Raw genomic sequence first — 144179 nt, 5'->3', positions numbered from 1 at the left:
ACCAAAAATGACGAGAAAATTGAAAAGTCTCCGGAGAATGAATCTATTGATGATAAAAAGTCCGAAGACCATTCTAAAAGTGCAGATACCGATGTCGCGAAGACATCCCAAGAGCAAGAAAGTACTTCTAACACGGTCACCTCCAAAGATAACTCTTCCAGCGAATCCAGTTCTAGTTCCAGCTCCGAAGACTCTTCTTCAGACAGTACCACTTCTTCGTCCGCAGACAGTGACAAAACTCCCGTCGAGATGACCCAAGATCAGATCGGAGAAATAATATCCATTTGTTTAGAGAATTTAGAAGACTGCGTCAGTAGATTCCCGCAGCATTATAAGGCCCTGTATAGGTTGGCCCACTTCCACTTCTACTATAAGAGGGAGAAAAACGTCAGCAGATGTCGGGACTTGATGTTGGAGAGCTTTACAGCTAAAAATGGAAACCAATTGCAAGGACTGTTCTGCGAAAGGAAAAATAGCAACTTTTTCAATGGAATATGGCGCATTCCGGCTAGCGAGGTAGACAGGCCGGGAAGCTTCGCTTCGCACATGAGCCGCTGCGTTCTCATCACAATGGAGGTTCTGAAGGAAATAGATGATAACAAAACATTACTAGACTTGTCTCTGCAATTACAGAGGACGCCCGACGCTGAAAAGAAGTACTTGAGAGATTCGGAAAGAATTGAATTGTCTCAGCAAGCTCTGTCTCTCTGTATTCGTTCCGTCAAAGGACAGTTGGGCAAATTCAGCAAGGTCACCGAGATTTCCAAGAATGTTCTGGGGAGAAAAGAACTCTCCAATCTGATGCTGGAAGTGTACAGGTCATACCAGAAAGTGCAGAAGCATATTCCTACCAAAGCGCCAGCATTCTCCGCACTGCTCATCGAGGCTTATAAATTGTATTCTGGCAAGACAGAGGTTGACAACTTATTAGAAAAGAGCGTAAAGAAGTGTCAGTACATTATTGCGAGCATGAAGCAGCAAGCTCAGGCGGCTAGCGTCTCTAGCGGCGCTCCGCATGTCGAACCGATTCCGCCACCCGCTCCCGCTCCCCCGGCCGTGGTCGTCGCCCCGCCTCAAAGGAAGACCAAACCGGTAGTCCCCATTATTCCGGCCACTAGTTTCCTACCCCACATGGATCCACCATCATTCTCCGGCATTCAGAATCCTTATTTACCGTATCTACCCGTGATGGACAACTCTCTGCTGTCCGCCTTCGGGAAGCTAGACCCGGCTACTGCCGCTCTGTACATGAGAGGACTGACCGGCGTGCCCAACACCGCCTATCAAACGGATTTCTTCCGCCAAATGATGCACACCATGGATGCGGCGTACATGCAACAGAGTAAAACCTATAACCAGTCCGCTGCGAAACCAAAATCGAGCCCGGCCTCCAAAGTTACCGCTGCGAAAACTACCCCGATGCCTAACAAAATGACTTCTAGTTCTACTGCGAAACAGCAGTCTCCATCCACTCATAAGAGCTTCGCGAGTTATACGGCTTCGCAGCAGCAATCTATGCAGAAGAAGACCGCTCACATTCCTAGTAAAAGTTCCGGGACTCCGACGCCGTCTGTTACTCCTCCAGTCTCAGTCCAGCCGACTCTGTTCGGTTCGAACCAGAGCCAAAGCAGAGTTCAACCGGCGCACACTACTTCTCCTTCCCCCGTGCCCGTATCTGTGGCGGGCGGAGCGGTCCAACCCGCCCACCAAATCTCCGCATCTACGGTGAATGCGGCCATTCATACCAAGCCACCGGCCCCGCACCAACAAGTGAGCCCGGGAAAAACATTGCAGGAAAAGTTAGCCGAGAGGCAAAAGCAAAATCCATCTGTGACTGACAATGCTGCGAGGGTCGCATCCAGCGCATTTTCGGGGAAGATTCCCTCGGCTCTGACAATCACTAAATCTGGAGTGAACGTGAAAAGCGGCGATGACCAAAAACAACACAAGGACTCTGTCACAAAGTTAAACAGAGATCCAAAAAAATCTATACAATTCGGAGGTCCGATGGAGAAATTGGCTCAACCCACCAAAGTTATAGACTCTTCAGAGGTCATAGTTCTCGATGACGACTAATTTACACCATATAACTATGTTAAGATTAAAAATGTATTAAGACTGCCTTTTATTTTCTTTATTTATACACAAAAATGCCGATTGCTAATTATCAAACCATTCGCATTTATTCAAAAGCATGATAGCCAGTCTTATTTTTCAAATTTTAGTCCGGGTATTTCAAATTATGTAATTTTAATGTTGACCAGCGATTGATCAAACCCAGGAACTTTTGCACTTATAGAAGCGCATAACTTACTCTGTACTTTTTTGGGTGTTTTAGTATTTTATCCCATAAGTAATGTGGTATTTTACATATTAAATTAAATATGTTGTGTTGTATACTTTTACCATAATCAATAAATGTATCATAATACTTTTACCATTGATAAGTGCATATGTTCCTTTCTTAGTATCGGTGTAAGACTGGATCAATGTAAGCAAAATATCTAAACTGAGTCAGTAAGTTCCTCACTAGTTCAATGTTTAACAACATATGAACATTTTACCATCCGCATTTCACATCTCGGAAGATTTAGAAAGGAACCATATGTGAATCAATTTTGTTACTGGGGATGATAGATAAATTCTACATAACAATACATGTCTTAGATAATGGGTCAACACAAAAACACGCAACTTCACTGCCCAAAAGGAGCTTCTTTTTAATGCTAAGATAATATACGGAAGTCTGGGAATTCACAGGGCTGACAGCCTGGCATTGGCTGATTAAAGTGATCATTTTATACACTGTGACGTTCACCATTCCGCCCATTATGGAGCATCCACTGTATATTGGCTTAAAAAAATACTGGTATATTATAAAAAATGTTTTATTTCTCATTATAAACAATTTCTTCACTAAAAATATAAATACACTGGTTATAATTGATCTCATCTCTGCGAGACAATAATAAACTAATGCAAATTTTTGTATATATAAAATTATTTAATATCATACTATATAAATTATTAAGATAATGTATTAATTTTAAAGTATATTCAATTTAAATATTGGTATTTACCCATCTAAACGGACATATTGCTCAAGTTTTTTGATTAAAGATTTTTACAATAATATTGTATTTTATTTTTAATACCATGCCTGAAAAAACGTAATGTTTATAAGTATGGAATAGGAGAGTGACAAAACAGGCATCTCTTGTTATCCGAGACTGGATAAGACTGTAGACAATATACAATTATGGCTTCGGTACAATTTTTACAATCTGTGATACGTTTTTGGGTGATCCCATGTTGACTTTTTTCTGTATCATTTTAAACTAATTGAAAGTGTCATATTTAGATTGAAGTTGACTACAGCTGATAAAAGAACGTTCTCATTGTAGTGCCATCATATAGAGAAGTGCGGCATCAAATACTGGGCAATTTTTAGTTAATATATGCATTGCAAGTAACTGATGTTGAAGTTAAGAAATACATCATCAACTATGTATGTCTAAATTTATAAATACATATGTGTACGCAATTTTAAAAAATATAATAAATATTTTATATTCTCATTGTGGCGTACCACGCTGGAGGTTAACAATCATAATGACAATTTATAGTTTGCATGCAGCCGCTCTAAACAGTAACTTAGGTTAAAAGTGGAGCCTCTCTCTCAAGTTGTTAAGCTAGGATATACGTCTTCTTCTTATACTGCATTTACCTTCAACTTTGCCTTGTAATAAAATACATATTATAGCACATATTTTATCTATAAAAAATTAAGGTTAATTGTATACATTAATTTTTGAAGATGCAGCATTCTTACAAATAATGTTTAAATATCAGAGTGCAGATACTGCTTTGTTATCTTTTATAAATGACAAAAAATTAGTTACTGAATACAATAATATAGCAAAAAACACAAATAGTTTTTATTCATTTATAGATACTGCACTTCGTGTGAGGGCATTAGTAACAATGTGTTTAGTGACAATGAAATGGTAGAAAATCATATATAGTGCAACCTTTCATCCAAGTTTAATATCAAAAGAAGTATACAATGCTTAGTGGTGTTAAAATGTCTGGAAAAAACTAAAATAATTTAGTATTTGCTTTCTTTTTTCCCGGATAGCAAGAGATGTCTTCACAAATCAGTCAAAATAATATGGACACCGATGCTTTCACAGTACTCTGTACTTGTAGAAGTCTGTTAGTCCCATACTTATATTCCAGCCAATCCCGAGGGTGATGAAATAAGTTATGAACAGTATTGGTAGAGGAATTAGCAACCATCGTGTATTTTGGAGATTTGACAAACCTGCAATATAATCAATTCAATAATCATAATGATCAGGGGAATTTCTTAAAGTAGTGTTACGTTAGTCATTAATTACACAAAGGCAAGTTCCCGAGCTTCAGGTACTAGTCCAAGGTGATATTATATCAAAACCATACATATTTATTTTGAATCAAACCCAGCACTTCCAGCACGGCAGTCAAATGCTCCAACAGAGGCGGATCGAACACACGGTGAGAATGGTATATATTTTTTATTGATAATAAGTATTAATAAGTACTTACTGCTATATCCCAAGAATGTAATGTATACATAATAGCTCACAGATACAAGCCAAAAGAAATTTCCTAGCGTTGTGGAGATGTAACCACCATTAATCAGAAAACCTGAAATAAAACAGGTCCTCATGTAAATATTATTTTGTCATTATCTGTTGATAACGTAATCTATGGTTACATATGACAGCTGATGTCGCGAAGCCATTGCCTCATAAAATCAGAAAGTGTTCCAAGTCATTGAATTGTTCCAGAAAGCCAATTTACATAACACCATTATTGGCTCGTTTAACTGGAATATATATATATATATCAATCGCGTCTTGTAAATGGCACATTATTTGCAGACATTTTTGTATTAATTAAAAAAAATCATTAAAAAAGTTAAAAAATCATTAAAGATAAAATATTATTTTATCTAATATTCATTTCATTCAAACCCTTATCCGCACCCCAATGGTGCATAGGGCACTGTATCATATAAATGCGGTGTTATCTTGTTCGTTAACACATGAAGGAAAGGTGATCAGCCCTACGCTTCCGGTACCAGTCCAATGTAATAATGAATAAATGTAAGAGTGAAAAAATCACTTTTAAATATTTGACGCCCCCTGGGAATCGAACCCGGGACCTCCAGTACGGTAGCCGAGAGTGCTGACGATTACACTACGGAGGCGGACAAGATCTTTATCTAATATCAGGCATGAAATTCAAGCATGATAGAAGTTATGGATGCCAGTGTACAATATGTAATCATCAATGACTGATATTTCTTGAATTTAATACTTAGGTATATATTATATTTCAAATAAAATATTATTGGCGATACTTACTGTGAAAGAAAAACAATTGAAAACAATGTAATATTGTCAGTGGTGGGAAAAAAGCATTTAAATGGACGTCAAATGCATAACCCCACTCCACATCCGAGTTCAGCACATCTCTACGAAGATATTTATTGCAAATAAACCTGAAAATAATGTTTCAAATATATACCATCTGGATTTTTTTTGTTGCCATAGTTGATTGTTATTATGCATTAATCGAATTCATTAGTTATACGACTCAAAAAAATATTAAGAGCAGTTGCGTATTACAGTTGTATAAAAAGATAGTACCCTCGTTCCTTCCAAATTTGTGTATTTTTTATAAGAATTTGTGTATTAAAATTGTATTCATAAATGTATGCGAGAAGAACAAAGTAACGCAATTCATCTACTCAACTTTATTTGTTTATAATATTGTCCCCGCCACATGTAACTCCTTTAAAATCGTATTTAAAGGGTGGAGAGCAAATTTTTGTGTGCTCAGATAAGATTAAAATTCAAACGTATATATGTCGCGCTCGCTCTTTTTCTATTGGCGTCGCTTTGTTCTTCTCGTCCTTATAAGTGTTTTATAATTTTTGATAAATAAATAATTGTCTTCATTTGCGCGTTTCCGTCTTCCTCATCATATGTGTTCCAGTACCATTAGTCGATACAACCCTCAAGGTGATTTTTCACAAAAATGATGCTGTATAAATTGGCATTATTATTATTATGCGAGTGAAACTTGATTTCACAGTTATGAAAAGTTAGTCTTTAAAATGCATTTTTTATAACATAAATTTTTTTATTGTAAGCATTATCATCCTTCAATTGTGTATGTCATACAATAAGCATACGTTCTTTTGCAAAATAATTAGGTAAGATCGAAGTATCGCTGATGCTCAAATATAGAAAATAGTTTACTATATTCTATAGAATAAAGCTGAACAGCTATAGCTGAACCTTACCAATAAATACATGTTTCGTGTACCTATCCTATAGGCAGAGGCGTGCATTCTATATAGGCAGAAAAGCAGCGCTTACCCTGGATTACTCGCGTGCCTTATAGAAACACGACCAGTGCCTACTATGCTTTATCCTTACCCAATCCTACTGTCCACCCCAATTAAAAACTCTGCCTATAGAATGTAACATGAAAAAAAATAGAATCTAGCAGAATCCGTCTAGGAATATATCTTCAATGAATGTTGCTATCAATTGCAATGCAATAAGGGAAAAAAGTATTTTGTTAATACGGGAAATTAGAGTTATTAATGCGACAGATGAAAAATAATAATGATGAGTGTTTTGTATCTTACCAAAAGAAGGTGGCAACTAACATTCCAACACCGATGAAATCCACAAAGATAACGTAAAGTAAAAACAAAATAAATTGGCCAAAACCTAGGCCTAAAACAATTGCAAATCCAATGGAAGACACTGAAACAAGAAAATCACTTATTATTTTTTGCAGTTAATGAAGAACTGAGATCAGTTTTATGCACTAACTCCGCTATGTTGGATTCTTAATAATATGGCTCAGATTTATATGCGATAAAATTTAAAAGTACTCACAAAATAACCAAATGCTAAGCAGAACCAGGAAAGCTGGATCATCTCTGGCAAATTGTAGTTTTGTTTCTGAAATAAAATAAATAAATATACATTATATTAGGGGTCTCTCGTTCACTCAGTCAGATCTTTTGTACCCAATGGTGCATAGGCTAACTTGAGGAGATCTGAAATCCTGGTATTATGAAAAGTTTCATATTTTCATTAAAAAAAATTGTGACCTATTTTTCATTAAAATCCCCTAACGATGATCCAATGGTAATTGGAAATTTACTTTGAAATCATCGATTATATAAATTTTCAAACTGTTTACTAATCCGCTACTAATTTAAGGCATCAAGTGAGTGAATCATTTAAACTTTTAAATTGATTTATTTGAATAACGATGCCACGATCGCGTTAACGCACTCTCCAATTCCGTGCTCGCCAGGCCCGCATACAAAATGAGCGCGTAAACGCGCTTTCGTTTAAGCTTATCGCAAACCAATATCAAATCCAATTGAAATATTATTTTATTAGAATATATAGAGACATCTGTAAGGAAGATCAAGAAATACTAAAATATTACAGTTTCCCGATATTATCAAAATTACAGTCATCTTTCTAAAAGCTTTCACATTTTTGTTGAGAAAACAACGGCCTGCTGTGTACGGCCATATTAATACCTTCCGGCACCGAAAGGGTTAAAAATCCAATATGAATGAAACAAAAATAGTTAGTTTAAAGTACTTGCAGACATTAGAGAACTTACGTTTTCTATACTGAAAATTTCTGTACACTTTCTGTGGTGCTATAAACAGGTAGAACATTTGCCAGAGGCCATACTCAAAATCCATTTGTTGGAATTTGAAGATTCTTCTAAGGTACTTATAACGTTTTGAGGCGGCCGTGGGACAACTCGGCTGATAGTTCGCCGGAGCCGGCAGAGGAGACGTGCTCCTCGGGATATTAGAAGACGTACTCGGCGTGGGAGACGTCGGGTACTTCATATTTGACGATTGAAATCAACCAAAGTTAAAACAAAATTCTAAGCTGTGTGTGAAGATTAAGTTGAAATATTATTTGATCATCACGATAACTCAACTGTATCAATAACAAAGGAATTCGAAAGTGGAATAATAGTGCCTAAATTTAAGAAATTCCGAACTTAACCAAAAACTGAGGTACTTCAAAATATCACAAAAATGACAACTGGATTTTTGACGTTTGACACTTTTAGTGCTGCCTGATAATAAAATAAAAAAGATTGCCATAATATATATTTTTTTAAATACAAATTTAAAGTAACTACTTTGTGTTAAGCTTATTGCATGCCCCCAGGCGCTTATGAAAATACTTTCAAAAATATATTTTTCCAATCAATCTAAATTATATCATTGCAATGATATAATTTAGAGGAATACATATACCCTGGGCTTTTGTTTCCATGTAATGCGATGGAACGGGATTCCGGCACCATTTTTCAGTTTTTTATTAATTTATTTTATTATTTAAATTTTAAATCAATTAGACGAAACAATATTTATGCTTACCTACGCAATTACAATCTATAGGTATTTATATCATCCGACAAAATGATAAAATATGGTATTGTAATGAATATTGAAATGATATTTTAATATAATTCGTTTTAGGAAAAAGCTTGACAAGAAGTGAGTTCTAGGACCTTTTTTCTTTGAAAACCAGCCCTGCATATACCGACACATTTATTTAAATCGCTACACGTTAGGATGGCAAACACTTCCACAAACTTGTTTTTAGAATGATTTTCGTCAGAACAGAAAGAATGTCATACAGTTTTAACAATATTATGATGATCCAAATTAATTTTGTAGAGTAAATATGTCAGTAAAATTAATAATGAATCAACAATAAATAAACTCTCAATAATTGAATTTCATATTGATTTAGTTTGTTAAATTTTGCTTTAGTTATTTATATTTCCATCGTTAGCCATTGTTAAATTTCCCTAACCATCCCTTCGTGGTAGCCGGGTGTTACTTTCATATTGATTTAATATTTTAAAGACCTTTGAAATAAGACTAATTAAAAAAGACAGTAAAGAGTTTCAGCGCAACAATATTTAGTAGATCGTGAGCACTGGTTAAAAATTGCTATTTTTTATAACTTTTAAATAAGATACTGATTTGCAGTATTTAAACAAATGAATAAGTTTTGTCTAAGCTATCGACCTATTGTCCAAAAGTGATTTCGATTTGATCCAAATCTTTTCGTTGAATCTATCTAAAATTTTGTACACTCACGCACATATTTGTGCTTGAATATTTTTTTAACAAACTTTTGAGATTGCATCTGCACTCAGGTGGTGCATAGAGCACCGTATCGGATAAACATAGTATTAACTTGATTATTATGTTATAGTGATTGGTCTCGTACTCCAAATTCTGAGATTTAGGAGTGGAATATATTTGACAGGAAATATATGAAAAATGTAAAGGAGTTAGGGTGAAGGACATTTCTTTTGCATGGAAAAATAAATGGAGAAGAAGTAGTAGATGGTAAATAGAGAAAAACTAATTCCGAGGGTACTCGGGGTTGCATATCCGAGACTCGATACTGGCTTGTGTAACTTAACACTACTAATGTGTACGACTCCCCTGAGGTTATTGTACGAGAGTTTCTAGTTCATTGATTTGCGAGACATTTTTTTAAATATGTATGTTTTTATTACTACTTCATTCCTATACCGTTTAATTTCCCGTGAGAAGTTTTATTATTTCATGCATGAATTATGTGTGGGAAGGTACTAGTATTATAAGATTTTTATTTCATAGCGATAATTGCCAAGAAAGTGTATTATCTGTGTAAATAATGTTACGGACCTTATCAATTATGTGTAAATACTCGACCTGTTTGTTGCAAACAATAATGGTACTAATCAATTTTGACAAATAAATGGGTTGATTATTAAAATAAAATATGTATTTAATATTTTTTTCAGTATTTGGGGAAGCTAAATATTACCCAATATCATTGTTGTATAGATCCTTGAAGTAATTTTCCCAATCTACCATTGTTTTTTCCCTTTACATTTATTGTTTTCTTCTCATCTCCATACGTATATGTCATGTCTGTATCCAGTATTTTATTGGTAATTTTAACTTCCTGACAATATGGATCCACTAGCGCCAAATGATCAAAATGCCAAAGTCGTTAGAAATAAAACGTTGAAGTAAAGTTAAAATTATCTTCATCGGTAACTTTTGCAAGGAATCTCAACCCTGGTATTATTGAATTCAATCCAGGGGCGTGCATTCCATATAGGTAGAAAAACAGTGCCTATCCTACCTTACTAACCACAATAATACAACTGTAATATCTACCTTACTTTATTACCCCTTTTGCCTATCCTGATTATAAACTTTGTGCTTGTCATTGTTGGATTACTTACTTATGTTAAATGGCTCTTTTTTCCTGTTTGCTAGTTTTTTTTTAGTTCCTCTGTACCTACCATGGTTTAGTTGGATTTCTGCCGTTCAAATTAACTTTTCATTTTCCTATGCGGCATTAATTTTTATTTTGTAAATTAATGTTGCCAGACTATTAAAAGACAAAAAAGTCAGGCATTTTGAAATTCAATTTGAAATTTCTCTACAAATCTTTGTTCTAAATCGAGGTTTGTATAATAAACCTGCCGTAATTTTATCAAATGATTTCTTCAGTTGGTAGATAGGTGCCGGAACTTTTGACTCATCGGTTTTTTGTCCTGACACGGCTGTTAGTTACGAAATCACGGGCCTAATTGAAAGTGAAGTATTTACATAACCCAGAAAGTTACGAACGGTAACATACTTGAACGCATTGATTCATCGGACGTTTAGGTAAATCCTGATTACATCAAATTATAGCCTTATTTATATATACTCACTCCTTTCAGATATCGTCATAAATCAAAAACCTCGATTTTCAGGAGATCGTTTTTAAAGTTTAAGAATAAAATAAAATTTATTAAAAATAAATATGAAGCCACTTGTTGAACTTTTTACTGTGCACAGGTAAAACTTTAAAAAAAGGTAGGTCTTTTTAGGTAAAACCTGAAGGTTTTTTCTCCATTCAAAAAATATTTAGTATGTTTAAAAAAAACAATACCTTTTCTTAAAAATGAAAAAACAACACTTTCTGCTCTGTAGCGGGTAAATATTAACTTGAAAATATGCCTCTTTTGCTGGGATATAGTACATTTTCTGGGCATTTCGAAAACACGCACAACTGAAAATTGACGATTTTTGATATATGACGTTGTTGAAAGGAGTGAGCTATATATATACTTACAAAAAAGAAAAAAATGGTATTTCCTTTCTTAGTTTTTCATTAATAACATAATGATAAAATAAGAAGGAAAATACCATTTTTCATTTCATAACAAAAGTAAAACTCGTATAAGGAGTTTTACTTTTGTTATTATATCTTCTTTCAGACTTGAACATATTAAGAGCGAAAAGGAAGACAAAAATCACTTTTTGATGAGTAGTATATTGGATATTGATTGGTTGTGTTTTTTTAATGAAATATTGTATCGAACATACCAGGTTAGGAATAATTGTTACGTATGGTGCAGTTTGTATTTACGTGGGCTATGTGGCTATTTAAATGTCTTCCTAAATACCATAGAAACCTATTGGTGTTCAAATTACAGGTATTATTCATCTGGACAATGATTATTCAGTCATTATTTACAAATACATAATATTACGTATATAACAAATATGGTGGTATTTCGTACTATTAAAAGTTAAAAGAGTCCTTACAATAAAAAAAAACAGGTCCTCACTTCCTGTATACTAAATAACTCCAATTTTCTAGTAATTATTGTCGCTCTGTATCCCTAGGGCTTAAAAATTGATATAAACACAATCTGAATCGTTATGTTTAACGAAATTTCCGATGACAATTAGTGGAAATTTGGGTAATTAAAAAAAAAATCTGTACTTCCTCTATGCTTTCGAACATTATAGAATGGTCATGTAGACACTTGCTTTTGTTACATTGCTATTATATACGTTTACCTTTTTCGATTCCCGATGGAAAAAATAGCGTTTTACTCTCTGAACATGTCATATATTGACATATTGCGCATGATCATACTCAAAATTTCGAATATTGACGGAACAAGACGATTGAAGACGCGTGATACGGCAAGAACGATTTTTAAAATTGTTTTTCGTTATGTTAAAAAATATTCGTGAAGAACATGCCAAAATAAACAGCTGCAAAACAACTGTTTTTGATGATTTTTGACCATTTCGATGATTTCGAGAAAGCTTTGCATTTTCATATGGCGAGACATTATTAGCCCTAGTAAAATTGGGTATTCCCTAGGCCTGCTTCTAGCGATTGCCGAAGGCATGTGCAAAGGCACAAACTACAGAGGACGTCCCCGCTGAGCCTACATGGACCAAATATCTCCGACATGCGTCGAGTTGAAAAGACGAGAGGAGCATAGATACGAGTGGAGACAGACTACGATAGAAGCAAACTAATCATGACCAAGATTGTATTATTTTTTGACATCTCATCAAAGATGAGATAATCCAGATTTTGTGAACAAGTATTCGGACACACTCAAAATGTCGTAAACAAAGATTGTTACCCACGAAGAAGAGTTCCTACGTAATCTACCATTGCTACTGTCGTTATCAGTTACAGGCAGGTAGGTACCAAGGTACCTACCCATCCGCGTAGTGCATGTCGGAGATTTTAAATACGGATTTTTTTGAAGCAGTGTAAGTTTTCTCGGTGCACCTGGTCTCCGCCAAGTTGCCGAATAAACAACACAATAACTTTCGTTTGGCGCGTTGTCGTGTGCTTTGTGATCTGCGCTCCGCTCGTATCCGCATCTAGATTAGAAGGAGAGCGCGGGGGAGGCGGTCGGAAGAAAGCTGATTTCCCTTCTCCTCTCACCTCCTTCCCTCCTTGCGCTCCTGCCGGTGGCTCTGCTCGATAAGTTGTCGAGTTGCACTAGAGGATTTTAGATTCAGATGCAATGTGATAGTGGGAACTGTGTGGAGCTATCCATAATATCCATAAGTAAGATAAATAACTAAAAAAAATACATATACATAAGTATATTTAAAAAAGGAATAACCCGAAAAGCCTCTACTTTTAAAGGCTTGTCTGCAGGTAGTATAGTAAGGATATGATAGATAAATGTGAAAAATACATCACAAACACCCAGACAGAAATATATCGCTCACTCCTTTCAAGAACGTCATAAATCAAAAATCGACAATTTTCAGTTGTGCATGTTTTCAGAACGCCCAGAAAATGTACTATATCCCAGCAAAAGAGGCATATTTTTAACCCGCTACAGGCAGAAAGTGTTGTTTTTGCATTTTGAAGAAAAGGTATTGTTTAATTATTTTTTTAAATATACTAAATATTTTTCAGATGGAGAAAAAACCTTTAGGTTTTACCTAAAAAGATCTGTTGCACACTAAAAAGTTCAATAAGTGGTTTGATATTTATTTTTAATACATTTTATAATATTTTTAAAATTTAAAAACGTTTTCCTGAAAAATCAAGTTTTTTGATTTATGACGTTCTTGAAAGGAGTGAGCGATAAAGTTAAAAAAGGAATAACCCGCAAAGCCTCTACTTTTAAAGGCTTGTCTGCAGGTAGGATAGTAAGAATATGGCGGATAAATATGAAAAATACATCACAAACACCCAGACAGAAAGATATATGAAAGTAAATATTTCTTGAATTTATTTTACAATTGGCGGGAATCGAACCCACGACGCCAGTTTCGCAGTCGAGCGTCTAACCATTAATGTCACGGTGCCTGCAAAACCTGATCATCATTAAAATTTGGTAACAACATTTTGTGTGTGACCAAATTTTTGTTCACAAATCTGGATTATCACCAATTATAGGAGTTATTTTTCATATTATTTTTTGACATCTCAACGTAGATGAAGAACAAATTTTGGGCATTTACGGTGCTTATGACCGTCATAGGCGTTATAGGCAGCCTATGACGGTCTAAACCCGTGTAAATGCCCAGACTTCCATATTCTTCTTCATCTTTGTTGAGATGTCAAAAAATAAAAATAAAAATAACTCGGCTGTCCAAACTCAAAACACAGTAAGGGACATTTTTTTGTAGTACGTTTTTTTTGCATTTTTTGACTAAGTAGATTCTACTTAGACCAAAAAAGCAAAAAAAAAACGTACTACAAAAAAAGTCCCTTACTGTGTTTTAAGTTTGGACAGCCGAACTCCTAGTTGGAGATAATCCAGATTTGTGAACAAGTATTTGGGCACACTCGACATGTTGTAAACGGTTTTTTGTTTGTTTGCAAGAGCGGTTCTGAGAAACAACAAAGGCCTTTAACGGATCCTGGTGTGGGAGGTAGGGAGCTTTCAATGGCGACTGGCGACACATCTCCACTTTTCTCGTTGCACATATCACATATCGCGTTGCACACATCTCAATGTGATGCACACATCGAACGACAGATTAGATGTCAAATTAAGACAGTGAGCTCTGCATACTCTATACTAGTGACGACTTACCAGTGATTCTCAAATTTGAGCCAGGAAGGGGGCACTGATGAGCAAGTGGTCAGTAAGGCATTAAAATTAGTAATATATGAGATATCAATTTGATAAGAATCTTGAAAGATCTCAAATCAAATTAAGAAAAGTGTATTGTAATGGTTTGGACATGTGGAACGTATGAGTGAGGAAAGAACGGTTAAACAAATTTATGAGGCAAATGTAGTTGGAAAAAGAAGCAGAGGAAGACCGAGGAAAACTGGCACAATCAGGTAGGTATATCAAATACTTGAAAACGGCCGGATCAATAGTCGAAATCGGGTATGTATGGGGAGATGCATGAACGTGGAAAAGGCGAAGAATGTTTGCAAAGACACGGTATGTAAGGCGTTCTGTTTTCTCTGCCTACCCCTGCGAGGAAGCGGCGTGATGGTTAGTAGTTAGTTAGAGATCTCACTTCATATATTTGAATTTTTGGTCGTACATTGCGTATATACAAGTTCCAAGAAATCATCAATGCGACATGGAGATCAAATCAGCTGGAAGGCGAATACTACGCAGTATTTACAGTGATTAATTAAACTACCCAATGACAGTTTTTAAATCCTTTTAATCTCAAGCTTAAAAAAACTTCTTCGTTTACATATATTCTTCCCTTTCCTATTTACTATTCCTCCTCCATTTTATTTTTCACATAGCAGTAATGGCCTTCACCCTTAGTTACTTCAAACAAAAATGTGGAGCGCAGATTTGATCACCATGCCGATGTGTAATTAATGATCAAGTTGACGCCGCGTCTATCTGATTCGGTTCCCAATGCACCATTTGAGTACGGATAGGACGAAAAGAAAAGATGAACGTCGATCTCAAGCTTTCCTATTTGAACAACTTGTAAAATTTTCCTCCTTATTTTTTTTACTTTCATGGCTTATTGGCTATATTTGCAAGACTATTAACTTTTAAGACTTTGGTTATGCGATTATCACGTACCTTTTCAAGTCATCAGACTTGATGTTATAACATGTGTCGTGTCGTCTAACTCTGGAACCAAATGCGCCATCCGACTGTATCGATGACGTCAGGAAGAAGACGTAAATGATAAGTTGCTGCACTGACAGTTTGGTAAAACAGAATATGGTCGTTGAGCGAGAACTGGGCAGAATTACAATGTAAAAAGATAATGTAAGAATTTAGTGTGGATAGCTTTAATTTAACTTTAAGACTTATTTTTAACGACCATCGCATTTCGAAACCGGTTGTCGATTAATAAAGTCAGGAAGATAATGTAACAAGAAAATAGTCGATGACTGTTTTTTTACTTAATGAGTGTTATGTACGCAGTTAACGCGGCATCTTTTTTCTGTAATTTTTTGTCATGGATATGTTACTCTTTGTTCCCTTACAGAAACATAAAAAAAGGTACAACTGGTGCTTGGATTTTAAATGGCGACCATCGCACGGTGCGTTATATTGGCAATCTAGCGGAACTTTATTATTTTTTTCGATGGCTTATATTTTGAAAAAAATATTTTATTCCAATAGAAAACAAACCATTTTACAAAACTGTTTAATTATTTTTAAATTAAGTCATTCCGAAAAATACATAATCGTATCGGAAACCCGAGCTTCAGCGCGCCGTTGGGGGTGAGCGGTTTTAAACGAATGCGCATCAGTCGCTTGAGTCATCATATTATAAATTTGTGTTATGTATGTGTAATATTTGTTTATATTTTTATAGTATTAATTTATTAAGGTATACTGTACGTGTTTTTATTTGAGTAAATATTATTTCATTAGCCTGCAAAGTCTTGTTGAACTTATAGCTCGTAAATATAAATTATAATTGGTTTATTCCAATTATAACTAGGCTTTTAGTATGCCATACCCTAAAATACCGTACTATGACAGTATTTTTATAAAAGCTTAACTTATATTCTTATTAGCATATATGATAACTTTTTGCTTAATTTGCCATACCCATACATTTTTTTCTCAATTTCAGAATGACTACGTAAATTTCTCGTCAGGCTATTTTTGACATATGGGTCGTAGATTCGAAACGCGTGAGAGTTGAAGCCATAATTGCATATATTTTGGAGCAATTTAATATGCTTTCAGTGTTATTTAAGATTTTGACTAGTTTTAAAACAAAAATCAGAAGTGTTTGTCAAAAAATTGGGCAAAAGTGGAATAAATCGGGTGGATCTCGAAAACAATTCTTGAGTTCAAATTCTTTATAGATTATTCAAGGAAATCTTATGTTTTCTAATATTTTTACTCAAGTTCTATCAAGTACTTTGAAAAGTAGCTCAATTTGTAAGCCTTGTAGGCCTTGAAAGGTTTTTGAATCGTGTGCATCGAAGGTCAAAAAACGAAAAATACAAAATCATGTTAAATTAACAACCCAACAAGAGTTGTCCTTGGCCACAGTAATCAAACTGAGAAAAACTGGAAAAAGAGATTCTGCCGCCTTCATCAGAGAGTTATCTTCTGCCTTCCTAACAATAAAAAAATATTTCAATAAAAAATAAGCCGAATTATCTGCGGATTAAGCACTACCTATAAAATAATCTAAAAACCCATCAGTGTGATATCATAAGGCAACAAATGATAGATATAAATAGGAAACAATATCCACCTTACTAAGCGAAAGAATCTGTGAAATTCTCCAGCAATCACCATCAACGAAATTTCAGCTGAAATTCCGCTTTAGTCACATAACAATCATACTGGGGCGCGATTATCCAAGGTTCAAGAAGAAGTGCTTGAAACTCTTTGTTACTCGAAAAACATTAGTTAAAATAAAATTCTAAAGTGGGTCTGTCATGGTGCCGACAAAATAGGTACCGACAAAATTTTCAGAAGACCATCATACAGACAAAAAATTGTTTAGTATTACTATGATGTCAATACAAATATGTATACTTATAGTGGAACTGTTAAACACAACAAAAAATATATTTGGCAAAATCGTGCACCATTGTCGACTAGATATTGGCACCCCATTTAATTGGTTTTTATTAAAGAAACGGTGAACACAATGACTACAGAAGTTGATGAAAGAAAAAAATTTGGATGAAATTACGACACTTTCTCCAGCAAAAATACTTGTGAATGAAATAAAAATGCACGTGAAGCTTACGATGAATTTTGTATGATACTTTACCGTCAAAGTATCCGATGCCATGTGATCATGTTTATCTATTCAAACAGAACTTAAAATATGAGTTTAATGAATCAGAAGAATATTTAAATAATAGTGATTCTGAATAAAACATAACTTGAATATTCTCCTTTTTCAAATAATTCCTGGCCTCATATACGAATATATACCTTTCTTTTACAAACATTGGTGATGACGTTTTATGCATATATGCATCTACAACAAATATTTAAATAATATTAATATCTGCCAAAACATTTAAGTGTAAATACAAACACATTTAACTGTGACCTCTTTTCATAAAGCATGAAAGTTGTTTTAATACCCATTTTATCATATCTTTCTAGAAATACTATAAGATAAATACAAAATGTTCACTCAATCATGTATTTTATAAGTGATGGTATCCAAAAACCTACTAAAACCGGTATATTTTAAGCGTAATAATAAAGTACCCCTAGATTGCCAAAATAACGCACTGTGCATCGTTGCGAAAGGCATAAATGTTTTTTTACATCAATTTGTCTAACCATCGCGCATCGTTTGCTTCAGGGGGGCATTGCCCTGAAAAAGTTTGAAAATCACTGATCTGGAAAAACTGTTTTTGTTTACTGTTGTTCTGTGGTTGAAATCCAAATTATAATACTGGTCAAGCTTTAAGGTCTACTGGGGACTCACAAATGGATCTGAAAACAGAAATACAAACCTTATTTGTTTTTATTTCTGTTTTCTCTGGTGAACACGTGATAAGAACATGCAGCTGGTGGAGACCACGTGCATTATGGTATTGTGATTTCCCTGACGAAGGGACAAGTACATCTGGAAACCGGTAGACCAAAATCTAGCAGTCTGAGTATAATGTAAATGCTTTAAATATTATGATCATATGCTAAATGTTTGTTAACCCCTTTACATGTCATTTACATTAATTCGTATTTTTTTTAAATCTGTAGATTGATTATAAATGACTGCAAAAATCAAACAAAAAGGAATTTGAATTTCTCAATGACTATATAATACATACATGTATAACAAGGATATTATCCATACATGATTATTTGTTAATATTACGTAGATATTTTCAACGCTATTATTTTCATAGGGAAAACCAACTCCATGCAAAAATAAGTTGCACAATAAACAAATCGTGCAAGCTGAAATTACGCAACGAGTGTCCAATGTGTCAACATTTATCTCCGCAGAAAGCAAAGAAATTATCAACAGATTACGAGACTCGAGTATAAGTCATAAGAAATTTCCCATAGCTCTGCGGTTAGACTCTCGGAGAGTGGGTAATTATTGTTTTTTTGGAGTGAGGCGCCACTCTGACCCGGGAACTGTTGAGTGTATCATGAGTAGGTACTTGCTCAGATCACGGCCGACCGCGCGACTGGCAACACTGCTCTCACTTTCGTTGGCGGGAAAATTATTCAAAATAATATTGCGATCTGTCATCTGTCATAATGACATTGTAACATTTTTTTAAATTTTAATTTACCGTACACTATTATCGTCCGATGAAGATGACTTTCAGTGAAAATTTGTAAATAATTTTGTTTGTATAGTGTAAAAAAATAATGTGTGAGTGAGGTATAAATATTAAAGAATTAAAAAAAGAAAAACAAATAAGTTTGTGAATATTTTGTGGGTGAGATTATGACGTGCCATCTAAGGATGATTGCTTTAAAATTTTTCATTATTATAGGTAAGTTAAATATGAATTTTAATCATTATTGCCCTTAAAAGACTCGTAAACCTTCGCAATAGCGATGTATAACAGATTTATTATATTGCTTGTAGTACCTTTATTACGACGAATTATGATGAAATATTTGACAACTTGGCATTTTCATAAAAATCAGGGATGCCATTTAAAAAACATTGTAATTAATCTAATTAAAAAAACCAATTTATGATTTTATTTCTACTATAAATACATATAAATCATGTTCTTATTTCTATTAAAAAAAGGGAAATACGAAACGTCTAGTCGTTGTATAATTTAAAAAAAGACGACATAGTCGTTGCCCCTCACCTACCTTGAGTTCCGGGTTTCGACCCTCGATCTGTGTTGAGACTAATAGCTAAAAAAGACGATTTGTTCATTCCCCAAAAGAGGCTGTGTATGTACTGGTATGTATGACTGTGTGAAGTATTGTGGATAAAGCACAACGATTCCTACGTCACGGATTTTGTAGCGCGCAAAAAGGTCATTTTGTTCACTACTAATTCTTCTAATCCGCCTCCGAAGTGTAATGGTCAGCACGCTGGGCTACCGCACTGGAGGTCCCGGGTTCGATTCCCAGGGGGGGTCAGATAAATAAAAGTGTTTTTTTTCACTCTAATATTTATTCAATATTATCCTGGATTGGTACCTGAAGCGGAGGGCTGATCATCTTTCCTTCATGTGTTAACGATCAAGACAATATTGCATTTATATGATGCAGTGCCCTATGCACCATCGGGTGCGGATAAGGGTTTTAATTTTTTTTTAAATCTACTGCTACCATCACGCCGTTTCGCTGCAGGGGTAGGCGTAAATGATGGAACGCCACACTCTTCTGTCCTGACATACTCTCCTAGCTTCCTTCACATCCATACATCTTGCCATACATGCCCTCCGATTACGTAGACTTTTGACACCACCAGAATTTAAGTTCTGATTGATCTAGTCGTGACAAGTCTTTTTCGGCTGTCCTCATTCTGTTCTGCCGTTCACATTCGCACAAATATATTTTTTTACTTCTCTCGTTATCCATTCGCTCCACGTGTCCATAACTTACCTTAAAGATCTTTAAAAAAATCAATTATCTCTACTTTAGCCTTACATTCCTTTCTAACATTTATCTTCATTTTTAATTCTGTCATACAACGATTTTCCACACATTCGTTTGAGAAAACGCATTTCAACGGCGTTCACTTGTCCAACTGTAATTTTTTGCTTTATAGAAGATAAATAAAAATAGCTCACCTGACAATCAGTTCTCCTTCATTGTTCCACGAAATCACCAGACATTTAAAACAAATTGTATCCGAGGAATGATACTGGTAGTGAAAGGGCTTTAAGTACAAGAACAAAGGCAAGAAAACATAAAAGAAATTGTACCTATTGTACTTTTCACATTGTATTACAATTGAAGAATTTGGACAAGTTAGGTGAATTAAGATTTCAATTTGAAGTCAGCCGTGACGAGCTGATATAATTATACGTCGGAGCCATAGAGGCACTTTTCCTTACAACAACTTTACAAGTTTCACTTTCACAGAGTAAGAAGACAATGCTGGCACATAATGCTCGAAGAAAATCAGAAAAAGGCCCCAATTCGAGAGTCCCAATCCAAGATGAGACATTTTTGTTCATTGTTTCTACAGACTGTCAATTTGACAGTTGACAGTTGATTTGTAGTCAGTACGTTTTGCCATTTTACCATGAATAGCTGGAATGACCATTATGCACGTCGTAGGTTCGGTGAATGGGCCGAAAATAATATTCAGCTTGATCCTCTTATTCAATGCAAAATTTTATTCACCGATGAGGCACATTTTTGGTTAAATGGCTATGTCAATACGCAGAATTGGAGTGGAGAAAACCCAAAATCCTTTTTCAAGACGTCCGGACTTACATCCATTAAATGTCACTGTTTGGCGTGCTTGCTAAAAAATATGGGTAGATGGAACCATAGGCCCATATTTTTTAACGACGATGCCGGCCAAAATGTTACGGTCAATGGAAAACGCTACAGAACCATGATACTGACTTCTTCGTATCTCAATTGAATGGCATTGATGTGACAGAGCTGTGGTTTCAACAAGATGGCGCAACATGTCACACGGCAGGTGCCACCATCAATTTATTGCGGGAAATTTGAATTTTTATACCTCTAAAAACCCTCTACTTACCGTTCGAGAATATAAATGATGCCATCCTCCCAATACAGTTAAATGGAGAAACAATACCGAATTCCGAGTCCTTTCAATATCTAGGGTTACTAATGCAAAAGGATGGAGGGTGTGCAGCAGATCTATTGCATAGAATTAGTGTGGAGTGGATGAAGTTCCGATCCGTGACGAGAGTCCTTTGTGACCCAAAATTGCCAGCCAAGCTTAAGGGAAAAGTCTACTAAACAATTGTCAGACCCGCGCTGCTCTATGGGTCCGAATGCTGGACGATGTATAACACCTACTCTAGGCAACTAGAAACTGCTGAAATGCGAATGCTTAGGTGGTCAGCTGGAGTGTCTCTTAGAGACAAAATAAAGAGTTCACGCATTCGTGGAAGCCTGGCTGTAACTGACATCAATAGTGAGGTACAGGAAAGGCAATTGAGATGGTATGGGCACATAAGACGCAGAGAACCTGAACATATTGTAAACCAGGCGATCGCCATGGATCTTCCTCGAAATACATCTAGAGGAAGACAAAAAAATGAATGATGCTACAGAAAGAAGACCCTTCTGCAAGGGTCACAACCCTCAGCAACGAGGAATAAGACGGAGAAGAAGAACAGAAAGATAACATGATTCGAAGGCATGACCTAGGTAACTATAATCGAAGGACCTACAACCTGAGGACGAGGAGAACTGGCCCTAACAGTGTACAAAGACGATAAGCTGAATTTAACAGAAATCCATAATGCTGAATTTCACAGAATTATCCCGGGTAGTGCTGAATTTAACAGAAACCCATAGTGCTGATTTTCACATTATTATCCCGGGTAGTGCTGAATTTAACAGAAACCCATGGTGCTGATTTTCACATAATTATCCCGGTTATTGCTGAATTTAACAGAAACCCATAGTGCAGAGTTTAACAGAATTATCCTGGGTTCAAGTGAACCCGGGATAGTTCTGTTAAATTCATTACTATTCTCCAATTGTGTAAAAATAATTTATTGTTAAAACGTCATAAAGAGGACAAACTCCCGTTTTAATTATTTATGCTAAAAACGTTTTTGGCTATCAAAATAATACCGCAATAGCAATGATTGAAACCGCAGTAATCTGGAATTCCTGTAATAATATTTCTAAAAAATAAATCTAAATATCTAAATAATTAACAGATTTATTGCGATTCCGGATCGTGACTTGACAACAGGAAGATGTTCGGACACCATTATAATCCAAATTATAATAAAAATAACGGTTAAGGTCGTTAAAGTATACCTCTGTGCTATAAAAGTGGTTAGAAATTATTTTTAAAATGACAATAAATAGTAAAAAACAAACCCCAACACTGTTATGGTACTCTTAGATCTATCATGGATCAAATTTTAGCATAATTATCGCGTGTCTTTGACGATTTCCGACGGTAAAATAATACATTTATGCAATATTTTTTTTTTAAATAAAATATTTGCACTCATTTTAAAGCGCGGTGGCGTAATTAGGCTCGACTGCAAAACTGGACTGCAAAAGTGCAAAATAAATTCAAGAAAGATTTTTTTTCAATTGGTCTGGATATTTGTGGTGTATTTTTCACATTTACCTTCCCTATCCTTAATATCCTACCTGCAGACAAGCATCTAATAGAGGCTTTGCGGGTTTTTAAATTTATAAATTGAAAAAAATATTTTGACAATATAAAAAAACTTTTAATAACTAAATATTTATTTTCAAAACCATGTATTTATTTGGAAAAAAAACTTTTTTAACACAAAAACGGTGTTTTAGGAAAAAAAAATAATTAGGTACCTACGTCAAATTTTACCTGGGTTCAAGGATAAGTTGCGATTTTACGAATACTGGGCCTAAAGAAGTAGATAGAGGTTTGACATTAATCAAACCTATTAAGGTTACTTTTTAGATTATTCGATTGGGATGATATTCGTCATTTTTTCTCAATTTACGTTATCTCAGCTTATGTTTTCGATACAACATTTTGAGTGTGTCCAAATACTTGTTCACAAAATCTGGATTATCTCCAATTACAGGAGTTATTTTCATATTATTTTTTTGACATCTCATCAAAGATGAAGAAGAATATGGAAGTCTGGGCATTTAAAATGAAAATGAAAATGGTATTTTCTGGCGTTTCTCATGTGTGTGATTCAGGATTCGGATCTCATTGTGTGTGTGATCCAGGATTCGGATCTCACATACTAATATAAGAGTTTCTGCTTAAAAAATGGCTTGTTTACATCTCACCAATAGATGTCTCTAGTGAAGTTCTAGTGATTCATGAACAAGGTTTCTAAATTGGTTCATATATATAGAACTTCCAAGAATTTGAGTAGTGTGGTTGTCAATAATGGGTAGAATTGGTGAATGTTACACATGTGTAAAGTGATCACTTAAACCAGCCTATGACGGTCGTCAGCCCCGTAAATGCCCAGACTTCCATATTCTTCTTCATCTTTGATGAGATGTCAAAAAAAAAAATAATAATAAAAGTTTTCGATGTCAAATTGTCAAATGGAGCTAGAAATGCGCGACACCCAAACGATTTGTTTTGTCCACCGATTAGCGTGATTAGCTTTAAATAATCGTATTCAGAAGCCGAATGAAGTAACGAATGAAAGAATCTAATTTTCTTTAATTCGATCGCCCGTGCCTATTGAGAAGTGCCGGTTAAAAATACGAACACGTAAGGTTGCCGTAATCGTTTCTTTTAGCAGTCAAGGCGATCTGGTAATTTCACTTTTCTCTCCCCTCCCATTTCTTCTCTCCTCCGAGCTACTGAAGCGAAGGTTCTCAAACTATGGAGCATTGTAACAATATATTAATAAATTAATTCCCTTGCTATCTGCCTTCTACTGCTATCATGTGAAAGCTTTACTTAAGGCCGATGTATCAGAGTTTGTTAAAAGCGTACAGGGAAAAATAAGAGGATGCCAGATTTTTAAACGTCATCGCGATAAGTATTCATTAACTTCATATTATTTATGGATTTATCGGTTAATTTGTAGAACTCCATTTTAATTTACAGATAACATTTTTAATCAAACACTGATTTTTTAGTCTACTTAGTTGTATTGTATTGTTAAAAAAATACTAAAAAGTGACAATTGGTTCGCCTGGTTATGGCATTTTCAAACGAAAGATTTAAATATTCAAGACGAACATTCGTTTGAAAATGCCATAACTAGGCGAAACAATTGTCACAACATTTTTATGTGTTTTTTTAACAATAAAATACAACTAAGTAGACTCAAAAAATCAGTGTTTGATTTAAAATTTAATACATAAACTATTTTCGAGTGGCAGTTTGAGAACCTCCGGTGAAATGAAGTGAAAAGTATTACCGATCGTTAACTGCAAGTATCGTAATATTACACTGTGTATATCAATGTTTTTTTTATGTTCTCATTTATAAAGCTGTAGTAGTACGTCAGTCACTCTGTATGTGTGTGCGTGTATTCGAAATTGAATCAAATAAATATGCCAATATTTCTTTTGTAATCGTTGGAGGGGGCTTAATGCAGATTTTAGGTCTCTTACCCTGTTGCGTCTTAAATTATATCCATTTTCTTATTAAGACTACAAAAAATATAGAAAATTTAATCCTCAACAACTTTCATTATTTTTTCCCTGTAGAATCGATGTTTCTCGATATACTTAAAAAAGAAATCATTGATTGAATCTCGATAATTCGAATAATATCGGTCTTGAAGAAAAATAACGATTACTTATTTATTTATGAATTTAGGTTGACGTTTTCACTTTGTACTTTCATTCATTTATACGCATTTAAAACAAAAAGAGGCATAGCCTGTGCGTGAATATACAAAATAATGCAAAATAAACTACCTATAGTATGAAGCTAATCGTAAAAATTAAAAAAAAATATGAGAAAAAAAAATATTCGAGGAAGTAAGTAAAATATAAAAAATAAAAATAACTGTTAAAGCATAAGTAAGAAAATTAAATCAAAGTAGGAAATTGTCAAGCAATAAAATTTGGACTTTCAAGAAATTCATTCAAACACCGGACTTCTCATCGGGAAAATGTTAACCCTTTTCCACAAATCGTGAAACAGTTAGTTGATAATTTAATAAAAAAAAAAACAAATATAAAGTTTTTTCCACATTCATTTTATTTGACCGGGTATCGTCGTAATCGACATCATCGACCAGTCAGATGATGTCGGTTACGACGAAACCCGGTCACTGGTCAAATAAAATTTACGTGGAAAAAACTATATACTTATGCAGTTGTTATTGTATTGTATAAAATGCAGTTCCACCCAGAATGTCAGTATAAAACTTAAATCTAAGTAAGTCGATAACTTGTTGAAATTTCTAACTTTAAATTGTGGAAATTTCTAACATTAAGTTGTAGAAATTTCCTACAAATTTTGTTGCTTTAACATGAAAATGGGCATAATTCAAGTCGGTGGGTAGGGCATCAGTGTTGGGGTTCTAAAAATCTATCTAAATGAAACATGATTTAATTCCGTAGACTTTGATGATAGGTAAGAACATAGAGAGTGGACTAAAGCAAGTCATTCGAACGTGTAATGCATACATTAACAATTCTCGTATCATTACACATTACACTTTACATATTCTATTACTACTGAATTCTAAGCAAATAAACTAATTGAACAAGAAAAGTAGCCGACAGATGGACTGGAGGAGAAAGACGCATTTTATTACAAAATATTTCAAATATTCAAATGTTACTTGGTAAATACCACTACGAGTATTTAACAAAAATCTATTGTGACACGTATTTTGATCCATTTAGAAGCATTATCGTCATTATCGGTTCGAGCCCACTTTACCACAATTAAAAAAAAATGAATAACCAGCAAAGCCTCTATTTTAGAGGCTTGTCTGCAGGTAGGATAGTGAGGATAGCTAAGGCAAATGTAAAAAATACATTTCAAACACCCAGACCAATTGAAAATAAGTATAATAATGTTGAATTCATTTTGCAACAGTCGGGAATCGAACCCACGATGCCAGTTTCGCAGTTGAGCGTCTACGCAACTACACCACTGCAGCCGTCTGATTTTGATACCTATTTCTAATGATGAACCGCTTAGGCTCAAAGAAATTGTATGAAATTTAAGTATTTTTGAGAAATTTTGAGAATATAGTCGCATCCTGGAAATGGCTTTACTTTATTCATATTTGAGAGTAAAACTTTAATGTAATAAATCTACATTTCCTAGAATGTATGGAAGCTCCATATGGAATTTCAGTCTTGGGCTGAATTTATTATTGTCATTCTTAAAAAAGAGCATTTTTACGTTTCGTTGAGGATATTAAGATGGCCATTTTATTTAAAGTATTATTTTTTTCGTTATTTCATCGTTATATCACCCCATGACTTCACGGTCGCGATATTATAATTATTTTGCTATTATTATGCGAAATTCTCATTACGTTATAAAGTAAGAGGCTGCTATAAATGTGCACACAATAAAATATTTCATTTTCCATTTTTACAGTACTTCACTTTCTCATTCTGCTGTAAAAATTATTATTGTAACGTTATTTGCATATGAAAGCATAATTTAGAAAATATTGCGCAACGCCCGAAGTTTAATCGTTTCAGACGAATAATATTAGGATGATGAAGACAAGACGTTATTGCATTTTTTGAATAACCAAAGTTTCACTGGCTAGCTGCACAATGACGGCCATCTAAGTTTCAATAATTAATAATATTTATGGAATCTGAGCCCACCATCCACCCGCAGCAGTTATAGAGTCCTGAGAGACTCTCTGTCAGCTGCACATAGAGGAAAATCTTCAAAATATTTCTGAAGAAATAAATATTGCTCTATTCAATTAATGAGGGGGGAGGAGGATGTACGGACAGAGGCCGTCACTTCGCCCCACCCCTCGGGATCCCCTCATTACCTCTTTTAATTTTAATAAAATAAAAACAATAAGAACACAACAAACAAAAAAATAACAATGTTTCCAAAAATAAAAAAAATAAAAACAGAATACAATTTAAGACGAACACAAACAATGACTTAATTAATAATATTATGTACATTACAGATATTATTTATTGCTGTTAAAATTTGACCTTGTAATTATATTTTATAGATAACATTAAGTAAAAAAGGATCCGCCTTCCGTTATATTTGACGATATTTCCGGTGACAATTCTTTTCATCTTACCTGCGCAATATTCGATGAGTTGCTTGTGATGTATTTGTTTTTCTTTTGGTCAATTCTAGATGCAAATAAGTCCTTTACGTATGGCCAGACCTTTATTTTATTTGAGTTTTTTTGTTATACTGTCAAAATGTAAAATTATGAAGTTATGAGATTCTTATTGGTTTTATTGACTTTGGATTTGTTTCCCTTATTCGATTCCTGACTAGAGATGTAAAGACGGTTTTAAATGGTTTTAAAACCAAAAAAGGGGTTTAAACATTTTTAAACCAGTTTTGGTGCTTTAACCTTAGACTGCGGGACTTGTTTCAATGTAATAATTGTTTTAATACGGGACTATCGTAAAATGTAAAAAATAAGAAAAAATCACATTTTACCAGAAACGTTATGAAATAAGTGCAACATATTTTTTAGAACTTTATATAAAATATGAACATAAAATATCGGTAAAAAACTAATAAACATGCTAGTTCTCACAACATTCTTTACATGTGTTACCTCGGTGCTCCACACAGATTGGATGTGCGTCGTGAATTTTACGAATGTCCCACAATCATTCAATTCAATCACTTGAATTCGAGATATATTGGTCTGAAGAGACCAATATATTGATCTTCGCCTAGCATATAGCAGTCGGCGATAACCGACTTTTTCTGTTATTATTTATTTAATGTGGAACTTTGGGCAGTCAACTGCAGCGTGGGATATACTGTATCACCTTATTCTTCTTCTGTATTTATCATTTCAGGTTCTCCGACTATCACTTGAGAGTACCATAATTATTGTCCCTGTGCAGTTCTTAACAGCGCCTTAACGGTCTGATCCCCATCCAATTTCATATATCTGCCTTCTGTCCACACCTCGTCGTCCCGTATTTTGCCTTTTAGGTGCATTAGCTCGTATTCCTCTAAGCGCATGCCGCAGATAGGACACATTCCGGGCTTTGATATCAGTCAGTAACTGTCTTGTATCACCTTGTTTTCGTGTATTTAATTACTTATTAAGATCACACCTCATCAATCGTGTGCAGTGCCTTATAAACCGTTTGGTGCGAAGAAATATTACTAGTTTTTGGTTGCGTAACATAGTTAGGTTTTTAACCATTTAAAATGTTTTAAACTGTTTGATTTTGTTTTAAATGGTTTAAATCAATGGTATATCCCTAACCAATATTTGATGAAAAACTATCAATACATCGAAATAAATCACTAAGCTAGCAATGAAAAATGGCAGTTACGAGATGGTGTTATCAACTGACTTCTAGGTCTAGGTTGCGCTTGGATGAAATGCCAAAAATCAGTCGTCAAACGTCATTCAAGATATTATAATGAATTGCCTCTCACACGTTTTCAATTATCGTGTAATAATTGACGATGTTGTAGCAGCGTGTAATTTTACTTTCATTTCGAACTGACAGAATATCGCCTAGTGACGACAGCTTCCATCGTCTCTTATACTCTTCAACAACTCTGTACTCTGCACGAACCCAGTACATTGCTCGTGGGCGACTGTGGCGTATAGCCTCCACCGCACAATAGTGCAATTCCCACCATCTGGGTCATTCTGCCCATTGTTTTGGTGATGTTGGTGAAATTTTATCTCATCGTTTCTTTTCGCAGATGACTTCATGGGAACATTTCTCTTGTAACGTACTGATCACTCTTGCTGACATCAAGTTTCAAGGACAAGTAGATTCGTGTCACGTTCAGGTCGAACGGTCTTCTGATGTTCTCAACATGTCAGCAACATCTTATGATGGAGATTGATATTCTAAGTGTGATAAATATATCCCACTTCGCGCACACAATGCGGTTTATATTTCGTCTTTTGTGTAGCTGGCAACATTCTCACAATAATTGTTAAAACTAAATAAATAATCGGGATCACAAGAAAATTTTACCTTACAATTTTACATTTTTTATACTATTTTTGCTAACCTCTCTTAATATATGTCTTCAATAAACCCTTATCCCGCACCCAATAGTGCACATATCACTGCATCATATAAAAGCAGTGTTATGTGGATCGTTATCACATGAGGAAAAGGTGATTAGCCCTGCGCTTTAGGTAACAGTCCGGGGAAATATTGAATAAATATAACAGTGAAAAATCACTAATATTTATTTGCCCCCTCCCTGGGAATCGAACCCGGGACCTCCAGTACAGTAGCTGAGCGTGCCGACAATTACACTATGGAGGCGGACGAAAATACATCCCCTTAATACATTTAGTACTTATTAAAACTTGGTTCATTTCAGTTTTTTTTTGTTGTTGCATAAATTTAAATAGCAAATACCAAATAAATAAATAAATAAAACTATCCAATATAATTCATATTTGAAGCACTAACTTTGTTTTAAAACATCCGTATATCTTATTATGATTAAATTATAACGTCAACCGGTTTCGAAGCCACCAGCTACTTCTTCAAGACTAATAAATACAATAATGATTAGTCTCGAGGAAGAAGCCGTTTGCTTCGAAACCGGTCGACCATATTTAAGTAATAATATAATAAACAGTGATTTTATGATAAATGTGAAACTTTGTTATTGAAGATGTTTTATAATTTTTTGACATCTCAACATAGATAAAGAAGAACATGGAAGTCTGGGCATTTACGGGGCTTACGACCGTCATAGGCTGATTTAAGCGATCACTTTACATACACACATGTAACATTCATTAATTCTACCCATGATTGAAAACCGCACTACTCAAATTCTTGGAACTGAGATGTTGTTTATGTTTCAATGACCATATTTTCTAATGAATGTATTCCAGTGTGCGATATTATGTACGTGGTTTTACATAACGTTTCAGTATATTGTATACAATAGTAAGACTGTATGGAGATTAAGGACGCTTTCCTTTAGAACGGAGCATTCCGTTATTCAGTCGTCATGCTTATGTTACAATACTCGGATGTACAATACATACTTTCAAAGGACACACACACACACACACACACACACACACACACACACACACACACACATATATATAATAAAACCATTATCCGCACCCCAATGGTGCATAGGGCACTGCTTCATATAAACACAGTGTTATCTTGATCGTTTTCACATGAAGGAAAGGTAATCAGCCCTCCGCTTCAGGTACCAGTCCAAGGTAATATTAAATAAATATTACAGTGAAAAAATCACTACTATTTATTTATATATATATATATATATATATATATATATATATATATATATATATATATATATATATATATATATATATATATATATATATATATATATATATATATATATATATATATATATATATATATATATATATATATATATATATATATATATAAACAGTTTTTCCCACTTGTATTTTTATATTGAAATCATCATGTTATTCCAAAAAGTGAGTACCCAATCAATATATAAGATTATCCTGGACTGGTCCCTGGAACGCAGGAGTGATCACCTCGCCTTCCTGTAAGTAACGATCAAGATAACACTGCGTCAATACACAAGATAACAATGCGTGCAGTACACTATCACCACTGGGTGCGGATAAGACTTAGAAAAGGAAAAAACACGTAAAAAAAAAATTTTTTTTTTTTTTTTAAAGAGTAGATAGATAGCGATATTCTTAATATAACAATAATAACAAAAAATCAACCCAAAAATACATAATTACTTGACAGTCAGTAGTTGTCAGCAGGTCGATAATTGAATATGACCATTTTTGATGCAAGTATTAATTTATTTACAACATTTTGAGTGTGTCCAAATACTTGTTCACAAAATCTGGATTATCTCCAATTACAGGAGTTATTTTCATATTATTTTTCGACATCTCATCAAAGATGAAGAAGAATATGGAAGTCTGGGCATTTACGGGGCTTACGACCGTCATAGGCTGGTTTAAGTGATCCCTTTACACACGTGTAACATTCACCAATTCTACCCATTATTGACAACCACACTACTCAAATTCTTGGAAGTTCTATATATATGAACCAATTTAGAAACCTTGTTCATGAATCACTAGAGACATCTATTGGTGAGATGTAAAGAAGCTTTTTATTAAGCAGAAACTCTTATATTAGTATGTGAGATCCGAATCCTGGATTATAATCACACACATGAGAAACGCCAGAAAATACTATTTTCATTTTTATTATTAAGCTTATAATTTGACCAGATAATTTATTTACAACATTTTGAGTGTGTCCAAATACTTGTTCACAAAATCTGGATTATCTCCAATTACAGGAGTTATTTTCATATTATTTTTCGACATCTCATCAAAGATGAAGAAGAATATGGAAGTCTGGGCATTTACGGGGCTTACGACCGTCATAGGCTGGTTTAAGTGATCCCTTTACACACGTGTAACATTCACCAATTCTACCCATTATTGACAACCACACTACTCAAATTCTTGGAAGTTCTATATATATGAACCAATTTAGAAACCTTGTTCATGAATCACTAGAGACATCTATTGGTGAGATGTAAAGAAGCTTTTTATTAAGCAGAAACTCTTATATTAGTATGTGAGATCCGAATCCTGGATTATATTCACACACATGAGAAACGCCAGAAAATACTATTTTCATTTTTATTATTAAGCTTATAATTTGACCAGATAATTTATTTACAACATTTTGAGTGTGTCCAAATACTTGTTCACAAAATCTGGATTATCTCCAATTACAGGAGTTATTTTCATATTATTACATCTCACCAATAGATGTCTCTAGTGATTCATGAACAAGGTTTCTAAATTGGTTCATATATATAGAACTTCCAAGAATTTGAGTAGTGTGGTTGTCAATAATGGGTAGAATTGGTGAATGTTACACGTGTGTAAAGGGATCACTTAAACCAGCCTATGACGGTCGTAAGCCCCGTAAATGCCCAGACTTCCATATTCTTCTTCATCTTTGATGAGATGTCGAAAAATAGTATTAATTTACATTTAATATTTATTTTTATATCTGACCTGTCAGTTGCGACCGCGACAGTAGATAGTTTGTATTTGGTGTAGTGTAGTAGTACGAGGCAGGTGGGACGACCTTCCAAGGCTTTGGTTCTGATCTCCGTGACTTTTGTTTGCGTCCGTATCGGTTCCAACGAATAACATCAGGGCTAGTCAACAATTGGACGTGTCAACAGAATAAAGCAATCTACATATGGATCATTTCCTTTCTCAAGTGACTCGAATACCTTCTCGGTATCTTGGACAAGCTTGTACGAGTGGGGTTATGTAACCCTGAGCTCCCTTAACAAAATAGATTTCTCCTTTTCATACTTAGTGTTTTTTCTGCACTTTCTTTCACATATTGCAGTAATCTTCTCCGTGCACGTCAATTGTCACAATTCTATTAACACGTTAATTAAGAAAGGTGTGTTGAGACGGTTTGGACATGTGGAGCGTATGAGTGAAGAAAGAACGGTTAAACAAATTTATGAGGCGAATGTAGTTGGAAAAAGAAGCAGAGGACGACCGAGGAAATCTTGGCACACTCAGGTATGTCAGATACTTGAAAGCGGCCGGGTCAGGAGTCGTAATAATCGTCGGGTATGTATGAGGAGATGCATGAATGTAGAAGAGGCAAAGAATGTTTGCAAAGACAGAGTGGTGTGGCGTTCGATTCTCTCTGCCTACCCCTGCGGAGAAGCGGCGTAATGTATAGTTAGTTAGTTAGTTTCTATTAACACGTTAATACATATGTATAAAATAATGTTGAACATATAAATTTAAATACGCGAATTTTTTAAAACATAAAATTCTACTTTCTAACTACTTTAAACATCATAAATAAGTGTATTCCTTCGCGTTTTCAAAACTGGTTATAATTTTTTTTATTTATTCAACACGACTCCCGTGTTCAACGCATTGCTGCAATTTTTGTGTTCGACGCACAGAACGTGTTAAAAATATTTTTTTACATTTGGATGTCAAAAATTATACATACCCATTTTTTTACTCCGTTGTGTAATAGTCAGCACGCTCGGCTACCGTACTGGTGTCCCGGGTTCGATTCCCAGTGGGGAAATAAATATGAGTGTTTTTTTCACTCTAATATTTATTCAATATCACCCTGGACTGGGACCTGAAGCGGAGGGTTGATCACCTTTCCTTCATGTATTAACAATCAGGATAACACTGCGTTTATATGACGTAATGCCATATGCACCACCAGGTGCGAATAATGCTTTGGAGAAGAAGTTTTTTTTGGTTGGGAGGATTTTTTTTTAATAAAACGAAAACGGTTCGCGTGTGAATGGTTGCCGACCGCCGCTTTTCCTTTTACCGCGCGAGGCCCGATGACTAAAAAGTGAAAGCAGCCGGAACTGTCTTCCTCCCCCCTCCCCCTCCCCCCTCTCCCCGCGAACTTTCCCCGCGGGTAATGTTACACAATACCCGGTCATCGGTGCATATTGTACCTACCGCCGGGTGATCCTCCTCGCTGCCTCTGCGGTCCGCCTCATGTTGCACTGGGCAATACGCATCTTCTTCTTCTTCTTCTTCCTCTCGCTGTATTGCTCAATACATGATAAAAATAGTGAAGGACATTGGTACCATAAACCAAGTTTCATTCTTCAAACCCTTATCCTCACCCCAATGGTGTTATCTTGATCGTTAACATATAAAGGAAAGGTGATCAGCCTTTCGCTTCAGATGCCAGTCCAGGCTAATATTGAATAAATATCAGAGTGGAAAAATGACTTATTTTTATTTGACCTCTCCTTCCTGGGAATCGAACCCTGGACCTCCAGTACGATAGCTAAGAACGTTGACCATTAAACAACGGAGGACGATAAAACCATGCTAGGACACAAAATATCGAAGCCTCTTCTTGTGAACGGAAGGCCCGTTGACGACAGTCAACAGTCCGGCTTCTCCAGAGGAGTTTTACGTTGTTTCCTTCAAGCAATGAACCAATGCTGAGAAGTTTCTGATTGCCTTACACTAGATTATCCCTCCTGTTCCCAACACAGATTAATAATTATTTTTTTAGCCAGAAGAAACAAATATCTATTTAATGACATGTAAACCTTGTACACACATAATAAGCAAGGTAAATGATAATGCAACTCTCATTAAAAAAAAACTTATTGCTCAACGCAGCGATCGCTTTAGGTCCTGTTATGGTCAGACAATCTTCCATGCTGGGAGTTTAGACAGGACCCTGTTGACTCTTTTATTTATTTTTTCTATCTATCTTTAAAAAAAACAGCCAGTTACCATAATTTCAATACATAAGCACATACAAAAATTGTTAACGCCAAAGCCATCGGGGTCTAAACTCCAGAATGGATGCTGGAGGATAGAAACAGGTGGAGATTAACAACGAAAAAAGGAAACCAATCATCACACAGTTTGTAAAAACGAAGAAGAATTGTTTTTGACAACTAATTACATATAAAAATACTATTCTTTTGCTTTATTTATATTGATATCTCAATATAGATAAAGAAGAATATGGAAGTCTAAGTATTATCAAAAATAATAAATAAATCAGTATAAAGTTACATAATAGTACTGTTTTGAGCTTTTAGTCAAATTTAAAAAAATAAAAAATAGTCAGCTTGCAACGGATTTGAAGTTTAAATGTAAATAAAAATTGCGTTAAACAAATTAGAGTTAAATTTCGTGCGCAATTTTATACCGGATTGCATGACATACCTGTAATTTAAAATGTTATTGAAAACGTGTTGCTTAATTTTTTTCCGATCTACTATGTTTTATTAATATTTAATTTTATTTCGTGTGAAAATCGTTGTCACAATTTTATGAGTATTATTGGAGTAAATAATTATAATTCTCAGAAACAATTTCTCAACATCAACATAGGTAGTAACGTAGTTACGTTGCATAGTAAGTTCAGTTGGAGCAGGTGTCGTAAAACTTTTTTAGTAAAGGCCCAGATCCTATAAATATTAAGATCGAGGGGCCAGGAAGCAAGTTTAAGGATGTTTTTATGTGCGTTTTTCTACGTAAAAAGCAATATTCCTTTTTTCTAAGATGTTTTTTATATTTATACTTATTCGCTTATTTAAAGAACTAATGGAATAAACAATATTCACACTACGGACACTAGAATATTCACCCTACGGATGAGATGTCAATTTTAAAGGTATGCGGAAGGATCTAAGACCATTGCATAAATACAGGTTTCAAGAATTAATGAAATGTGGATGTTGAAAATGGGCAGAATATGGAATATTTCCATCTATGTTTCGATGTCAAAAAAATAACTCCTAATTGAAGATAATCCAGATTTGTGAACAAGTATTTGGACACACTCAAAATTTTGTCAATGGGTGGAATGGTGAACGTTATGGTGGGGACTGACCGGAGCCATTTCGTCGAACGTAACACGTTACGATGCGAGCATTCGTATGGTCAGTACAGCGAGCTCGCCGCGATCGACGTTACGACGAAATGCTCCGGTCAGTCCCCACCTTTACACAAAAGCGCTTTGGCCAGCCAAATGCCAGGTCGTAAGCCCTGGGATGCTCAGACTCAACATACACCATTCTACTCATGGTTGACAACTTTAACGTGACTAGGTTTTGCTATGGCGTTGAATTTGATTTATTTTAAAATTTAAGTACACAATCCATTATAAATTTTCTGGCCGGATTAAAAAAGGTAGCGGACCTGATATGGCCCGCGAGCCCTTGGTTTCCGATCCCTGGATTAAAGCGCAGTGTGGGATGGTGTTATGGGTCGTGTTTTCACAACCTCTTTGCATTTTATGTTTTCCCACCCGATTTACAATGGCAATAAAAACTGATGGGTTTTTGTATTGAAAAATATTGACCTAATTTTCTTAATTCAATTCGTGACAAAATCCGCGATAAATTTAACCAATTATGTAGCTCTCAGGTAACTAATATAATTCCCATATCCTTCTCCCTGAGCTCCTTCACCAACGTCATTTGTGTTTCTTTTAATACGACTATATTACGTCCTTATAAAAAAATCATTTGTATATCAAGCCTTGACACATTTAATAACGAAACATATGTATAACCTATTTTATTTTGTTTTTGAAGGGTAAATTCTAAAATTTACAATTTAGTACGCTACCAGCTACGCGAGAAACCACACCTGTTATTTACGCATAACTGTTTTTAGAATATATAGGTACTGGAATTTGTTTTTTTTTTAGAAGATATACTGGAAACAATTTTTTTAACTCCTTACCTTTCGATAGCTCTTTCTTTTCAAAACAATTTATTTATTTCGCAGAAAAACTTATTTTTCAATATAAAAACGGCGTTTTAAGCAAAAATTTTAATTGCGTTAAATGTTACCTGGGTTTAAGGAAAATTAAGCTGCGGGCTATCGATTATCGCGCCTTAAATTAAAATTGAGGTTTTAATCGCTTAGATAAAACGTGGGTTTTGATTGACTAAATTATGAGTACCTATTTACAATAAATTCAGGTAATGATGGGATTTTCCCAAGAGGATTACAAAACTTATTCAGATGTATTTCGGTTAAGGACAATCGCAGTTTCTTCATCGTTACTGAGGTGAATATCAACATGACGCTCCTTATTTTTCTTCTTACACAGTCGAACGGTCACATCTCGACGGTCAAAAACGAAAAAGAAAGATGTTCTCAAACAGTTTTTAATTTTTGAATTTTTTTACATATCATCAAAGATGAAGAAGAATATGGAAGTCTGGGCATTTACGGGGCCGATGACCGTCATAGGCTGGTTTAAGTGATCACTTTACACACGTGTAACATTCACCAATTCTACCCATTATTGACAACCACGCTACTCAAATTCTTGTAAGTTCTATATATGAACCAATTTAGAAACCTTGTTCTTGAATCACTAGAACTTCACTAGAGACATCTATTGGTGAGATGTAAATGAATGTAAATGAATGTTATACGTGTGTAAAGTGATCACTTAAACCAGCCTATGACGGTCGTCAGCCCCGTAAATGCCCAGACTTCCATATTCTTCTTCACGTTTGATGAGATGTCAAAAAATAATATGAGTTATTTTTTCATGTTTTCATCTTAATTTATCACATTTCTGATCTAGACACACGATAAAATACGCGCATAATAGTTATATGTACCATATTTATTGGTAAAACAGTATAAGTTGTAATTTTATGAGATTTGAACGCCTTTGAAGCTTCAAACACGCGAGCGTTATGATTGGTCGGACTGATTTGTACCACAAAAATCTATCTGTTTAGTGCGTGGTACCTTTTTCTGCGTTTAAAGATTATTTCTATGTTTGTTCTCATTTTATCAGCTGCAAAATATAAGAGCCTCATTGTTCGAGAAACCATATCACCTTCCCTCCGGGCGGGGCAACTTTATTACTTGCGGGGATACATTCAATTATTGTCTATGTATACATGTTTTGAAAAAAAAAACTGATATGCGGATGGGTTAAGAACGTCATTTGACTGTACTGACATTCCAGCATGTTGTAGGTACTACCAACGCTTCACTTTCCCTGTCTCTGCACAATGTATGATTTCTGTACAGTGTAACAATGACAGTGACGTCAGACGTGGTGATTGGTTCGCGACTGGATGTATGGGCCATCAGCACTCGATCCATTCCTCATTAAAGTGTGTATTCAGAGAGATGATTGGGTTTATGCATGTTGCTGAGATTGTAATAACTCGAGATAATAGCCTGTTACCACTAGCATTATTGAAATCTAATCTCGATCATGGCTGTAGCGAGTGTAAAGTTCCAAGTTATTTGATTTATGCCAACATATTTTCGTATATCGCTCACTCCTTTCAAGAACGTCATAAATCAAAAATCGACAATTTTCAGTTGTGCATGTTTTCGGAATGCCCAGAAAATGTACTATATCCCAGCAAAAGAGGCATATTTTAACTAAATATTTACCGCTACAGGGCAGAAAATGTTGTTTTTGCATTTTGACGAAAATATATTGTTTAATTATTTTTTTTAATATACTAAATATTTTTCAAATGGAGAAAAAACCGTCAGGTTTTCTAAAAAGATCTGCTGCACAGTAAAAAGTTCAATAATTGGCTTGATGTTTAATTTTAACACATTGTGTTATATTTTAAAACTTTAAAAACGTTCTCCTGAAAAATCAAGTTTTTTGATTTATGACGTTCTTGAAAGGAGTGAGCGATATGTAATAGGATTCTGCGACTTGTAATTACGTACTGTCATTTGGCATTGATGGTGAATCTTTTTATTCTCGAAATAATCCAAATCGGTGAATTCCAAAAAGGGTGATATTACCCCCTTGGTGATATCGGAGGCTGAGAATTAAAAAAAACATGTCTTAATTTTTTGACATCTCAATATAGATTTAGAAGAATGTGAAATTCTGAGTATTTAGAGGGCTCATGACCTGTGAGTCTAGTCCGGTTAAGTAATCATGGGCAGAATGGTGAATGTTACACGTGTAAAGTGATTGTTTAACCAGCCTATAACATGTCATAAGCCTTGTAAATGCCCAGACTTCCATATTCTTCGTCATCTTTGTTATTAGTGATATAATGAGATATCAGCATAAGAAATAATTGACGTGGAGACGCTCATTGACTGTATGCTGAAGTCACAGGACTAATGGAGTTGTAAAAAGTGGTACATGTTACTTCTCTGTACAACTCTATGTCAATAAAATAACTTAGGCACTTACTTAGAGGGGCGCTGATAAATTATGACTAGCTTCAAGGAGGTGCTGAGCTGAAAGAATCTGGGAACCAGTGATCTAGCTAGTTTCTGTCATAAACGATCACATTCATAATTTGAATACTAACCATTGAATATATGAAGTTACCCCGACACTGTAGCGCGAGTGGTATGTTTGCCACAGCACGCCTACCACACTGGGATGGCCTGTTAAGGCACCGAGTGGCAGGCTTCCGGGAGAGGCTGATGAAGAGCTCCAACCTCATCATAAAGCGGCTTGTGGAGCAAAGATGGGGGCTGGACATGTGGCGACACTGGAGCACAGTGCTGCTTTTGCCAGCGAGCTAATCTTCATCTACATCTCTCCTAATGTATTATTATTATTAATATATATAATATATATATATATATATATATATATATATATATATATATATATATATATATATATATATATATATATATATATATATATATATATATATATATATATATATATATATATATATATATATATATATATATATATATATATATATAATTTTTTTTTTCTTCCGCTTTGTTATTTGTTTATTATTTTTAATTTCATTGTAAAAAAAATGTTGTAAAACATATTTGGCTGACTAAGTATTGCACACACCACTTAGTCAAGCTGGAATAAAGAATTATTATTATTATTATTGAGAAAACTGTCATTCCATCGACAATTTTTAATATCCAATAAAAAAATACGCCGTTTTTAATCGACAGCTATTCCATAGCGACACTCAAGTGGTTGTGAAATTTAATAGTGAGAATATGCAAATATGTATTCCAAACTAATTCATTAACGGCAATATAATTTGTCAACCCATAGAACGGATCGTTAACATCAATATTGTGCGTAAAATATGTTAAAATTTAAATCGGAAGTAGAAGACGGATATACAGGTTTATCTAGTGTTAGCACATTCAGTAGAGTCCCTCCCATCCGCCCTATTATTATGTTGTTCCTTTTCAATCATAATTACAGCTTTTGTGCGGTTTATTAAAAAAAATTATGTTGGGCATATCACTCACTCCTTTCAACAACGTCATATATAAAAAAAACTTGATTTTTCAGGAGATCGTTTTTAAAGTTTAAAAATATAACACAATGTATTAAAAATAAATATCAAGCCACTTATTAAACTTTTTACTGTGCAACAGATCTTTTGAGGGAAAATCTGGAGGTTTGTTCTCCATTTGAAAAATATTTAGTTTATTCAAAAAATAATTAAACAATACCTTTTCTTCAAAATGCAAAAACAACACTTTCTGCTTTGTAGCGGGTAGATATTAAGTTAAAAATATGCCGCTTTTGCTGGGATATAGTACATTTTCTGGGCATTCCGAAAACATACACAACGGAAAATTGACGATTTTTGATATATGACGTTGTTAAAGGAGTGAGCGATATGTACTGTGCCCGCGGCACGAGAAAACTCAGTGAGGGCACATTATTGTTATTTGTATATTTATTCATAATTATGTATATAATTTAAAAAAGTAAATAAAAACAATTGGTAATTTTTTAGTTCAGAGATTCTTTATTCTACTGTAAATCCATATTTTTCAGATTTTTTTTATTTATTCATATTTTTTTTCCGAATGCTATAAGTTTTTAGTGTCCGCCTCCGTGGTGTAATGGTTAGCGTTTCTAGCAACCGTGCTAGAGGTCCAGGGTAAGATTCCTAGGATAGGGGGTTGAAATAAAATTTATTAAATGTACACTCTAATATTTCATATTACCCTGGACTAGTCTCTGAAGCGCAGGAGTGATCACCTTGCCTTCATGTAACGATCAAGATAACACTGCGTCAATACGATGCAGTGCCCTATGCACTATTGGGTGCGGATAAGGGTTAGAAGAAGAAATTTTAAGTTTCTTTTAAAAAAAATTGAAAACTTTAATAGTATTTCTTTTGTCTCGTTATCTTTAATCTACCATATGTATAATTTACGTGTTGGAATTCGTGTTTTATGATGCAAAACTCAAAAAAAAAAAATTGTTTAGACATCTCAATAAAGATGAAGAAGAATATAGAAGTCTGGGCATTTACGGGGCTGACGACCGTCATAGGCTAGTTTAAGCGATCACTTTACACGCGTGTAACATTCACCAATTCTACCCATTGTTGACAACCACACTACTCAAATTCTTGGAAGTTCTATATATATATATATATATATATATATATATATATATATATATATATATATATATATATATATATATATATATATATATATATATATATATATATATATATATATATATATATATATATATATATATATATATATATATATATATATATATATATATATATATATATATATATATATATATATATATATATATATATATATATATATATATATATATATATATATATACAGTATCTACTCAATGAATTAGGGCCACGCAGAATTTCGCGCAATTTCTCAATTCAAACAGGAATAACTCAGAGAAAACCTTGAATAAAACAACATTGAATTTTATTTACACATGAACACTTATTACGCTTAAATTATGCATATATTTTCATATAAATATAGTTAGTATTTAGTATTTCCACCTTTGGCAGAAATAACTGCCTCAATTCTTTTTGGCATACTTAAAATGCACTGTTTTATCATGTTTTTTATTTCTTCGTCTTCTGACCAAATTTTTTGAATATTTTTTTTAGACAGTCTACTGTCGGATTTGGAAATGAGCAAACCTTATTTTTTAACATGCTCCATACGTTTTCTATAGGATTAAGGTCCGGAGAATTTCCAGGCCAGGGGAGCAAAGGCAGATTTTTGTTAGACAAAAATTTTATTATTGATTTAGCCCGGTGGCAAGGTGCCCCATCCTGCATGAAGGTGTATGGACCTTCTGTTGGGTCGAGTGTATGGTAGAAGGGCAATAAAATTCGTTCGAGGACCTGCTTATAGGAATTTTGGTTCATTGTTCCTTCCACGAAAAACAACGGCCCAGGTAAATTGTTAATAATACATGACCATATCATTGTTGCAGGGGGGTGTTTGATAACTTTTACCACACAGGCCTCATTGTAACGTTCCATTGGTGTTCTCCTGACGAATCGACGGCTCTCTGTCACGGCTTCTAACCGGCACTCATCACTAAAGATGACCTGAAAAATAATGAAAATTTAAGTTTAATTCAAATATATAAGTTAATTTACTAAAATGATATGTTGAAAATTCAATTTAAATAAATACCTTTTTCCAATCATCTACCGAGTAATTTCGATGTAGCCTGGCCCATTTTAATCGATCCGCTTTCATTCGTGGTGTCAATTTTGGTACTTTTACAGGGCGCCTGCATTTCAGATTTACTTCGTAAAGACGTCGCCTCAGTGTTGATACCGATATATTTATACCCTTTTATTCCAATTTTATTTTTAATGTTTTTGCTGATGCACTACGGTTTTCTAAGGCACTTTGAACGATTTTTCGATCAGTCCTCGGTGTTGTTTTTCTAATCCTACGATAGTTCTTCCGCCGATTGCTGGTGGCGGGTGACTGATTTTTTATTGATTTTGAAATTCTGTCCACTGTTTGACGAGAAACGTTTTCTTTTTTTGAAATTTCTCTATTAGATAGTGTTCCTAATTTCAGTAGCACTATAACACTAGACTTTTTTTCCTCAGAAATGTCTTTACTTTTTCCCATTTTGTCCTTTTCAAAAAAAACACTTGTGTTTACAAAAAAAAATTATACTTTATGAACTAAAATTAAAAATTAAGTTTTTTTTACAAGACACGATAACTATATAACCTCTCTGAACAAAACAACAACCAGAACTCAAGAAACTTCACTAATAAATGAGATAGGACCATTTTTTGAACTTTCAACTATCTGTCTACCTGTGCTAATTAGGGACCTTTCTCAGAAAAAGGGTTAGAAATTTCGTAAAGGCTTAAATAATCCAGGTATATTTTACATATTATTGAAGGTAATTTACACGACATTAGATGTCAATAGAAAACTTAAAGTACTTATGTAAAATAAATATAATAATCCAAAAGATTTCAGAGTATTCAAAAAAATAATGGGTGGCCCTAATTCATTGAGTAGATACTGTATATATATATATATATATATATATATATATATATATATATATATATATATATATATATATATATATATATATATATATATATATATATATATATATATATATATATATATATATATATATATATATATATATATATATATATATATATATATATATATATATATGAACCAATTTCGAATAGTTGTTCTTGAATTACTAAACTTCACTAGAGACATCTATTGGTGAGATGTCAAAAAATAATATGAAAAATAACTCCTACAATTGGAGATAATCCAGATTTTGTGAACAAGTATTTGGACACACTCAAAATGTTGTAAATTATTATTTAGGATTTGTAGGAACGCCTCCGGTGATGATAGCATATTTATTGGAACGTGATGGATGTTGAGTGAGTCGAGTCGATGCCGAAACGAGAAGTTTGCGTAGGAGACTAATTCGCGAATAAAAGAGAGTTTATTACTTTTACAGATGAAGATAGTCTGTTTTGTAGTAGAAAGTTTCAACAGCGAATGTGTTTTATAAATTTATAAAATCGGCACTTTTTAATACTAATTGGAAAAATAATAAAACTACTCTTTCTTGTATGAGTAATATGTGGTACATTTTTTCGTTTGAGGAAACCAAGTGAATCAACAATTTATTTTCTTTAATTGATTCGGCAGTCACATTGAGGTAATAAATATCCATTTTAATTTTATTATTTTAATAATAGAGAGTAAAATAATATTTTTATTTAAAAGGAATGTTTAAAAAAATATTGCACTAGTAAAAAAGACAGCTATAGTGATATTTCTTGAACGAATGAAAGAGTGGGGAGAGTATAGAAAGAATGAAATTTATCAAAATTTCTTCTTAGTCGTTTTAATGTAACTTTCATTATTTTAATTTACGTAAATACCACTATTTCATCGATTTTAATTAAGGTAAATACCACTATTATTCAATACATACCGCATTATTTTCAAACACCGTATGTGTTTTAAAATCATGCGGAATGCATCGAAATACGCGTCACAATATATTTTAAGAAATTGTGGTATTTACCAAGTTAAACTTAAATTAAAAACAATTTATTTATTTATACATATTTCAGTTGTAAATCGTGGGACGTGTAAATGAGTGAATTTTACACAGTGTGTAAAGTGATCACTAAAACAGCCAATGACAGATTCCACATTTTGTAAATGTTTTTATGTTTTTCGCAATATTAACTCCTTCATTTATGGTGATATGTTAAAAAACGTAAATAGGTTAATAAACACATCAGTAGTTAGAATGCCCTACTGATCGTACAATTAAACAACCGTTTTCTGAGTTCGCCTTGTCATATGCGATTTCTATGTGTGTGACTCAAAGGCTTTTAAATTTCACATGTTTTAGTGAAAAGTGGCGGAAATTCCTTGTCGATGTGTAATGTACTCCTACGTACATAACAATCGCATTAAAATAACTGCTAAGTACGGTTCGCGTTTCTTCCATAACTTTTTATAGTATTGCTACATAGGCAGTGCCGGACTACATAGGTTCTTGTGACACAGGTGTTCAGGCGCTCGCTTACAAGGGAAGAAAGAACAATATTATTTATTCCTATTAATTAATAAACCTGAATATTCCCGCCGCGTGTTTCAGTCCGCAGCTGTAGTACTCGTATTCATAAATCCTGTGAACTTGTCCATGCAAAAACGAGATAAGGCAGATTCCCACCCCCGTATTCTACCTCATCCTGTTAAAAACCGTAATTTTTCAATTATATTACCTCATAAAAATGTGTTTAAAAATATAAACACATCCCGTTTCGTTACGTTTAATGAAATTTCAAGTATAATTAGTGGAAATTTGTAATAATTGTATACTTTTTGCACATTTCTATACTTTTGATCGTTTAAAAAACGTCATTTAAACGGTTGGTCTTTGTTATTAGTGCAATTTTTTGTTTTCTTTAATTAACCAATAGAAAAGGAAAAAACTCCACAGACAATTCATTAAATATAGCAAAATGGTGCATAGGGCACGGCTTCGCATTGACGCAGTGTTGTATTGATCGTTAATTACATGAAGATAAGGTGATCACTCCAACGCTGCAAGCATACACAAGTATGAGTAAAAAATCATAATTAATATTTATTTTAACCTCCTTGGGAATAGAACCCGGGTCTTTCAGCACGGTAGCCAAACACGCTAACCACTACACTACAAGGGTGAACGAATCACAAGCACGAACATAAATTCGGTAGTGTAATGGCAAAGGGGTATATCTGTCAAATTTTTAATTTTCTAAGTTTATTCCACAAAATGTCTAAAATAGTGTATTACATAATCTGGGAAAAGGATATAGCCGTAGTTGCAATACTTATTTAGTTTTATTAAGATATGTAAACATGCCATCCGAATAAAATATTTAATTTCACAAGTTTGTTTTTGCTCTCCTGTAAAATTTGGTCTGAGACAGATATACCCCTTTACGCTACTTTCGCATTTACGCTACGGAATTATCATTGTAAATCTCTTTTAGCATAACGAAGGTGGTTGCGTTCTCTAAGAATTCTTAAGTAAACGAGTCCTGGGCCTCAGTAATACTCGAGAATATGATGAATTTCACTGAATGAGGGCAGGATATGGGGGAGGGTTCTTATTTTAACGTATTTTTTTTTAACAGGATTTGTGAATACGGGATTGTATATATATATAATATTTGTGAGTACAAAAGGATTGACTACACATTTTGTGATTTTTAACCCCTCTTTTTCATCGATCGAAAATGGCATAATGGACAATACGTCGTTATAAACCTACATTAGCGGGGTGCGTAGGTGTCTTGGACTATCTAAATATAGTTTTATTAATCCATTGACCCAGTTTTACTTAAACTTACACACTTAAAAGGGTAAAGATGTACTTTCGTTTTCTATTTAAAATGAATAATACATTCATAATTATTCAAGTCAGCTCTTTGTGGTCCAAAATCAGTGTTTTAAAATGTTACGATGCGAATTTTACAGAGAAAGAAAACAAAATGTTCGAGATAGATTCGTTAAGGCTCAGTATTCGCAACTTAATTTTCTCTACATCCAGGTATTTTACGTAATTCATTTTCGTAATTGATCTTAAAATATCGTTTTTGCATTGAAAAAATAGGTTTTTCTTCGAAAGTAATATATGGTATTAAAAATAATTATTGAGTTATTGAAAGTTTAAAATTTTTTTTTTCAATATATTATATATATTTAAAAAAAAAACAAATAAAACTTTAATTTATTGGAAGGTAAGAAGCTTAAAAAAGTATTAAAATATTTTTTCTACATTATTTCTAAAAAACAAAAAATATATGCAATAGACAAATCTGTAAAAAAATCAGGCGTGAATAGACATGTGACCTCCGGTGGAATGGGTTCTATGTTAGCGAATATCCCCTTAAGAATATTCCATATTATATTGTACAATTAAATGTTATTGATTTGGCGTGTGTTAGTGGTTGCATAAATACATACATATGTATACATAGCCCATCACGTGTACGATTAGGTTCGTTTCTACTGTAAAATACTGACCATACTGAACATTCCAATTATGTAATACCTGGTATATAGTAACTGGTATGCGGTTATGAATATATTTGCAGATAATAACGATAATGATTATAGACCTGCATAATGTGTAGGGGAGTTAGGGTACTAAGTAACAGTGGTATGAATGTAACATGGCACATGCATCCTCCTTGGCACAAAACAAGTATACATGATTTTTTTTGATCGCACATTTTGCGAATATAATTTAGTTAAAAAATGTATGTTAGTTTTCGTGCATTATAAAAAAAATGATACTGCGAAAAATTTATACCTTGATACTTGATTAATATTGGTTACTTAAAAAATTCTCAAAAACTTAAAAAAATTGTTTGACTTCGTGATGGTTAGCGTGTTGGCTACCTTGATGGAGGTTCTGGGTTCTATTTCCAGGGGGGGGGGGTAAAATAAATATCAGCAATTTTACACTCTAATATTTATTTAATATTTCCCGGGACTGGTCCATGAAGCGCAGGAGTGATCACCTTGCCTTCATCAGTTAACGATCAAGATAACACTGCGTCAATACTGTCCAGTGTCCTATGCACCATTGGGTGCGGATAAGGGTTAGAAGAAATAATTCTCACTGCCTGTTATGTTCAAGGATTTAAAGCGTACTCTGTTCATATGTCTTAAAAATTGTAGTGAATGCGTATAGTATTATTAATAATTATTTAATCAGGCTGATTTCTAGAAACAAGACAATACAATACAATAGATACAATGGATTCAATATTTTATACCAATCAAAATTTGTCAGAAATTTCATTGAATTGTGTCATTCTTCTTGTCATATTTTCTAAATAAGACACAACTAAACTTAATAGATCTTTATATCCTATTGCCTCATAAATTTTTGTCAACTGCAAACCTTTTTTCGTACATTCTGTTTCCAATTTAAATATTTCATTCACAAAAATTAAAAATATCCATACTAAACGAGGGACATCTTGTGACGAGGTCTTATCACATTAAAAAAATACCTTGATACTTATTGTATTTTTTAAAAATGTATTTTTAATCTGCGTGTTTGAAATTTGTTAATTTTTGGGTATGTATTAGGAGATGCATGAATGTAGAAGAGGCAAAGAATGTTTGCAAAGACAGAGTGGTGAGGCGTTCGATTCTCTCTGCCTACCCCTGCGGGGAAGCGGCGTGATGGTTAGTTAGTTAGTTAGTGTTTGAAATCGCCCATTCTTGATAACCACTTTTGATATATCGAATTTGGTTAAAGCATTTAGCGAAGGTAGTTTTTACCCATTTTTAGAGAGAAAAAAACAATATCCAAAGTCTCTGTGGATGGCAAAAGCTATCGTAAAATTGTTACTTTTAAACCATGTCTCCTCTTTATTATTTGCAATTGTGGTTAGCATTTCTTAACCTCCTTTAATAATTGTATATGATTCCGTTAGAAAATCATGACATCAGAAACTAAAAACTGAAAACAGTTTGTGTTTTCACCTGCTGAGAACATTTGTAGTTCTCGAAACTAGTCGTGTTTGTACTAATAAATTAAAAAAATGTCTTACACAAATGTTTTAATTTTATATTTAAACTCAATGAGTTTGTACGATGACATGTAGATGGCGCCTGTATTGAAAAATCCATAAAGGCTTTTTAGGAAGTACCAACCTTGAAATAACACATCGCTCACTCCTTTCAAGAACGTCATATATCAAAAATCGACAATTTTCAGTTGTGCATGTTTTCGGAATGCCCAGGAAATGTACTATATCCCAGCAAAAGCGGCATATTTTTAACTTAATATTTACCCGCTACAGGGCAGAAAGTGTTGTTTTTGCATTTTGAAGAATAGGTATTGTTTAAGTATTTTTTAAAATATACTAAATATTTTTCAAATGGAGAAAAAACATTCATGTTTTACCTAAAAAAATCTGTTGCGCAGTAACAAGTTAAATAAGTGGCTTGATATTTATTTTTAATACATTGTATTATATTGTTAAACTTTAAAAACGTCCTGCTGAAAAATCAAGTTTTTTGATTTATGACGTTCTTGAAAAGAGTGAGCGACATGTCAAAATTTCATAACAATTTGATGTTTAATTCAGAATTTATAGTGGTTTTGTGACGCTATTTTTTACAATTATATAATATATGAATAAAAAATATGAATAAAATATTGTATAATTGTTTTTTATTTAAGTTTTACTTGGTAAATACTACTATTTCGAAATAGTGATAAAAATTTAATAAAAATGAATACACACATATTACCACAACGTGACTGCCGAATCAAATAATGATAAAAATAAAAATATTTTTTTTAGCTTATTTTATAAAATATATGAATTCCGTAAATAAAGCATTCAACATAAAGCATTCCTTTTTATGGAAAGGAAACGTTCAAGCAAATCAATGACTTGACAAGTGTTATTCGGATTCTGGTGCTTCAGAACAAATGGTCTAGAATTATGCATACTAATATTACGGTGATTAAGAGTTGCCTGGCCCTATGGGTTAACAGTGGATGGTTTATATTTTGAGAGGCATCCAATCACCATAATAAATACTTTTCTGAAAGGCTTTATTTGTCCGAACTCGAAAAGTCTAAATAAAATTAAAATATCAATGAAAAACATAGTCAGCAAAAAAAAAACAAAGGCTATATTTCCATATTATTTTTTGACATCTCATCAAAGATGAAGAAGAATATGGAAGTCTGGGCATTTACGGGGCTGACGACCGTCATAGGCTGGTTTAAGTGATCACTTTACACACGTGTAACGTTCACCAATTCTACCCATTATTGACAACCACACTGCTCAAATTCTTGGAAGTTCTATATATATGAACCAATTTAGAAACCTTGTTCTTGAATCACTACAACTTCACTAGAGACATCTATTGGTGAGATGTAAAGAAGCTCTATATTAAGCAGAAACTCTTATATTAGTATGTGAGGTCCAAATCCTGGATTTCAATCACACACATGAGAAACGCCAGAAAATACCATTTTTATTTTTATTACTTAAGCTTATAATTTGTCTGGTCAAAGCTATATTTCCATTTAGTTATTTTGAAATAATGTATTGCTATCTGAGTCTAATTGTTTTATTTCATTTCATTACAGGTGTTTTGGTCTTTGTCAATATTCCAGGAAGTCTGGGACTAAGGAATAAGCGCCAGGGTAGGTACGCATTATTAATTGTATACATATTTGTTGATTGATTAAAATATAAGTGGAGGATACTAGGAAATGCATCAGAAAGATATCCTTTTCACTCGCACCACGTCTGACTGCCGGCAGTTATAATATCAATTTTCAATACGTTTATCGATAGAGCGCAACACGTAAAGAATGTAGGAATACACTTGAATCCTTTTTCTTGAGGGCACATTTCAAAGAAATCACATGACATCTGTGAAATAATAATATCATATAGATATGTAGATAGGTAGATGTTAGCAGACACTAAGAATTCAAGTCAAAGTACAAAATACATACTACATATAGAAAACAGTATTTTAAAGAGAGCTTGATTTGTACTGAAGAACTTAGGGCCAAAACTAAGTAAGACGAGATCTTCCCCATGATCAATTATCTTATCATTAAATTATTATTCTTGTTATCTAAACATTTCGCAGTAAATTCCTTTCAGTATACACAGTGGCCTCTCCTCCATGGAGGCCCCTCTTCGGCTCCGGGCTGGCCCCCGTACCAGCCGCAAGTCCAGTACTACGAGCAGCCCAGGATCAGCTTCGTCAGCCCCTACAAGAACCCCCCCGGCCACCCTTACTACACTCAGAATACCGTCAACAATATTTATTCCGACCCCCAGATCATGTTGCAAAGTTCGCCAGTCGACGAACCATTCACCAGTATCCAGACTGTAGCTCAAAACATCCCCTTCGAAGATTCTTCGACAATTTCCCAAAATCATACTATCCCCCTAATAATTTCTCAAAATACCTCGCCGAAAGATCCAACCGGAGACGCTCTTACTCTGAACACTGATAAGATTCTTGGACTCACCCAAGATCAAGAATCGGAGAATAATAAAAGAGTTTACAGAAGTGATAAAGAAAACGTAGAGACAAATAAGGCTCTGGGAGTCGCTGCTGGAGAAATAAAAAGAGACGAAGGTAGACTTTTATCAGATTCCGCTTTTTCTACAATTTCCGAAACTCTGGGAGCTATCAATACAGTCGGACACTACCTTGTAGACATGGTGGATGAAAAAGATGACGACGACGATGATGATGATGACGATGACGAAGATGAAGAAGACGATGGGGATAAAGATAACAACCTTCCAAACGCGCTTTACACCATTAGCAAAAACGTGTTAGGAAAAAATGTCACGGAAAAAATAGCTCCATTCGTTACGAAATTGACAGATAGAACGGATAACGGAGCTAGATCGTGCACCACTCCTGAAGGAAAACCTGGCACATGCGAAGATTTGAGTAATTGTCCACAATTGCTGTTGAATCTTGGAAATTTGAGGCAGAGTCTCTGTTTCAAGAGTCTGTTTGTTCCTGGAGTGTGTTGCCCGGAGCTGGGGGTCGGATTCAACGAGCTGCCGGCTCCTGGGTCCACCATCCTAACGACCAGCAGGCCGACGCTGGCCCACGCCGTGACCACGAGGAGACCCCCGGTGGTGTACAGACCTCCCCCGGTCACCAGGCCTCCGTACACCACCACTCGACCGACCACCGTACGGCCGGCCACCTTCACCACGCAAGCGGCCACCATTTACAACACCACCACGGCGTTCAATTTCACCAATTATGTTAATCCTGAAGGTAAGTTGATTATGTACTTTCATATTAGATAATACTAGTGTATTTCCGTATTGAAAATAGAAACCAGAAATATGTCTGAAATATTATAAACATTACAATCACGCAAAGTAATAAATTATATTACAAATACATATTTTTATATGGAAATCATTTAGGAAGCAAATGGAAACATTATTTATTGTAAGTATAATCGCAGCATATACATACGTTCAACAACTTTCCGGAATTGCTGGAACGTATATGTTTTATACTTTCTACTGACACCTTAGTACTTTCCACGATTAGAACAAACTCTAAACAAAGTTTCTATATTTATCGTCATTAAAATTTATTAACCATGAATATAGGGATTTTGATATGTTCAACTCGACATTGTCAGCGCTAAGATCACTAACATTGCAAGTCGACATTGATGTCCTTGTGTGTCCCTCGTATTGTACAATTTGTTTTCTATGATCGTTCCTTTTCCTCCTTTCCCTCCCGTACCTCTTCCAGGTATTTTCACAAATTAAAAAATGTAAAACTTTGTAATTGGAAAAGTGTGTGACTGACTTGTTCTGATTAGTTAGTCAAGAGTCCGCCTTCTCCTGAGGAGTTTTATGTGGTTTCCTCCCAGCAATGAGCAACTGCTGAGAAGTTCCTGATTACCCCCACTAGATTATCCCTCCTGTTCCCAACACAGAAAAACATATTTATTTAGTTAAAAGAAATAAAAATCCACTTAATGATCTATAAACCTTGTACATAATAAGCAAGGTAAATTATGTAATGTATATGTAAATGCTATTCCTATCTGAAAAAAGCCCTTATTACATCTCAATCTCTTATAATGACTATTATTCCTCGTCTTTGTTCTTTTCCATATAGCAGTAATGTCCTTCACCCTGAGCTTTTTCTACATCCTGAATATAGAGCGCAGGACGCACAATCATTCTTCATTGATACGATCTAATTAAATCTGAGTTGATTCAATGTGTTGCCTTATTCACCACATATGGAAAGGCATAAGAATAGAGGCAAATCAGAGGCGTAAAGGTGAAGCCCTAAACCATGAAGACCATAGAGATTCTTTAATAAGAAATGTATTTTGTTGTTATTGTTAGAGTGCGGTGAGCCGGAGTGGAGTTCCGGGCGGGTGGTCGGAGGCAGCGAGGCGGCCTCGGGCGCCTGGCCCTGGATGGCGGCCATCTTCCTGAGCGGCCCCACGCGGACCGAGTTCTGGTGCGGGGGCGCCCTGCTGGCAGACAGACACATCCTCACAGCGGCGCATTGCACAAGGGACTCCAGACAGAGACCGTAAAAACTTGCTAAATTCATTTCTTTTAGGCCTTCATAGGCTCCCTGAATAGGGTATAGCATTACCGCAATTACAAATCCTGTAGTTAATTGATCCCGCTCACAAGAGGTAAAGCTGATTTTCAACCCATGTATTCAACCGTCATTGAGGTAAAACTTTAAAATTACCGCACTTTGTATCCCATGTGCTTAAAATTAATAAAAACGCAGCCAATTACGTTGTGTTTCTAATGATAATAAGTAAAAATTTGGATGGTGTCCATTCATTGTGTACATTCTCAATGCTTTTGTTAGTTCAAGAAACGTCATATTGACAGCTTTTTAAGACTTTTTTTAATTGCATTCAAGCATGTTTTGAATATTGAAAGCATTAACTTTGTGGATCATATTGATATATTATTTCAAGAAATAAAAAGACTTTGTGTTTTGATCCACTCACATTTTTATTAACCAACTAGTTTCGGCAACGGCAGTTAGTCATAAATTAAACCCTGAAGAGGGCAACAGGTTGTTGCCGAAACTAGTTGGTTAATAAAATGTGAGTGGATCAAAACACAAAGTCTTTTTATTTCTCGAAATAATGTGCATTCAAGCATCCCTGAGACGTAACATCTTTTATAAGGAGGAATTATAAACTTTGAGCATTCACAGGGTTTGCGACCTGACGTTAACTGGCCTAAGTGATCACTTTATACACTGAGTAATTTTTCACCCATCATTACCTTAATATTGTGAAACTGTTTATAAAGAGTATTTTAATAACTGTTAAATGTAGCGAGTGTTTTTGCCTAGAATTTTCACTCAAGAATCACATGAAATGATAATAACTTTAAATATACAGAATAAACCCATTCACAAGTAGGAACAGGCTATAAAACTTAAAAACTTGAAGCCTGAGTAGAGGCATGATAAGCGGTGTTGCAAAAGCTGTATCTAGATTTACTTGGACATTAGGTAATTCTAAAAAAGTTTCATGTAACATGGCACCCAATTTTCTTATTTGCATTTCATTTCTTCAAATTCATTTGTTGACATGAAGTGTTGATGAGAAAATGTTATTTTGTGACTTGGTTTCCAGGTTTGCTGCTCGTCAGTTCACCGTCCGGCTGGGAGACGTGGACCTGGAGAGGGAAGATGAGCCCTCCCGACCCGTGACCTTCCGCGTCACTGAAGTGCGAGCCCACCCTAACTTCTCCCGCGTCGGCTTCTACAATGACATTGCCATTCTCGTCCTAGAAGGTAAAATCGTCACCATTTGTGGAAGTCCTCACCAAAAAGTTATTGCACAAAAATCCTGTAAATGCAAACAGTTCTGTTTAATAATAACTCTTATCCGCACCCCAATGGTGCATAGGGCACTGCTTCATATAAACGCAGTGTTATCTTGATCGTTTACACATGAAGGAAAGGTGATCAGCCCTCCGCTTTAGGTACCAGTCCAGGGTAATATTGAATAAATATTACAGTGAAAAAATCACTTACCTATATTTATTTGACCCCCACCGGGACCTCCAGAATTTTGGGAATCGAACCCGGGACCTCCAGAACGGTAGCCGAGCGTGCTGACCATCACACTACGGAGGCGGACTACTCTGTTTACTGTATTTTATCAAAATCTTAATTAAAATTGCGACAAAACGTTACCAATTCTGTGTTAAAACAATGTGAAATCATTAAATCGCACCAAAATGTTAGTAATATCATTAAATCGATAGCGTTTCTAAAATTAGTGAAATCCGATATAGTGAAATCATTAAATTAAGTCAAATTAAAATAATTTATAATGGAAATGTAACGTTTCGGTGAGGACCTCAACATTTAAGGTAAATTGGTATTCAGGCTGGAATTGCCAGTTTACATACAACGTTTAACCTGCTTTTGGAACAGCCTGATAACAAAAAATTTGCACCTATGAACCAATGAAACATTTAGGTGAGCTTGAAGAATAGATTTATTATTGGTAGTACAGTTTGAATAATAAGTTGAGGTTGAATAATTGGACAAACATCGCTTTAATTGGGTGAAGTTGAATGACTGAAATCGGAACTTTTTGGAAAACCAAAGGGTGAAGGAATTAATTGATGATGCCGAAAGAATGAATTAGTATAATTTGCAATACAAGGTGATGCGGAAGGAATGAATTGGTGCAATTTGAATACCTAGGCGAGACTGAAGGGATGAATGAATTAAATTTTCAGTACTATGTGAGGCAGAAGGAATGAATGGTACAATTTGAAATACTAGGTGATTCCGAATGAATGAATTGGTATAATTAGCAATGTTTTGCAAATACAGTACTAGGTGATGCTGATGGAATGAATTGATATAATTTGATATGTGTACTAGATGATGCTGATGGAATGAATTGATACAATTTGATATATGTACTAGATGATGCTGATAGAATGAATTGATACAATTTGATATATGTACTAGGTGATGCTGATGGAATCAATTGGCACAATTTGAAATATGTACTAGGTCATTGTTCCGCATAGTGTATGTCACGGCACACTGGTGTACCGTGGTGTGCCGCAGAAAAAAGTCTAGTTTTGTGAAAATAACACAATCGTGCCAAATTTTGATTGCCTGTGCTCAGTCAAGTAGGCTCACATTTCGCATGAAACATTATATCTTAAATATGTAACCATTATATGGTAAATATGCACCTCTGAAATTTCTTAATTTGGTAGGTGTATCTTGGATAGAAAAAGTTTGTGAAACACTGTACAAGGTGATGCTGAAGAAATTAATTGGCACAATTTGAAATATGTATGATGCTGAATGAATTAATTCGTACAATTTGAATACTAGGTTAGACTGCAGGAATGCATTGGTACAATTTGCAGTACAAAGTGATGCTGGAGGAATGAATGAATATAGGTCGAGTTTGCAGCTTTCTAAGAGAGGATGAAAATGAAGAAATATTGTCTGTGGCAGGTCGCGTCCAGAAGAGCAAGTACGTGATCCCGCTGTGCTTGCCGCCGCCGGCGCTGGCGGGCGAGTTGTGGGCCGGGCGGCGCGCCACCGTGGTGGGCTGGGGCACCTCGCGCTACGGGGGCCGCGAGTCCACGGCGCAGCGCCAGGCCGCGCTGCCCGTCTGGCGCAACCAGGACTGCGACCGCGCCTACTTCCAGCCCATCTCCGAGGGCTTCGTCTGCGCCGGCTACTCGGAGGGCGGCGTGGACGCGTGCCAGGTGACTATACCCACCTCACTCCAGAAGGAGCCGACATCTTTATTCCGGGGATGCTTGGTTCGGTGAATGGGCCGAAAACAATATTCAGCTTGATCCTCTTTTTCAACGCAAACTTTTGTTCACTCAGGCACATTTATGGTTAAATGGCTATATCAATAAGCAGCATTCCCGAATATGGAGTGGAGAAAACCCAGAAGCCGTTGTCGAGACGCTCTTACATCCACTAAAAGTCCTGTTTGGTGTACTTTATGGGCAGATGGAATCATTAGCCCATATTTTTTTAAGACGATGCCGGCCAGAATGTTACGATCAATGGAGAGCACTACAGAACCATGATTACTGACTTCTTTGTACCTCAGTTGAATGGCACAAGATGGCGCAACATGCCACACATGGCGGGTGCCGCCATCAATTTATTGCAAGAAGTTTGAACTTGTATTCCTCTTAAAAAAACACTCACTGAGATTTTTGTTTTTGTCAGGACAATCACTTTACCAGCATGTAAACAATATTACATATTATTTAATTTAAAAAAAAATATTTGCATATCACCACTTAATGAGTTTTATTTCATTACACATAACTAGTTTCGAAAACTAAAAGATGTTAGTTTTCAAGTGCTTAATTATACAAGAGTTTAATTTGAAAAAAAAATACATGTCATTCCATAAAGTTAAATTGTCAAATCAATAAATAATAAAATATTACACATCACCTTAAAACAATTCACATACTTTTTTAAAGATTCTTTTACTTTTTGTTTGTCAAAAAATAAATATAATTTCTCAGTACACTACTCTTGGCTAGTACTCGGTATCAGTAATGGATAATTGGTGTTTATCTTCCAGGGCGACTCCGGGGGTCCTCTGATGCTGAAGAGCAGCAACGGGCGCTGGCTGCAGATCGGCGTGGTGTCCTTCGGGAACAAGTGCGGGGAGCCCGGCTACCCGGGGGTGTACACCAGGGTATCCCACTATCTCTCCTGGATACAGAAGAACCTGGTCTAGTGGACTGGTCACTTGCCACTCCCAATTCAGTTTATTCTCATCATGTTTTATTCTGACTTCAAGTGCGTCCACTGCTCAGTAAATTCTTGAAATTCAACCTCTGGGTAGGTAGTGAGATATTAATGAAAAGGTTGTATGTGCCCTGCAGAGTGATCAATTTTATACTATTTTTTAATTAAAACAAAATTTTCACCCTTTTTTCCACATTTTAACATAGATGTGGAAGAATAGAGCTTGGCTGATTTTTGAAATTACTAAATTCAATCGCATCACCCCACTACTTCACAAACTGCACTGGTCACGCTTTCCCGAAAGGGTTGAATATAAACTCTGCCTACTCATGTATAAGTCAATACATAATATGACTCCAGAGAGTCTAAAAGAGCTGTGTATTCCAGATGAATTGGTCTATAGACGTCTCACGCTTCGATCGGCTACAACAACTGCTATGTGCGAAGTGATCTTACCAGCCCGCCTGCCTTTGCTGTTGCGGGGCCGATGGCGTGAAATGCTCTTCCACCGATGGTTAGAAATAGTGAGAGTTAGATGATCTTTAGAAAAAAAAAACTAAAAACACACTGTGAAGCGCCCTTGAGGTAGTATTTTACGAAAATGGCGCTTTATAAATTATCCAAATTGATTATTTTTATTATTTACATATTAGGTTTGGAACCAGGACTCGTGACTGTGTACTGCCAGTTTTAGCTTTCGGTGATAGGATTTTATTTGCTATAACTGATTTTGTCTGCCTCCGTGGTGTAAGGGTTAGCATGTTTAGGTACCGTGCTGGAGGTGCCGGGTCCGATTCCCAGGGTTGAAAATAAATATTAGTGATTTCACACACTAAAATTTATTTGATATAACCCTTGACTGGTCCCTGAAGCGCAGGAATGATCACCTTGCCTACCAACTTGTGATCATCGTAATACAACAGTAAATACAATGATCGTGTATGTATTCAAGCCATATTGGTTTTGATGCATAGAACATTGATATATTTATTTATATATATATATATATATATATATATATATATATATATATATATATATATATATATATATATATATATATATATATATATATATATATATATATATATATATATATATATATATATATATATATATATATATATATATATATATATATATATATATATATATATATATATATATATATATATATATATATATATATTTAAGGCTCAATATACGATAAATCGTAACTTAATTTTTTAAAACCCAGGTAGCATTTGACGTATGTAATTGAATTATTTGCTTAAAATACCGTTTTCGTGTTGAAAAAATAAGTTTTTCCTCGAAATAAATTTATATTTTTGAAAAGATAAGAGTTATTGAAAGGTTTTTTAAAAATAGATAATGGCGTCGCATTTAGAATATATTGCTTTTGCCAATGTCAAGTTAATTAAATAATATTATTTAATTATAAATTATGATAAACTTATTATTAAACTGTAAATTGATTCCGTTCAATTTAAAAAAAATTAAATAACTAAAAGATTGTAAAAAATTTGATTCCTGCTCGTTAGGATGAGTTGGATATTTGTTGGAGGGGAATGAGCGGGGCCGGAGTTTTAAAAACTGTTGGCGTTTGGTCACTTATCGGGCATACAAAGAATACATGGTTAAGGTCTTCTTCTAAACGACACTCGCAAATGGGGGAGTCAAAGACACTAATCTTCGCCAGGTGCTCTCTCTCGTACAGCAATGTCCCATCCTCATTCGACAAATGGTGGATGTATCTATCTTGTTCATTGAAATTTTCCTAAACCAAAGGCGGGACGGGACAGTAGGCTGAAAGAGAGAGTAATATTTTCCTTTTGAAATTTTGGAGATGTTCCATTTGAGGGACCAGCTGGGTTATTCAAAGATAAGGACAGTTAAAAAATATAAAAAGGTTTTTTCAATATATCGCTCACTCCTTTCAAGAACGTCATAAATCAAAATACTTGATTTTTCAGGAGAACGTTTTTAAAGTTAAAAAATATAATACAATGTATTAAAAATAAATATCAAGCCAGTTATTGAACTTTTTACTATGCAACAGATCTTTTTAGGTAAAACCTGGAGGTTTTTTCTCCATTTGAAAAATATTTAGTATATTTATAAAATAATTAAACCATACCCTTTCTTCAAAATGCAAAAACAACACTTTCTGCTCTGTAGCGGGTAAATATTAAGTTTAAAATATGCCGCTTTCGCTGGGATATAGTACATTTTCTGGGCATTCCGAAAACATGCACAAATGAAAATTGACGATTTTTGATTTATGACGTTCTTGAAAGGAGTGAGCGATATGTACATATATTCTAAAAAAAAGTATTCAGTGTGAATAGACGTCCAGACCTTAACTCTTGCGATCTCAGCCTCAAGTTTATTGAATGTTTTTTTCTTTCTCGATGTAAGCAAGATCCTAACTGGATTATTGTATACATACTGGGAAATACCTGAAAGTGTGATAAATTTTTTTCTATGTAGCTTATGATTCGACAAGATTATTTTATTCACAAAAATGTAAAAATAACTCTGAACCTGAGAAAACCAGACTTGTGAACAAGTGTTTGGACACACTGGAAATGTTACTTTCACTGTTCTTTAAACTTTTTAATCTTTACATTCAACTAATTCTTTCCATTCTTCAATACCACAACACGAAGGCAAAAGCGTTAAAAAAAATCAGCGTAATAAATTTTTCAATAATTTTCCATTAATCAAGTTGGTTAAAATAAGTCGTTTAGTTGTAAAATTGGTTAAATATTTGTGTCGGAATAAAACGTGTGATGAAATTAAAGTACTCTACACTAGAGAATAAATAAATCATTAAATATATATTAATTTTATTAAAAAATGTGTGCTGAGATGGTTTGGGTACGTAAATCGAACGAGTGAAGAAAGAACAGGAAAACAAATTTATGTGCCGAATGTGGTTGGTAATGGAAGCCGAGGAAGACCGAGGAAAACTTGGCACGATCGAGTATTTCAAATATTTGAAAGTGGTCAGGTCAGGAGTCGGAATAATCGTCGTGTATGTATGAGGAGATGTACGAATGTGGAATAGGCGAAGGTTGTGTGCAAAGATGGATTGGTATAGCGTTCTCTCTGGTGTGGTGTTGTCTCTGCCTATCCCTGCGGAGAAGTAGCGTGATGGTAAGTAAGTTAGTTAGTTTAAATGTGTTTAATTAATAATATTATTTAATTGTTTGATAACAAATAGATTATAAAAAAAGTGTAAATAGAAAAAAAAGAAATTGAAAATTATTTAATTAAAAAAAATTACAACGAATTTTATGCCATATTGAACTTATTTGAGCGAATTTTTATACTGTATAAGGTTCTATATTTCAGTTTTTTTTGTATTATTGTGTACTTCACTATATACGTAAGTTATACAGGATGGCACAAAATTTAATCACCCCATGAAAGATGCTATAATTTTTGCAAATGGCTTCGTACGTCAATCACATTTGAAATTTGTGAACAAGATAGCTGCAGTATATAAACAGATTGATAAAACGGGCTCAATTATGGATCAACACTTGCGGCAGCCACTGACGAATATCATCGAATATCATTTCATAAAAAAAAAATCAAAAAGAGATTTCCAGCACTCAAAATCTTTTTACTTTTATTCAATAAAAACGTTATTCAAAAACAAAATTGGATGATTAATTTTGCGTCACCCTGAATCTGTTTTTATACTGCAGCTGTCTGGTTCAAAAATGTCAAATATGATGGACGTACGAGACTATTTGCAAAAAATATAACATCTTTCAATAGGGTGATTAATTTTGTGTCACCCTGTTTATTTGATTTTAAACAATTCAGTTACATTATTTAAATAAAATGTATTTATGTATTTTAACCTAGTCTTAGAAAATAATTTTGTGTATTATGTATGCAATAAAAATATTTTCAACAAAATGTCCTTTGATTTTTATCACAAATACTTAAATAAATGATATATTAAAACAACAAAGATGAAGAAAAATATAAAAGTCTGGGTATAACAAGGCTTATATGACCGTCATAGGCTAGTTTAAGTGATCACTTTACACACACGCAACATTTTCCATTCTCAATTTATTTTGACCGCTCTAGGAATCGAAACTGGAATTTTCAGCTTGTCAAACAACCCATGACATACATCTGAAATATGTTCTCTGTTGTTGTTCTTTCCATGTTCGCTCCCTAGGTGGAGCATATGGCCAACACGAGTCGTCTCCAAGTCACTCTGTCACGCGCCATCTCCTTGGCTTCCTCCCAGGTCAGTCCGGCGTCTCGAAGTTCCGCTGAGTATAGTCGGTGAATGGTCGTCAGCGGCCTTCTGGAGCGCCGGAATCCTCAGGGTTCGAAGAAGAGATATGAGGGGTTGATGCCCTCAGGTGGCATTCTAAGGACTGAAATATACTGACTTTTTTTTTGTTTTTAAAATCATAAGAAATAAGTAACACAGTGTTATATTTTTTATTTATTTTTAATGGATGGTAAAATTAAAAATATACATATTTCATATTGTATTATAATTTCATAAAAAAAGTAACAATATGTACGTATTTTAATACATACATATATATATATTTTTATTAAAAAGTAATTTTTTAATAGTTTTCTACAATAAATAGATTTGGGGTCTTTGCAGCCGTTTTTAAAGGATTTACATGAAATTTGTTTTTTTCTCCATAATTTTAAAAATAATTTATATCAGTTAGAAAATCAACAAAATTAGTTTCATCCCAAAAACAGTTTACTTTGTTTGTTCTTAGTAAATTGTATTGTTTGAAACATTAATAAAATATCCAAGTAACGTAATTATTTAAACATTTTTTGATTAAAAAACTAAAAGTATTACAATAGTTTTATAATCCAATGAAATTAATGTATTTTTGCTTGAAGAGATTTTTTTGTAGGGTAAGTTTGCAGTAAAACTTTTTTGATATTCCTGGAATAATGTCAAGTTAAAGGCATTTACTATATTCTCACCCTTTCTTACAGATTGAATCATAATATTTCTATTCAAATATAAGTTATTTAAAGAATTTCCAATAATTGACATGTAAAATATATTTTTTAAAGTAAACATAAAGTGTTTTCAACTAAAATATTACTGTATGCAATAACTATGAAAAGTTTAGTCGAATTTTTGACAGTGTAGGCGTGTTATGTGACTTAACGAAGAAAAGCGATAAAAAACGTCACTTAACCATAAATGATGTCAGAATCTTAAAATATTGACTGGATGAATATTTTGCGCTTTGGACACAACTTCAAACACGCTTTGGCACTGTTTAATATCAAGTGATGCTGACAAAAACAGACTTAAATACAAATAACATATAACCATTAAACATCAACTTAATATTAATACGTATATTAGAGGACATTTAATTTTAGGTGTAGTGTAAATTATGAGCAAATGTTAACAACCTATATATTCGAAAGTACAGTGGAAATAGTACTAAAAAATATGTACCAATAATGGAGTTGTCAAAAACAAAATGTCAGTGTAATTTCCTTTTTTTTAATGTTTACAAATTGCGCCACATAAAGTATCGGCAAAAAAAAACATTAAAAAATCAAATTTAATAATGGGCGGATAGCTCATTATTAATTATTTTAAAAAATGGCTCCAATATGATCAATTGCAGTCATATTTTGGGCAAAAATGACACATTTATTAACATTTAACAGGAATCCATTGAATAAATCAAAGGGATAAGATATTACATTTTTTTGTGAATAAGACATTCATTAAAAGTATTACCAAAGATGTTTTTTTGATATATTAAAATAGCCATTGTCACACTAAGCTAAACTTATTTACGTTATATCTAAAAGAGTCATATCGTGCCAATTTGTATGAAATTACAGAACAAATCCATTGTTGACCTCCCGAAAACAAGGATTTGAATGCGCTAACAGATTTCTTGTTTCCTGAATTTCTATACATGGGTGATATCATTAATAATTAAACTTATTGTATTAGATATAGGTTCGGCACGTAAAAAAGCAGGTAATAAAGTCTAAAAGTAAAGATTGATGGTAGAAAGATCGTAAGCATGTCGAATTACCCTGTTATATATTTTGAGATTTACCGAGCAAGTTAATTTTTATATTAAGTTAATATTAAATAAGATAACAGGCATATTCATTGATCTAGATACCTTAAATTAATAAGGTCCGATTTTAAAAAGCTTTACTTATATTCCATCAATGTAACTACACATTAACCAATAAGAACTTGTGGTCATACGTTTTATTGGATTATCAGTAAAGTCCTTCCTATAATTCTTGCGATAATGCAGTTCTCTGTACTGTTCTGTGCATGTTGTAAATCAATTAATAAAACGCAATTATCATCAATATATTATGGATGCTAAAAGCAACTGAAAGTTACATCCGAAAATTCTGGAATAATTCATAACTGTCGCAGTGAAAACAAATGGTTACCCATTGTATATTTGACGGCTAGTTAACTTAAGCCGCTCGACAATCATACTGGTCCATGTTTTTACATAATGACTTACCCAGGTTCTTAACCCTTTTGACCTAGCGCCCCCTGACAAAATTTCTGATTCTGATGAAGAAAATTGCCAGAATGCCTTCTCATATGGGGTGTTGAAATAATATTATATTGGCCAAACACACAGCCAACTATTCGGCATCGCTTCCGTTGGAAATAAATGATATACCAAATATCAGTTAAAACTGGTACCAAGTGTCATAACGAAAGTTTGAAAAGGCTTAGTAAAACCGGTCGTAAGAGGAATACAGCACCTGTTAGTTAATTTAATATTGACTTAGTACACTATAAATTAAAGTGAATTTCCACCGAAAAGAACCACTACTTTCAAGTAAAACATAAATTTTTTCAATTCAGTTATAAGTGGATGAAAAATTGAGCATCGAAATTGTTGAATTTGAATGTTATGCTCAAACTTTTGTTACTAAATACAGATGTATACTTTAAAAATATTTTTTTTAAAATAAAGTAGATCTCTCTTTCCTGATAAGTCGAGACTGTAAAAAGGTGTGCATTATATGCTCAACGCTATCTTACATAATACAAATAATTTTATAGTCGTAACAATAAAATATAAACATCAATATTCGTAGTATTAATAAATAAACAAATGGTAGGGATTCCTTCACAACATACCGATAAAATTGATGACATTTTTATCTATCGCTAATAAATTCTTTTTATATATATCGACTATTCATGTCTCACACAAATATTTATATCCTATATAATCTTATATTACTTACTATCGTAATAATTAAATCATTCACGCTTCTTTTCTTTCAATAAAGGTTTATTAAAAACCCGAGAGTATAATTATGTGTGTTAAGGATAGTTTTATAGTTACATATGTAATGAAATCGTAGTGTGGCATGTGTGGGTAAATCTACTCTTTAATACGAGTATTTTCACTCTTATGTGCTTTTTCTAAGCTCTATACACTTATTTTTTTATAACATAATTTTACATGAAGAGTTTTGCGATATATAGTTTGTATGTAATTATAATATTATACGTGGTACGGTCTAACATTTAACATAGATGATCATTATTAGCAGTACACATTAAATAAACATGCTCGGGGATGGGGCTTGATTTCTCACATAGTTTGATGGATAAATGAGAATAAAATCATTATTTCAATATCAATTCGATAAATAACGTTAGATTATCAACCTGACGGAAGAAAACCTTTGCCTTAGCGATCAAATTGGCGGATTTAGAACTTCTTGTCGCACATACGCGCATGGCCGATGGGTACATTCTAAGATCCGTTTCCAATTTTCCAGCTCAAATTCCGTTTCGAAAAACTTAGGGTAGTTACGCAGAAAGTAGCCAGCTGCAGATATTTCAAACTGTCATAAAAATATGTTTGCGAAGATAAGTCGAGATAACGAGAACTCGAATATTTTGTCACATTTTTAAAAACACCTACGCATATTTTTTTAAAATATATATAAAATAAATATCACATACTATCAATATTACGGTAGGAAGGGAGGGTAGATGATGACTATAGACTAAGCATTTACAAAGGCTTCTCCCACATTCGTGAATCTCCTAAATCAAGTACGCCGACTGTTCCGACTTCAGACAATGCTCATCATCATAGTTTGCGATACCTGACCGTGTTATTTCATCGTTAATTGAAAAATGAAACCGGATTCGGTTATAACACTAAACTCGGTATAATAGACGCAGAAAATATGATCATGAGCATATTCCGCAGTAGTCAAAAGTGAATATGTTAAAAGAAGTTATTGCTACTGTTGGCACCGCACGGATCGCTCGGAGGCAGTATTCTGGCCTTTCTGCATAACTACGTTCGACGGGAATATATTGCAATAATGACTTTTGACACGGCGCGTGATGAACGGAATGAACAAGGCGATACTCGGAGTCAGCCCACGGCTCAGAGCATTCCCTCGGGGCGGGCGAAGAAGATGAGAACGTAGACGACGCACAAGGAAATGCAGAAGGCGGCCAGAAGGAACTGCACCCATCAGTTCTCCTCGCCCTCCTCGCGGAACAGGTACGTGGACCAGTAGACCAGGTTGAAGAGCGCGAACACCAGCGGGAAGGTGATGCGCGAGATGACGTCGATGCGCTTGGAGCGTGTGGGGAACTTGGACAGCCAGATCTTGCAGCAGTTGGGGCGCGGCGGCTGCATGTGCACCTCGCACTGGCGGACCTTCTCCAGGGCCGGGTCCCCCGCGCGCCGCGCGAGCGGCTTCTGGGGAGTTATTTCCGTTACATAATCACAGGGTCCGAGGGATGTTCTCACCGTAATGGCGATCGCCATTACTGCGCAGACTAAATGGCGTGGTACTCTTATCGAGTCCAGACAGACGTCGATATAACTGTTTCTCTTCTTCACTACATTTCGAATCGCGTTTCATCTAGTTATATGGTACGTCAGGAAATACATAAATACAAATAACGGATGATGCAATGCGATCCGCAACAGTGGCATCTTTTTGCAAAAGAGATTATTTTTTCAAAAACCAGTGGCCATAAAAATTTACATTTTTGCATTGCAGAAGACTTTTTGGGTCAGTATCAAGTATTTTTGAGAACAGTTCAATAGAAAAAGTCTCATCAAAAGAGTATTTGTTCCATGTTTTGGTTACTCGCTTTGTTTTACTATGCGTTTTCTCTTGAAAACAACAAACTGAGACAAAAAATCTCCTGACGAAATTGGGCAACTTGGCTTCAGTAAGTCATTATGATTTATAACAGTCAAGGATAAGCAGATATCGAAAGATTGTGTTAGTGTGTGCACTAACACATATTGATAATAAATAAATAGAAAAGGGATTTATAATTAATATTAAGAAAGAAAGATGGGTATAGCAGCAATGAGGCAAAAAAATGAAATATCTGTACCTAAAGTAAACACCAACTTTACTGACTTGTTTTGTTTTTTAATATGATTTATTTTCGTTATATTTAGTGCAACTGTAATGAGTTTTTCATGAATAAATACCATTTGAAACTGTGGACTGTGCTTGGTTTTGTAAGTACAGAATCTGTAATTATATTAGAGTTTCAAGAACTTACTCCCACAGCGCATTTCCATCTAAAAACTGATGAAATTATCCTGGTGGAGTCCATTCCATTCCTTGTTACTTCTTTTAGTTTTAACTTGTAATAGTAATATGGGAAACTTTTAAACCCATTATTGTGTTGCCAAAAAAATAATAATACAGGCAATCCTCACTTCATAACCGAGATTGTGACAATCAAGGAAATAAAAATACTTTTTTTTCAAGTGTAACTTGCTTTAGAGATGTGGACAGAGCGACACGATATCTTATCATGTAACATTATGACATGTTTCATACCATTTCTCAAAAGTGACACGACTAGAAAAAATATGCGGTGCATATGATAATTTTATGTATTATGTAATACCAAGCTACCTATCTATAATCGTATAATAACTATGCAGCATTAAGTATTGGAACATCAAAAGACATATTAAAGTGACTTATCTCGTAACAATAAATGTAACGTCATTTAAAATAAAATGACACTATAGCATAATGGGACATATTTTGTTACATTGAGTGACATTAACCTTTGTAACATTAAGTGGCACATTTTGTTACTTTAAGTGACACATTTTGTTACTTTGAGTGACACACTAAGTGGCACATTTTGTTACATTAAGTGAAATGCTTTGATATTCAAGTGATATTGAGGTTCGGTCTTGGAAGTGAGTACTGCCGGCAGTGGGAATAAGCCGTAAAAGAGAGTTAGTAAGCCATGCTGTAAGACATACACATATATACTGTACCATGTCGGGGCTCACCATTGGGAATGTCGTGTTGCTGTCCGTGTCCATGAGGTCGGAGGCGGCGTCCATGCTCTGCGCGCTCTCCATCTCGCGGCGCTTCTTCTTCATGTTCTCCCGGTGCATGTCGGAGCGCGACGCGTAGTTGACGAGCGCGAACTCCAGCAGCGCGCCGAACACGAACGTCAGGCACACGCCCGTCCACACGTCGATGGCCTTGGTGTACGAGACGGGCGGCAGCGACGCGTTGATGCCCGACGTCTGCGTTGCCATGGTCAGCAGCGTGGTCACACCTGCCGACGTCGGAAAACAACCAGTACCATATAGAATCGTTCTACAGATATATGCAAAACTGAGATGGCGAAATCTAATAACACATTGATATCTCAACATAGAAGATGAAGAATATACATGTCTGGGTATTTACGGGGCTAACGACGTGGCATAGGTTGGATTAACTTTTACAATTTACATAATGTGGACTTGTAGATACAAGACCACACTAGGTACTTAAATTTCGGAAATCGTATTCATATTTCAATTGACACCTTATTTCACATGCTAGTTCAAAAACTAAACGAAACTAAAACTTCAGACAACTTTATAACTTTGTGTTAGAAATAAGTAAGATGTGGGTAAGAATGGGTCGGCTGTGCTCTATTCATTGGAACTTCTCTGCATCTACCTGAGTGATGAGAAAACCACAGGAAACTCAACCGAAGAAGACAGACTATCAATTGGTAATCAACGCAATTCCAGGCCTCCCGTTCCACTTATATAGTGTTCGGCGTTTTGTGTCTTAATTTGACTAAAATTTATACGGCCTTTGCTATCTTTATCGTTAAGTTAACTAAGCATACCTAAAATAAAGTGTGAAATGATAAAATATTACAAAAATAAAGGTCATAAGAGATTCATCAATATACACCACGTTGCATGATTATAGAGGATTAGAGAGGAATTCTTTTAAAGTGAACCTTTCTTGGTAAGGTATTTTGAAGAGTAATAATTTCCCACAGGTAATGGGGATTCTAATGGATTGGTATTGCACTCTAGAATATCGAGTTTGAATATTCCTTAAAAATACTGGAAAACATGACTCACCCAGGGATACCCTGGCGGGTACAGCTCCCTGGTCCAACCAGAAGGACACCCAAGACACGATGACCAACATGCAGCAGGGAATGTAGATCTGGATCAGGTAGTAACTGAACTCTCGCTTGAAGAGGAGATCCACCTTCAGACAACTGTATTCACCTGAAAACAATAAAAATGTCATTAACTTCGTAACATACTTAAAAGTACCATATATGACAGTCAAATATTCAGACGCTCCGCAATTTTTCTAAATAATTTTATCCTCAGTTTATCATATATGTAATGTCACAGCTAAGTATGTGCCCTTGGGGTAATATTTTATAAAAATGACCCTATATACTTAATTCAAATGATATTTCTTATTACATACAATATATTAACTTTTGCGTTGGTTTTTATTATTTCTTTCAAGCATTTCTTTTGCTTTGTTTTTCTTTTCATTTATCTCTTTCAAGCAATAAATATGCAATGAGTTCTTTAAAAGGCCTCTCCCATGAAAATGAAGAATAGGTATAGTTCTTGACCTATTTATTTTCCAAGTATTTCCCGTTAAAATGTTACCCCCTAAAACAATTTAAATGAAGTGAAATGTTCAAGAATTACGATGTGTAGAGAAAAAAAGGTAAACAACTATAATTTAGGTGATTGCGCGGGATTTGAATCTTTTAATCAAGTTTTTTATTGCTTTTGAACACGTTGTTTATAAAACGTACAAACAGATATTTAGTTTTCGTATGTATCGTATAATTGCGCGGATGTTGAAGAACTATTTATCTTACTTTCAGTAACGGAAATTTAAGTTATTGATAACGGTAACAGTTATTTATTTTTATAATAACTTATATGTCCAATTTCAGCACTGAAAGTGTTTTTTTCTGTTTCTTATTTTAAGGCCTAGCATTCGTCAAGTCGCATTCATTCTACCGGAGACCACCGGAGAGGTCACATGTCTGTGAATGTATATTGGATATTTTTTTGTTTTTTTAGAATATATAAAGAAAATATATTTTTACATTTTTTTGACTTATTACCTTTACCTTGTAATAAGTCAAAAATAATATTTTTTGACTTATTACCTTTACCCATTACCTTTCAATAACTTTTTTCTTATCAAAACCATATAATTATTTCAAAGAAAAACTTACTTGTTCAATGCAAAAACGGTGTTTTATGAAAAAAATCAATTACGTAAAATGATACCTGGATTTAGAGAAAATTCAGTTGCGACTCAACGAATGCTGGGCTTTAAGAATTATTTTATTCAGTTGAATATATTATATGTTCATGAACAAAATGTTATCACTTTTGTAAAGTTTTTTTTTTTGCTTATTTATTTGGCAGTCAACCAGTGAAAGGATGTTTCTGTCAGTGTCAAGTATTATTTTTATTTACAAAAAAAAATAGAAAATAATTGTAAAGTTACCCGTGTTGGTTTTGCTGTTGCAGTAATCTGTGAGGAATTTCTCGAGGGTGAATCTTGGAAGATGCAGATTCTTGACAACTTGTACCGGATCACCTTCCTTCCACAAGAACACGAGATCGTCTGTCGTCCAGCCGTCTGCGCAGAAAGATCAATTATATAAAATAATCTAAATCTAAATCATGACAAATTTTAGTTCCTGTCGTTTAATAGAATTTGACTACACCTTGCGTGTTCTCTCTACCATTTTGTTTTATTTCCTCCCATTTAAAGCGGACTTGTACTATTAAGTTTGATGGATTATTTTGCTGCAAGCCAAAGTGTGGTTTTGACGTTATCAGTATTTTGATTATCATTTAAAAATTCTTTCTAAAAGGAAGAATGACGTTGAAGGCGATTTTTCTTTCTCTTGTGCAAAATGATTCAAATTGGTCCGCGACCTCGAATATGTGTCGCGGTTAAATGAAACCAATGTAATGAACTCACCACATTTGCAAGAATCTCACAAATTGGACACACAATTTCTTTGGTATCACGAGTCGAATCTTATGAACAACCTAGGGGAAATAGGGGATTTCTTGGACCCGCCCTAGTTATTATCACTACCGATTTCATATGTAAATATTATCTGATACAATCCCATTTTATGCCATGAAAATACTGCCGATAGTAAAAATAATGACTTTGTCTAAATGTTTCTGCTAGTTGAGTTAATACACGCATACCACGTTTAAGACAAATTTTCTGTTTTTTTTGTTGCTGTGTGTTACATAATATTATTTTTCAAATAGAATGTTATTCCTTTTTTAACTTTATACATATCAGTATATAAAAAAACAATTTATTTTATAAATATGTATATATTTACATACGAATTAAAATGTCCAAATTCTAGTACGTGAATTTTTATACTCCAAATGTCTAGGCTAGGGTATCAATGACTGACTTGCGAAATGTGAGTGTGAATGTGTGAGGATGATTGGATGATCACTTACAGCTGGCCATCCGGAGGCTGCAGACCTGCCTGTCAAGCGGGTAGAGCTTGAGGTTCATGGGGCACGAGAGCGTGAGGGAGATGCGGATGCTGTACAGCACGGAGCCGTAGGGGAAGATGCGGATGTACACGTTGGGCATGATGATGTTGTGGAAGTGGCCCTCCTTCTCGTTGGAGAAGAACAGGTCGGGCATCCACACCCTGCTGGCCTCCGTCAGCGTCAGGTACTTGAGGCGACCTGCGGGCGTGACATGCCCAGATAAATCACCAATAGGGAATACCAATCACTAACAGGACGTAACATGGGAAGGTAAATCACAAATAGAAGATAATATGGGAAGATAAATTATAGACAAAGAAAGATCGATCACAAGTTAGTAACGATCACAAGGAAGTCTAAACGCAAATAGGACTAACATGGGAAGATAAATCACAAACTGAATGTATTGTAACATGGGAAGGTGAATCACAATAAGAACATAACATTGGAAGATAAATCATAAAACAGGACGTAACATGGGAAGAAAAATCACAGACAAAGGAAGATCGATCACAAGCCACATAGATCTGACAGATGAATCATATGGACAGATATCTTGATAGCATTTATAATGTGATCATATGATAACATTAATAATGCTATCAAATAATTCCAATGGGAAAGATTGAGGGTTGAAGGAAGAAGAAACCCATGGCTAAGGCATATAACAAAGAAGTACGGCTGTTGGAAAAACTGTGAAAAGAATCCACTTACCCCCAAAGTCGTTGAACTTGAGTCGTTCATCGAGCCACTGTTCTCGGAAAGTCAGCTGAACGCTGTACTCCTACAATTTTACAGATTCATGAAATTTGTGAACTTGAATTTTGGCAGTAAAAAACATTAATTTGTATTCTTTTAAAAGTTTTCAATGATTTAAGAAAGTATTTTTAATATTGGAAAAAAACGGATTTCCATAAACGTAAAGAGAAGATTTATAGCAAACGTTGGATATCTCTATAATTTAATTCCCAGATATATAATCTAGTCTTGGAGTTACAAAAGAATACAACTATTTACTTGATAATTTATTTATAATTTATAACTTATTTATAATTTATTTAAATAATTTATAACTATTTACTTGATAATTTAGAAATAACCAAATCATGGTAATTTCCATATTGTCGAAAGTAAAATACAAGTATTTTTGAAAATATTGTATTAGGTGTTTCACATAATGATTTTACTTCTTTATGATGAATTCTTACTGTTAACTATTCTAATTTTCACATTATGGTGTTCTGTTATTATTTTGGAGATTATCTTCTCTGTTTGCTTCAAGTGCATTGGAATATATTTTTATCAATTCTTTGATGGGCAGACATAATGCTATAACTGTAAAATTGATGTTTAAAAAAAACATTTGCTAACCTCCATCTAGCGAATATAAAAGATTAAGATAACTGTAGAAGCGTGGATAAAAATAAGAGTACTTTTGTAGTTTTTTAAAAGTTTTTTCAGATGTTTATTTATACACATCGGTATTATATTAAATACAATTGACATTTTTTAATGTTTTTTTCTTCTTACTGCATCTTTTAGGACCTGGTTCCTTCTAGTGTTATGTTTTACTTCTTAATATTATCTGGTATCCTTGAAATTGAAACCGGGAAATTGATTAATGCTATTATTTGCTACACAAATTCAATCTTAACGAAGATAAAGTAACGCTTGCAAATGCAGTGGAGCTATTTTTATAGTTCTTTTTGACATAGAGTAAGATATACATATAATTAAAAAGAAAAATTATGCTATTTATTAACCAATTTCACATGCTGTTATAATTATTTTTCTTATTTATAAAATAAGAAGCAATTTTTTGCTTTTAAATTGTGATAATTGTTTTTTTAGATAATTTTGTATTTTTTTTGTGCATATTTTTGTTGTTTAAAACTATTAAATTTGTAGTTATCCCGTTATGCCTTCCCATCAAAAAATGATTGCTAGTTGATTCGGGGGGAGTATTATTTTCTTACAAACATTTTCAACATTGAAAGATTGAGTATAATTTCAGCTTTCTGTCTCTAAATTGACAGATCTGTTATGTGAGAGAAACATGCGGGATAAGCGAGGAATGCTAAAAGTTGGCCCGGTCCCAGCTGCAGAAAGCTAACTTAATAAATAGTCCGGACATTTAAGTCGAGATCTGCCGGAATTATAAATTACAGCCACAAATCTCCCAATTCTTCTCACACTGTCAATTTTTATGACAAGTTAACAGATGAGGATAAACAGAGGCCGATTTTAATGCCAATTAGTTCCGGTAAATAAGACAAATATTCAACATCAAATAATATTTTTTCTTTCAATCTGTTCAGTATTGAAAACATCAAGTAATTAAGTTATTAATTTAATAGCATTTAATCTTTCATGAATTGAAAATTTTTCTTGAATTTATGTATACATTGGATTCTGGCTAGCAATACAATTAATTGTAAATAATAATACGATTTAGCAGACCATTAATAATAAAATATTTATCAAACAATGTTTTTGTAAAAAATAATCTTTTGAAGATTAAATTTACCGTGAAAAATTTAGTTTTGAGAATGAATTTAGTTTATTTTGCCTCTCAATGAAGCACACATTTTTAAGAAATGTTAGAAGAAATATTAACATCGTAATTAATTTCAATTGAAACAATATTTTGAGTTTATCCAATTTTGTTTCTAACAAATGCTGGGTTTAACTCCACTTAAAAAAGATATTTTTTAATATCTCAATAAAGATGAGGAAGTTAATGAGATAGGAATATGGAATATGAATTGAGTAATATGGTTGTCAATCACGGTGATATCAATGAGTAATACATATGGTTGTCAATCACGATAAGTTTAAAATGTAATCACTGTAGCTAGCCAATGACTAAAGGCCAAGACTTCCATATACCTAGAACCTCAATAACGTCTTCATCTTTGAGTCGAGTGTGGTTCTGTGCCTAGTGTTGCGAGCTTCGAGTAGGACGCTCTAGGTTGATACCTACTCAACCACAACTTGATTCCCACTGTCAAACCCGAGCCAATCAGGCTTACCTGGAAATAATTTTGAAATCAAATATTTTTGTAAATCAAGAAAATTTTCTTTGAAATTTAAAAAAGAAAAAAAGACAAGGCCATATTGATTTTGCAATTGCAAAAAAAGCAGGTTTTAGTGTAGTTTTTGCAAAGATTCTCTATATTTAAAAAAATCCTTTAAAAATCCTGTACTTTTGTTAAAAGGTACTCGTATATAATAAAAAAAAATAGTTACTCTTTTATATATATAATAATCTTGACTATTTTTACTTTTGAGATGAATAACTCAATTTAAAAAAATTTCAAATCATGTTATTATTTACAATTAGGTAATGTTACACACGAATAAAATCAATACCTGTAGCGAGGTGTAGTATAGTTTCGGAAAACATCAGAAAATTTATACAAAACAAATCATAAAATCAAAAATCAAACGATAAATAAAAGAAACGAAAGAAAACAACAACGAAATCAAACCCATTCCAAAGAAGCGTCAAGGCAACATGCAAACAAAAAGCAGGCAACAACATTTATCCAAATCGATTCAACCAGACTACAGAACCAATATATTCCACATATATTCGTTCTGTAATGTATTCTAGTGTGGATAGACTACCTTAGCCTTGGTACATCCTATGGTCAGTGCATGTACAAACTACAAAAAAGGTTGGTTTTAATTGTACCCAACTCACAATTTAAAAAAATATTTTGTTGAATTTAACAGTTGACAAATTGGAAAATATAATTATTTAAACATGTTTTGTGTAAAACCAGTAGACTTTCTTTACAATGTTTTGGTATTTCATGTAATTTAAATCATTGTTTTCCCTAAGAACTTACCCAACTTGAAAATTCATTGGAAAATGGGGTAAAAATACATCTTTATGCCTTCGGCCAACTCTATCAATAATTTTAATTACTAAATATGAATCTTTAGATGATGTAGAAAGAAAAACAAAATAAATATGTTATTATCTTCTTTCGATTCAACGTTTTTGAAGAACTTGAAAGGAAATGAATCTCCGACAAAACAAAGGAACGTCCATAAATCAGGTACTCTTACCAACCACGTTTCATTAAATGTTTAAAACGTGGTTAATTTAGATTGTGGTAGGAGTTTTTGCGATATAATCCGTGGCATACCAAGAGTAAGGTAGTCAGATCATTTAGTATTTCCATAATTTTACTAAATCTTACTAACATAAAGCAGTAGCGAATTGTACATACACAAAAATTGATCATGTCACCCACTAATTTTTGCATGTGACTAGCTATTTGTCATTGTTGACATGACCAACTATACAAAACTGCTATGGTATTTTAGAAACGACTGGTCTTTTAGTTCTTATTAATACCTCATTTTTTTTAAAGTTCTTATTTTATTTTAACCTGGTTATTATGATTACCGAAAGATACAAAAATCTCTCAGAACGTTCACCAAATCTCCATTGCAGTTTTGAGAAGAAAAACAATAGAAAGGTCAATTCTGCTTCAATCCCCTAATGTTAAAAGTATGAGAAAATATTTTTTAACATCAGAGACAGTTTTTTCCAACTATTTAATACTGTCTGAGCCGATCCCAAAGACTTAGTCGAGCTTATTAAGGTTAATTTTGTTTTAAGTATTAATTTCTTGTATTTCATAAACTTTTTTTGTATTTAATAAACTTATTTTGCGTTTACGTTAAATGTCAGTGGATGAATTCTTAGTACTAAGCTGAAGTCCAAGGAGCTAAATCTAATTTTGGTTTTGTGGGGGTAGGACGGTCTGATATACAAATATTTTTTTAAAATACGTAAGTACTTTGGATATGCTTTTAACATTATAGGAGTGTAAGCAGAATATGATAATAGAGTTATAGAAAAGAGTTAGTAAGTGACACGTTACCCACATCATGCTTGGAATATCTCGATGAGGGAGATTTTCTCTTACATCTTCAACAGATTGCAACCAAATGCTCATCAGTCCACCAAAGTACAAAGAAAATACAAAAACAATTACCTCGTGATGGAAGACTGGGTGACAGTAGCGGGCAACACCCGGCCTAACTCACACGAGTGCTTTGGTAAGGTTTGGTTAGGTGGATCAGGATTAGGGTAGGTCAGGTTAGGTTACGTTAAGTAAGGTTAGCAAGGTTAGCTTAGGCAGGTTGGGATCAGTTAGGAAACGCTCCATGGGAATCTATATAATGATGAATGAATGTGAAGCATTAACTTTGTGATGATTGATATACCCTACACAAAAATACTTGGAATTTAAATATATAACAAAGTTAACAAAACTTTTCTAGGTGGAGTGAACTCGTCTACAAAAGAGTCGGACTGGAAGCCGCCAAAGGAGTCACCATCCTCAGAAATGAGGCATGTTCACAGATGAAAGCTAGACTTAACACCAGGTTATAATCCACCAAACGTATGTACCGTGAAGCGAAATGATTGGTAAACGACACCAGGAACTTTTGATTGATATATTCCTTAACGTCATGCACATCTGAGAGCCCTTGTGTATCTCAACTGGACAAGGGCTCTCTTGGCTTGACTTCTGTATAACATGGAGTGTCTTGTCGCCTAGATTCAGCAACTAGATGGATTTGACATAATTTCGAGATGCGAATTGTATTACTGTGATTACGAGGTTTTTACTAAAAAATACATAAGGTAAGAATATTTAAAATATTTTTGTAGTTATGCTTTAAAACTGCATCCTCATTTTTTTTTCATACTGGTAACTATTTTTTATTGTTTCGCAAGGATTTAAGTGCTTATTTATTTTTAATTTTTTCCATCTTCAGAACGAAAGCAACAAATGTAACAAACAAAAAAAAACACATGAATTATTTTCTTTAGTAAAATTTTACTACTAAAATATCTGAAAACTGTTAAAAATACAGTTTGTAGTTATAAGACGTTTTTACGGAAGAAATTGTTAGTTTCGATCGAACCTGGTAGCGATAACGAGTTATAAAAAGTGATTAAAAACAAATTCATTTTTAATAGTGGTAAAATTTGTGTCGATTATGTAGATAGGTAGACAATGTGAAATTACTCTTATTTTATTGAGAGCTGACGGACAACGAAATCTAATTTACTAATTAATATACAATATTGTTTGCCAAAGTTGGGATTTAACAGACGAGGGCTTCGCAAAGTTCAAATTAGTTTGGACAAAAGCTGATGAGGTAGTTGGAAGTTTGTATGATGTGGAATGTGGAGTGGGTTAGGCTGGGTTCGGTGAGGTTAGGTTGGGTTGGGTAAGTCGGGGTTTAGTACAATTACGATACAAACAATAGAGAAAGCGCAGGCACAGGCCATCCACATGGAACACAGACTCCGCGGAAGTAGATTTATGTCATCCTCGACTCATTAACAGAGAAAGAAACATAAAATCAGAGGTCATAGATCGAAGTTGTCCACAATATGTACCGACCGAAGTAGAAACAGATTTTAACGAAGCAATTAAAACTTATTCTCAGTAAAACCTTTGACAGTTTAGATATAAATTAAACAATGTTTATGTACATATTTAACAAATGAATTTTAACTCTCCCAATTAGTTTTAGCACCACCTTCATCTAACTTTTAATCACTTAAGTTTTGTCTCAGCATGACGCGGGCATGAAGTTTTTTATACTGACGAGTCAAAGCCCCGTTCCAACAAATCCTGTTACGACTTGTTGGGAGTGTCTCTTCCAACCATCGTTATTCTTCATTCCACTTGTTTTCTCAAAACGGTCTTTATTTTTGTATGGAATTCAGTTAGTTGTGCTTAACCATTCTCACCAAAATCCGACTTTTTAAATGGTGTTGATGTAATTACATAGATTACTTCTGAAGTTGTTCAAATACATTGTTTTATTTATGTGGTATTAATGAGCCAAGAAGCCGGTGCCACAAGTATTAAAAAATATGACATTGAATCAATTTTATGCATGTTTAATGTTTTCTCAGACCAGTTTCAACCAAGTTCTTCATTTACATTCATGCATCTGGTTATATTTGGTTCATGCATGTCGATTGTACTGACCTCTGGTATTCCCAGAATCAATTATTTAGTATACCGAATGATATCATGTCTTCTACGATCCTTCCAGGCTTCTACGAGTAGTTCCAACAACCTTTATATCACAGCTTTTCATCATAATTCTTCTCTTTTATATTCCCATAATATCCCATTCTCGCTTGTGATTATCTTCTTCCATTTTATACTGTTTATGTTCATCTATCATCGTTTTGCTGTGCATTTAAAATATTGCATATTCTATAATGAGCTATATTCAGAATTATTTTTTAAACAATCCCATGTTTTTTTTCTTTTTTGTAAATTTGTATAAAGGAAACTTAATTTATATATTATCTGTAATTTATCGATATGTTTTAGGTTATAAACAGAAGCAGAAGAATAAGAGATATGATGTTACGTATATCAGTCGGGAGTCAAATATGAATGCACCTCTTGAATGCACTTATCTTCTTTCTTGGAAAATCGTAACGAAGTTTTGATATAAGTTCAGAACAATGTTTGTTTAGTTTATATCTATCGGGTTTAATAATGAACTAGTAACATTTTAAAGTTTAGTTTAGGATGTAGTTTTATCGTTTCAATCGATGACCTCGGATAGAAGATTCTCAACACACATAAACTAAGCAGTATAAATTCTGCACTTATTTTACATATTATGTTTTATTTTGTGATGGATGTTATAGACGTTGAAGAGTGTTGGATGAATGACACTAAAATGGGCGAACATGATGATGCATCGAGACCGATTCACAACAATGAATGAATGAATATGAAGTGCTGAAGTCTATAATGACCGATAATTTGATGAGATGGTTAATTTTTTTTATAATGACAGTACTCCTTAAAGTATTATTGATGTTTCTTAATTTATTAGAAAACATGAATTGTTCCCCGCAATGGAAGGGTATTATTTATAATTAAAAAATAATACAAGTGTGAGATTTTGTAAGCTTTGATGTGCTGTCTATGCTGAATACCTGATTGCATTGGTAAGTGATGAAAAGGAATTGGATTTGAAAGGGATAAGACATAAATTATTTAAGAACTCGATAGACAACTGGGTGTAATGTTGGGGGTGAATATTGGTGCAATTGCTGAAGCGGAATTGTTAGAAATTTGGTATAAAATGTGTTATTCCGAGGAATGAAGTAGGGGTTCCTCGAGGTGCTGTCAGCTGTCAGGTGGCGTGAATCCAGTAATAATAACAAATTATTTATAACATTTAGTTCCAGAAATAATCATGTTTGGTTCCATTAATAATTAAATTATTCCAGAGTTGCGCATGCGCTGTAAGGCGCTGCGACAGAAGTCTGCTTTATCGACAAGTGGAAATAAAAGCAGAGATGGCGTGTTTAAGGCAGTTTCATCTGCATACGTAAATATATTTTTTACGCAGGAATGTGTAATTATTTTATATTTATTGCACCATTTTACAAAAATGAAAGGTACTGTTTATATTATAATAAATCATTGCACCACAAATTACTTTGACAATCCTTATTATTTATGCCATACTCGTACATTTTAAAATATTCGTTTGTTTTTAATGTTTTCACCAAGATGCTGAAATATGCCTACACAGCTCTTTCCGATATTCGGATTGACACATGTATTTTCATTTGACCGTGTGGCATGATACAAAGCAACAATTAGATGAACAAAAATCATAGTCGATACAATTAGTAGATACATAGAGTCGATACAATTATCAAAAAAGTAAGAATGTAGTTCAATTTTTTTTTATGAAAAAAAATAGGTCAGTCAATATTTTAATGTGTGTCAAGAATTTTAATATTTGCTTAATTATAGTTTTAAAAATATATACGTATACTTATACGCATTTTCACTTAACGGCTTATTTCCACTTTTCGACAAAAAAGAGATTAGATTATTTTGTTTGTGACCATAATAATTATAGCCACAAGAAACATCAATATTTTAGTAAACACAATTGATTAGTATCCCAATTTTACAATATCAGACATCCAATACAACGCTGTGTCGTTAGTGTGTTAACAGTTATGTAAAACAGATCAGAATCACGAACAGAGACACAGTACGGTGGACTTGCATCCCACCGGCCAAGTAGAGCCTTCCGAGCTCTGGCAACGACACCACAGACTCCGCCATGACACCAAACCATTTTGAAATAATAAATCTAATCACTCCTCCCAGATAATAAAAGAAAAAATCGTAGTAGAGACATACTGAGGATTAATAATTGATAATAAATTTTATATTAATGATGGCCATCGTTTTAAAACCATCTCTTCAGCATTTTATGAAGGAATAAACAATTCATGACATCAATATTTACTTAACAATTTTGATTTTTGACACGCGTGAAATTCGTTTCTTAGTATTCGCGTTTCCCTTCCCAAAGTGATTGAGTGTCACGGGGAGACGCGCATGCAACATCGTGTCTGGTGCAGCAAATGCCAAAGAGGATTCCACGAAGCTCGGGGAGGATGGAGCCCAGTGGCAATGTCTCACTCACCATTTTATAATCGTCAATTTTGCTGATGGATCGCAGAAAGAAGTTGACACGAACAACCGTCGGGCCGTCGCCTTATAAAATAAAAAAAAATACGGGCGTTTAATGTTTGATGTGAATATGAAAATTTAAGATCTGTTTCATTATGTACATTCCTGAAAAAAAAATCACCAGTTAAATTTTCATTTTACTCTGATATTGGTGAATTCAGGCCTTGTCGCCGAGTGGAGTGTAAAGGGGTACAAAATAATACATGTTTGAATTCATACATTACTTTCTGAGAATTGTTGTCCCATGTCGAGTTTAAAAGACTTCTAGCAGAATTTATCTAAGTGATTTAAGTGTCAAATTTACCTTCGGGTGTTTTTGCGTAAACTTGGAGTGTAGAAATTTGCACTTGTGTGTTTAATCAAAATAATCATTTTGATAGTAATAATGTTAATGGAGCTAACTTGAATGAGAATAGACTGAATACAGTACGTGACAAACGAGATGATGATGATGTAAAAGGAAGGTCTCAACCAGCATGCATAGATACAACATCGAACCAGTCGACAACCGAGTAGCGGCGACAGCCGAGTAGCTATTCATAGGGAGTAACAAGTTTCTTTACGGCTAAACATTCTCCGTGATCGTACTCAAGTGTCAGAGAGAAATAAAATTACAGCCAATCAATCAACAAGGCGACTATGGTAATAGAAACGGTGTTGTAACGTGATGTTTCGTCTAGTTCAACTGTGCGTACAATAATCTCAGGACAAAACAGAAAATAATCACGTTGTGTTACCAACTATTAAGGAAAACCAAATTTAGAATGAGTAAACGAGTAAAGCACACCCAGCAGAGCGCAGAGCGGCGGTTCGAGCTGATGATTGTCAACTGGTCAGGGGTCCGGGCGGACCTCCGGAGCGCGCTCGGCGCGGATGGACAGTCGCGGATGTTCGCTACACCTGCACCATGGCCTGCGAAGGCAGCTGCTCGTCGCGGTTTGGGATACTACTCTTAGATATGTAGATGGTCCGCTCGCAGGTGCAGGGTGGAGCGAATATGAGCCACTGTGCCCGCGGGCGATACACAATGAAGTAAACCAAGACATTGTAACGAGGAACGTTTTACGATTTCTGACCAATATAAAAATTCTACGATAGTTACCAACTAGACATCTTGTTAAGACCAACAATAAAACCACATATAACCAAAACAAAAATTATGAAATTCTAGAAAATACTGGAAGTCTAATTATCCAAATCAAATTTAAAACGTAAAATGATAAATCCTGGAAAGTGTTTCTGGTCGTGTCGGGTAGCCCCCGGAGGCGGTGCTCGGAACATTCGCAAACCACAAGTGTGACTCGAGTCTCCGCGAGACAACAATGTGCTGTATCGATGATACTCAGGAGGATATTTTTGTGATGTTATTGCCGCCAAAAATATTTCCCTGCTAGGCCTTGTCATACAGTCATACTAATCTAGGTATGGAAACTGGATGTTTGATTAGCGGAGAATGATTCCTGCTATATAGTACGTACCTAGAGAGTCTAATCTATTTAGAAGCTTCAAGCTGAATGGCAAAATATATTTATAAAAAGAGCATTAAATATTTTTGGCAGCATATTCAGTCATAGTAACAAAAAAACTTCTTTTGGTATTTCGAGGGTTTTGAGCGCATGTTGTGCCGTAGAAACTTACCATGGTGACGTCATCGATCTTTGAGATACTTCTCACAAATATGTTGACCCGGACAATGGCGGGACCATCTATTGAAGTATCGGAAAACAAACAAAGTATTTATATCATGCCCCAATAGGTGTCCCGCAAGGAACTCAACTCTGCCCTTTAGGTATACCGTATGATATTTTATCTCATTTGTAAGTTATTCAAAAGGGATTGTTTTAATGGACTGTTTATGGTTTTCGTGAATAAATGTAAAGTCTTTATGGAAGTCATATTACCCTTATTTTTATTTTATTTCATATGCATAAAGCAATGCGAACATTTTCAATTTCATAAATAATACACAAAACAAATTGGAAGCAATCTATACATAAAGCGATATAAATAAATATTTGAAATAATGAAATATACATTTTGTAAGCAATTTTCATCATAGTTTCAGAAAACACAAGAAATACCTAGTTCGTATATATATGATAATATGTGTTGGATGTTAAATGAATATTTAAATTTTGTAAACAAAAACGTGAACCGTTACATGTATCTTTTGTGACGCCGATAGTAATTGTAATACTATCGGTCATACTTACCGAAACTAGAAGGTAACCTCATCCCCGAAGCAACAAATGAGAGAACATTCAAATATAATAAAGGAGCACTTACCGGAAGTCATCAGGTGCCAGAGTCTGAAAAGAACCATTTCTAGGCAAAAACAAACTTATCACTCCTCCGATCTCATGGGAAAGTACTTATGTTGCAAAACCTCGAGATAATGTTTTCATTTACACAAAAATAAGGAAGTTAACAATTTGAATTGCATACTGTAACATTTTAAACTATAAAAAATGGTCTAATAAAAAATAGCATCAATTCTATCGGGCAGTCATTGTACCAAACCATATCAACTAATTTATAATGATAGTAGTGCCATGGCATAATGTAGGGAAGGCGACACACTGTCGGATCTTAGTACCAGTCGGTCGAGAATGTCCATCATCGACCTTCTGGACACTATTCAGCGAAAAAGGAAACATTTCATGATTGAAAACAAGAAAAAACATTTCCAAATAAAAATATAATCATGGTAGGTAAAGTTTGATGAAGGCATGCAGTTGTAGTTAGTTTTAAGTTTTTAATTAATTCGATCACCAATATATCGGTGTGTTGGTTCATTCGAATAATACAAATTGCACAGTTGGTATCCGTCATTTAAGTGGAAAAAGGTAGCGTGTTTGTTTGGTACGTGGTCGAACTAAAATATCCGATTCCTAAGTAGGTCGTATGTATAAATTATTCGTCGGCATCTTCTACATGTAGAAGGATCAATCATCGCTGCCAAATTACTTTATATCCGAAATTATGCATACGAACTTATCCTTACGAGGGTTGTGACTGTTCGTGTTTTTGTGTCGTTTTGAAATTAAACGAAGATACCAACGTTCAATTTTTTTCATGGAGATTGATTTGCCTTTTTGGTTTACAATTAATTTTGAGAACTCAACGTTTGCCAAAGCCATGGATTATAATTGTTAATTTAAAAGTTTTTTTTTATATGATGATTATTTGAATGACTCTAAGAAGGGATGATATAGCGGTATCTAAGATTTAGATATCTCAGCGATAGACGCCTACATTTTAATGTATAAAAAATAAACTATTACAGCATACGAATCCAAAAAACAAAATATAATTAAAAAACAAACACTCACAAAACAGAACTAAAAACTTTTCTTAAAAAACTCTGTTTGATTGTTGAATTGTGAGGATACTTAAAATTGTGTTTAAACTGTTTAAACTCAAAGAGCTCCCAAAAGGTTTATAAGAAAACCTTATCGTACTTGACAGTCGATTTATTTGCACTTGTCGTAAAACAGATGGTGATATTTAAAACTATTGTATTTAGTTTTGAAAATAATGACGAATTTCACCATACAACTAGAATTAAGCAAGACTACCACAATTAATACAAAAACCATACGTTTTACAGATTAAGAACAGACAAATAAAAATAAGATTAAGAACAAGCTAATTTTTATTTTTCAAACAACACAATGAGTAGAACAACGAGATTCCTTGATTATTACAGAAATAATTATGGATAAAATCAATTTTCAACTTTAACATTGAGTTTTATTTAACTAGTTTAACATCGCCGAGCAACTTTCAAGCAAAATAACATCTAATATTGTATAGTAGTTACAACATTTCGAAATATATTAATTTGCCGGAATATTCAAGTTAAGACTTTCAAAGTTGTAAATTAGTTGTTATTTGCTTGTCAATAGCACGGTGGTGCTGACACTTGAATAAATCTGAATAAAGAGGTTTAATAAAAAACAATTGATTTATCAAATGATTTAAAAGTATACCACGTATAAAAGTCATGTTTAATCCAAGTTGGAGATTAAAATCTCTCATTATTTTCATATCAAAATAGTGGCATGCGTGCAAGAGTATGTATAACGGGGTTGAAGGATTGCCATAACTCTTTTCTCGTACGATAAGGTTCCCCACGTTTTGTAGAATAGCAACTCGTGAGAACCGAAAACAAAGAACAGTCGTGACGTGTTGTGATTTGAAGTTGGCACTAGTTTGTGTCCTGGAACTTACCATTTTGATGTCGCTTATGGTGACGATGCTTCTCACAAACAGGTTAATTCGGACCACGGCGGGACCATCTGGAGATGAGCGAGACAACAGTATGGCACACAAAACACGGACATACACATGGACATATCCAAAGTGGAGTCGATACCGGACATTCGACTTTTCGATTCTAGACATCGAGCTATTGCGATGTCGGGAATGTTCTCGATTCCGAGTATTCGATATATGCCGGAAAAGTTCTCTATTCTGGACATTCAAGTTGTCGCGCTTTCGGAATATTTTTTCAAGTGTTTAGCTAGAAAAAGATTGTTCACCAAAAAAATATTTACTTAGTTCTGAAGATGGTAGAAACTTGAACGATGGAATTCAATACACGCACAACTGATCCAAAAAATAAAATGAACTTGAACAAAAGTAAGTTGAAATTTCAAAATCACGTAGTGTATCTTTTGCATTCTCGCTTTTTTAAAAAACTTTTTTGATTGTTGAAAAATCTACCCATATACCTCATGAAATATATCAGATTTTGAAATAAGATCATCTGTGAACCTTAATGCACGAGGGGCAGAACAATAAAGGGTGATTCGCGCTATTGAAATATTTAACAAATAATTGACAATTTAAAAAAATATATACTCCTACATTTATGAAGATGGGCATAAGAAGATAAACATACCGGTACTCGTACTAACGTGTGTAACTTAAACACTGCAAACGTGCTTGTAATCTCTTAAGGGCGTATAAACGAAATTATTGTATTTATGAATCTTTGCCGAAAACTCGGAATAACACTTTCTTTTCTTGGTCGACTCTAAATCAAATAAGATATGCGATTCAATAAAATAGATTCAGAAAATTTTAAACAAATTGTGCCAATAATTTTTGAGCTCGTAACGAAAATCTTTCAAAACGCACGGGAAAAGAGAGATGACTTATAGGCATCATAAAAAGAAGTCAGCTAGAGTACTTTGGTCATGTTGTGCGAAGAGAGAAATACAAAATAATACGTATTATATTTCAAGGCAATGTCAAAGGTATTGGCAGCATAGGCTGAAGACATACCCTGGTATAAAAAAAAACTTGAGAGTGTGGCTCCCCTTTTAGTTCTAGGTCGCTGTTTAGAGCGGCTTCAGACTGAAGAGAAAATTACCATGATAATTTCAAATCTTCGGAGTAGACGAATCAGGTAGAATTAAGCAAGAATGGTTTAAGATACAATATAACAATTAGAAATTTCATAGTATTCTATTTAAGTACATTTTTTGTAATGTTTGATAATATCTTAATAAGACGAAACGCGTCACATATCATATATGTAAATAAAAGTAGAATCCAATCCAATAACCGTGTTTAATTTTGGATATATCACCCAACAATTCAATATGGAATTCTACCAACTGTCTGCAGTTACAATATATATACGACATTATGAATTGTAATTTTCCATTGTGAATATGTCCAATATTCATGCAAGTTCATAAAGAGTAGTCCATAATATTCAGTGCATGATAAGGGGAGAGGAATTTTCATATCTGTTCCTCCATTACATCACAATTTGTTCAATGGATCTATATAAACCAGTAACAAAAATATCACGTCGATTATTGTCAAACACAAATATTAATAATGATTTACAATACAACGTAACATATACTTAATATATATTCCCATATGTTGATCAAAATGAATATGGAAAATTGACCGAAATTCCTTCAATTTATTTTGCATACAACTACAGTACTTTCTCTATATCAAAACAAATTGCATTTTGAGGGATCAGTCACTGTAAAAAGGTGCATTAAAAAATACACGAACTGCAGCGAATTGAATGATCTCGGGCGGTCTTCAGGATCCCAATACGGAACGGTCCAGTTTCTAACGGAGTTGATTTATAAGAATTTGAACCGAACCGGAGTTATACAGGATGGCACAATCATGAATTGATCACCCTTTAGGAAGATGTTATAACTTTGGCAAATGGCATCGTACATCAATTATATTTGAAATTTGTGAACTAGACAGCTGCAGTATACAAACAAATTAAGCATGGCCTAAAATTAATCATCCAATTTTGTTTTTGGAATTAATTTTTTTCTAAATAAAAAAAAAGAATAATGGAAGTCTTTATTTGGACCATTACATTTTTTTTTGTTAAGTGGAAAACATGATATTCATCAAGTGGCTGCCGCCAGTATTGATACACATTTGTGCCCGTTTTATCAATTTGTTTGTAAACTGCAGCTGTCTAGTTCACAAATATCAAATATGAATGACGTGCGACGCCATTTGCTAAAATTGTAACATCTTCCAATACGGTGCTTGATTTTGTGCCACCCTGTAGAAACGATCCGATTTGCTTATAAATATTCTACACTGCCAGCACTTTTCTAAATATCATAGGTCTTGCAAGCGTCAAGGGCATATACAGCGTCTTTGATGATTTACAAGTAGTTTTCATGTAGACTAGTAATACTGTAATAATATTGTGTTATTTTGATCAAAATGAGTATGGAATACACTTGGGTCTCTTTTAATGCGATAGATACGTTCCACGGGGAGTCGAATAAAAAATTCGCATAAAAAAGACATGAACTACATACAAAACTAAGGGAAAGGTTCCATTATTTTTAAAAACCGCATATCTTCAAATCAATATGATAGAATGTACCAAAAATCGCATAAAAAGTTTATAAAAATCATAAAAATTAAAACAGCAGAGTTTTTCCCTTAATTAAATAACCACATATGGGAAATCGTTTTTGAGATAAATCTTCAATCCAAATTACAAGTTCTTTTTCTGTTTTTTTTTTCAATAAAGCATCTCTTGAATACGATGTAAGATTTGAGCTTAACTTTTAACGGTTGTAACCTGCATTAGTCTAAAATTTAGATTTTTTAAAATGTGAAATCGCATACAAAAAGACTTAAACTACCTACAAAAATAAGGGATAGGTTCCATTACATTTGAAAATCGATAAAAAAGATCTGGATAAAAACAGACCCAAGTGTAATTGGTTCCACGAAAAATAAGCTTCATTAGTTTAATGTTTTTAGTGTTTAAATCGTGAAATGTATTGCTTTAAATGTACATATAAATACATATTTTAAAAACAGATAGACAAGTATTAAAACATGAGATAAAATATCAATAATACATTGAGTTAAATTGTTTTTGTGTAGGTATGTGTGAGGTAATCGTATTATACGAGTAAAAAAGGTGATCTATTATTTTTAAATGACTAAAACAATAAATGTAATCCATTCCTGGAAACGCTCCTGAATTACAAATATCGGTCGATAGGGTGATCACCTTTATATGTGTGCTTAACAGCTTTTATAGGGGAGAGTTTGGTATATTGGAACATGTACGATGTTAGAGAGTAAAGATAATTTTAATCGTCGAAAAATGTTTAATTAAATTCGACACACGGGAATTGTCCGCGTTCGCACCTGTATTATTGCGACCCGTAAAAATCTGATATCAATGATTTATGATATTATTACATTATGAACAGTGGCGTGCATGAGTTTAAAGTCCTACATTGGCAGTAGAAAAACAATATGTTGTTAATAATGTAAAAAGAAATACGGGTAAAATGATTGGGATTTAAACCCCTTTTAAACACACGCATCTCCACCGATGCACGCCAAATGAATATTAGAGTAGGTAGGTTCATTTCAAACCCTCAATGGTTATTGATTAAATGCGGAGAAATACGTATGAATGCAGTTTTATTTACTTTTTGTGAAAGATAGTTCAAAGATGAATAAAATGCACAATCTCTGATGACTTTCAATAAACGCCTGAAACGTTATTATCTACCCTTAGACCTTAGGTGTCCATTATATCATATTTCCTTGGTTCTTCTATCTCTACTCCTCAACTCCTTACCCGATCCTACTTCGATTGCCTTCTTTGTTTTCATAAATTTACAGTTTCATTAAAATATAATAATGCAATCATTTGTTCATTCATACTTATTGTTTTTTTTTCGTTTTCACAAATATATATATGTATAAACACCTTTTCTTTTTTACTTATTTCAAACGGCTGGATATGGTAATTTTTTTGACCAGTATCATTAGTCTGTTTTCGGTTGGTTGGAAGATATCGCTTCTTACCATAAACCCGTAAAAGTACGTATATTCTGCACTATAAATCTAATTGATAAATAAGTATGTAACTAGCAGTTGAGGTCCAACATACGATTAATCGCACCTTAATTTTTTGAATTCAGGTAACATTTCATACAATTATTTTTTTTCTTCTTAAGACACCGTTTGTGTATTGAAAAAATAAGTTTTTCTTTGAAATAAATGTGATTTTGAAAAAATTTAAAGGCGATAAAAAAGATAAAAAAATATATTTTTCCATATACTTATAATATATTTTAAAAACTAAAAAACATCCAATATGCATTCTTTAAAAAATCGGGCGAGGAAAGACGTGTCACCTCTTCGACGGTTGGCCGGCGAATGAGTTCCGTCTGCGGCTGGACTGATTTTTACGATCTTTAATTTGTTGAATTTGGCAACAAAACGAAAAACAAACAAACAAATCAATTACGTCAAATGTTACTTGGATTTAGAGAAAATTGAGTTTCGACTTGACGAATACTGGGCCTTAACATCTATAGATAAGTGATTAAAATGTAACTAGGTGTTCTTAGTTCACATATGTCGCTTACTCCTTTCAAGAACGTCATAAATCAAAAATCGTCCATTTTCTGTTGTGCATGTTTTCGGAATGCCTAGAAAATGTACTATATTCCAGTAAAAGAGACATATTTTTAACTTAATATTTACCCGCTACAGGGCAGAAATGGTTGTTTTTGCATTTCGAAGAAAAGGTATTGTTCAATTATTTTTTTAAATATACTAAATATTTTTCAAATGGAGAAAAAACACTCAGGTTTTACCTAAAAAGTTCAATAAGTGGCTTGATATTTATTTTTAATACATTGTGTTATATTTGTAAACATTAAAAACGCTCTCCTGAAATATCAAGTTTTTTGATTTATGACGTTCTTGAAAGGAGTGAGCGATGTATCTTGGTATATTATTTAATCTAGAGTAAAAGGGCGCTAAAAGCATTGGTCGCGGATGACTTGGCATAAGTTAGGGGTTAAGAAACTGTACCATACATTACATTTTGTGTGAAGGTGACACAACACATCCCCCTTTCACTAGGCCTTTAGTAGAATTGAATTGGGGTTATTCTCCTACATACTACGAACATTGACGAACGTAAATATTCATTTAAAAGAAAAACAATTTACGTAATTAAATAGTCGGTAGTGGCCCTGTTACACGGACTTTGGTTAAAGTCTCGTTAAACTTGATTCCTATTTTAAAACACAGCCCGCTTAGGCTTATCCGAAAAATAGTATCTATAACTTACTAACTAACTAACCATCACGCCACTTTCCGCAGGGGTAGGCAGTGAGAATAGAATAGCTCACCAATCTGTCTTTGCAAACAGTCTTCGCCTCTTCAACAGTCATGCATCTTCTCATACATGCAAGTCGATTATTCCGACTTCTGACCTGACCAATTTCAAGTATTTGAAATACTCGATCATGGCAAGTTTCCCTTGGTTTTCCTCTGCTACTGTTACCAACAACATTCGCCTCGTGAATTTGTTTTACAATTCTTATATTACTCTTTCGATTCACACGCACAAACCATCCCCAACACACTTTTTTTTTAAATTTTATCGATAATGCTTATCTCGGCCTAGCAATATTTCCTTATATCACCAAAAATAGTGTTGAATTATGTAAATCATAATATGTAATACAAATATTTATTTAACAAAAATAAATAATATTATAATCTAATTTTTTCTAAAGATTTTGTTCATTTTAATCAGAATTGTAAATCGTATTTCGAATTATATTGCAATATTAATAATAATAAAGTAAAAGTTATCTACATAATATGTTTGAGTCGAGTTGGTTATAAACTGCGTTTAATAATAGTTAATAATAAATTTGGATAATTTATACAGCGCCATTTTCGTAAAATACCACCTCAAGGGCGCTTAATTTATGTATACTTTAGTAAAAGGTACTTGTTTAAATTTATTTATTATTTCGGCATTAACTTTGTGGTAAGACATGTTACAATGATTAAAGAAAACACTTGTTTTTTACCACTTGAGTTTTATTATAGACTACATGTTTCAGAAGTTAAATTTCCATCATTCAGGTCTGTATAATAACATGGTCTGTATAAGTTATTATATCGACCTGAATGATGAAGTTTAACTTCTGAAACATGTAGTCTATAATAAAACTCAAGTGGTAAAAAACAAGTGTTTTCTTTAATCATTGTTTAAATTTAATGGATGAATTTTTTTAGATGAAAATTGCGTTTATTATTTACCTTGATTATTATGTACAAGGTTTATAGATCATTACGAGGATTTTTGTTTCTTGTAACTAAATAAAGATATTTTATTTAAATCTGTGTTGGGAACAGGAGGGATAATCTAGTGTGGGCCAATCATGAAGTTTTTAGCATTTGCTCATTGCTGGGAGGAAACCGCGTAAAACTCCTCAGGAGAAGCTGGACTATTGACTGTCATCAGCAGACCTCTCGTTCCACTAGAAGAGGGTTCGGCATTTTGTGTCCTAGCTTGGTTTACGGTACCAATGTCCTTCATTCTATTTTTACCATGTATGATACCAGAACGGTGGTATTAGGAGAATAGCTACTGTATCGGTAAATTTATTTGCTTGGAATTGATTATTGACATATTATTATGTGTATTGTGTAGGAAGAGTAATCGATATTGTTGATAATGAATATATATATATATATAACCCAGTGATTTATTGTTATGTTAACCTCTAGCCTGACATACCTTACTTAGCACAGAGGGGGTATCTACAATACACTACTCCAACAAGAGAAATGAATAATTCTTGTCTATATTAAGACTTTTTTTACAAAACACAGTGCTCTAAAATATCCGATCATCGTTTCATCACTCCCGTTCCTTACATCATTCTTCAATAATTCCTGCACAGTTCAATGATCAGGATGAAATCCAGTTTAAGAGTAAATAAATCTTTAGTTTATTAAAACATATATATATATATATATATATATATATATATATATATATATATATATATATATATATATATATATATATATATATATATATATATATATATATATATATATGTAAAGATATATAAGCAATACAATAAATTTACATATTTTTTTAACCCTTACCCACACCCGATGGAGCATAGGGCACTGCATCGTAGCGATGCGGTGTTATCTTCATCGTAATTTGCAAGATGGAAAGGTGATCAGCCCTCCGCTTCAGGTACTAGTCCAGGGTGATATTAAATAAAAATATGAGAGTGAAAATCTCCCATATTTATTTTGACGCCCTTGGTAATCGAACCCGTGACATCCAGTACGGTAGCCGAGCTTACTGACCACTATGTAGGTGGACTAATACTACGGATCTACATATTAGCTTAAAAAATAATCTCGTCTAAAATGTTTCAGTAGTTTAACTTATCTTATAAATTACGTACAATCCCCGGAAACACGAAATATTATTAGCTTGCAATCATTTTTGATTAGTTCGAGTTGAGTATAGAGTATGGGGCAGAGAAGGGATTCTATTAATTCAGTAAACCCAGGTAATATATTGGGTTCTAGACATTAGGTAATCAAATATGTTTAACATATTTATGTATTCTGTAATCATAGGAAGCTTCGAGCTTTATCACCAATCAGCGCACGGATATGTGAAAGATGCTAGTTTTGATGAAAATATTATTAGTATAATACTCGTATATCTGCGCTCATCTAGACTTAAAAATATCTTGTATTATTTTTAATATTTCATTAATTTCTTACATTTGCGTCAATTAGTTACATTTAAACCTACCCTCATAAAACTTGGTGTTTGAACTACCCTCATAAAACTTGTCTTCAATCCGCACCCTAATGGTGCATAGGGCATTGCATCATATAAACGCAGTGTTATGTTAATCGTTAACACTTGAAGGAAAGGTGATCAGCCCTCCGCTTCAGGTACAAGTCCGGGGTAATATAGAATAAATATTAGAGTGAAAAAAAAAAAAATTATTTGACCCATCCTGGGAATTGAACCCGGGACCTGCAGAACGGTAGCCGAGCGTGCTTACCATTACACTTCGGTACTAGATTTTATACGGTTAATAAACTAGTAGGTTACGGTTAAATAAATAATACGGTTAATAACTCTTAACCTCGCTAAAAAAATCGTTGAAAACGTCTTTTGCCACAGTGATGTTCCTCTTAAAAAAACTAAGTTTTGTTTTAGTAAATTCGTATGATAAAGATGATATATTGTCTAGTTTACGACGAAAGCACCCGCCGTTCAGAGATATTAGTTGTAGACATATTGCAGTAACTATAGACGTGTGTATTTTAATCCTTATTTTTCAGGTTTTTCATCAACCAAAGTCATACGTTTTAAAATGCAATGACAGTTTTCAGTCGTAAAATGCGTTCGCACTAAGAAAATAAGTTTTATTGGCGTTATAAATTCAATATACATCGTACGATGTTGTATACATCTTGATGACAGTAATAAATTTATTTAAAGATCTTGGCATTTTGCTATTTTATTTATTATTATCATCCAAATTCCCTGAATTATTGTCTGAATGGTAATCTGTAATAAACTGTAATGTGAATAAAAAACTGTGTATTGTAAACTGTTGTGAGTACTGAACACAGAGGAAGAGGAACTGATAATTTTGAGTCTTTATACAGATCGGTCAATAAAAATATTAAAATCTGCTATTTTCGTTAAAAAAACGTAATGTTTAGTAGTTTTCTGATGTGCGATAGATGTTCGAAAGGTGAAATAAGGAAGGAATGCAACGCTGAGATAAGCATTATCGATAAAATTAAGAAAGGCGTGTCGAGATGGTTTGGACACGTGGAACGAATGAGTGAGGAAAGAACGGTAATTTTTTTTGAGGCGAATGTATTTAAGTTGGAATAAGGAGTAGAGGAGGTTCGAGAAAGACTTGGCACAATCGGGTATGTCAAATACGGTTAGGTTAGGGGTCGAAATAATCGGCGGCAATGTGTGAGGAGATGCATGAATTTGGAAGAGGCGAATAATGTTTTGCAAAGATAGAGTGGTGTGGCATTTTATTCTCTCTGCCTACCCCTGCGGCGAAGCGACGTGATAGTTTGTTAGTTAACGTAATATTACTACGAATCTCGTAAAAAAATCTCAAAAACGAAGCAAAGTGAGCTGTACAGTTTGGTATTGACTGAAATCACTATAATATAACAGTTTAACGACAAATCTATACGACAAATATGTAGATAAAGGAGAGATTCTAATAAGTTTTTTCCCTCCAACAGAGATCGGTTTGATTTTTGCTTTCTTATTTTTTTCAGAATAAATATTGGAATTTGGCGAATAAATATTTTTACCATTTTTTTACTCCTTACCTTTCAATAACTCCTTTCATTTCAAAACCATGTATTTATTTCGAAGAAAAACTTATTTTTTCAATGCACGTAAAAATCCTTCACGTAAAATATTACCTGGATTTAGTGAAAAAAGAAAGTTGCGACTTAACGATTACCTGGCCTCAAAGACAAGTAACATTGCAGCAATACGTTTTTTGACTAAACTTATTAATTCGTTTATTATTCAAATAATTATTCTTAAACACTTCTGTAGAAAAGATCCAAATAATTAAATAAAAAAATCCTAAGCCAAGGTTAAAAGCTGTTTACTTAATCATTATCCTAAACTATAATAACATTTTAATCATATCGTAAGCGTCATATTTCATAAATACTTTAACTGACGTGGCTCGAATTACTCCCTTGAATTATACCCCCCTCTGTGCTTAGTACGATAGCATATCGCGCACTCCTTTCAAGAACGTCATAATTAAAAAAACTTGATTTTTCAGGACAACGTTTTTAAAGTTTAAAAATATAATACAATGTATTAAAAATAAATATCAAGCCGCTTTTTGAACTTTTTACTGTGCAACAGATCTTTTTAGGTAAAACCTGAAGGTTTTTTCTCCATTTGAAAAATATTTAGTTTATCTAAAAAAATTATTAAACAATACATTTTCTTCAAAATGCAAAAATAACATTTTCTGCCCTGTAGCGGGTAAATATTAAGTTAAAAATATGCCTCTTTTGCTGGGATTTAGTACATTTTCTGGGCATTCCGAAAACATGTACAACTGAAAATTGACGATTTTTGATTTATGACTTTCTTGAAAGTAGTGAGCGAAATGTGACGTATATGACGAACGAGATGATTCAACATTTATAATTATCGCAATTTTAGATCTATTTTAGGTCTATAATTTGTGCTATAAATATTACATGAATTATTAAAATAAAAAAAAGTCGTATAAAAAGGGTTAATCTTATATCTAAAATTTACCAGAATCACGTAATAATTCATATATTATAATTACCGGAAAATATAATTATAATTATGAGTTAATTATTTATTAAATTTACCGCTTAGTGTTAATAATTACCGCTTTTATTAAACTGATCTTAAAATACATGTTATGATGATTTAGAGGTGAGTGTCAACATAGAGCATCAACATAGAGTTGGCGTTGTAAATAATAAAAAAGGATTTTATGACCTACCAGTGCCATTGATTCCCGAGGGTCGGATCCTGGCGTCGTATCGTCCTGGACCAAGGATCTGATCCAAGACTTGTTTCTCCTTCTCCCTGAAGTTGATCTTTGCATTATTGCATCTGGGAAAATAGGAATCATAATAAATTCATGTGAATAATCTTCTTAGCTTTAAAAATTAATAGTTTAAAAAAAAAAAAATTTATTGATTGTGGGGTTGTGGTTTCGTGGAGTCAGCATTCCTAGGTTTGAACCCACTCTACCATAACTTGATACATAATTCTGATACATAACTTGATACATAATTCTCAATATTTTTAATAACGGGCTACATAGGCCAACAAAAATAAAATGAAACTGTGACTCCTACTTAATAATTATAAAGAGTAGATTTTTATTGTCTTAGAATATTTTTCGTTAGCCGTTTAATAATATATCCTATTTCTTATGATTTGCCCATCCTTGTAAGGGTCTACTTCAGGATACAAAGTGTGGAGTAAACAAAAGAAGTAAGTCACATTATTTTGATTATATTCCTTATTACCCACAGTTGATAATCATAGGTAGAATGGTAAATTTTTATTTTTAATGTGAACGAAGATCACTTTAACCAGCCAATAATAAGTCGTAAGCTCTAGTCCAGCTCAGACTTCCATATTTTTCTTTATCAATATAATAGGTTATAAATATAAAAAAATCTTAATATGAAGTTAGATTTATTCCAGTGTGAAATTTATTTTTTTTTACAAAAAAAACTAATCAGCTTGTATTATTCTTTTTTTATTCATGATAAATTTGTTAATCACTAAATTACCGATATTTCTGTAAGTCGAAAACCAGGTTCAATTTATCTCGATGCCACCATTATAAAAAAATGTTAAAATGACATATTCATTATAGTATTAAAATCGGTGAAGCAATATTTAAACAGTCAAAATATATTTATATTTTTAATTATTTAAGGTTACAAATATTTATTTTAAATATTTAATAATATTCATGGACTAACTTGATTTATTATGATGATAAGTTAAATTTTGAGAGAAGTTTACTTGGCAGGCGTGATTCTCGGTTTTGCGTGTTTTATAATACGACTGCTTTTCCACTGCAGTCATTAGGTACTGCGTTACGACAGAAAATTGGTCATTAGCGACCGTTTTTTAAAGAGAAATGTTTATGTCTAGTTTGAATACGTCGAGCCGAAATGATAAATAACAGAAATTGTATAATATAATCGAAGAGTAACTTAAACCACAAAACCAGTAATAAACATGACGATACATAGTTTGAGAGATAATGTCTAAAATTAGAAAACCTTGAATGGAAAAGGTCCACCTCTTTAGTTTTCGTATTCATGAATCCCGTAATATATGATCCTGTAACGATTAAACACACAAAGAAAGAAATCAAGCCAATCTTTATCACCTGAATTCTACCTTCTTCTGAATACGCGATAGGCACGTATGATTGGTTACAAATAGTCAAATGGCTTAAAAGTATCATTGTGTAATTGAAAGTAAGACCCTTACAGTCTTGACACAATTTTTTTTGTCAATGTGTTCAGAAATGTGCAAACTCAGCTTTAGTCCCCTCGACGACTCATGTTTATACTCGCTTTTCTCAAAGCGAGTATAAATATGAGCCGTGCGCGAATGCTACACACAAAAAATATAACATTTCATATTTTAATATGTTTTTATCGCATCATTGTGTCTAACGAAATTTTCAACGACAATAAATAGACATTTTTAAAAACTCGATAATTTGCGCTCATTATCTCTTTGTTTCTGTTGATTTAAAAAAATATTGTTGACATTTGTTTTTTTTTTTAAATGATAAATATTCATTTAAATTTTATTGGATTGCTGACCAATATTAGACGAAAAATATCGTTTCATTCATTGATAATATTCGACACACAAGAACCCATGCTGAAAAATAGGACTTTAACGTGATTATCTATATCCTCAAATATGGGATAAATTGAGGTTACCAGGAGTGCAGGAGGAAGGAAAGATCTTGGCGCAGGAATGTAATAATGCAACTAGGATAGAAGCGACGAGGACTTAGAAGAGAAAGCTGTGGCAGGGCTGAGCCCGACCTCCGGAAGGCACGAGGTACTGAAATTAGTTTGAGAAGAAGAAAGGCAAAATGGACTCACCTCACAAGATGCACAGAGCAGCAGAGAAGCGCTAGCAGCAGCGTCAGCCAGCGGGGGGACACCGCCATAACAGTCCTCTGGAACAATAAATATCATCTCATTATTACTTTTACTATTATACATAAATACAAGTATGATATACTGATAAATTCATCCAGTTTAAAATCGATTGGATTAAAAAAATTAGAATGATTTATTTTGGTTTATTTATTAAAATAAACATTTCTTGAATCTCTTTCATTTAAAATTATTATATTTTATGAAAACAAAACAGGTTTTGGTTGAAAGATAAATTATTGGTGTGTTAATAGAATCAATTTTTGAACGAGAAGGGTATAAGAAACAAAAGCCTCGCTACCTGCCATCACTGACTGGTTTAAGTGATCACTGTATACGGTATGTAATATTCATCATCTGCACGACAGAAAATAACATAAATATATAGTTTTTCCACATTCATTTTATTTGACTAGGTAATTTGTGCGGAAAAAAATAGTTGTTATTTTATTATATAAAATGCAGATCTACCAAGAAATGTCGGTACAAAACCTAAATATTCATTTTATTCTAATATTGTTATGTCTGTGAATGGTTATAACATTTTTCTTTGACATTCAATAGTTTAGTTAGTTATATTAGTTTATTTTACCGTATATTTCTGTGCGCACCTGTTATCCTTTTTAGTTAAAAATATACACTCACGTTCGAAACAATATAAAATCTAACTGCTCATTATACAACCACAAACATCACAATTTAAGTCCTTAGACTATACAAAACACCACAATGAGAGTCCTCGAGACTACACAAACTACCACAATTGGAGTACTTAAACGATTTACAGCAAATATTTTAGATTGCTTGAGACCATGCGAAATGCCATAAAATTAAAGTCCTGAGGCAATAACAAATACCACAATTAAAGTCATGAGATAACACGAAATAAAACAATTAGAATCCTTAAGACTTGAATAGAAATCGTTATTTTTATTTATGTATTTGATAAAATACCACACTTAAAGTTTATAAAGTACAAAGACAGCATGACATATCACAATTATAATCCCAAGACAACGTAAAACACCACAATTATTGCTTCTAAGACTTAAACAGCGATCGTTATCACCCAATAACGCGTGATGTTGCGCTAAGCTCCCGAAATATCGCGATCTCGCGGAGTTATACCATTCCCCGAGCAGAACAGTTGATTACTGACCAAACTGACTTGGGATTTGGGATAGGTACCGAGAGCTGTACTACGGTGAAGAGCGAGGAGAGTATATTATCCTAAATAGATTTAACTCGACCGTTGCGGAAATCAGTGTGAAAATGTCAAACGCGCATCAGCTCTGCTGCTGAGAACACAGACCGTGAAATTTCAAAGACAAGGCGATTAATATTCTTATTTCAACCGAGAAATGTTAGAAAAGGCTTAGAAAATCTAGAAAATAGTTACAATAAATGTCAAGAATGACAGTTTTAAATTGATTCGAAAACATATCCTCCACTTTTTGTCGGATTTCAGATTTATTTAGATTTTCTTAGCGTGCATGCGCTCCCTGACACCCGTATTCACAAATGGTGTTAAAGTATGACCCTGTATTAAAAAAATATATATACATGAAAATAAGATTAGGTAAATGATTTCCACCCGATGTATACTTATATCCATTTAAAAATCGTCATATATGTATTCCTAGGGTTTTTTTCATGTAACGCGATGGAACGGCGTTCCGACACCTTTTTCACGGATTTTAACAAAAATTTTCAACATGGATTAGACAAAACAATGTTTGCGCTTACGTGATTACAATCTGTATTTATATAATTCGTCAAAATGATAAAATATGGTACTGTAATGAATATTTTAATGATTTTTGAATATACTTTTTTAATGAGTTCCGGGAATTAAATAAGTGAATAAAATAGTGGAATAAGTGAGAATTCCTCCATACAGCGTTCCGCAAACTTTTTCTATTCAAGGTACACCTACCAAATAAAGAAATTTCAGAGGTGCATATTTAACATATTATGGTCACATATTTAACATATTATGTTTAATGCGAAATGTGAGCCTACTTAACTGAACATAGGCAATCAAAATTTGGCGCAACTGTGTTATTTTCACAAAACTTGACTTTTTTCTGCGGCACACCAACTAATCACCACGGTACACCAGTGCGCCGCGGCACACACGCACAGGAACGACGCTTTAATAAATTACCGACGCTCAAAACCCGCGTATCAATAATCTTAAGGGAAGTTAACTCGTTCTTAACTTGACTTGACTTAAACGTTCAATAAACTAACCTGTGCAAAACTTTCACTAAATTTACCTGTGAAAATTACATGAACCTTGTAATTGGTGTATTTACTTTTGTAAGAATTACGTGTGAGTAGACTTTTTTTATAGTTTTTGCCTACTGTCAAAATGTAAGGTTATGACATCCATAAAAAATAAGTTTTAATTCAAATTATTTCGTTTGATACAGGTATGATTTATTATTAATATATTTGGTATTTAAACTTCATTGTGATTTACATTTTGTCATTTTTACTTTTTTTATTTTTACAAAAAAATTAGGTAATGTAAATTAATAAAGTAACTCACCGAGAAACGACGAAGAGAAGGGCACGTCTCGAAAACGGTAGACAAAAATATCGGCGAGTGGTTATATACTAACATTACAAACATTTTTGTAATAGTAAAAATATAGTACGATTAGTTTTTTTTCGATTTCTTATTATATAAGAAAAATGTCATTTTACTTCCCGAAAATGACAAATGCATTCCTTAGCATATGTGAACTAAATTTATTGAAACCAAAAATTTACTATTTATTGCACCATGACGTGAAATATCGAAGACGAGTGACATAACAGTGTTGCGATTTTAAAAAAAAATCATGTTTTTCGTTATTTTGAAATGAATTGTTAACCACTTTTATAGAAAATACATTATACTCTAAATTAGAAATTAGAAATTCAAAATTTGCGACAAAGAAAATGGATTTGGAACATTTTGAGTGTGTCCTTATTTTTTTACATATTTTTTTTTGGACATCTTAACAAAGATGAAGAAGTATATGGAAGTCTGGGCATTTACAGGGTTTACGACCGTCATAGACTGGCTTCTCAACCAATGAATATATCCAGAAGTTATAAGCTAAAATAATAAAAATGAAAATGATATTTTCTGGCGTTTCTTATGTATGTGATTATAATCCAGGATTCGGATCTCACATACTAATAAACAAGTTTCTGCTCAATCAAAAAAAAACTTCTTTTCATCTCACCACCTCTAGTGAAGTTTTAATGATTCAAGAACAACGTTTTGAAATTGGTTCATATATATAGAACTTCCAAGAATTTGGGTAGTGTGGTTGTCAATCGTGGGTAGAATTGGTAAATGTTACAGGTGTGTAAAGTGGTCACTTAAGTCAGTCTATGACGGTCGTAAGCCTTGTAAATACCCAGTCTTCCATTTGCTTCTTCATCTATGTTGAGATGTCAAATAAATAATGTAAAATGGATTTGAATTAAAATTTTGATGAAAACTTATTATAAACAAAAATGTACTGAAACGCGCTTTTCACTTATAACAAGAAAACACATTGCTCTTCCATTTTATGACTTCTTGGCATACGAATTGGTAATATTCTTAATACATGTATTAACCACGATTAAAATAAAGTAGAATATTAAATAAATATAAAAGTAGACTTTTGTTTTTTTAAGTTTATTGTATACGCACACACATCAAGGCGTAAATTTCTTTTGCACCATTGAAAAAATGTTATTGTATGTGCCGACATTTACAATACATACACGTGTTTGATAAATTCAAAAACATCACGTCAGTGAGAATTAAAATAATATTTAGCACTAACGGTTAATTCTCACTGTTAATGTCAATATGTAGGCGTATTCTTGAAATTTCGATTACCAAACGAAAAACTGGCTACTCGCAAACGTATCCGCCAAACGTCGAGAGATATTTCCGTATTTCTTACATTTGTATTTAAAAAAAGTAATGCCCAGCATAAATATTTATGTTTTTTTTTCTACAATCTTGAGTTGCTAAACTGGATAAATCTTCGAATATGAGTTTTGAAAAATAAACTGACGCGGGACAAGCTAATGCTTTGTGTGTTTATATTATATTTATTTTTATAGCCGATCAAAGGGGTCTGTCAAGTATAAAATAGCTCCGGTTAAATTGACCGTTACTGTCCGATTTGAACAAATTTAACTTAACGAATCACAAAAAAAAAATGTTAAAAAAATAGTTTTCAAACAGAAACCTTCTTCTTCTTACAACATTTTGAGTGTGTCCAAATAGTTGTTCACAAATCTGGGTTATCTCCAATTAGGAGTTATTTTTTAACATCATTTTTTTGACATTTTTTGACAAGAATAATATGGAAGTCTGAGCATTTACAGGGTTTACGACCACTTAATTAAGTGGTCACTTAACCAAGCCTAAGACGGTCGTAAGCTCTGTAAATGGCAAGACTTCCATATTCTTCTTCATCTGTGTTGATATGTCAAAAATTTTTCTTCTTACCCTCATTCGTGCTCAATGGTGCATATGGCACTGTATCAAATTGATCTAATTTTAACTTCATCGTCAAATATATAAGAAGGCATGGTGGTGGAATCTAGGGTTATATTCAATGAATATTAAAGTAAAAATTATTTATATTTTATATTTTAATCCTCATGGGAATCGAACCTGGGACCTTCAGCATGGTAGTCAAACGCGGTAACCACTACACTATGGAAGGGGACTAATCAAATCAACGGAAAATTATAATGTAATTACTGATTTTGTAAAATTATTAAAAAGAGAATATAAATTATTAGCAGGCTTACTCGTATGATATAAATATTCTTAAAAAATGATTAAAAAAAACTTTATTCTGGTAAAAGTAATTTAAAAACAGACAACGCAAATTCCCTGGCTTGATTTGTAGTTGTTTTGTAAGAAGAAAAAACGTGTATCATACACTGAACACATTACCGCCATTTTTCTTTTCCAGGATCTGGCAGATTTACTGCTTTTTTAATCTGTTAAATATTTATATTTTATAAGTATTTTTTGTATTTTTTTGTTGTTTTTGTTTCGTTATTTATTTCTTATTGCACTTTCAGTATTATAAATGGTTGTGGTTTGTAATTATATTGTTTGAAGTTTTGTTGCGGAAATTTGAGTTATAATTCATTTACATCCTGGTCGGCAACCATTGGCTCACGAGGCGTCTCACAACGAAAAACTTGTCTTCTTCAGGGCATTATATACAGTAGCGAGCACTCAAATTACTGAAAATATATATATTTTTTTAAATAAAATAAAAATTGTTGGGATTTCTTGATAGATTTTCTGTTCAAATTATTAAACAACACTGTTAAAAGCTGATATACCTACTAAAAAACGTGCCTATTAAGTGAAAAAAATATCATAGTCTTATGTTTTATGTCTTTCGCACAAAAATCAGAAATGCTCATGTAGTTTAAAAAAACGTATTTATTTAAAATAAAATTCCATAGGTTCACAACATTAACAATTGTCAAAACCAACATAATCAGTACCCACTTTGTTGTTCCTTCTTTTTATTACTTCTTCAATACGTTTTGGCATGGATTTCACAAAATTTGTATAAAATCTTGGGAAAAAATTTCAAACCACACTTTTTTTATGGCGTTTGTAAGGTTTTCTTTGACAAAAAATTCAGTTTATTTATTTAGATTGCCATTTTATGCCACAAACTTTCGATAGGGTTCAGATCAGGACTATTTCCGTGCCAATCCGGTAATTCTTAGACTAAAAAAATATTTTAAAAGTGCTATATTTTTTAAATATTTTTTTTTAACATTATAAATCACAGTGTTCATATATACCTGAGCAGTCTCACAAGAAAAGGTTGCCGACCTGTAATTTCCATGATATATCGCGGTCCTGCTATTGGGTGTAAACACACACTTTATCATTAGCGACCAGAATAGGATTTTGAAGTGTTGTATAGTTCGTACGAATATTTAAGAAATGAGTAATAAATGTATTTATGGAATAAGTAGGTGTTCAAGACGTTTTGTGAAATAAAACAACAAACAATGCACTCAAAGAGAATATACAACTGTTTTTTAATATTTAAATACCGGGATTGGATAGTGAGTAGATTAATTCAAGTGTCTGGAAAGTATTTTTAAACATGTTTACTTCACCTTAAAGTACTTAACATATTTTTTTTTAAACATTTTGGTGTGTCCAAATCCATGTTCACAAATCTAGATAATCAAATGGGATTTGGCCCTCACATACAAAGTTTCTGCTTTATAAAAGCTTTCCTCGTCCACCATAGATGTCTCTAGTGAACTCTCGCATACTGTGTTTCGAGTTTGATCAATGCATCTAGAAGTTTCAAGAATTTGAGTACTGAGGTTGTCAATCATGGGTAGAATTGGTGAATGTTACACGCGTGTAAGTGATCACTTAAACCAGCGGTATAATGTATGACGGTCGTAAGCCCTGTCCAGACTTAAATATTATTTTTTTAATATTAAGTTTTACTTAGAAAATACCATTGGTATTTACTAAGTAAAGCTTAAATTAAAAATGAATTGATCATACCACATAGTGACTGCCGAATCAATTAATGAAATTCTATATTCTTCTTCATCTATGTATGTTGAGAATGGGTACTGTTATCGTGGATTTGGGTTCTCTGTTGACTTATTTAGTATTGGAAGAGGATTTTACGTACCAGATTATTTCATTTTCAACATATCTGGGTGTTTTTCATACACGTACGTAAAGTTACCACTTAACCATCCTATGTATAATAGGTCATGGGCCTTTAAATACCCAGACCCTCCTATGTTGAGATGTCAACAAATAATTCTCTTTTAAAAATTAATTTTATCGTGTTTGGGATCACCCAGTGCGATGTTGGCAGCCACAAAAACGTTTCTCGTTAAACTCCAATAGAAATTATAGTTGGTTGACCTCCAACATGGGCTCGGAGGGAGGGGAGATGTGAGTGCAATATTCTTTGGGCATTAGGGGTAGTTTTGGCAAGTTGCCCGGGGGTGAGTTCGCCCGTAGATGTTCGTATCTCCCAAGTTCTAACGCCTATTTTAAATCGGGTAGACTGACACACATTCAAATTATTACACTCGGTTACAAATAAAGGAGAAGTCATAAAAATAGTTTGGATATTAAAAGCATTGTTAACTTTGTGGTATGGTAATATAACACTCTCCTTATCATTCATCGTTCACTTTGTGTAATACCACTTCAATAAGCACCAATTCGTGATTGCCGGTTTCGAAATAACCATTCCATCATCGGGTCATTAAAATGAAATTATTACATCTGACATTTATACTAAAATAAAAATTTAAAGACAGAAAGAAGACAATTAAAATGACAAAAAAGACAATGGTATGCGCATGTGAGGTGAATGGAACCATCCAGATTCCCCCACCAATGTGCAATCACTGCACGGCCAATCCCGAAGTAGACGATTCCCGGGCAGAATACTAAAGAGATAAACAGCTGGTGAATCTAATCTGGGAGGCAAATCCCTCTTAAAAACGGGCCACAAGACCTATACCAAGAAAAAGAAGAAGATAACGGAAAAAGATTCCATTCAATTTTTTATTCATTCATTCAAACCCTTTTCGGTGCATAAGGCATTCCATAATATAAACCCAGTATTATCTTGATCCTTAACACACGAAGGAAAGGTGATCAGCCCTCCGCTCAGGTACCAGTCCAGGGTTATATTGAATAAATATTGGAGTGAATAAATCACTTATATTTATATCGGGACCCGGGACCTCCAGAACGGTAGCCGAGCGTGCTGACCATTACACTACGGAGGCGGACAGATCGCTTACCTATTTCATCGCTAACCTATTTCAAAACTATTTGATAAAGAAATTTTTTGATAAAAACATTAAGTGTAAGTTTGTTATATAGTTGTCCTTTTATGTACATGACAGTTTATTTTTATTTTTAGATTACTTAAGAGAAAACCTGTAGTTGGAATTTATTTTTTTATGTTTTTATTATTTTTTGTTACTTTTGCAAATATTCTGTTGGTTTTCCAGTAAATAAATAAAAAAAGAATTATAACCGGTGGTTTGATAGATAATATGGATCACATACGCTCCAAATTAAGAAATTAGACCCAACAAGATAATTCACCATGATCTCATCATTTTGATTCTGCGAACGAGTCAACAAAGTCCTTTATGTCATCATGAAAAGGATGTGCAGAGCGTTCTGATTGGTTAAAATGATCGCCTTGACATGTGCGTATCCTGTGAAACTGTTTGAAAAGATTGAATTTTTACATAGCAACTTGTAATAAATGTACTAAAAAATATTCTCATTCTTGCTGGTATTTCTGTAATAAACAATTTGTTACCGCAAATTCTGTTTTGAATTACATACTATTACAACGTTTTGAGTGTATGTATTAAAAATAAATATTAAGCCACTTATTGAACTTTTTACCGTGCAACAGATCTTTTTAGGTAAAACCTGAATGTTTTTTCTCCATTTGAAAAATATTAAGTAAGTATACCTAAAAAAATAATTAAAAAATAGCTTCTCTTCAAAATGCAAAAACAACACTTTCTGCCCTGTAGCGGGTAAATATTAAGTTAAAAATATGCCGCTTCTGCTGGGATATAGTATATTTTCTGGGCATTCCGAAAACATGCACAACTGAAAATGGACGATTTTTGATATATGACGCTGTTGAAACGAGTGAGCGACGTGTGTAAAGTGATAATTTAAACCAGCCTATGACGGTTGTAAACCCTGTAAATGCCCAGACTTCCATATTTTTCTTCATCTTTGTTGAGATGTCATAAAATAATGTACATACTTTAAGTTTATGTGACTAAACACTAGATTAAATGCTCTAACTTTTGATGACTAAATAAAAATAACAATGCACCTGTTACAATATCCCGGTTGAGGTGATCAGTCCATTAAACAATGAGCTCTATTCATTGCAAAGCAGACTTATCAATACAAGAGTGTGTATCTTCTGCCAAGTCTATATTAGTTTTTTCGAGAGGAGTTGAAATATGAGTTGTTTCTTAAAGCCCCTCTCATCTGACAAACAACTCGAGAATGCATTTTGTATTTTGTATTTTCAAGTGAGGTATTTTGTGTAAAAATTATGCGGTCAATGGCATCTAATTGAAGTTTACGTACCGAAAAATATATGGCATATGTTTTAAAGATGCATTGATTTGAAAGAAAATGGAAATGATTTCCCAATTCCAGATTTCAGTTTAGTCATACGAGGATCATGTTAAGGACTTCTTCGGATGATTTCATTCAGATCATTAAGGGGATATTCGCAAAGACAGAACTCATTCGCCGGCCAACCGTCAAAGAGGTAACATGTCGGTCCACGCCCAATTTGAAAAAAAAGTATAATGCATATTTATTGTTTTTTTGAATATTTAAATATATATTTTTTTGTTGACATCTCATCAAAGGTGAAGAATAATATGGAAGTCTGGGTATTTACGTGGCTGATGACGACGACCGTCATAGGCTGGTTTAAGTGATCACTTTACACACAAGTAACATTAAAAACAACTCCTATAATTGGAGATAATCCACATTTGTGAACAAGTATTTGGACACACTCAAAATTTTGTATATATCAGTTTAATTAAAAAAAAGTTATCTTTTTTTTTTGGTTTTGGTGTACTGTGAATTTCCCTTATGATCAAAAGTGTTCCCTTACTTCAAAAAAGTTCAGAACCACTGCCCTAAAGTATAATATGAAACTTGTTATTCCAGCAAGTAATTCAATTAAGCGACAAAGGATTACAATAGGTTGAACAGCAAATTTAGATGAAATGATGGCACCATTCCGGACAACCTGCGCCTCTACTCTCTAGTGGCTAGCCCGTCTCCATCCCTCGCTACCCTCCTTCTACCCTCCTGCTACCATCCTGCAAGATACAAGGTGGCACGCCTCGGTCCGGGAGATTAATGTTCCATCACCTCAACAGCCTTTTGTGCGATACAAAGCCTCCCGAGAGACCTTAATGCTACATATTATATTCCAAGTTCCTGCCGACGCTAACTAATTATTATTTAGTCCGTGTATTGTATATATAATATATCGGGGATTATTGTTGAGATTTTATTACGAAATAGAAAGATTATATTAATTGTTAGGAAGATAGAAAATTTATTTCCTGAAAATATGAATAGATCTAGCCAAAGAATGAATAATTTACTAGAAATCCCTTTTTGCAAATCCAGACTCGCGCAAAGACACTCATTTTTCATAGCTCCAAAACTGTTTAATTCATTCCACAAATACTAAATTTTAGACATTTATTATCTAAGTTTGTTTCAATTTAAAATTTTGCCTAAATCATTTATAATAAAAATTCTAAGTACCCTCTTCTTTTAAACGTATATTCGTTAGAGTAAGTATTTTCTAACTTTTTTCATTTTCATCTTTTTGATTTTTTGTTTTCTGTTAAAATCAAATATTTGTAGTTTATATTAGCACTTTTAATCTATTTTTATTGATCTGATATCTATTGTATTCTTTCCAGTGCTCTTTATTATAACCTAAAATAATTTATGTATACTAACACGCGCCATGCCTTTATGGGATTTTTTTTTTGTATTAATATTATATATTTTTTGTACTTGTAATTATATTATATTGTAAAATGCAAAAGAATTAAAAAAATTATGGTTATTATTGGAAAATTTGGCACGATCAGGTATGCCAAATACTTGAAAGTGGACAGGTTAGGTTAGGAGTTTAAATACTTGTTCACAAATCTGGGTTTTTATCCACATGAATTATTTTTACATTTTGAAATTTTAACATAGATGGAGAAGAAGTTTTTGGTGAGAGTATTTTAATGTTTTTTAATGTTTTTTTTATTTAAAATAAACCCTGATGATGACAAGGTATTGTCGAAACTGGTAGGTTAAATTGTATTAATAATAAAAAAGTGGTGAAAACAAAGTTAATTAATTTTATAAAAATACATTTTTTAAATTTATTATGTCTTTTACTAAGAACGTTATTTTGATTGCTTTCATCGACTCATTAAAATATTAGGAAAGAAGCAGAATTTATTCGGATGTTTACGTTTGTAAATACATGAAACGGTTCGACGCGACGCCGACATGAAAATGTATTTAGGGTTTTTAGAAATATTTCCGTGTTGTGGAATTCCGACGTCACACGTGTTAAAAGATTATAAAAGTCAAAATTTCACTACTAGAACATTCACGATTCATAAATAAATCATTAATCACGAATAAAATTCTTTTGAAAATCGGTCATCAAAACGTCCATAAAGGGTGTACTCTCTAATATACAAATTTTGTACGCGACCGTATGCGCGAGAAGTCACACATGTCTGCGCACAATTTTTTTTTAGGAGAATTTATTTATATTTTTATAATAACTCGTTATCTTTCAGATTATCCGTCTCCGTAGCTTAATGGTCAACATGCTCAGCCGTACTGGAGGCCCCGGGTTCGATTCCCAGGGGAGGGGTCAAATAAAAAAAGTGATTTTTTATTCTAATACTTGTTCAATATTACCCTGGACTGGTACCCAAAGCGGAGGGCTAATCACCTTTCCTTCGTGTATTAACATCAAGATAACACTGCGTTTGTATGATGCAGTGCCCTATGCACTATCGGGTGCGGATAAGGGCTTGAAGTAAGTGTTTTAACTTACAATAACTTTTTTTTTCTCAAAACTATATATTTATTTCCAAGGAAAGTTTTTTTTCAATGCAAAAACGGTGCTTTGAGCAAGAAATAAAAAACAATTACGTTAAATGTTACCCGGGTTTAAAGAAAATTAAGCTCCAGAATATTTATTATCCCTCCTTAAGAATTGACTGTTTTTATGTGTAATACACAATTTAAAAAAGATCACACAATGTGAGTAAACTATTGCTCAGGTAGGTATTTTTAGGGAAAAAATAAAAATAAGAGAAGTTTTCTAAAACAGTAATGTTTCCGATTAGCGTCTGAAAAAACCTGAAAGTAATTTCAGAGCTATTCAGAACAGCGCGAATGGAAGGAGGTGCTCATAGATTGAAAGTAAATCGGCTTCATACAAAATACAGGGCTACCCACTCAACCAGGAATGCTAAGAAAAGCCCCGATATTACAGCCCTAGATTATAGCCCAGGGAAGGGTTGAATAAATCAAAGTGATTTTTGCACCCTAATATTTATTCAATATTTCCCTGGACTGGTACCTGAAGCGGAGAGCTGATCACCTTTTTTTCATGTGTTAACGATCAAAATAACACTGCGTTTATATGATGCAGTGCCCTATGCTCCATCGGGTGCGGATGAAGGTTTGAAGAAGAAGATATACTCTTTAAAAAGGTGCTTGGAGACACGTCTGGCTCTTCGCGCAGTCGGTTGCGTAGTGAATTGTATATTTGCGAGTACCCTCTTAGCGAAATAAAAAAAATACAAGCTTACCTACTGGAGACTATTTAATATTATCTATGAGTTTAAAAAAAACTCGTGATGCTGTCTTTAACGTAATAAATGTATGTCACTATCAGAATGTTAAATTTTTATTGTATTTTTAACCCTTATAATTGCTTTTTATATAATTTTTAATATCCATATACGATCGTTTGTGAGTTGCGTTCCTGTAAGTCTTCTTTAAAAATCAGTATAATCGGGAATTTCGGCAAAATATTTAGCCGGGGCTATTTAACCAGGGCTATTTTGTATTTGACAGGACCCTTTGATCGGCTACGAAAATAAATTATACTTTGAACACACAAAGCCGTAGCACGTAGCTTCGCGTCAATTTGTTTTTCAAAAGTTATATTCGAAGCTTTTAGGCGCAAACTCAAGATGGCGTCTCAACTTCCGGACCTATTGTGTTGTAGTTTGGCCCAGTTTGTTAAGCATTCACAAATATTTAAAGTAGGCATTACTTTAAAAAAATATATGTATTGGGGAAATTAATCAATGTGTCACACATGTGTGGGTTTATGAATGGCGTTCTCATACCACAGGAGCTGTATGGTTTCTGACCATCGTGTTCATTAAGTACCTACTCGTTCTAAATTAATAAAAAAAGGTATGAAAAGAATCTAAAATATGCGTCATTTTTTTTGCAAATTCGAGGATGAAAATTTTACAAACTCAGAAAAATCACTTATTATTCTGGTAATTTTGATTGCGACTAATTTCTAGTTTTTAGTAAATTACCAACAGTGATGGACCAATCATGGTAATAAGCCGAATAAACGATGGTTATCAAATAAATGTTTAAAAATGCTTAAATAATAATTGTCTAAACACAAGTATCTACTTTATTAGAGAGGTAGAAACGTTTTATTTGAAATGTATTGTATATTTACCAACTATTTTGTATTATTTAAATATATATTTTATAAAAAAAAATTCAATGAAAAAAGTTAATAAAAATTGTGGATTCACTTTTTTAAACTGCGCCATAATTTGATATTTTCAGAGTATCGTGGAGAAGCGGGTACAAGCAGACCGGAATTAACGTCTTCGGGAGGGTGTTGAGTTTCCGGTTCACCCCCTACTGAAAGGGTAGTCTTTAACTGAAGGCTTTCATCAACTTTGGAAACAGAATGAGGTAATGTTTTCAGTTTGTTGTTTTTATTAGTATATGAGTATTCATTCAAGTTAAAGCACAAGTTGGATCTTCAATGAATGGGTTGGAATATAAATTCGCTGCTTTTCATCGGTAAGTAAACCGAGTCGGCTTGTGGTCCTGCGGTTAGTGTCGTGAATTCAGAGTTTGTACGTTCGAATATCTTCAAGTACCACAAATCATTTGATGTTGTTAACATGCCTCTCAGGTTCCCAATAATATATTATAAATTTAGTATTGAATTGAACTATTTGTTCATTACATATTGAGTGTGTCCAAATACTTGTTCACAAATCTGGGTTTTCTCCACTAAGGAGTTATTTTAATATTTTTTTACCACCTGTCATAGACTACATTAAATGATCATTTTATACATTTCGCTCACTCCTTTCAAGAACGTCATAAATCAAAAAAACTTGATTTTTTAAAAGAACGTTTTTAAAGTTTAAAAATATAATGCAATGTTTAAAAAATAAATATCAAGCCACTTACTGAACTTTTTACCGTGCAACAGATCTTTTTAGGTAAAACCTGAAGGTTTTTTCTCCATTTGAAAAATATTTAGTATGTTTAAAAACATAATTATACAATACCTTTTCTTCAAAATGCAAAAACAACACTTTCTGCCCTGTAGCGGGTAAATATTAAGTTAAAAATATGCCTCTTTTGCTAGGATATAGTACATTTTCTGGACATTGGGAAAACATGCACAACTGAAAATTGACGATTTTTGATTTATGACGTTCTTGAAAGGAGTGAGCGATTTGTAATATTTACCATTCTACTTTCATAGGTAGAATAGTACTCTGGTAGAATTTGAGTAGTGACAACCACACTACCTCAACATTCAACCATAGGTGGTTGCTAAGACGTAGCATGCTCAAGATATTTTCAATTAAAGCATAAATATAACTTCCAAAATGGTTAGAATGGTGAACATAACACTTTATCAAGTGAGAACTTAAAACAACCTTGCCAAAAATGACTTGTCGAAAGTCCTAAAAACGCCCACACTTATTCTTCTTCATCTGTGTCGATTTATGAATAAAAATCTAGATAATTCGTAGTTTGTTTGAAATGGGATCAAATAAACAACACATTGCATTGAACCCACTATACCAGAAGCATTACACACCATTATTATCCTCGTGATGTGTGTGACCACCATTTATGATAGTATATTACCCTCATTTCAACAGTATTCGATCGATTCTATTGTACATACATTACAGGCTTTTTAATATGTTTGCATATTGATCTTTATGTAACTACACAATGTATAAAGCAGCTCAATGTACGAGTATTATAACACTACGAAAAATTATTGTAGTAATGCATAATTATCCGTTCTCAAGGGACGCGTCATACTCAACGTTGAGATAAACAAAGAAGAAGAAGAAAGCTGGCTGCCTTGGCATGTACATATTGATTTGTTGAAGCTCTTGCTACATTCAGAAATCGATAAAGAACTTGCGAAATTGCGGAAATAAAAAAAAATGCAAATTTGTGAACCGAGTAAATTTTGAATTGACTTTAAATAGCTTTGAATGTCTCTGTCTAATGTACTATTAATGCACAAATAGACATGCTGCTAATTAAGCATGCCTATGAGAAAACTTAAGACTATCATGCTTTCCAGCTGTATTCATTTGCTTCAAATAAGCATGCTACGTATAGTAAACTTGTTAAAACGCGCTCAGAGCACGCCGCTCTACCCGCGCTGCTGGTAACATGCTCGAAAATCAAACGGATGTCGGTTTTTCAGCATGCTTATTTCTAGCAAAGTACGCACACTCATGCTACTGAGTAGCAATTGCTCAGTAATAGAATGATTATCTGGACCTTTAGTCAATTAGATCCGTTTGCAAACCCGACCCGCAAGCACAGCAGACAAGGTGACGTTTAAAATCATTCTCGGAGAAGATAAAGTCATGATAACTATCACTGATAACATTTTTCCTGACACAAACCGAACATAAAATCAAAGAATCGAAATACAACGCTAACAAACACACCCTATCACAAAGCCCCAATGTTATAAAAAAATATGACAAAATAATACAGCAATCTTCTTCTTCGTCTTATTCCCCATTACTGAGGGTTGTGACCCTTGTCGAAGCAATGAATCTTGTCCAGTTATACCTTGACTGCGCTGCAAGTAGCGCTCTAACCACCGAAGTGCCTGCTTGATCGGTCCATCGTATGGGTTCTTCCTCTTCCTTTCTTCCCTCCAGGCTACCGATCGCAACCAGTCGTTCTAGGTTATCCTCATTGCCACGCGTAACGTTTCCAAAGAACTGAAGAATCCGTCGTGTACGGACATTGCCCTGAGTCAAGCCATACAAGTACCAATCATTTATATACAAAAAATATCTGGAAACGAACCCATGATACAAGTTTCACTGTAAAGCGTACAACGAACTATTCCACGCTAAAAATAAACCAGCAATCGCCCGGTAGTAGTTAAAATGTTTATTTTGAGACCGCTATCAAAAAACATAATGTTAAAAGTAAAATATATACGATTGTATTTTTAATAAATAGTAAAAACGATAAACGTAAAGTAAATGGGGATTTTACAAGACATTTAAGCTCGAGAAACGTCGGTATTTTGGTATTTTTATACCCGAATGTTTTGTACGCGGAAACACACCGTAAAAAAGTCACTATGGCTGACTCAGCAGTTATTAAAATGAGTTCATAATAAATTTTATGGACAAACAAGTCGTTCATTAAATAACAATCTTAGAATTCAAGATTTATGAGTTAGAAATTGTGTATAAATCAACTTTTTGACTATGTCACCATAGTACAAGTACAAGTTGGACCATTTCAATGGGTGATAAATTTCAAGGCGTGTTCTTAGATTCTGATATCTCTCACGAGACTCGCAAATCTACCACTTTATGCTGTTCATCGATTGATAAATGAATTTGTAGTATTTTTATTTTTATATATTTTTTACATAAATTCTATAAATATTTATTCATCATATTCAAAATATTTTTTGCAGAGACCCACCAAGCCACCTTGTGTATCTTGTCGGTGGAGTTCTTTTTACATATTTTTTTTTTGTTTTCATCCATTTTAACCTAATATACACACAAAAAGAGAGGAAAATAAATAATAAAAACTTTTTTACAATTGTCATAGGATTAACTCTTGATCATTTACCCATTCCTTTATTTTGCCTTTGTTCCATATTTTATTTTGACATCTAACCTCCGTCGGCAACAAATCAAAAATGTTTGGAAGTATCTAAGTTTATTTTTGTAGTAGTACATAATCAAAATAATAAATAAAAGTCTACAAAATGATCAAATACTTCGACCGAAATAAGATTTAACGCAGTAGCAAAAATATTTATTACTCTAGATTTAAGTTTTATACTGACATTTCTCGGTGGAACTGCATTTAATATAATAAAGTAACAAGTTTCAAGTTTTTTGTACATAAATTTTATTTTGTTCGCCTCCGTAGTGTAATGGTCAGCACGCTCGGCTACCGTTCTGGAGGACCCGGGTTCGATTCCCAGGGTGGGTAAAATAAATATGAGTGATTTTTTCACTGTAATATTTATTCAATATTTACCTGGACTGGTAAATGAAGCGGAGGGCTGATCGCCTTTTCTTCATGTGTAAACGATCAAGATAACACTGCGTTTATTTGACGCAGTGTCCTATGCACCATTGGGGTACGGATAAGGGTTTTATTATTATTTTATTTTATTTTATTTGACCAGCGATCGGGGTTTGTCGTAACCGACATGATCAGACTGCTGATGTCGGTTACGACGAAACCCAGTTGTTGGTCAAATAAAATTCAGTTGAAAAAAACATATTATTTTTTTTTTTGTTATAATAATTATTATTAATTTAAAATCTTTAAATTCACTCCACTACTTTGTAAACCGCACTGATTACAATTTCCCGAAAGAGTAGAATGTGATCTTAGCCTGCCTATAAATCAATGCATATTACGCATCCTTATAAATCTGTGCATTCTAGAAGAATTAGATGGCAGACGCATTACGCTTCGATCAGCTGTAAGGACTGTCATTAGTAGTTATTTTACTAGCTTACAATCAGCGCACGAAATTCGACGAGCTTGTCTTTGTTGTTACGAGTGTGATGGCATATGATGCTCTTCAACCTGCAGTACAAAAAAATATGACCGTGATATGTAGAAATAAGAAAATGAAAATATTTGGCTGCAAAATCGTTTCAAAAACTTTATTTTCTACATAAATTAATCAAACATTTTATTTTACATATCGCTCACTCCTTTCAAGAACGTCATAAATAAAAAAAACTTGATTTTTCAGGAGAACGTTTTTAAAGTTTAAAAATATAACACAATGTATTAAAAATAAATATCAAGCCACTTATTGAACTTTTTACTGTACAACACATCTTTTTAGGTAAAACCTGAAGGTTTTTCCTCCATTTACTATATTTAAAAAAATAAGTAAACAATACATTTCCTTCAAAATGAAAAAACAACATTTTCTGACGGGGTAAAACAACATCTTTCAGCGGGTAAATATTGAGTTGAAAATATGCCTCTTTTGCTGGGATGTACATTTTCTGGGCATTCTGAAAACATGCACAACTGAAAATTGTCGATTTTTTATTTGTGACGTTCTTGAAAGGAGTGAGTGATATATATATATATATATATATATATATATATATATATATATATATATATATATATATATATATATATATATATATATATATATATATATATATATATATATATATATATATATATATATATATATATATATATATATATATATATATATATATATATATATATATATTTATTTTTTTAAAGTTGATATTTCACGAAAAAGGCGCTTTATAAATTATTACAAATAAAAAAATTCTTAGTGCGCATGAAAATAAAAATTGTTTGTTGACAAATTTTAAATGTTAAAATAACTTTGTATTGAGGGTTTTTCTACAGTTTAAATGTCGACCGTTAATTAGTGATTTAAATTTATTTTAGCGCGGCTAACTGCTAATAAAGTTATACGATCGTTTTATATTTAATTATTAGCAGTTTGTTATGAGAAAGTAAAGCGTAAAAGTGTTTAATGTTTATCTTTATTGGTGGGATTAACGAGGGCCTGAAAACTGAAATACAGTATCGAACAGATTAATTGAAACAAAACTTTTTTTTCGTATTTTCAACACCCTCTAAAAAATGTTTTGGGGGTGTTCCTCGTATTATGGACCAGTGATGCTTCTTTCAGTGGCTGAGATGATGAATAGCGAGAAGTATCACCCATTTCTACTGGAAAAGATACTACCAGAGATTCAAAAACGAAGGTCAAATGGTAATGGAATATTTCAGCAGGATTCAACCCCCTGAAAAAAAATCTAAAAAAATTATGAAATTTTCCACACAAAAACAATGAACTGTGTTGGACTGGTCAAGAATTTTGTTAGACATAAACCTAATTGAAAATCTATCGACAACTTGTAAGAATCGGCTCTCCGAAATTGATTGTGGAAAAGCTCATTTTGTCCATATTTCGAGACGAAAATATGGCATCCACGTGCCAAAACTTTATATAATAGATGCCAAGTAGGGTAAAATCTTTGATTGAGCCCAAATGAGATTATATTTAATATTAATTGGTGATATAACTAATAAACAAAACTTTTTACGAAAATGGAACAAAAATGTTTTGTTTCAATTAATCTGTTCGACACTGTATTTCCGCCCGGGTATTGAAAGTAAATACTTTGAAATGTAAACTTTCCCGGACACAATTAATAAAATTGAAATTAGGGTAAACAGTTACAGAAACTAATCACCGACACTGCCAACAACTGGCCTGTTTTATTTCGTACCGGTATGAGGATTATATTGTATTTCCCAGGCGTAGATTCCAAACGGAATATAACGCGGTTCACAGTGTCATCTAGATAAACAAATAATTGATAAATACAAATACAGTAAACCCTTCTATAACGTTGAGATAGGTACCGCGAGGGAGGGGAGGTTAATGTGTTAACATTGTATTTCAAATTGAAATCACCCACTAGTCATTTCCGCTAGTTAAAATATAATTTAAAAAATAAACTCCTTATAAACTTCCCTTAGATACAGGGGTACCTATGTCGACTTTATAGGGAGCTGTATTAATTTGCCTACTTAGTAAATACCACTATTCCCTAAAATAAACTGTGACACGTGTTTTGATGCATTCCGCATCATTTTCAATACGGTGTTTGAAAATGATACGGAATGCATCGAAACACGTATCACAATAAATTTTAAGAAAAAGTGGTATTTCTTCTTCACTTAAAACCCATATCCGCACCCGATGGTGCATAGGGCACTGCATCATATAAACGCAGCGCTATCTAAATCGTTAACACACGAAGGAAAGGTGATCCGTCATCTTCGTAGTGTAATGGTCAGCACGCTCGGCTACCGTACCGGCTCGGTCCCGGGTTCGATTCCCAGCGGGGGGTCAAATAAATATAAGTAGTTATTTCACTCTAATATTTATTCAGTATTTAAAATAAATATTTCTCACTCTCCACAAATAAATTCAAGGAATTATTTAAAGATTTCACTTAAATAAAAAATGTAAGTTTTTTTTTAAATAAACCTGTAAATGAATGTGACTTACCTTAAATATCAATAAGTCGAAGTAGTAAACTCAGCGAAATTATATCGATAAATTATATGTTTTCACCACATCTCGGATTCTAGTAACCACAAAATGAATATTGTCTTTTCACCACCACACACAAGTAGCACTACGAACTACCACTAACTCTATATGTATAGCTAGAGCCTCGAGCCTCACACGAGATCATCCATTCATAACAAAGTCATTATAAAATAAAAACAACCCTGGATCGAATTCCTGAAACACCCCATTATTGTACAATATTGTGAAATATAATGAAGATCTCAAATATTTGAGATAAAAGATCAAGTAAAACAAAGAAACCATATAAAACAACAATTTATTCGAAATTCTTTAAATAAAAAAAATTTGCTACGATGTCATCGCTTTTTTTTAAACTTTAAGACTTAAAACGATTAAGTAAATAAGTTTAAGAATGCTCAAGATGTGAGAGCATGTTTTAACGAAATGCACGCTGAATCCTGAAAGAAATACTGAAACTTTTCAGTTTGATTCTAAGAACCTGATTGTCTCACTGAAAAAACAGGATATGAGCAATTTTGATCCTGAAAGTGCATTAAAATGTTACTCAGAATGCATTTGAGTCTTTTTGTTTAAAAACAAGGAAAATATCCTGTTTTTTTGTCGTAATAATTTGTTTAATTGGTTAATTTAGCTTAATTTTTGGGTGGGTGTTTTTAATGAGTGTTTGAAAGGCTGTCTCGTGCGAGCCTGGGCTGCAAGGGATGAGGACTCACCTGTGTCGAGTGTCCCGCGCGACTGCGGCCCGGACATAGGTTGGGAAGGGCGGCTGTGCCGGGGTGGGCGGGGTGGGTGGGGTGGGTGGGGTGGGCGGAGTGAGGGGGGCGCTATCGATCATCAGGCGCAGAGCAAATCTCTAGCCGGGGAGTAAAACCGAATGGTGGTACGCAAATAAGATGAAAGATAATCAGAAATTAAAAAAAATATATATTTATATGTATATATATATATATATATATATATATATATATATATATATATATATATATATATATATATATATATATATATATATATATATATATATATATATATATATATATATATATATATATATATATATATATATATATATATATATATATATATATATATATATATATATATATATATATATATATATATATATATATATATATATATATATATATATATATATATATATATATATATATATATATATATATATATATATATATATATATATATATATAGAAAGTTAGACTAGTATGTCATTTACTGTACTTACTGAATACAAATATTGAAGCATACACAGTGTTGTATGCTTCAATATTTGTTCAATGTAGTTACAAACAATATTACAATTAAATTCATTAGATACACATATTTCCTTATAAAACTCTTATAGGTACTATAATACTTTAATTGTTTAAAATATTATATTACCAGTGGTAATCGGTCCTTAACCCTTTGTTGTCACACAATATTCCGGTTGAGATCATGTATCGGAGCACGCTCGGTTTACTTGGTCCGCCACCTTGTCAAAATATTTGAACCTCACGAAGAGAAAAAATATTGATAAAAGATGGAAAGATGAAAAAAAATAGTGTAAAAATTAGTACGAAGTAATAATTTTTACAACTAGTACAAAGTGACTGCCGAATCATTTCATTAATAATGTATTTTGTATATTAAAAGCATTGTTAACTTTGTGGTTTGGTAATATAACACTCTCCTTGTCATTCATCGTTAACTTTATGTAATACTACTTTGATAAACACTTGTTCGTTACTACCTTTATTTTTTCAATTTTTTTAAATGAATTGATGATGGAATGATTATTCCGAAACCGGTAGTCACGAATAAGTGTTTATAAAAGTGGTATAACACAAAGTGAACGATCAATGATAAGAAGAGTGTTTCATTAAGAATCATTTAATTTCCGAATAATTTTAATAATTAGGGTATTTAGGTCACGTAGTTTTAAAAAAAATGTTGTAGCTTCGGCACACCAGTTGAAAGTACACCCTGTCTAGCTGGGTCCTCCGCGCGCATGCGTCTCCTCCTGGGGCCATCTCTCCATGGTAACCAGCATCCCTCCCCGCGGCCCCAGCATCCCCCACACCCTCCCCACACCCACACCCTCCCCACACGGCGGCACCCCCCACACGGCGACACCCCCCACACCGCGGGTATACACAGAGACCACATTGTACGTAGCCCTGCGAGCGCTGATGGCCAGGACATACATATACAATTATGTGGACATACCGTATATCGTCGTACACATGATGCATTTTAAATGAGAAGGATTCACATTCTGTCTGGAACATTTATACTAAGTTTCTCGAGTTTAGGGTCTGAGAAAAATGAAATTACAGCATTTTGAGTGTGTCCAAATACTTGTTCACAAATTCGTTTTTTTTTCATTCAGGTGTTATTTTAACTTTTTTTGACATCTCAATATAAATATATGGATGAGAAAATGTAAGATGAAATTGATAGAAAAATATTCAGATTAATTTTTTTCTGGCATTTCACGGTGGAATCGGTTTTTATTTACTACATAAAACAACTGTTTGGTTTTGTACATTTTTATTTTATTTTTCCAATGAACGGGTTTTGTCTTTACCAGCCTTATGACCAAACTCTAATAAAATAGTAATTTCGAAAATTAAAGACTTAAAGATAATATACCAGAGATAATTATAAAAAAACTGGATGTTTTTTTTTTGACCTGACCATTTTCAAGTATTTAAAATACGAGTACTTGATCAGTCACACAGGTTTTCCTCAGTCTTTCTCAGATTTTTTATCCAACTGCAATCGCCAACATTTCTAGCTGCTAAGACAATTTGACATTAAAATCCAAAGCTGAAGGAAATATCAACCGAGATTATTAAAACATTTATGCCCAGACCAGATCCATAACTGAACTCAAATTATTTATATCGCTCACTCCTTTCAACAACGTCAGATATCAAAAATCGTCAATTTTCAGTTGTGCATGTTTTCGGAATGCCCAAAAAATGTACTATATCCCAGCAAAAGCGGCATATTTTAACTTAATATTTACTCGCTACAGGGCAGAAAGTTTTGGTTTTGCATTTTGAAGAAGAGGTTTTATTTAAGATTTTTTTTAAATAAACTAAATATTTTTCAAATGGAGAAAAAACCTTCAGGTTTTACCTAAAAAGATCTGTTGGACAGTAAAAAGTTCAATAAGTGGCTTGATATTTTTTTAATACATTTTATTATATTCTTAAACTCTAAAAACGATCTCCTGAAAAAACAAGTTTTTTTTATATATGACGTTGTTAAAAGGAGTGAGCGATATATCAATATTTTTTTTCACATAAAAATGAATTAAAATGTCAAATATCCGTTTCAGACTACTTTTTTATTAGATCCAAGACTTCCATATTCTTTCATTTACGGCAAGAAATCTAAAATAAGAGAATTTAATGTGTGTAAAATATGTATTAGTAAATAACAGTTGTGTAAGAATATAAATAAACTTTTTTTGCCACGGTTTAATAAATTCCCTTCAAGTCTTCATCCGTCTCTATTAAATTTTGTCCTCCATCTGGGGACATTTGGAAATAAGTAAGACAAGTGTTTCGTTAAATAGCTGCAATGAACGACTAGTTCACTAGACTGTATACCCTTACAAAATTATAAAAAAAAATATTTTTTATGATTTTTTGTTAGAATGAAGAGATAATTTTCTCTGTATATAATCCAAAATAGTAAAAAAGCACCTGGGGCTCGTCTATACAAAAAAACCCGCAATATCTGGTACCGGTTGGAAATTGTTTTTTGAAAAATGGTCAAATATACTCTCCCTACTTCCATAAACGTATCCTTCCCTCGCCTTATAATGGTTTCGGTGAAAACAAATGTGTTCTTTTGATCTCTTATATAATTTGTAAGGGTGATCCTGATGTCGATGCAGACAATGGAGTCCTGGTACCAGCCGTATGTAAGGAAGTGAAGTATGGAGTTGGAAAAAGAACGATGTATATTTACAATTGCAGTCGAAACCACACCGCTCGGTTGAATGGTGAAATAACGAAAAAATGCAAGGCACTATCGACAAAATTAATAAATAGTGATGGTTCAGACACGTGGAACGTATACATTTTTATGTTTTGAATATTGAAAGCATTAACTTTGTGGATCATATTGATATATTATTTTGAGAAATAAAAAGACTTTGTTTTTTGATCCACTCACATTTTTATTAACAACCAACTAGTTATAGTCATAGTCGTAAATTAAACCCTGAAGAGGGCAACAGGCTGTTGCCGAAACTAGTTGTTTGTTAATAAAAATGTCAGTGGATCAAAAATCAAAGGCTCCTTAATTTTCAAAATAATATATAAATTTTTACATCAATGAAGCGAATGTATTTGTAAGTAGGAGCAGAGAAAGTCCGAAGAAAGCATGATCAAGAACTTTAAATACTTAGGCGTGGACAGATCAAGTGTATGTAGCAGCAGTTAGAAACAGGGAGATGATCCTTAGAAAAAAAAACATTTTCGTTACTGAATTATTCCAATTTTCTTTTCTTTATAATTACTTGCTAATTACTTGCTTCAGCCATCTTCTTGTGTCCAGTATTGAACCTCCCTCTTGGACTTGCACCGTTGTCTGTTGGAGGCGACTCTCTTCCAGTGGAGGCCCGCCACGTTTTCAACGTCATCGGACCATCTTGTCTGAGGCCTACCCACGCCTCTGCGTCCTGTTCTAGGCCTCCAGTCAAGCACCCTTTTAGACCATCTATCCTCAGACATACGTGCCACATGACCTTCCCAGTTCCACTTTAGTTCCGCGATTCTTTGAGCCTTGGTCTTTTCCCTTATCCGAACATTCGTTTTTCGGTCCCTAAGAGAATTTTCTTCTTCTAACCCTTATCCGCACCCGATGGTGCATAGGGCACTGCATCATATTGGGCATATTGATCGTTACTTACACGAAGGCAAGGTGTTCACTCCTGCGCTTTAGGGACCACTCCAGGGTAATATGGAATAAATATTATATTTTAGTATAAAATCACTAATATTTACTTTCACCCCCCTCCTGGGAATCGAACCCGGGACCTCTAGTTAGGTAGACGAGCGTGCTGACCATTACACAACTAAGGGCGGAAAGAAATTTTAATCTTTATAATTTTATTGCAGTAAAGTGTCATAAGTGGGTAGTATTTTACAAAAAATGACAATATTTGAATTATCCAAAATTATAGTTATAATTTACCAACGCGAATATTTCTTTAAAATAGGAATTAGTAGCAACAAGTAGGGCACTCGGGCAGTGATAGGATCATAATTTTCCAGAACCGGTTCGCCTTTTACTACCCCTACCCCCTCCCCCCTATAAAAAATTGTTTTTATATTTATTCATTTATTTGTTTTTTATTCTGCACATAGACAGAACATTCACATAACAATTGAGAATGCTCCAAATGCTGATGCCTATATCTTTCAAGATATTCTTTTTACTAAGTGCAATAACTTAACTGAATTTTCCACAATTTTTTTTTTTCTTTCCAATATTTTCTTCTCTTTGCGAGGTACAAATATTTTGACAAGGTGGCGGACCAAGTAAACCGAGCGTTCTCCGATGCATGATCTCAATCGGAATATTGTGTGACAACAAAGGATTAAGGACCGGTTCGGCGAACTCTAAAAATTTTAGGTACTGGTTCTAGCGAACCGGTGCGAACCGGCTGGATCCCGCCACTTCACTCAGGGCTGCATACGTACGAGCTTGTATAGTTTACCACTACGATTACCTTGTGTTTTTTGTATTTTTTTGTAGTAATTTCATTATTACTCGACTAGCGCCCTGACGCATTCTATGAATAATAATTTGAAATATTACACACGAGACTCGGGTGAAATAAAGCACAATATTTATCCGTACATTAGTAACACAAGCTTTATGTAACTGTGTACATAATACGTACGTATATACGGGCAAATTATACATTTTCCGTTTCACGTGGCTCGAATTACAACGGCGCTTTCCTCTTGTACAGCTACCTCCATTTGGTTTACAACCCTCAAAAATGCTATCCAAAAGTAATTTGTCCCAACGGATGGAAGCTTTTTATTTTTTTTATTTTTTTTTTTTCTTAAGTTAGCTTATATTAAAACTAATATAAACTATTATATACATTTACATCATCTTTATATATTTACATTTCCTTACAGTAACTTAGACATTTATTTTTAAATTCTTTCAGACACTTTTCATTCTTCATACATTCAGGCATCTCATCATACATTTTTAAACCCTTATACATCAAGCAATTTTGCGACTCAGCTCTTTTCAATAATGGTAGTCTTATTTTATCCTTTTGTCTAGTAGCATATTCATGACAATTTTTGTTTAAGACAACTTTATCCTTAAAATACTTTAAGGATATTTGAATTACTATTCGGTCTGCTTGGCATAACAATATGATCATGAGCACGCAATTATCTATATTTCACATCAGTACTTATCGTTGATGCACGATTTCAATAGATCAGGCGATTTTTAAAATGTTATTACCTACTCAGAATCGCACATAGATAAAGAGCGCGCTTAAAGATTTTGAAATAAGAAAGGAATGCAAAGCATCGATAAGCATTATAGATTATTTTTATAATTTAATTAATTTTCTAGATATTTATACTTACTCAATCTTAAAATAAGTTACGATGTTCTCTTCGATTAAGAGACTATTACATTTTGGTACTGTAAAGTCATTTTGGTATCTCGAAGATGAACTTTTCTTTGGATTCATGTATTTTCACCCTTAAATAGTTGACTTAAATAACATCCTCCATCAATTTATTAATTTTATCACGAAACATCAAGTAAAACACAATTTGTAATAACAAGATATAAGGTTGAAAAATGCATATTCAAATTGTCACTTTTTATTTAAAAATTGCAGACAATACGATATTTGTACACACTTTTTTTTTAGTAATCATTAAAATTATTACGAGGGGATGATTATATAGATGTGTTGTTTGATAATATCCTTCCAAGAACGGTTCGTGGGTATACAATAAACAAGTTCGACAAGAAAAAAACATGACATTCCGGTCAGGTGTGGTGAAATAGATGGTTTGGACATGTGGAACGAATGAGTGAGGAAAGAACGGTAAAATTAATTTATGAAGCGAATATTGTTGGAAAAGGAGCAGAGGGAGACCGAGAAAAAATGGCATGATCAGGTATGCCAAATACTTGAAAGTGATCAGGTCAGGAGTCGGAATAATCGCCGGGTATGTATGAGGAAATGCATGAATAAGGAGGAGGCGAAGAATGTTTGCAAAGACAGAGTAGTACGGCGTTTTATTCTCTCTGCCTACCCTGCGGAGAAGCGTCGTGATGGTTAGTTAGTTTTGAAGAGTTTTATTTTTTCAATTAGTACTTTGTGGTAATTATATTCGTGATATTTATTAGGTAATTTTTAAAAATTTAGTACTTAGAATGATATTATGAATACGCTTTGTTGGGTCAGTTTGACATTATTTATGAACAATTCACCTTTACTAAGATAAAAAAAAGTAAAATAAAAAAGTAATGAAAAATACGTTGTGGTCTCCACTCTTAAAGTCTCTTTAAGAGTGAAGAAGAAGCACCTTCCTCCGCCTCCGTAGTGCAATGGTCAGCACGCTCGGTTACCGTTCTGGAGGTCCCGGGTTAGATTCCCAGGGGGGGGAGGTCAAATAAATATGGGTGATTTTTCACTCTAATATTTATTCACCCTTCACATTAATATTTATTACCCTGGAGTTGTACCTGTTAACGATCAAGATAGCACTGCGTTTATATGATGCAGTGCCCTATGCACCATCGGGTGCGGATAAGGGTTTGAAGAATGAAGAAGAATGTATGTGGAATTGCAAAAATGAGGCGAAGCATGTTTCAAATACAGATTGTTGTGGCTTTCTATCTTCTTTGCTTAGTCTTCTCGTTCTCTAATCGCATTAATAATTCAAATTCAAGAAATAGTTTCTGACATGTGATCAAAAACAATTGGAATAATAGCATAAAAGATATGGAAAAAATTACTTATTTTTAGCTGTTTTTGTCAAATTTTCCAGATTATGCTTAGATCTGCGATAAGATACATTTGGGTTTTCTACCCTTAGTGACTATTGTAGCAAAAAGGCAGGTAAACTACCCTTTAAATGTACATTAGGGTGCGAGAGTGTTCCGAAGCATGTAACCATGTAGTCCAGTCATGCAATACCACAATACAAAACAGTAATGGATACTATTAGCTGCGACAGAAACGTACTCACATTTTTGAAGGAACGTTTTTATAGGGTGTTTTTTAGAGGTATACAAATTCAAATTTCCCGCATTAAATTGATGCTAGCACCTGCTGTTTGTCAGTTGCGCCATCTTGTTGAAACCACAGCTCTGTCACATCAATGCTATTCAACTGAGGTACGAATAAGTCAGTAATCATGGTTCTGAAGCGCTTTCCATTGACCATAACATTCTGGCCGGCATCGTCTTTAAAAAAATATGAGCGTCTTTAAAAAAAAATTATATTTGTATATATATATACATATATGTATATATATAAATATATATATATATATATATACACATATATATATATATATATATATATATATATATATATATATATATATATATATATATATATATATATATATATATACACACAGTGAAACCTCTATCTATCGTTCCTCGAATAATCGTTTTCCCGGATGTTTCGTTTAATTCTTCTATCCCGAGTTCATTTCATACAAGATAGATCGTATCAATCGTTTCTATCTACCATTTTACCGCATTCATCGTTGCACATTTGACATATTTTGTCTGTTTTATTTTTTTACATTCTTCTCAATTTTGTAACAATCGATGACAATATTTCAACGTGTGGGATAGAAACTATAAAAATACTTGTGTGACTTAAGGTTGACAGATACAGCAGAGGTCGATATTGATGAAGAGGAGTCGCTGCCTGTACTTTTATTTTCAGAAGCGTGCACACTTTTTTTTTAAATTATAAGCTTTCTACTACGCACATTCAATAACTGATGCCAAAAAAAATATGTTTGCAATATACTGTTGATTTACGGAAATCAAACAGTCAAAAAACAAATGTCCATCAAATATTATTTACAAGCAAGAAACTTAAATATTTTTTTTGGTTTTGTTAAATAAATACTTTTTTTGCATCTAAACTTTGTATTCTGCTTAGAATCTAACCTAACCATTGTAATGCAGATTGGGAGGACGGTATCTTTACTCGATTGTATCTTCTTGTGTATTGACTTCTTAACCCCGCATTCATTGTTTTCCCATATTCATGGTTTATTATTATTATATATATTTACGTATACATATACATAAACAATTATTAATTTTTACAATTTATGATTGAAGAAATCGAATTTATCGTGTACAAAATATTTTATCTCCTCTGTTTGCATTCCTTTATCTTATCGTCTTAATATTTTTAGATATGTTCACATAATTCATTGGAATCGATAGTAAAATATGTATTTATGCTCTAAACTAAATAATAAATAATACCAGTCATGGAATTGCGAATATTCGAATATTTTTCATGTAGTACATACATGATACTTAAAGTTAAAAATTTTGAGGGATATTTTTTATATTATCTTACCACAACGTTAGCAATGCTAATATACATAATATAAAGAAATGAGTTCAATGTTGTCTACCTTCGAAAAGGCATTTACTATATGACTGATTTTAAAATTTTCTGGTACTTACTATAGGATAGTGATACTTTTTATATGATTACTTCCTCCATATTTTCAATCATTCAAAAAACTTCAGTTTGACACTTGCTTTTGTTAAGGCCCAGCATTTGTCGCAACTTAATTTTCTCTAAATCCAGGTAACATTTTACGTTATTGTTTTTATTTCTTAAAACACCGTTTTTACATTGAAAAAATGAGTTTTGAAAAAAAAAAATTGTAATAATTATGTGGTTTTGATAAGAAAATAATTATTGAATGATAAGCAATTAAAAAAACATGTAAAAATATTTCTTCCATAAATGTATATTCTAAAAATTGTAAAAGAAAAACACTTATTTTTTACCACTTGAGTTTATTTTATTATGACGACTAGTTTCGGAAGCCATGCTCAGGTCTAAGTATAGACTGTAGCTAGACCTGAAAATGGAAGCATGGCTTCCGAAACTAGTCGTCATAATAAAATAAACTGAAGTGGTATAAAACAAGTGTTTTTCTTTTACAATTTGATCATGTCTTACCACAAAGTGAATGCCGAAACAATAAATTAAATATATTCTGAAAACAACAAAATATTCAATATATATCCTTTAAAAAATCGGGCGTGAGCAGACAAGTGACCTCTCCGGTGGTCTTCGGTGGAATGAATGCGACTTAACGAATGCTGGGCCTTAACAGAATTTCAGAAAACCAAAATAAAATTCTTGCTTTGTTAAAAACTTTTTAGACTCCCTAGTATGTATATATAATCCATATAGAGGTATATATGTATATGCATAATACTCGTACAACATTGTATTGTGTTTGACAATATAAACAAGACGGTACAATGGGAGATAGGAGCTACATTCCCGTGTATTCGGAACAAGATAATATTAAATTGAGAGAGTAAACGACAGATGAAATGGGATATGTACAAAATAGTTTGTACGCGATTTCCAATTTATTTTCTCCCTCCTACTACAGAATAAATTCAATATTGATTTACCAAGTTCTGCTTTCTACCAAATCAATTTCACCGGAATGTTTTTATTTAAATAAGAAATTCTAGAAGGTCTAGACGATTCGATAGGGAAGATGGAGTACAGTAAACGAAGATTGAAAACAGACAGAATAAGAAATAATACAAGTGAGGTTTGTTTGGTTAAATTTGTTCAGCGTAAATTCACAGAATTTAATAAAATGATTATTAAAAATGATATCGCTGGTTTGTACAGGTTTTTCACTGGAATCAATCAAATCAAACTGGATGTTTTACAAACCAAATTGGAGGTTTAACAAATCGAATAGGATGTTTTACAAACCAAATTGGAGGTTTAACAAATCAAATTGGATGTTTTACAAACCAAATTGGAGGTTTAAAAAATCAAATTGGATGTTTTACAAACCGAATTGGAGGTTTAACAAATCAAATTGGATGTTTTACAAACCAAATTGGAGGTTTAACAAATCAAATCGGATGTTTCACAAACCAAATTGGAGGTTTAACAAATCGAATTGGATGTTTTACAAACTAAATTGGAGGTTTAACAAATCAAATTGGACGTTTTACAAACCAAATTGGAGGTTTAACAAATCGCATTGGATGTTTTACAAACTAAATTGGAGGTTTGACAAATCAAATTGGATGTTTTACAAACCAAATTGGAGGTTTAACAAATCAAATTTGAGTATTTACAAACCAAATTGGAGGTTTTACAAAACAAGTTGGACGTTATATTGTATTTTATAAAAAAATATCAATTCATTTATTGAACTTTTTACTGTGCAACAGATCTTTTTAGGTAAAACCTGAATGTTTTTTCTCCATTTGAAAAATATTTAGTATTAAAAAAAAATTATTAAATTATTACTTTTTCTTCAAAATGCAAAAACAACACTTTCTGCCTTGTAGCGAGTAAATATTAAGTTAAAAATATGCCACTTTTGCTGGGATATAGTACATTTTCTGGGCATTCCAAAAACATGCACAACTGAAAATTGGCGATTTTTTTTTATATATGACGTTGTTGAAAGGAATGAGCGATTTGTGTAACATTCACCATTCCCAAAATAAGCAACCTTTTCTTTTTACTTTCCTGTAAACTGGTATCTCTTTTATGGGGCTATATTAAGAAGGGCTATTTTACGTGTTGGCCATTTTGATGAGGATATTTTGACGGGCGCCCTTTTCTTCTGACGGGTCACGCTTCAAACAGTTCACTCAGTATCGCGTGTTCGCTGTTTACTAACGATTTTTCATAACGCTTGCCCGAAAAGTGTACCGTTTGCTACTTTTCCATTCCCCTCCATGGTGTAATGGTCAGCATGCTCGGCTACCGTTGTAGAGGTCCGGGGTTTGATTCCCAGAGGGGGATCAATCAAATAAATATATGTGTTTTTTTCACTCTAATATTTATTCAATATCACCCTGGACTGGTGTAGCTGAGGCTGAGGGCTGATTACTTTTCCTTCATGTGTAACATCATGATAACACTGCTTGTGATGATGCAGTGCCATATGCACCATTGTAGTGCGAATAAGGGTTTACAAAATAATGTAATATATATTTAAAATTGCACATACCATAGTGAAAAGTGAAAACATTGTCGTTATTATCGTTGATTCGACAGTCACATTTTGGTAATATGTATCCATTTTTAATTGAAATTTCACTTTGTTATTACCAGTATTTCTATGATAGCATGTGTTTCGATGTATTCCGCATCATTTTAACGGTGTTTGAAATTGATGCAGAATGCATCCAAATACATGTCAAAACAGATTTTAAGAAATAGTGGTATTTGTGAAGGAAAACTTAAATAAAAAAATGTAAATTTATATACGGTTTAAATAATTTAAATATATTTTGAATGAGTTAACTTAACATCACTTATTATTTGAACAACCTCGACTCTTCGAAACCCGGTACTTCTTCGTTTTTCTTACATAAATATACGGTTTTCAAATGAAAAAAGTTATTGAAGGTAAGGAGATGAAAAAAGGTTTTTTTTTTAAATATACATATATTAAAAAAAATACTAATTTACATTCTAAAATTAAAAAATGTGCGTGGAGACACGTGTGGTCCCTCACGCAGCCGGTGTCTTGCTGAATTGTATGTTTGCGAGTACCCGCTTAAGAATTCCACTATGTATGATAATATACGAATATTAATATTATTTGTACAATTCATACGGCCAAAAATTATCTATTTATAAAATCGACAATAACAAAAAACATCGAATGTGGCATTTTCGTGGGATAAATCCGAATTATTCATGCGTGTATGTACCTATTCGGTTTGAAATCATGACGTCACGGGATCTGATGACGTCAGCGGCAGGGGGGGAAATTACTTCCCCAGCATGTATAGTCTGACCTATATCAGTATGTCACCATATTGGGGGTAGGTATTAAATTCGGAAAATTATCCATGCATTATTTATGAGCATAATAATACATAAAATAAAATATAAGGTTTCTCAGACTAAAATAAGAAAATAGGGGTAGTTTTAAGATATCGTTTTTATATTAAAATAATAAGTTTAAAAAAAAAACAATATATGGTTTTGAAAAGAAAAAAGTTATTGTTTAAAAAGAATGATACAAATATTTTTTTAAACATATATTCTTAAAAGAAGACGCAATCCCACCGTTAAAAGAATATGTCCACCCCCGTAGTGTAATGGTCAACGCACTTGGCTACCGTAATGGTTCGATTCTCGGGGAGTTCAAAATAAATAAGGGTGATTTTCGCTCTAATATTTATTTCATATCACTCTGGACTGGTACAAGAAGTGCAGGGCTGATCACCTTGCCTCCATGCAATTAACGATCAAGATAACACTGCGTTGCTACGATGCAGTGCCCTATGCACCACTGGGTGCGGATAAGGGTTAAAAAAAACAAATTTAAATTTAAATATATGTATTTTTTTGTAATTGTATGTACTCGCAAATAACCGAATACTCCCCCTTAAAAAGCTACGCAAGCTCATAGGGAAATGCTACCAGTAAATATCATAAGTCTCCATTTGAAGTACCGACTCGACTAAGTTTGTGTATGGCCCCTAATATGACTGTTCCTATAAATAATGACCGGGAATGAGCTAACATTATCGCTAATTCGCCTGGAGATTCTATCGCGGGCAAGGGAAATCTTTGCAAATTTCCTGGTGTAAGAATCGAGCTTTATGAAGTGTGTTTCGTGCATACATCAAACTTAATGCGAATTTAACTACCTCATAATTTGCGTGTTCTTTGTGTTTCGAAGCAGGTTTCACTGCATATTTATAAATCTATATAGTATTATAGTGGTGTTGGAAAAACAACGCAATATTGACAAACGGAGAGAAGAAAAAAGTAATCCATTTTAAAAACAATAGAAAGCCGAGGACCTTATCACTACCGTAATAGGTGGGGAGCATACAAGAGAAAAGCGGAAGAGGAAGACCGAGAAAGAGCTATGTAGAGCGTTAAAAAGAGAAGGCATAACTCAAGCCATATTTTTTGTGTGTATATTAGGTTAAAATGGATAAAAACAATAAAAAATGTATGTAAAAAGAACTTCACCGACAAGACACACAAGGTGGCTTGGTGGGTCTCTGCAAAAAAATATTTTAAATACGTTTATAATTGTTCTTTAAATAAATGTATACAATTTATCCGAACCAGTTATGAAGGCCCAATATACGGAAAACATTTAACGTAAGTGTTTTTTTTAATTGAAAAAATCTTTTTGTATTGAACAAAATAAGTTTTCCTTCTATATAAATACATGGTTTCAAAAAGAAAAGAGTTTTTGAAAGGTAAGGAATTAAAAAAAAATACGGAATAATTTTTTCAATATATTTTCTTTTAAAAAATCCGATAGGTATTATAGAAAAACTGTGCGCCGAAAAATAAATGACTAGACCCTAACGCGGCCGGTCGCATTCTGAATTTGGTTAATGTTCTCACTGATAAAAAATAAGAAACAACTTCTATCCTCTACTCATCGTCCAACGTTCCTAAAGGGCGAAACTTTTAAATTAGGGTAGTTTCGCATATTGAATGCATCGTGTTTTATATATTAAATACATAAATATTCAAATATTTGTCACCCTTTAATATTTTATAAATAATAATTTTGTTTGATACCTTTTTTATTTCTTCAAAATGACTTTAATTATTGTTCTCTGGAGAATTTTCACATATGTAGTTCAGTATGTTGTTATACGTTCCTCCCCATCCAACAGTGCCATACTGTAGTAGTGAGTGTACAATGGCATAGTAAACTCTTTTTAGGTAGTCGATATTCACTACATTTCGAATTCTTATAAATATATATGTACATTTTCTTATTCGTTTTACTAGTTCATTTATGTGATATATATAAATATATATATATATATATATATATATATATATATATATATATATATATATATATATATATATATATATATATATATATATATATATATATATATATATATATATATATATATATATATATATATATATATATATATATATATATATATATATATATATATATATATATATAAATACACCTAATAATAAAGTGCATATTTTGTATTAAAAAGGTTGAAAATCTAAATCGCCTTTTATTTTCAACTAATTAATTAGGTGGAGCAGAATGATTTACAGGTTCCGTTGTGTGTTGATAGAAAGTAAACAAAACTATTATTTTACCAACTTAACACAATGGAATGGATACATTTATACAATATAATCGATAAATAAAATAGGCTACAACAGTGGCGTGCATCGAGTTTTTAATCAACGTAGGCACTGGTAGGTACCTACTCGATTAACCGAGGGTAGGCACTGCTTTTCTGCCTATATAGAATGCACGCCACTGCATACATAGTTTATGAATCATATTTTTTGTTGATTCTTCTGTCCCTTATACGCACTCAATGGTGCACAGGGCACTGAATCAAATTGATTTTATATCAGTTTGATCGTTTATTATATGAAGGCAAGTTCTGTGCTTCAGATACCAGTTCAGGGAAATATTACATTAGATAAATAGCCGACAATTTTTGTTGTGCGAAGTTGTTCGGTGTCAATTGACATTTGAATTTGAATAGGTAGCCATGATATTGGACATTATAAATTTAGAAATGTTATGTTGTACCATGACATTTCTATCACATGCGTCCCTAAATTTTGATCAATTTAGAGGTGAAATAAAAACGGATGAAATTGTTCCAAAATGCCAGATTTTTTTCCCAATTAAATTCAGTAAATGCCAAGGCACTCACATTTTATGTAAGTAGATTAATAATATAATATTGAAAGCAGTGAAAATTTTAGATTTAGATCTTCTAACCCTTATCCACACCCAATGGTGCATAGGGTACTGCATCATCTTGATCGTTACTTATACGAAGGAAAGTGATCACTCCTGCGCTTCTGGGACCAGTCCAGGCGTATATTAAATTAATATTAAAGTGTAAAAATAAGTCATATTTATTTTCAAATCCCCATGGGAATCGAATCCGGGACCTCCAGCACGGTAACTAAACACGCTAACCATTACACCACGGAGGCGGAGGCGGATTAGATCTCATTATAACTATATTAATATTTTATATTTTATCAGGTACTTGATTTTTCCCCCTACGGATGAAATCGCACACCTAGATCAAAAGAGTATCAATAAAAAAAAACAGTTTTTTTCAGGAGAGATGAAAAACGTACAGTGATGTCGCCTTAAGTAGTATAAGTTTCCTGTTTTCTTTTATGAAGGGACAATGCATATTCAACAATATTTACATTAAAACATTTCATACTAACTAACTAACTAACCATCACGCCGCTTCCCCGAAGCGGTAGGCAGAGAGAATCGAATTCTTTTATTCACCAAAAGGAACATATAGTGCTATATTTTGAAGAATATTTAAGATATTGACAAATCAGATATATTGATGTATGCGTTTTAGTTTGTAGAATCCGAATAAGTGATTATCTTAACAATTCATAATTTTTGAGTCGATACAGTTTTTATCTAGGTGTGCGATATGTAATATTATAGGTGTCTTAACTTGGTTTGAAACATTTATGAAAGATATCTTATAACTTGAGATAAACACCAATAACTTTAGATCTTCTTAGAAGCTGAAAAATAGAAACCATTAAAAAAAACAACAATTCTCCAACTATTTAAGGGTGAAAAATATTTGAATCTAAAGAAAAGTTCATTTTCCAGATACCAACATGACTTTACAATACCAAAATGCAATATCAAACAATTTCAACAAAACTTTAAATATTTGGGAACCTTCTTACAGATATAAAAAAAATACGACATTAAAATGGTAAAAAATTAATTAAATTAATTATATGCATATTAATATTAATAATATTACCAACAAACTCAACAAAAAATAATGAGTTTAAGTCCCTCTCCAAGCACAAGAGCTTAGACTCTTTATTGGAGAGAACTGCGTTATTAATTTTAAGATAGTTAAAGTAGAAATGTCTAGGAAACTTTTCAACCATATTAAATAAAAAAAAATAAAAAATTGGATCTTAACATACACCGAGTACGTACAGTGGGACAAAAAGGGTTTCTTGTACTGGCAGGCACGTGTAGAGAATGTGTGTGTGTGTGTGTGTGTGTGTGTGTGTGTGTGTGTGTGTGTGTGTGTTGCGTAAACATTTACCGGGCAGGACTGCCACGTACAGTTGGGTATTCTTCCCTCGGGATAGATTTTCCGAACTGAATAAACGTGCAAACAATCCGTGACTCAATTAATGGGATTTAATGGAAAACTCACGGTACTGCAGATACGTGCGTATTAGGCCGGGCCGTTTTCACTTTTTTTCGATTTTTTAATGGGCCCGACGCTCAAAAGGTGCCAAATGGTCCTTAAATAACATGTGTAAAATATCAATTCATTACGATAACTCTCTCTGTCTCCGGATTGATGTCAAAGTTTCATTATTCGTGATTTTCGAGGTAAATTCTAGTTAGGATTCCAACCAATATTTATTTTTTAAAAATTACAGACGTCATGATTTTAGACAAGTATTAGGGTGTTTAAGGGGTGGGTGGGTCAAGTTGAGGAACACCAGCACATTTGCGAGCACTTCCTGCACACGTTTACAGAAGAGCTCAGACCAATAAAACGAGAAATTGTGTTGCGCTCGTTTTCAATATTTTTGCCATAGATCCTATTCGTACAAAGTGAAAATGCCAGTTGTTTGGTGATTTAAGAAATATTAAATACAATATGTTACAAAACTCCGAACGTATAATGAAATTACTTGTATGGAACCGGTGTAAGGTAAAACTTGCTTATTTTTATAAACAATGAACCCACGTTTAAAAAAATAGAAAATATGTCCATGTCTAAATTTAAAAAAAATAGTCCAAAGCTTCTAAACCTACTATACAAACATAAACAAGTAAAAAACTAATATAATACAAAATACTCTTAAAATAATACCCCAAAATACTTAAGAAGAAGTTAGGAGAGTTTTGCCATATCAGTAAATTATTGTTTGATATTTTATACATTAAACAGCAAATTATTTTCCTATTGCATGTAAAAATGACCTTTTCGACTTGTTTTATAAAATTGATGTCAGAATCTATCGACACCCTTCATATTTTTAGAGACAATCGCTAATTATTTCGAAATGATGGAAAAAGTTTGTTTTTCAGTTTTTACCAATTTTCACAGAGTTACTTGAGTGTTTCACTCAATATCAATATAAATTAGAAATATTCATTATGAATAGTGGTGGCGGTTCTTATATAAATATTTCTAAAGAAATTATAAATGAATTACAAGACAAAATATTTCACACCCAACGGCTTACTGGTGCCAATCAAATTCTTCGTTTGAATATTTCAATGGCATCTGTTTCGGAATAATTATTACTTCTTGCAAAATATGTTGTAAGCGTTTACCCTCCAACACAGTATTCATTTAAAATTCACCCTCCCTGTAAGACGGAGAATAAAACATATCAACAACCGATAACCAAAATATATTTGGAAATTCAATGAAATAATTATATCTCACGAGCTGGCAACGTATTGCTCTGAACCACAGCCAGGGCTTAGTGACCTAGCAGCCCGTTGCATTCTAAAAGCTTACAACATTAATAACGCTTTGAATGATGTATTATCTTACACTGATTTTAAGACTGGTAGGAAAATATAACTGAAACACTAATATTTAAATAATATTTATCTGACAAAAATATCCATCAATTTGCTTCACGAAAGGAGAAGGAAAACTGTCGTTTTTGAACCTCTCACATCATACTTAAGCAGTTAAAAGCTTTAGTTACATTTTGCAGAAAAAATAGAAAACAAAGTTGTATGAAAACACAGATAAAATATCGAAAAGCCATAAGAAAATATTGAAATCAATAAGGATTTTTGCCAGTATAAATTATTTTATTATAATTCTTCACACAGTTTACAAGAAAATGCCCCCCCAGCTAAACAAAATACAAATTGCCAAAAACACATTACATGAAGCATTCATAGAATTACAGGATAAAAAACACAGAACACATCAAACATACCAATACCAAGTTTTGTCAAATAAACTTTAACTGTTTCGCAATAAAGCTACTACCATTATCCATAAAATCTACAACTATTCATAATTAAATAATAGTTAGATACAAAACAGATTGCGTCATTTAGCCACGTCATCCATAATTCCACGACTCATGATTGACAAACAACTTACAAATAATTTATTTATCATATTGTAAAATAAGCTTTCCCCAGTCGGACACATTTTTCTCTAAATTGTTCGTATTTATGATGAAGTAAATAATATTTTTATAAATGGCATTTTGGCAAAATTTTGCATTGTTATTAATAAATGTTACTCTTACTATTTAATTTTTTTGTAAAGACCCTTTTTTTTTAAATTTTAACCTTAACTTTTTTGATTTTTAGCCTTACTGCAAAAATTCAACTAAAAGACTAAAAAATCAATATTTCAAAGTCAATCCGGAGACACAGGATGTTTTCCGATATGTATAAAATTTTGTGTGAATGGTAAAAACATCATTTGGCACCCTTTTCTTTCTGTGCCCGATAGAAAACTAACATTTTTTTTTCTCCATACAACTTCGGCCCGGCCTAGTGCGTATTCACAATTAGACTTTCCAACGAACTCCATGCAAACAAATCTTTATATACGTATATATTATATGTATATGTACATATGTATAAACAAATACTGTATCCAGGGTTATTGGTTACTCGACGTACTCCCGGCAGGATGAGGTAGGAGTACTCAAATGCAAGAAATTTAAGTGCTACAATGTATGGCCGAATGTTAATAGTTTTTGAGATATTTTAACTACTACAGAAAATGCGCTACAACGAAGCTTTTCTGTATGTATGGATGGGTGTTATTAATGCCAAATTGGTCACTAAACAAAAGCGTAACAATCCAAGGAAAGGATAAGGAAGTAGCCAAACACTCTGTAGTAGTTACAATTAGTTTTTAATGTGTTTTTCTAATAATTTGTCTGCCTCCGTAGTGTAATGGTCAGCACGCTCGGCTACCGTTCTGTAGGTCCCGGGTTCGATTCCCAGGGGGGTTCAAATAAATATAAGTGATTTTCCACTGTAATATTTATTCAATATTACCCTGGACTGGTACCTGAAGCGGAGGGCTGATCACCTTTCCTTCATGTGTAAAAAAGATCAAGATAACACTGCGTTATATGACGCAGTGCCATATGCACCATTTGGGTGCGGATAGGGGTTTTATTATTATTTCTAATAAAAACATAGGTTTTTATACCTTTTTGGAAAGCTTATATACCGAGGATATTTTTGAGTAATTTGTACGTTTATTGTCATAGTGTTTTTTTTTAACGTATGAATTTTTAGCAAGTAACTTTAGAAATATTATTAAAATAAAAAAAAAATTAAAAAAACACTTTTAGTCATAGTAACCGAATTATAAGCGCCCTTGAGGTATTTTTTTACGAAAATGGCGCTATATAAGTTATCCAAATTTATTATTATTATTATAACTGTTTTTTGTAGTTTATTGCTTATTAAGCTTTTTTATTAGGTCACCAAATATTTTTATGGCACTAGCCATTTTTTTTATTGTCACTAACGCCCAAAAATGGGTATTTTTTATAAAATCGCTAAATTCCAAATATCTCAAAAACTATTAACATTCGGCTATACATTGTGATACATACTTAAATTTCTTACATTTGCGTAGGTACATTTGAATACATATGGGAATACAATGACTTGTAATATGTATGTATTGTAATATGTTTTTAAAATAAATATTTTTTTTTGCATACCTTCATTTACTCGAGTTTATGTAAGTTAAGTGTAAAAATGAAAGATTTTTAACATATTTTGTAGTGACACAATCGATTTACAAATTCAGGATTCGGCGGAGGAGGTAAACTGACATTTGTCCGAGGGGTAGTCCGGTGTATGAATAAATTTCACGAGAAAATTATTAGTACATACTACCCTGAACTAGTCCCTGATGCGCTGGAGTGATCACCTTGCCCTCATGTAAGTGATGATCCACATAACACTGCGTCAATACAATGCAATGCCCTATGCACCATTGGTGGATAGGTGGCGGACAAGGGTTAGGATGAATGAAATAATGTCACAACGTTAATGTTAGAGAATTTCGGCCTTGTGTGGAAAGAGAAGATTTCCATCTAGACGGACAGACCGGGCTGCTCTCCCAGGGAGATTCACTACAAGAATCAATGGTACTGGGGAATTTACTTGGTGCATTTGTGAATTTACGGCTGTAACAGAAGAAGAAGAAGAAAGTGGACAAAGTGCCATTATGATGCCGAAGTGCAACGTTATTAGATTATGAAGCCAATATGGCACTAGCGACTTTAGCTGTCTGATTGGTTGTAGAGAAAATCAGAACGTGTCGCAAATAAAAATAACCATCTAAGATTTTACCATGGTAACTAGACATTACGTTTTCATCGATATTTAACTGTTAATTCAGCATAGATCTATATGAGAATATGGAAGTCTGTCATTGGCTTGTTTAAGTGATCACTTTATACTCGTTGTTTCTCCCAAATTGTTTTAAACAAAGGAATTATTTTATATATTATTTTCATTTACCTATCAGCGGAAGCTAAACTGGCAGTGCACAACGGAGTCCTGGTTCCAACTCTAATGTATGGAAGTGAAACATGGAGTTGGCAAAAGAAGGATGAAAGTAGACTGAATGCAGTCGAAATGCGATCTCTCAGAAGAATGTGCGACAAAACGATGTATGATAGATGTGCGAATAGTGAAATAAGGAAGGAATGCAAAGCTGTGATAACCATTATAGATAAAATTAAGAAAGGTGTGTTGAGATGGTTTGGACATGTGGAACGAATGAGTGACGAAAGAACGGTAAAACAAATTTATGAGGCGAATGTTAGTGGGAAAAGAAGCCTAGGAAGATCGAGAAAAACATGGCACGATCAGGTATGCCAAATACTTGAAGGGGTCAGGTTAGGAGTCGTAACAATCGGCGGGTATGTATGAGGAAATGCATGAACGTGGAAGAGGCGAAGAATGTTTGCAAGGACAGAGTGGTGTGGCGCTCTATTCTCTCTGCCTACCCCTGCGGGGAAGCGGCGTGATGGTTAGTAGTTATTTTCATTTCGATATCGAGCGATAACTTGGCCTAAGCCAGAAGATAGACATTATCTTATCCTTCAGGGGAGATTAAATTTCGATGATGAATTTCGAGATTAACTGGTTGCCTGCACTACGTGATTAACTGCGCGTCGGGTTGTGGTCCCGTGGTTAGTGTCGCGGACTCTTAAGTCAGACTTTCTCGGATCGAACCCACTCTACCACAATTTGATACCTATTTCTAATAATGAGCCGCTTAGGCTCGCAGAAATACTATGAAATTGAAATATTTGTGTAAATAATAAAAACACAAATATTTACCTTTTTGAAAATAAAAATAAAACTTTTAGTAGTATGGATAACTTAAAATTAACACTTTTTTTACCAATGATCAATCGATATTGTCGGGGATTTGGTGAATATTATTTTTTACCAAATAAAAGTAAAGTTAAAATTATATATAGGTACCACGAAGCTAATAAGGAGTGTAAAACACTCTCCTTATCACAAAGTGATAAGGAGAGTGTTTTAGTAAAATAACTAAACTAGTCGTATTTTAGTAAAAGGAAGTCTGTATTTTGCTTGCAACATGGCGCGGTGAATAATTGCATAACTCCAGCCCAACACCCTTCTGGTGTCCCCTTCGTCTGCCTTCCTCCCCCCCACCCCCACCCTACCGCTCCGCAGGGACCTCTCCTGAGGGTGGACGAGGGTTTATTTAGATTCTGGCCTGCGGTCATGTATTTGTACATGTATCCATCACGACATTTTACAGGCAATATACAATATCCAGACATTTTTTACTGAAATATGACTAGTGTTGTTTTTTTTTTTTAAATTTTGATTAGATAGCTTATCATGTTCTTGGTATGCGGCTGTGCTGTAAATAAACCTAGGCTATGATCACATCGACGTGCCCTACGTAAAGTGATCTAACTACGTTTATGTCAATTTTGAGATATTTGGTGTATGTTATCAACTGACCGTTATCTACATATATAAAAACAAAAAAAAATGTATATAAAATACGACTATCTACATCGACTTTTCGAAATGAACTGAACTCCTATAACGCTAACTAATTCACATAATTTTGACAAAGCATAATGTTTTAAAACGATTAAATACATTATTTTATCGTGTTTTTGAATGAATAATACTAGTTTAGAATTTCAGATAAAACCGTTAATTAATAAAAAAGAATACGTTGAAAAAATCTTCTAAGCTCTCTCCTGTAAAGTAACAGATTTGCAGATAGAGTACTTTACGCAGGGGCCGTCGACATGGAAAAGATACCGTGTTGACTTCGTAGTGTAGATAATTTTAACATTTAGCAACCAGTTGGTCAACCGTTTAGCACAAAGTTCTAACAACCCGTTAAAAAGTAGTAAAGTTAATTAATAATAATAATAATAAAACCCTTATCCGCACCCTAATGGTGCATAGGGCACTGTGTCATATCAACGCAGTGTTATCTTGATCGTTTACATATGAAGGAAAGGTGATCAGCCCTCCGCTGCAGGTACCAGTCCAGGGTAATATTGAATAAATATTACAGTGAAAAAAATCACTTATATTTATTTAACCCTCCTTGGGAATCGAACCCGGGACCTCCATAACGGTAGCCGAGAGTGCTGACCATTACACTACAGAGGCGGACAAAACTTCTGGACTTTTGTTTGTAACGAGTTAGATTGAAATTAAGTTAAGGCTTAGATCTCAGTCGTTCAGCTCAGAATCCGCTCAGCCGCGCTCAGGGCTGCACGTGTCTTCACAGTATTTTTTTAAATGTATATTGGATTTTTTGTTTGTTTTTAAGAATATATTATGTATTGAATTTTTTTTAAATTTTAAACTCCTTACCTTTCAATTGAATTCAACTCTTTTCTTTTCAAAACCATATAAAATAATTAAGGCCCAGTATTCGAAAAATCGCAACTTCACTTTTCTTTAAACCCAGGTAACATTTGGCGTAATAAATATTTTTCTTAAACATTATTTTTGTACTGAAAAAATAAGTTTTTTAAAAAATAAATATAGGTGTATGGTTTTGAAAAGAAAACAGTTATTGAAAGGTGACGACTTTGTAAATATATACATAAATATGTATACTTTTCGATATTTATTCTAAAAAAAACAACATATGCTCCAAAAGAAATTGGGCGTGATGTGACGTCCGGCTCTCAGTGCAGCTGAACGCTTACTGAATTTTTTTGACATCTCAACATAGATAAAGAGGAATATCTGAGCATTTACGGGTCTTACGACCATATTCATTTTCATACCAGACTTCCTCATCATATTCTTCCTTCATATTCTTCTTCATCTATGTTGAGATGTCAATAAATAATATGAAAAATAATTCCTATAATTGGAGATATACCAGATTTGTGAACAAGTATTTTGACACACTCAAAATTTTGAATTATATTATTGCGAGCAATGCCTTAATGAATATTTGTTTTTACCGAAATAATTTCTAGCAGTAAAATTATGACAGTGTGTAGAGCTTGTGTCTATGTAGTGTAACGGTTAACGCGTTTGACTAACGTGCTGGGGGTCCTGAGCTCGATTATCGGGGGAAGGGGGTCAAAATGAATATAAGCGATTTTTAATCAAATATTAAATCCCTCTCAACCTGAACGCAAGACTGAAATTCTTGCCGTCACGAACGACAACGGTAACACTGCTACGGTGCCAACGCACCGTAGCAGTGTGCAACGCACAAAAGTGGTGATTGCAAGGAGAAAACAGTGAACGACAACAAAATTATTAAGTTATCAACAAAATGTCAATGAGATCATTTTAAAAGAAATAAGAATAAATATCTTAATATCTTTCAAACCTAATGTAGGTATAGAAGCTCGAGGAGATCGAAGCTGTGAAATGATCTAGCAAATCTACAAAAGTGAATTCAATTCACTGTCGTTAGTTCCCGATTTACACACAGCGCGTTGCGTCACGGGACGTATTCAAGATCTTAGTGACATAAATGCGTTCATTAATTAGATGATGATGATAATTTAATACTTTGCATCATCCCAAGTCCGGTCCGCGTCCCGAAGTTCGGACGAATTGTCAGCAGTGGTCGTCCTGGGCGGCGCGAACCTGATGCCTTGTAAAAGAGGCAAGCTTGATGGCGGCTCGCGGGAGGCACGCGGAGTACATGGCCAAGACAACTGAATCGCCTTTTCTTGACGACATTTGTGACCAAGATTTGCTTCGTCCTACCCCTTATCTCTACATCCCTCACAAAGTCGAATCACCGCACGACTAAAATTCTTCGCAGACACTTATTATCGAAGCTAAGTACAAGGCTGCTCTGGGCCCTTGTAAGGTGGCATGTTTCACAGCCGTATAAGAGAACAGGAGCCGTGCAGGCGTTTGGTCTTCACCAAATTTAAATTACTAAGAATTTTATTAGTGTATAAAAGGGACTATTATTCACTTATTAAATTATTTCACTAATCAGATTCTATGTTTAGGAAATCGGTTTATGCCTGAGCGACAAGCGCTATTGTTTACTTATCTAGGAAAGTAAGTTAATTTGGGTTGCCATTATTTTCCTTTGATCTTTTCGTTAGCAAAGTTCACAAAACAATTAGCCTCACTTTAC

At 33.4% G+C, this 144179-nt stretch overlaps 4 protein-coding genes across 18 annotated transcripts in view; 2 read left to right on the top strand and 2 right to left on the bottom strand.

The window, feature by feature from the left end:
* The window catches only part of LOC148307348 (calcineurin-binding protein cabin-1-like), a 7694-nt gene extending 5472 nt beyond the window's left edge, over positions 1-2222 (top strand). The window contains exon 2 of the mRNA XM_088263548.1: positions 1-2222. This exon is cut by the window's left edge and continues 4264 nt beyond it. Coding sequence (XP_088119674.1) covers positions 1-2076 — 2076 coding nt within the window. The 3' untranslated portion in view covers positions 2077-2222.
* A 1803-nt stretch (positions 2223-4025) lies between these two features.
* Positions 4026-8182, bottom strand: Unc50 (Unc50 RNA binding protein). Its single transcript, XM_088263549.1, has 6 exons — positions 7711-8182; positions 6963-7028; positions 6707-6827; positions 5412-5548; positions 4588-4689; positions 4026-4324 (listed from the first exon to the last, which is right to left on the bottom strand). The coding sequence occupies exons 1-6, from the start codon at positions 7946-7948 to the stop codon at positions 4188-4190; spliced, it is 801 nt and encodes a 266-aa protein (XP_088119675.1). The 5' UTR covers positions 7949-8182; the 3' UTR covers positions 4026-4187.
* A 10828-nt stretch (positions 8183-19010) lies between these two features.
* On the top strand, positions 19011-57880 carry LOC148307346 (clotting factor B). The gene is made up of 7 exons (XM_088263531.1): positions 19011-19346; positions 50131-50187; positions 50646-51806; positions 52910-53102; positions 54181-54341; positions 56043-56299; positions 57148-57880. Exons 1-7 carry the CDS (start codon positions 19298-19300, stop codon positions 57304-57306), a joined length of 2037 nt encoding a protein of 678 aa, XP_088119657.1. The 5' UTR covers positions 19011-19297; the 3' UTR covers positions 57307-57880.
* Positions 57881-64624: 6744 nt separating this feature from the next.
* GluClalpha (glycine receptor alpha 1) lies at positions 64625-118944 on the bottom strand. 15 transcript variants are annotated; one of them, XM_088263609.1, is made up of 10 exons: positions 118925-118944; positions 97825-97901; positions 95673-95785; positions 82414-82481; positions 71912-71981; positions 71159-71395; positions 70167-70301; positions 68750-68902; positions 67664-67938; positions 64625-66082 (listed from the first exon to the last, which is right to left on the bottom strand). In XM_088263609.1, the coding sequence occupies exons 2-10, from the start codon at positions 97890-97892 to the stop codon at positions 65852-65854; spliced, it is 1350 nt and encodes a 449-aa protein (XP_088119735.1). In that variant the 5' UTR covers positions 97893-97901; positions 118925-118944; the 3' UTR covers positions 64625-65851. The 15 variants fall into 15 exon arrangements, with proteins under 15 accessions (XP_088119735.1, XP_088119740.1, XP_088119739.1 ...); XM_088263614.1 differs by having other exon boundaries at positions 64625-66040; XM_088263613.1 differs by lacking the exon at positions 82414-82481 and adding an exon at positions 80729-80799 and having other exon boundaries at positions 64625-66040.
* Positions 118945-144179: the final 25235 nt, after the last annotated feature.

Source organism: Brachycentrus maculatus, unplaced genomic scaffold, assembly GCF_059751285.1.
Source record: "Brachycentrus maculatus isolate JH-2025_06_01 unplaced genomic scaffold, ASM5975128v1 h1tg000201l, whole genome shotgun sequence".
Lineage (NCBI taxonomy): Eukaryota > Metazoa > Arthropoda > Insecta > Trichoptera > Brachycentridae > Brachycentrus > Brachycentrus maculatus.
Note: the sequence above shows the minus strand (reverse complement) of the source record. Positions and strands in the feature narration are given on the sequence as shown.

What these genes read in the sequence shown, in the direction of transcription:
- LOC148307346 (XM_088263531.1), top strand. Translation starts at nt 19,298, where the DNA reads ATGACGTGCCATCTAAGGATGATTGCTTTAAAATTTTTCATTATTATA. An exon ending in AAAATTTTTCATTATTATAG is followed by an intron (nt 19,347 to 50,130) that starts GTAAGTTAAATA and finishes ATTTCATTACAG; the next exon opens with GTGTTTTGGTCTTTGTCAAT. An exon ending in AGGGACTCCAGACAGAGACC is followed by an intron (nt 53,103 to 54,180) that starts GTAAAAACTTGC and finishes CTTGGTTTCCAG; the next exon opens with GTTTGCTGCTCGTCAGTTCA.
- GluClalpha (XM_088263607.1), bottom strand. Translation starts at nt 97,892, where the DNA reads ATGGCGGTGTCCCCCCGCTGGCTGACGCTGCTGCTAGCGCTTCTCTGC. An exon ending in CTCGGGAATCAATGGCACTG is followed by an intron (nt 80,800 to 95,672) that starts GTAGGTCATAAA and finishes TTATTTTATAAG; the next exon opens with GCGACGGCCCGACGGTTGTT. An exon ending in CAAGTTCAACGACTTTGGGG is followed by an intron (nt 71,396 to 71,911) that starts GTAAGTGGATTC and finishes TCACGCCCGCAG; the next exon opens with GTCGCCTCAAGTACCTGACG.
- Unc50 (XM_088263549.1), bottom strand. Translation starts at nt 7,948, where the DNA reads ATGAAGTACCCGACGTCTCCCACGCCGAGTACGTCTTCTAATATCCCG. An exon ending in GCTTAGCATTTGGTTATTTT is followed by an intron (nt 6,828 to 6,962) that starts GTGAGTACTTTT and finishes TTCTTGTTTCAG; the next exon opens with TGTCTTCCATTGGATTTGCA. An exon ending in TACATTCTTGGGATATAGCA is followed by an intron (nt 4,325 to 4,587) that starts GTAAGTACTTAT and finishes ATTATATTGCAG; the next exon opens with GTTTGTCAAATCTCCAAAAT.